The sequence below is a fragment of the Felis catus genome, chromosome A3, assembly GCF_018350175.1.
Source record: "Felis catus isolate Fca126 chromosome A3, F.catus_Fca126_mat1.0, whole genome shotgun sequence".
NCBI classification, from domain to species: Eukaryota; Metazoa; Chordata; class Mammalia; order Carnivora; family Felidae; genus Felis; species Felis catus.
In genome coordinates this window covers 100,660,954-100,805,132 of record NC_058370.1, presented here as the reverse complement: position 1 = coordinate 100,805,132, position 144,179 = coordinate 100,660,954, and the positions used below count along the sequence as shown (strand labels likewise).

Below are 144,179 nucleotides of genomic sequence, written 5' to 3'. Positions count from 1 at the left end.
TTTTAGCAAAATTCTTCTCATTCACTAACACTACCTGCACACTGGGGCCATATTATCATCTCTACTGTAGACAGGGGGCAACGGAGGTGAGCAGTGCATCCTGTCCCCGGACCCATGATTGCACTTTGCAGAGTTATTTTCAAGGAGGTTGCCCTGTGGCTGGCTGTCACAAACCCGTGGCCTTGTATGCTTGCCTAATATGACTGTGATTCCCACCTTGGGCCCTGCAGGTGATGCAGGAAGAGCCCAGACCACAGAGAATATGGAGACACAAAGGCAGGTCCCCGAGGATTCTGAAGGCAGCCACTCGTATTAGTTTCCTTGAGCTGCTATAACAAATTAGCACAAACTGGGTAGCTTAAAACAACGGACATTTATTCTCTCACAGTTCTGGAGACCAGAAGTCCGAAATCAAGGTGTTGGTCGAGCTGGTTCCTTCTGGAGACTCTGAGGAGAATCTGTCCTGTGCCTCTTTCCTAGCTTCTGGTGGTGCTTGGCTGCCCTTGGTCTTCCTTGGCTTCTGGATGCCTCACTCCAATCCCTGTCTCCATCATCACGTGACCTTCCTGTGTGACTCTGTGTATCCTGTCCTCTTCTTCTAAGGACAGCAGTCTTTAGTCCTAAGTCCTAGGACTGGCCTAATCTAGTATGACCTCATCTTAGCTACTTATATCTACAAGACTCTGTGTCCAAATAAGGTCTCATTCTGAGGTCTGGATAGATATGAATTCTGGGGGACATTGTTCATGCCACTACACTCCCTCACCTCCCATCCCACCGGTGGGGTTGTTACTGCTCCTAGAAGGTGGTCCTGGTCCCTCACAGAGAGAGAGATACATGGTCTACAAAGGTGAGACTATGCTTAGGTTCAAAGAAACACACATAGATGCTCTTTTAATTGAGGAATCTTTGCTAGCTTGAATATCATGTTTGGATTGCTCTAATTCTATCATTCACTGATGGATGGGAGAGTGGTGTTAGGGATGAAATAGAAAAAAAAAAAACAGTACAGTGTGACAAATTTGACCCTCACTTCAGATATTTCTGCACAAATCTCACAGTGCTGAGAGGAAGGCCTTCTAATGATCTTTGAGAAAATGCCAGATAGTGTTTAGGGATATTTGTAGAAGTTCACCAAAGCCAGAGATTGAGGGAATTTGGATAAGATGTAAAGAGAGCTGTCTTGGCTTGAAAAATTTTTAAATACTGGGTGTTTGAGATGCAGCCTAGGGGCGCCTGGGTGGCGCAGTCGGTTAAGCGTCCGACTTCAGCCAGGTCACGATCTCGCGGTCCGTGAGTTCGAGCCCCGCGTCGGGCTCTGGGCTGATGGCTCAGAGCCTGGAGCCTGTTTCCGATTCTGTGTCTCCCTCTCCCTCTGCCCCTCCCCCATTCATGCTCTGTCTCTCTCTGTCCCAAAAATAAATAAACGTCGAGATGCAGCCTAAATGTTTGAGGTTTATAGCTCAGGCCTCTCTGCCTTCTGTATTCTCAGAAACAATCCCCTTTTTAAATATTCTTCCTGTTATCCAAAGCTACACACACACACACACACACACACACACACACACACACATTTGTCAGACTGCTATCCCAATTTGGGGGCAAAAAAAAAAAATACCCAGTCCTTAACACATAGTATTTTTTTAAGAATTTTTTTTTGAGAGAGAGAGAATACAAGCAGGGGAGAGGGGCAGAGAGGGAGAGACAGGATCTTAAGCAGGCTCCACACTCCTCAGTGCAGAGCGCCATGGGATCATGGGATCCTGGGATCATGACCTGAGCTGAAATTAAGAGTTGACGTTCAACCAACTGAGCCACCCCGGTTCCCCCATAGTCAGTCTTTCATTCAACAACTGGGCACCTACTATGTGCAGGTACCAGGGCGCCAATGGGGCTGTTTAGAATACATATTGTTCCTATCCCAGGTTGCTCATCAATATCACAAAGCATAATCATCAGTGAGGGTACTAGGCAATGAAGGAGCCTTCTGGGAATTCAGAGAGTGTATGAGCGACAGGAGCACTGCTCCCATCTGGAGGTCAGGAGAAGCTTTCCTTAAGAGAGAATGTTCTGTCCAGGAAGAAGAAGCATGAATGGACATGGTATGTGCACAGTCTCTCGGACTAACACAGAGCTGGCAGGGGTGAGGCAGTGCTGACTCCAGGTTAACCATGGCTAACTTGCAGCAGAATCTAAGGCTGAGCATCCCCCACTGCCACCCCCACCCCACCCCTTCCAGTGGTAGGGAAACCAAGAACCAAGTTTTCAGGCAGGGCCATGGGTGAGGTTTGGGGGCCAAGACAACAGGTTGGCTGGCTTCCAGGCCCAGGAGGCCTGGCTTTGCCACATGCATCCCCCAACCCTACCCCTACCCCCCACTTCTATCCAAAGAGTAGAGCCCAAAATCTGCGTTGTTTTTTTTGGGGGGGGGAGAGGGTGTGAGCAGAGGAAGGGCAGAGAAAGAGGGCGAGAGAGAGAAAATATCAAGCAGGCTCAGCACTGTCAGTGGGGAGCCCAATGTGGGGCTCAAACTCACAAATTCAAGAGTCGGACACTTAACCAACTGAGCCACCCAGGGACCCCCCCCAAATCTTCATTCTAACCAGCTCTGCCAAAGGATTATGTTCCGCCAATGAACCACAGTTTTGCCACCCTAGTTCAGGTGGCAGTGGCTGGGGGAGCAGAATGGGGATCTGAGAGGGATGAGGTATTAGAGGGGAATCTGGACAGACAGATATGACCAACTATGGCTCATTTTGGAGTGTGGCACAGTTAACTCTAACATTCCAGGATGGGGGTGGGAGTGGGGGAGATAGGGCAGACAGAGTTGTCAATGACATCTCTGAGTCACAAGTAAACTTTGAATCCACTCCCTGGAACAGTGCCCATATGCAAACATAAACCAGTGTTTACACAAACTTTTTGGGGTCAACAAAGGGTCTGTGGGCCCCAGGTTAACACCCTCTGTTCCAGAGTGGCAACATATACTCTGGAAAAGAACAGCAGTGCCCCAGGACCATCTCCCTCCCACACCATAGACTCCCTTGCTCCTGGCATTCAGGCTGGAAACACGCAGCAGCTTTGTGCGTTAATCAGAAAGCAGTGCTGATCCGGACCTAACCGCTTACTGGGCAACACAGTTTCCAAGGGGAAATGCAAGCTTGCTTCCACAACAGACTCTAAAGGGCTCTTGCAGCACAACAGAGTTTGTGATTTGGGGGTTGGTTGTCCTGATGGTAATCCACTTTAATGAGCTCAACAGTAAGAAGAGACAAAGCAGCCTTTTCTGGGCCTTTTCTGTGGGCCTGGCTCTGAGTTGAAATGCTTCCCACCTCCAAATCCGAGTGTTCTGCAAGCATTGCTCTCCTGTGCCATGGCTAGCCAGCGCTTGTCACAATAACTGGACTCTGGGTGGATTAATTAGAGTTTATGGTTAGTAATTCACCCAGCTTCCAGAGAACCTGCTTCTGCCTAGAGAGAAAAAGAAATGGCTTTAATTAATTCTGAATTAAAATAACTAGAAAAAAAAAAATCTCTCCAGGCTACCGATCAGAGTAAGCAAACTGAAATTTAAGCTAGCTGTAGACGTCAGAATTTCAAGTTTTACACACTCAGCAGACTCAAATCATTAATGTTGATCTCATTTTTAACTAAATCAATTAAAATATAGAAGCAAAAGATTATTATGTTAAAATAATAGTACCTGATCATTGAATGAAAAGAATATAAATATCCAGAATAAATGTGTGTGTATATTCATTGAAGCTATTGTTCATGAATTTTTATTCCCAACTGCAGTGGGATAGAGGCCGATTGTGGCAGAGAAGTAGCTGAAATTTAGGGAGTGCTTCTTTTGTGTCACCCTGATACTTGCTACCTGCTTTGTATGTATTATTTCATTTAATTTTATTTTGTAAACAACCCTGTGGGAGATACTTACTTGTGGGTAAGAAACTAAGGTTCTGAGAGCTGTGGTTTGTTATGATGATAATGACGATGGTTATGATTCTGATTTCTACTGAGACCCTTGTTTCTTGCATAGCCTAAACTGTACTGTCTCCTGAAGATGGGACATGAGCCAGGTTTATTTTGCTCTAGCAATTTTCTACTGGTACAATCCACATTAATTCTCCCATTTGGAGGGAGAGCTACTTGTTTTTCCAGACTGGTCAGCCAGGTCTTCTAGAACAATGGCATTGCGGGGAAGCATGAACTTCCTTCACATTTCTCAGTGGGATGTTATCCTGAAATCTAACCAGCTCTCTCTAGGCCCTCACCCAGAGGACCCCGGACCTATGGGAAAGGAAGTGTGTGCAGTCAGCTCTGCTCAGCATTTGTACAGCCCAGCTGTCTTCGTCTGCTCCAGCTGCCATAACAAAATATCATAGACTGAATGGCTTAAAAAACAAAACTTTATTTCTCACCGTTCTGGAGGCTGGGAAGTCCAAGATCAAGAGGCCGGCAGATTCCACGTCTAGTAGGAACTCACTTCCTGGTTCACAGTAAGCTGTCTTCTTTGCTGTGCCCTCACGTGGCAGACTGGGTGGAGGATCTCTCTGGGGTCTCATTTATAAGGGCGATAATCCTATTCATGAGGGCTCCTCTCTCTTGACCTAGTTACCTCCCAAAGATCCCATTACTACTGTCACATCAGGGATTAGGTTTCAACATGAATCGGGAGGGGGGGGGGTCAGGGGGAACACATTCAGTCTATAGCATCAGCTCTGTGGAGTAATAAATGAACCCCTTATAGGTGATCACCAATGAGAAGACATCCATCGGTAAGTTAAAAGAGGTTGGGTAGAAAGTGGGGATGGGGAGAGAGGACCAATCAGCTTCTGCTCTGGGTTTGATATGTGTACCTGGGGGAATTGAGCTTCTTTTTTTTTTTTTAAGTGTTTTTTAAAGTTTAGTTATCATTTATTTTGGAAGAGAAAGAGACAGAGAGAGAGGGAGATAGAGAGCACTAGTGGGTGAGGGACAGAGAGAGAGGGAGAGAGAGAGAATCCCAAGCAAGCTCCATGCTGTCGGCCCAGAGCCAGACGTGGAGCTTAGTCTCATGAAATTTGAGATCATGACCTGAGCCGAAATCCAGAGTCAGATGCTTAACAGACTGAGCCACCCAGGCGCCCCTCAGAGGCTTATTCTTCTGGGTCTGTCTACCACGGGGGATAAAAGTCGGGCCGCTGGGCCATGTGTCTTTGGCTGTCTTTGTGGCCACCCCTTCCATTCAGACACAAATATCAGCGAGGCAGAGTGAGACAGAGCTCAATGGGGGTGATATGAGTAAAGTAGGCAGTTTGGGAGTTTGTATTTTTCATTTATTCATTAATTAATTCATACAACAAATTTATACGTAACAACTGCCACATGTTTACCTTAAGTCCATGAGCCAAGGAGCCAGAAATTATAGATGAATAAGCCAGGCCCATGCTCTCTTGGATCTCCCAGTCTGCTGGGTTTGAATGATACGTAATCAAATACAAGCCATTTCACCACCACCTGTTAGGTGTGCAAAGTAGAGAGTAATTAGATTTGCTCCAGACCAGATCGTACAAGATGTACAAGAGAACAGAGAGATCAGGAAAGGGTCTTGCTGACACTGAGTGCAGCCAGGATAAGTACGAGGCCGATGCTGCTGTTCTGTGTGTCATGGGAGAAAGCCAGTAATAGGGGAAGCGGTAACAAAATCTACTTATAGGAGGGCCTGTGCTGTGGACTTGAGCCCCATTCCTCCCTTCCCACCCACTCATTCCATATGATAGGCCATAGGACAGGATTGCACTTCATTCACCGAGTGCTTGCTCTGTGCTTGGCACAGGTAGCACGGAAGCAGCAAGGAACACAGCAGATTGAATAAAAAAAAAAGACAAAAATCTCTGTCCTCATGAGCTTACACTTAGTGGGGGAGACAGACAGCAAATAAGATAAATTAACAAAGTATAGTCTATTTTCAGGGTGCCTGCGTGGCTCAGTGGGTTAAGCGTCTGACTCTCGATTTCGGTTCGGGCCGTGATCTCATGGTAGTGAGACCAAGCTCCGTGTCAGGCTCCACCCAGAGGGTGGAGCCTGCTTGGGATCCTCTCTCACACTCTCTCTCTGCCTCTCTCCTCTCAAAATAAATAAATAAGCATTAAAAAAAAGTATAGTCTATTTTCTTTGTTCATGGTAGTTCTATAAAGTCTCCACTAGCACTGAATTAGCAAACACTGAACAGCTGTTTCTATGGGAAATCTAGGGTTAGGTTCTTGGGAGCCCTGTCACAACATTTCCATCACCCAATCAATATTAACCCTGTTCTATGTGTTTTTACGTTGAAAGACACCCTATTTAATATATACCACTGATTCATTGACATTGAGCTCACGGCCAACAGCATTATGTTTTATGCCTGAATGAAGCTTATCCAACACACATATTTTCTGTGTAAGGCTCATCACATCTCTTGCACTTGGGAACACCAGTCAACCCTTCAACACTGCTCTTGAGGCCACTTTAAACAATGAAATCGCCACAAAAAGCACAAACTCTGGGTAAGTAAAATAGCACTAAAGAGATCACAGAAAGGACACTTGTCTATAGGAGAATGAAAACGGGAAGGCAAAGCATTGCTTTGTTTGACCTCAATTGGGAATGTGTGCTCTGGGTGACTCAATTTTTCAGAACTCGGGGCATGTCCACAAGTGACCGTGAAAGTGCTGCATGTATTGATTTGGAGGTTACAGATAAATTTTAGCAATTAGGTGAATTCACAAATACGGAATAAAATAATGAGAATCAACAATGTGTAGTATACCAAAAGATGATAAATAATAAAGGTAAATAAAGCTCTCTTAAGGTCCTGTCTGAGCTGGAGGGTGGCTTGAGGGGTTTGGGCTGTGGGTGGGGGCATTAGGGTTCCCACCCTCAGAGAGCTGGTACTATGGGCTTGCTATGCTTGTTGTTGGCTGTTGGTGAATATCCTTTAGCTTCCAGGGGTCCCCAATGGTCAGAAAGCCTTTGATGGGAATAGTTGGCCCTTTACACGTCTACCTGTGATCCTGTTTATGTCCACCTTTCCACTCCCAGAATGTTACACATCTCATGAGAATAATGGGGTTGTATTATGGACTTTTCAGAGCATCTCATTTGAGCCTCACAACAGCCTCGAAGGTAGGCAGGGCAAAAGTAATTTTCCCTGCTTTACAGGTGGGAAATAAAAACCTGAAGCTCAGACAGGTTGTGATTTGCTCCCAGGTCAACAGCTCAATTGTGGCAGAGGCAGAAATCTGGAAATTCTGATTCCCAAGACAGTCTCTATTGCTCAATCCATATTGTTTCTTTGGTGTATACCTTCTCATGCATGTTTAGTAGCTAACCTTGTGTGTGATGAGTTCAGAGGCCCCAGAGGACCCATAGATTCTGAACTGCTATCCCCAAAGAGCTTCCCTCCATGCCTGAGTTGAAGATTTTTGTCTCCAGATAGCCCTTCTTTAAATGCAGGGTTCCTACTTTGCAGACCCTAAAGCTTGGGCTGCTATAATAAAAGTACCATAGACCAGGGGCTTAAACAACAAGAATTTATTTCTCACAGTTCTGGGCTGCGAAGTCCAAAATTGAGGTGCTGGCCCATTTGGTTCCCAGTGAGGACTCTTTTCTTGGTTTGCATTGGCCACCTTTTCACTGTGTCCTCACAATGTGGAGAGAAAAAGGGAGCAAGCTCTCTGGTGTCTCTTCTTACTAATCCCATATGAGGACCTTGTCTAAACCTAATTATGTCCTAGATACTCCATCTCCAAATACCATCACATTGGGGGTTAGGACTTCAACATATTAATTTTGGGGGAGCACAGTTCAGCCCACAGCAACCTAATCTGTGAAATATTAGCACTATTCACACAATCTGAGTTAGCGGATCAATCTAGCCAGATGTCACCATAGAGAGTAGAGCACAGGATCCTGAAAGAATGGGGACTAGACAGGTCAGTTTTGCCTTTTATTTTATTTTATTTTTTTCTCTTTTTTTTTATTTTTTTTTTATTTTTTATTTTTTTTTCTTTTTCAACGTTTTATTTATTTTTGAGACAGAGAGAGACAGAGCATGAACGGGGGAGGGGCAGAGAGAGAGGGAGACACAGAATCGGAAACAGGCTCCAGGCTCTGAGCCATCAGCCCAGAGCCTGACGCGGGGCTCGAACTCACGGACCACGAGATCGTGACCTGGCTGAAGTAATTTTGTAACAACAAGTAAATTTGTGTAACAACCTTGGAGAGTTTGGGGTTATTTGTTACTGTGGCAAAATCTGGCCTCTCTTGATTGATACACCTGAACCCATAAAACAGTAGAGACTGCCCTAGGCATCCTGGTGCAAGGAGGTAATAGGGGCTGTATCTTCATGCTCAGTAGTTGAGCACCATTGGAATCACACCATTCAGGCACAGAACTCAGTCCCATTGACTCGGTCTTCAGGATGTAGGGCCCTTCTCAACAATGCTAGTGAATTCCTTAGGATCTGTTCTTCTCTTATGATTATAGGCCACAATTCAATGCTATGTGATAATCATAATGTCTCTGGAACATTGGCTGGTATTTAGAAGCTTTAGGCTAGAGGCAGAATGTGGAACATGTCCCACTTCAGACTCCCTGCAATGTCTTGTTAGGTTAAACAAGCATGTATCCAAAGCTCTCATGTGATGTAAGGAATATAATCCTTTTCTGATTCCTCTTGGAACATTTATTCATTCATTCAACAAATACTGACTGTATATCTGCTGTGTGCCAGTCGCTGTTCTAGGTTCTGAGGACACCACAATGAACAAATGAACAAATATCTTTGTTTTCATGGAGCTTGCATTTTGGTTACAAGACAAATGAGAAACAAGGAAATTAAATTAAAAAGACAGTATGCATTAGCAGCTGCCTCTTTAGATCACCTCTACCTCAAGCTTGTTGTAGGTAGCCTAGAATAGAAGAAGAGCATGGAAAGTTGTCCTGGCCTCAGTGCTGCCCTCTCCTGGCTGGGTGGCCTTGAGTCCCAGTTGCCCCAGCTATGATTCTAAATGTGTATAGGCCATACAAGAAGGGAGTGGCAGGAAATATTCAATGTGCTGAATAGGAAAAATATGCAGCCAAGAATTCTTTATCCAGCAAGGCTGTCATTCAGAACAGAAGGAGAGATAAAGGCTTTCCCAGATAAACAAAACCTAAAGGAGTTGATCACCACTAAACCAGCCCTGCAGGAGATTCTAAGGGGGACTCTATGAGTGGAAAGCAGCAAAGACGACAAAGGACCAGAGACATAACCACAAGCACAAAACCTACAGATAACACAATGACACTAAATCAATCTTTCAATAATCACTCTGAATGTAAATGGACTAAATGCCACAATCAAAAGACATAGGGTATCAGAATGGATTAAAAAAACAAGACCCATCTATATACTGCCTACTCATTTTAGACCCGGGGACACCACAAATTGCAAGTGAGAGATTGGAGAACCATCTCTCATGCTGCTGGACGGCAAAAGGAAGCCATAGTAGCCATACTTATATCAGATAAATTAGATTTTAAAACTAGATTTTAAAACATCTCTTGTTGTAACAAGAGATGAAGAAGGGCATTATATCATAATTAAGGGGTCTATCCATCAAGAAGAGCTAACAATTGTAAATGTTTATGCCCCCAATATTCCTACATTCCCAAATATGTAAATCAGTTGATCACAAACATAAATAAATGTATAGATAATAATGCCATGATTGTAGGGGACTTTAATACTCCACTTACAACAATGTACAGATCATCTAGGCAGAAAATCAATAAGGAAACAATGGCTTTGGATGACACACTGGACCAGATGGACTTAACAGATATATTCAGAACTTTTCATTCAAAAGCAGCAGAATACACATTCTTCTCTAGTGCACATGGAACATTCTCCAAAATAGATCACATACTGGGTCACAAAACATCCCTCAACAAATATAAAAGAACTGGGATCATACCGTGCATATTTTCAGATCACAACACTATGAAATATGAAATCAACTACACACAAAAAATTGGAAAGCCCCCAAATACATGGAGGTTAAAGAACATCCTACTAAAGAATGAATGGGTCAACCAGGAAATTAAAGAGGAAATTTAAAAACATATGGAAGCAAATGAGAATGAAAACACAACAGTCCAAACCCTTTGGGATGCAGCAAAGACAATCCTAAGAGGAAAATACACTGCAATTCAGGCCTATGTAAAGTAGCAAGGAAGGTCCTAAACACATAATCTAACCTCACACCTAAAGGAACTAGAAAGGCAGCAGCAAAGAAAGCCCAAAGCCAGAAGATGAAGAGAAATAATAAATATTAGAGCAGAGGTAAACAGTATAGAATAAAAAAAAAAAACAGTAGAATAGAATCAATGAATCTAAGAGCTGGTTTTTTTTTTTTTTTAGGAGCTGGTTTTTTGAAAGAATAAGCAAAGTTGACAAATCCCTAGACAGACTCTCAAAAATAAAAGAGAGAGGACCCAAATAGATAAAATCACAAATGAAAGAGGAGAGATCATAACCAACACCCCAGAAATACAAACAATTATTAGATAATACTATGAAAAATTATATGCCAACAAACTGGACAATCTGGAAGAAATGGAAAAATTCCTAGACACTCACACACTACCAAAACTCAAAAGGGAAGAAATAAAAATTTTGAACAGACCCATAACCAGTGAAGAAATTGAATCAGTTACAAAAATCTTGCAACAAATAAGAGTCCGAGGCCAGATGGCTTCCCAGGGAAATTCTACTAGACATTTAAAGCAGAGTTAATACCTATTCTTCTCAAGCTGTTTCAAAAAACAGAAATGGAAGGAAAGTTTCTGGACTCATTCTATGAAGCCAGCATTACCTTTATTCCCAAACGAAACAAAGACCCCACTAAAAAGGAGAATTATAGGCCAATTTCCCTGATGAACACGGATGCAAAAATTCTCAACAAGTTACTAGCAAATCAAATTCAGCAGTATATTAAAAGAATTATTCACCATGATCAAGTGGGATTCATTCCTGGGCTGCAGGGCTGGTTCAATATTTGCAAATCAATCCGTGTGATACATCACATTAATAGAAGAAAGGATAGGAACCACATGATCCTGTAAATAGATGCAGAGAAGCACTTGACAAAATACAGCTCCATTCTTTTTTTTTTTTAACGTTGATTTATTTTTGAGACAGAGAGAGACAGAGCATGAACAGGGGAGGAGCAGAGAGAGAGGGAGACACAGAATCTGAAACAGGCTCCAGGCTCTGAGCGGTCAGCACAGAGCCCAACACGGGGCTCAAACTCACGGACCGCGAGATCATGACCTGAGCCAAAGTCAGACGCTTAACCGACCAAGCCACCCAGGCGCCCCAATACAGCATCCATTCTTAATAAAAACCCTCAAGAAAGTCGGGATTGAAGGAACATACCTTAATGTCATAAAAGCCATATACGAAAAGCCAACAGCTAATATCACCCTCAATGGGGGAAAAACTGAGAGCTTTCCCCCTAAGGTCAGGAACACGACAGGTATGTCCACTCTCACCACATGTTTGACATAGTGTTGGAAGTCTTAGCCTCAACACTCAAACAGCAAAACCAAATAAAAAGCATCCAAATTGGCAAAGAAGTCACACTTCCACTCTTCGCAGATAACAGGATACTGTACATGGAAGACCCAAAGACTCCACCAAAAAACTGCTAGAGCCTGATACATGAATTCAGCAAAGTCACAGGATATAAAATCAATGTACAGAAATCAGTTGCTTTTCTACACACAAATAATGAAACAACAGAAAGAGATCAAGGAATCAATCCTACTTACAATTGCACCAGGAACTATAAAATACCTAGGAATAAACCTAACCAAAGAGGTAAAAGATCTGTATGCCAAAAACTATAGAAAGCTTATGAAAAATATTGAAGAAGGCACAAAGAAATGGGAAAACATTCCATGCTCATGGATTGAAAGAACAAATATTGTTAAAATGTTGATACTACTCAAGGCGATCTACACATTCAATGCAATCCCAATCAAAATAACACCAGCATTCTTCACAAAGCTAGAACAAACAATCCTAAAATTTGTATGGAACCAGAAAAGACCCTGAATAGCCAAAGCAATCCTGTAAAAGAAAACCAAAGCTGGAAGCATCACAATTCCAGACTTCAAGCTGTATTACAAAGCTGTAATCATCAAGACAGTATGGTATTGTCACAAAAACAGACACATAGACAAATGGAATAGAATAGATAACCCAGAAATGGACCCACAAATATATGGCCAACTAATCTTTGACAAAGCAGGAAAGAGTATCCAATGGAAAAAAGACAGTCTCTTTAGCAAATGGTGCTGGGAGAACTGGACAGCAACATGCAGAAGAATGAACCTGGACCACTTTCTTACACCATATACAAAAGTAAATTCAAAATGGATGAAAGACCTAAATATGAGACAGGAAGTCGTAAAAATCCTACAGGAGAAAACAGGCAACACCCTCTTTGACTTCAGCAACAGCAACTTCTTACTTGACACGTGTCCAAAGGCAAGGGACATAAAAGCAAAAATGGACTGAGACCTCATCAAGATAAAAAGATTCTGCACAGCAAAGGAAACAATCAATAAAACTAAAAGACAATGGATGGAATGGGAGAAGATATTTCCAAATGACACATCAGATAAAGGGTTAGTATACAAAATCTATAAAGAATTTACCAAATACCCAAAAAAACAAATACTCCAGTGAAGAAATGGGCAGAAGACATAAATAAACACTTTCCCAAAGAAGACCTCCAAATGGCAAATAGACACATGAAAAGATGCTCAATATCACTCATCATCAAGGAAATACAAATCAAAACCACAGGGAGATACCATCTCACACCTGTCAGAGTGGCTAAAATGAACAACTCAGGCAACAACAGATGTTGGTGAGGATGTGGAGAAAGAAGAACCCTCTTGCACTGTTGGTGGGAATGCAAACTGGCACAGCCACTCTGGAAAACAGTATGGAGGTCCCTCAAAAAATTAAAAATAGAATTACCCTATGACCCAGCAATTGCACTACTAGGAATTTATCCAAAGGATACCAGAGTGCTTATTCGAAGGGGCACATGCACCCCAATGTTTATAGCAGCACTATCAACAATAGCCAAATTGTGGGAAAAGCCCAAATGTCCATCAACTGATGAATGGACAAAGAAGATGTGGTTTATATATACAATGGAATACTACTTGGTGATGAGAAAGAATAAAATCATGCATGCCATTTGCAACAACGTGGATGGAACTGAAGGGTATTACGCTAAGAAAAACAAGTCAGGCAGAGAAAGACAGATATCATATGAATTCGCTCATGTGGAAGTTGAGAAACTTAACAGATGACCATAGGGGACGGGAAGGAAGAATAAGATACAAACAGAGAGGAAGGCAAACCATGAGAGACTCTTAAATACAGAGAACAAACGGAGGGTTGATGGGGGTGGGGAAAAATGGGTGATGGACACTTAGGAAGGCACTTGTTGGGATGAGCACTGGGTGTTGTATGTAAGTGATGAATTACGGGAATCTACTCCTGAAGCCAAGACTACACTGTATGTGAGCTAACTAGACAATTAAAAAAAAAAAAAAAGAACTCAGAAGTAAAATTTAAAAAAAGAATGAAATGAATTATAGATGAAATCTAATTTTTTCATTTTAAAAATGATACAAAAACAGACATATATTAATCTTTTCTTTTTTTAAATTTTAATGTTTATTTATTTTTGAGAGAGAGAGAGAGAGAGAGAGAGAGACAGAGACAGAGCACAAGCAGGGAAAGGGCAGAGGGAGAATGAGACACAGAATCCAAAGCAGGCTCCAGGCTCTGAGCTGTCAGCACAGAGCCCAACACGGGGTTCAAACCCACAAACTGTGAGATCATGACCTGAGCCGAAGTCAGATGCTTCACTGACTGAGCCACCCAGGAGCCCCTAAATTAATCTTTTCCATAGCATGGATTATCAAATTTTCTTTCACAAATATTAAAAAAATAAATGATCAATTATTTTAGAAAATAAAGTAAAATAAATGTGTACAGGCCATACAGATCAGGGACAAGTGTAATCCACCTCTTTATAATTCCCCAGCGGTGAGGTACATTGTTAAATATTATCAAGCATTTCAGAGGTACGAAAAATACAGAGAACAACATAACGAATATTAAAATACCTACCTACCAGCTTTAAGACATGAAACTTCAAATTCAAGGTTGCTTTGTATTGTGTCTTGGCTGGGCTGAATTTCATTTCCTGAAACTCCCTTTCCTATCTCTTTTTGCTTAAGGTGGGCCACAAGAGACTTTTTCTGAGATCAGAGGACAGAGCTGAAGCAGGGGTTGTATTATTCTTTACACACAGAAGGTCAGAGCAGGTGTTTTATTGCACATTGCTTCTTCTCTGCTCACCTTGTTAGCAGGGGCGGCATCCAGCCTTGTAATGCTCCATCTTGCCCCCCTCTCTCTTTGGTTTCTTTCTCTGGCTGCTGAGCCAGGTGTGTGCTTCGTTCCACAACAAAGGATGCCACCTTCTCCTGCAGGAACTCTTCACCAAGTCTGGCAGTGGTGAGTGACTGACAAAACTTCCTGTCCATTCTTGTGGGTTTCAGTCCGTGCTTGTGGGTTTCACCTTTTTCTCATTCTTCTCCGCTTTACCTCAATTTTCTCCTGACCCCCTGAACTGTGGACTTCTAGCTGCAGCATCAGAGAAGAAATAGCCTTCAGAAACTATTTAACCTGCCCCCACAATTGTATAAGGTTAAATCCTGTAACAAAGAACATATAGAGATAGATAGGTGTAAGTAGACAGGTGGATAGTTAGGGATGGGTAGATACCTTCTTGAAATTTTGCCTCTCTGATGGATATACCTTATGTACTTCTACCTGATTACATCCCCTGCCATCCTCTGCCCAGAAAGAATCAGGACTTCAAATTTAGTATTTTTCATTTCTTTTTTTAAATGTGTAATATTTGAAAATGTTTAATGTTTATTTTTGAGAGAGAAAGAGAAAGAGAGAGAGACACACACAGAGAGAGAGAGAGAGAGAGAGAGAGAGAGAGCAAGTAGGGGAGGGGCAGAGAGAGAGGAGACATAGATTCTGAAGCAGGCTCCAGGCTCTGAGCTGTCAGCACAGAACCTGATGCAGGGTTCGAACTCACCAACCATGAGATCGTGACCTGAGCCAAGGTTGGATGCTTACCCGACTGAGCCACCCAGGAGCCCCAGTATTTTTTCATTTCTATTTTTACTTTGTATGTGTGTGTTTATAAATACTACACAGTATTGGTTGTTAGATTCTCATTAACTTTAGTACTGAATAAACAAGAGTTCAAGCCTTCTACTGATTTGATTTTTTGATTCTGATTCTCTTCACCCTGTAAAGTGTCTCCCCATTGTCTATCGGGTCCCCAACAGGGCACTTCATATGAGCTCACAAGTTTCTCAGATCACAAAGGTTTCCATAGAGCACCTGCCATGTCCTTCACTTCCTATTCCAAACACCTGAGGGAGTATCCCCATGGGTGCTGCAAATGGTGCCCTGAGAGACCATGAGCATCCTACCAAAGTAAGCTGCCTTCCTGCCTCCCTGCCTATTCGTCCACATGCCAAAGCAGATTTGGGTTCTGTCTGAAGAGGCCAAGGACGCCTTTTCCTCCCTCCTAACATCTTTACTTCTTTCCAAACTTCTTTCCATCTTTACTTCTGTTCCAAACAGCCCAGCTTGTGTCTGGGGTCCCACATAGTCTCTTATTAAATCAGGCCCTTCCTCTTGTCCCACCCACCTCTCAGATCCTGCAAGCAACACCCTTCCCCTCACAAAACCAAAACTGGACTCCACCCTCATCACCACAGCAAGAGGCAACCCTCTCGAAGACATTCATTCACAGTCAAATAACATTCGCTCACACCCATGCCTTAAAATAAAAGATATACAGAGAGACAGGTTACAGGGTACAAGAGAATACAGTTTCACATTCCCGACCAGCAATCTCAAAGCCTGGATCCGTATGACAGTAATGCCTGCATCTTCCCCAAGAAATGTACATTTTACAATAGGAAATGTAAAAGCCTGTCCCAGTCTTTCATCAAGTCAAAGAAACAGTGTGCCCCCAAAGGTACATTCACTCAATACATGTTAACAGAGTTCCAACCAAGTTTCAGGTACTAATTGGTGGGTGTTTGGGATCCATCGCAGAGAAAAACCAACCGGGAGCCCTGCCCTTGTGTGGTTTCCATTCCAGAACAGAGCTCTAGAGACAGACAACTTCTTGCAAGTGTTAAGTGGTAGTTTGTTTTTCCATCTACATTTGTGTTTTCCCTTCAGAATTCCAAAGATATTTTTTAGCATAGTTTTTTGAGATTCATGCATGTTGTTGCATGTATCAGTATTTCAGTCCTTCTTACTGCTGAGCAGTATTCCATTGCCTGGATCTGCCACATTTTGCTTATCCGTTCACCTGCTGATGGCTATTTGAGTTGTTTACTTTTTAGCTGTTACAAATAATACTATTATAAACATTTGTGAACCAGTCTTTTGTGATGATCTATTTTTATTACTCTTAGGTAGTAAGGTTGTTGGGCTATGCAGTAAATATACATTTCTTTTTTTGTAAAGACATACATTTTCATATTTATACATTTTGTATATATATTTCATTCTGTAAGAAACTGCCAGCCTATTTTTCAAAGTGGTTATATCATTCTACATTCCCATCAACAATGTAGAAGAGTTCCACTTGTTCCTCATGCTTGTCTTCCTCGGTAGGATCAGTCTTCTAAAATTTAGCCATCCTCATGGGTGGGAATATCTCATCATGATTTTATTTATTTTTTATTTAAAAAAATGTTTTAATGTTTATCTATTTTTGAGAGAGAGACAGAGCGAGCAGGGGAGGGGCAGAGAGACAGGGAGATACAGAATCTGAAGCAGGCGCTGGGCTCTGAGCTGTCAGCATAGAACCCAACCTAGGGCTCAAACTCATGAACCACCAGACCATAACCTGAGCCAAAGTTGGCCACTTAACAAACTGAATCACCCAGGCACCCCTATCTCATTGTGGTTTTATTTTTTAATTTTTAATTCTTTTTAAAAATTTAAATCTAAGTTAGTTAATATATAGTGTAATATTAATTTCAGGAATAGAATTTAGTGATTCATCACTTATATATAATACCCAGTGCTCATCCCAACAAGTGTCCTCCTTAATGCCCCTCACCCTTTGAGGCCTTTCCCCTACCCAACACCCTGCCAGCAACCTTCAGTTTGTTCTCTGTATTTAAGAATCTCCTATGGTTTTCTCCCTCTCTGTTTCTATATTATTTTAGCTTCCCTTCTCTTATGTTCATCTGTTTTGTACCTGAAATTCCACATAAGTGAAATCATATGATGTTTGTCTTTCTCTGACTGACTTATTTTGCTTAGCATAATACACTCTAGTTCCATCCACATTGTTGCAAATGGCAAGATTTTATTCTTTTTTTAAATTTTTAATGTTTATTTTTGAGAGAAAGAGAGAGAGAGAGAGAGAGAGAGAGAGAGAGAGAGAGAGAGCAAGTGGGGGAGGGGCAGAGAGAGAGGGAGACACCGAATCCTTAGCAGGCTCCAAGTTATCAGCAAAGAGCCTGATGTGGGGCTCGAACTCATGAACCATGACATCATGACCTGAGCCGAAGTCGGCTGCTTAACCAACTGAGCCAACCCAGGTGCCCCAAGATTTAATTCTTTTTGACTGCCTAGTAATATTCCATTGTGTGTGTGTGTGTGTGTGTGTGTGTGTGTGTGTGTGTGTATACATATATAACACATCTTCTTTATCCATTCTTCAGTTGATGGACATTTGGGCTCTTGCCATACTTTGGCTATTGTCAATAATGTCACTATAAACATTGGGGTGCATGTGCCCCTTCTAATCAGCACTCGTGTATCCTTTGGATGAATACCTAGTAGTGCAATTGCTGGGCCTGAAGGTAGTTCTATCTTTAATTTTTTTGAGGAAACTCCATACTGTTTTCCAGAGTGGCTGCACCATTTTGCATTCCTGCCAACAGTGCAAAAGGGTTCCTTCTTTCTCCACATCCTCACCAACATCTGTTGTTGCCTGAGTTGTTCATTTTAGCCATTCTGACAGGTGTGAGGTGGTATCTCCTTGTGGTTTTGATTTGTATTTCCTTGATGATGAGTGATGTTGAGCATTTTTTTTGTGTATCTGTTAGCCACCTGGATGTCTTCTTTGGAAAAGTGTCTATTCATGTCTTATTTGTTTTTTGGGTGTTGAGTTTGATAACTTCCTTGTAGATTTTGCATACTAACCCTTTATCTAATATGTCATTTGCAAATATCTTCTGCCATTCTGTCAGTTGCCTTTTAGTTTTGCTGATTATTTTCCTTTGCTGTGCAGAATCTTTTCATCTTGATGAGGTCCCAGTAGTTCATTTTTGCTTTTCTTTCCCTTGCCTCCGGGGACATGTCAAGTAAGAAGTTGCTGTGGCTAAGGTCAAAGAGGTTGTTGCCTGTTTTCTCCTCTAGGATTTCCTTCTTACATTTAGGTCTTTCATTCATTTTGAATTTATTTTCGTGTATGGTGTGGGAAAGTGGTCCAGGTGCATTCATCTGCATGTTGCTGTCCAGCTGAAGAGACTGTCTTTTTTTCCACTGGATATTTTTTTCTGCTTTGTCAAAGATTAGTTGGCCATACATTTGTGGGCCCATTTCTGGTTCTCTATTCTGTTCCATTGATCTGTGTGTCTGTTTTTGTGCATGTACTGTCTTGATGATTACAGCTTTATAATACAGCTTGAAGTCTGGAATTGTGATGCCTCCAGCTTTGGTTTTCTTTTTCAGGATTGGTTTGGCTCTTCGGGGTCTTTTCTGGTTCCATAGAAATTTTAGGATTGTTTGTTCTAGTTTTGTGAAGAATGCTGGTGTTATTTTGATAGGGATTACATCTCATCATGGTTTTTAATTGGCTTTCCCAGGCACTGTTTTAAGTGCTTCATTAACTTACTTATCACAATAATCTTATGAAATATGTGCTATTGTTATTACTATCCCCATTTTACATATGCAGAGACAGAGGCACAGAAAGGTGGAATAGTTTGCCCAAGGTCATGACATACCTAGTAAGTGGAAGAGCCAGGGTTCAATCTAGGCATTCTGGTTCCAGAAGTCAAATTCTTAACCTGTCTGGTGCACTAACCTCCCCAAGAAGTTCTTGGTTTCTACCTCTTTATAAGGAGGGTTGGAAACAGCAGCCAGTCACCTGAAGAAAAGAAGTGTTGCCTAAGATAAAGCTTTACAGGGTAAAAGATAGATGTCTGAAGAGCCACACACCAGGAAACAGAAGAAGCTGCCCCTACCAGCCCACATGTGGGGTTTGGCCAGGATGAGGGTCAAGGGCCCCCAGTCTCCATCTCTGTTTTTCCCTGCTGAGCCCTGCCACAGGGCAACATGGGAGCTCTGCTTTCAACAGATAGTGCAGTATTGTCCCCCATCCACCCCCTTCTGCTGTTTGAATCCTGTTGGCGCCTGGGGAAGGGCGCTGTCTGACTCAGTAACTATTAGAGGAATCTGGGGTGTGACAGGGGAAAGACTATCCTACTGCTTTGAATCCTTTTTGGAAACAGGTGGGGGTATAAATTATAAGTGAACACTAAGCACTAAGTGTGCTAGTCCTATAAGGGAATAGGGAAGAGCCAAAGAAAATACAAAATTCTACAACGATGTCAAGTTTCCAGTGTAGCCATTCTAATTCTGTGACACTCAAAGAATAGGACAGAGCAGTGGCTCCTGGACATTTGGATTTCAAACACCAATAAGACTTAAAACAAACAAACAAATGAACAAACAAACAGACAAACAAACTGAAAAGAGTGACGTAAGTTTAGTAGATTTTTACTTTGCCAAGAAGGACATTAATAAAGCAACAATCACTAATCACTATCACCATTATGTCATAAAAGAAAGGACATATTAATAACCCCAAAGGTAGAAATGAGGATCTTAGCATAAGAGATGGTCTTTTAAATGGGGTACAGTAGCTTTATGAAAAATTCACTACATTATCCTGATTTTTCTTAGTGAAAACACTATCATTGCCAGGTTTTTGTTGTCAGAATCTACTAGTGAAGTAGAAAGTTCATGGTCTGAAGAAATCAGAGAGATACCTTCAAATCGAACTCTGTTACTCTACCCCTTTACATGGCATTCTGGCTAGCTAGCTATTGCTGTGTAACAAAATACCCCAAAACTTAGTGGCAAAAGCAACCACCATTTTATTACACTTATATATTTTGTGGGTCAAGAATTTAGACACGGCACAGGATGGCTTACCTCTGCTCCAGTATATATGGAAGCTCAGCTGGGATGACTCAAATAGATGGGGTGACTCTAATGACTAGGGGCTAGAATCATCTGGGGGTTTCTTCCCTCACATCTCTGGTGACTGGGTTGGGACTGCCAATGGGAGTGCCCACATGTAGCCTCTTCACGTGACTTGGGCTTCCTCATAGCATGGTGGAAACTACATGGACTTTTATGACCTGGCCTTGGAAGTCATATGGTGTCACTTCCTCTGTAAAATATTGGACAAATCATTCACATCCTCACCCAGATCCAACAGGATGGGACATGGACCCCACCTCTTGGTGGTAGACATGCCAAAGAATTTGTAACCATTTTTTGAAGCCACCTTATGGAGGTTGTTGTGTTTAATTTTCACAACAAAACTAGTTATGTATCATTATCCCCATTTTATAGGTGAAAAAATGAGGATCATAAGGGCCAAGAAACTCAACGCAAACTAGTAAAGTACTGAGACAATATCTGACTCCCGGATCTTTCTTATGCTAATGGCCTCTCAACCTGAGCTGTTAAACCAACAGACCACACCCTCTCACCTAGCAGGTGAAGGAGCTACAGGTGTCTAATACGGCTTGAAGGAAGACCAGGTACCCAACTTCCACCTTGGCTGATCTACTCCCATAAATTGGCTTTCCAGGTTACCAGCTCTGCCTCCCATTCTTGGGCTCTAATGCTTCCCTTCAGACTTCATGTTGGGTTTTGCTTATCTGAGTTTTAACTATTTGTTTGCCTTCAAGGACTTTGCCCTGACTTGTCCCTCTGCCTTCAGCAGGTTGATGCATGGGATTGACCCAGTTGGCTGGCACCTGGATCTATTGCTGGCCTGGCATATGGCCAGGAGATTTGAATAACTTGAAACATTCAACAGTAATGACACAGGTATGATAAGAGTTAGCAGTGACTGCTGGCCCTCATTCATTACTGAGGTCCCTGAGGAGGTGGGCTGGCGAGGGGCCCAGGGCCTTATAGTCAAGGTAATACAATTATATCTCAGGACTCTTGTTTGCAAGTGCCAGAAGCCACCCTATGCCCAAGGTAAGATGTGTGGTATGGATACTTGTATAATATGTGAAGGGTAGGAATAAAGCTGGGCTCAGAGCTCTAGAGCCAAGTTTTTTTTCTTTTATAAGTTTATTTGTTTTGAGAGAGAGAGAGAGACAGAGAGACAGAGAGACAGAGCAAGCGCACTAGTGTAAACAGGGAGAAGGTCAAAGAGAGAGAGAGAGAGAGAGAGAGAGAGAGAGAGAGAGAGAGAGAGAGAATCTCAAGCAGGCTCCTAGTTGTCAGCTCAGAACCCAACCTGGGACTAGATCTCATGAACTGTGAGATCATGACCTGAGCTAAAACCAAGAGCCAGACACTTAACTGAATGAGTCACCCAGGTGCCCCTAAAACCAAGGTTTTGAATGCTGCTGACATTTCTTCCTTGCTCTTGTATCTGTATGTCAGCTTAAATTCCTCATAATTCTGATGGTCTTTTTCCATATGAAGAGAAAAATGAGGAGAACAGCTTCTGATGCATCCTTCACCAGAGTGGGATTATTACATTTCCCTAATTCTAGCTTGAAAAATCTGAAGTAAGTGTTCTGATTGGCCTGGCTTGAGTCAGGTATCTACCTTTGGACCAATCAACTATAACCAGGGAGGAGGTGTCAACAGCCCAGAGTTGACTTCTTGGACTCTACCCTCCCATATCTGAGTATTTCCATATGAGTCAGGTAGCCACCCCAGGTATTGTGTACTTCAATATGACATGACCAAAATCTATGGGTGCCAGGCAGAGACCACTGGCCTTGCCTTAGAATATCAGACTGAGCATTAGAGAAATGTTGACCATTTCTCAGTTTATACTACAGTCATCTTCTTGGTGTCCAGGCTCCTGGATAAACCTCAGAACAGTGTGAATGGGATGTGAATGGAGTTAGTGTCCCTACAGTCTACACCTTACGTGGACTTCTGTTCTATTCAGTAATTTCAGCAGGAATCCATTAACAGAATGAGGAAAGTCCCACATTTAGTTTGATGTGGTACAGATAGCCCCATCTATTGACTGCTTTGAGATATTCCCACTTTCTAACCAATTAGGCAGATACTCCAAATTGTCTGCTCACTTAGTTCCAAAGTGCAGAGAGGAACTTGCTGCCCATAGTCACAAGGGTGACCTGTGAGCAACTGTTTTGTTGTTGTGGCTACCTCATTCTCTGAGCTCAGTATCAAGGAAGGTCGTGTGGAAGATGGTGCTGAACTTGCCACAGTCTTTAAGCTCAAGTGGGTGCAGAGTTGCCCTGTTAGAGCCTGGGGACAAAGGCCAGTGTTGACTCTGGGGGTACCGAGGGCACATTCAAGTAGATGACTGAGCTCTTTACATGCTCAGTATACTGGAAAGATGAGATGTGGGTCAAGCAGGCCAGGTGGATTTCAGAGATGTTTCAGCCAGGGGTAGGGCTCAGGATTAAGTTTGTTGCATCTTTCCTTTCCCCACCACAGCCCCAGAATTGCCCCTGTGGTCAGTGCCTTGGTGTGGGTCTTTCTAAGTATAGCCAAGAATCCAATGAGTAGCTGAGACCATTGTTGGAGACCATTGACCATCTCCCTCGGCACCACTTCCTTTCTATTATATAATTCTTCCATTCCTTTCTCTAATTCTCTTTCTTTCTTTCTTTCTTTCTTTCTTTCTTTCTTTCTTTCTTTCTTTCTTCCTTTCTTCCTTTCTTCCTTTCCTTCTTGCTTTTGTATGTTCACCCACACCATTTAATTTTCCTTGTTGTCTCTTCCTCCTTTCCCTCCTAACCTCCCTTCTTCCTTTCTCCTGTCTAAAGATGATAGTAGCCTTAAAGAAGTTACTTTGATGTAGTAGGTGTTCTGAACCTGAAGGCAAGATTTGGTAATAGAGTGGGGTTATTTGAAGGAAGGTTCAGAATTGCCATTGGATAAGGAAGTTGACAGGAGCTAAGCCATGTAACACATGATGAGTCAAATAAATGCTCTAGAGTGGACTCTAGGAGATGCTGCAGGCTGGGAGACTGGCAATAACAGAACTTGTTTCAGGAAAGCAGGGAGAGTTTTTAGAACATGAATTATCAAGGCTGCCATAATGTGGCACCTGACTGTTACAGCTGAGGTCACTGGCAGTGTGTGCTGAGGTCTATCTTAGGCTCTATTCTCTCAACATTGCATCAGAGATTTGGATATAGGTGTAGACGGTGATTGTTGGGGGTTGAATTGTGTTCTCCAAAAGATGTGTTAAAGTTCTAACCCTCAGTTCCTATGAATGTGACCTAATTTGAAAATAGAGTCTTTGCAGATAAAATTAGTTAAGTTAAAATGAGGTCATATTGGATTAGGGTGGGCCCTAAATTCAATGACAGGTATCCTTATGAGAAGGCCATATGAAGATACACAGACAGACATGAAGGGAAGTTGGTCATATGAAGATAGAAGCAGAAATTGGAGTGATCCAGCTACAAAAAGGAACACCAAGGACTGACAGCAACCATCAGGAGTTAGGAAGAGGTAAGAAAGGATTCTTCCCTGGAGACTTCAGAAGGTGTATGGCCTTGCAAATACCCTGGTTTTGGACTTCCAGCTTCCATAACTATGACAGAGTGAATTTTTGCTGTTTTAAGCCATCTAGCTTATGGTAATTTGTTGTGGCAGCTCAAACAAACTAATACAGTGACCTCATCAATCTTGTCAATAAGACACTGTTGGTTGCCCACCCGACTGCTGTTCACCATTCTTTCTGACTCTCCCAACCCCGATTTTGTTCAATAAGAGACAGCAACATGCTCAGGGAAGATGGCAGAGCTCTTGAGGAAAAAAAATTAAATGAGTCAAACCAGAAAACATTCCCTTTTTACTAGGGATTAGATGGAGTGACCTTTTGGCCCTGTTCTGGTCTCTGAAATGTAAGGAGAATTCAGGGCTGGTGGGGGGCTGCTTCTGGGAAATATCTCCTCTTTATTATAAATGAGAGAGTCTTCTGCACTTTCCTTCCTGCCTTTGGACATGGTTGTGTGAGGGCATATTGCTTGACGTGGCTGCAGCCTTCTAGCCATGAGAGAAAGACCAAGTGTATGGCAGAGGGGCTGACCCAAGGCCCTAATGCCAATGAGCTGTCAACCCCCCAACCTCTGCTGTACTTCTTGTTACGTGAGAAAAATAAACTCCTGTTGTTTGGTTGGGTGTCCTACTTGCAGCTGAAAACAATCTAACAGATACACTGGGTATAATAGTTAATACCACTGGTAACAGGATTAAATATAATTTGATTCAACTGGAACACTAGCCCTAAATAAAAAAGACAAAATAGAACAGAGATGAATATAAAGTTTCTGCAGTAGAGATAAAGATTAATTTCTGTATTGGCATAAAATATAAATGAATATAGATATTAAAAATTACGTGTGTCAAAAATACAATAGACAAATTTAAAAGGCAACAGGCAGAGTGGGAAAATTCTAGCATATATAACAGACAAGAGGTTGGTATCCTTATACAAAGAACTTTTGCCAACCAGTAAGAAAATGGCAAAAGCACTCCAATAGAGAAATGGTAAGGAATAAGAAAAGGCCGTTCTCAAAAGAAGAAACATAAATAGCTAACTAACAGATAAAATTCAACCTCACTGACCACGGTAGGGAATGCAAATTAAATACAATAAAACATGCAGGGGCATATGCAGGCCTGAAACTTAAAGAATTGGGGAGCTTGGTCCTCAAAACCATACATGCAAAATTAAGTATGTATGTGAATTATAAATAAAGCTACAGTGGACAATTCTTTATAAGGACAGGCATATTCACTACTCTTGGCTGAATAAAAAGTGGAATTTCTAAGTCATGTATAAGTATATATTTAACTTTAAAAGAAAATGCCAAACCATTTTTGGAGAAATCATTTTACATTCTCACCAGCAGTGTATGGGAGTTCTAGATGCTTCACATCCTTGTCAGGACTGGGTATGGTCAGTCTTTAATTTTAGCCATTTTTATAGACATGCAGTGGTATCTCATTGTGGCATCAAGTTAAACTTCCCTCATGATGTTGAGCATCTTTTCATGTACTTTTTTTTTCTTTTTCTGTCATTTCTATATTTTCTTTAGTGAAATGTCTGTTTGAATATTATATATTTTAAGATCTTGGCTAATTCCATCATTTCTTTCATTTCTTGGTCTGTTTCTATCAATCATTCTTCTTTCTCCCACTTATGAGTCATGTTCTTTTTCATGCCTGATAATTTTTGTTTGCATGTTGGGCATTATAAAATTTACCTTATTGAGTATTGGATTTTCCTGTTTTTTTTTTAAGTTTATTTATTTATTTAGTTTTGAGCGAGAGAGAGTGGGTGAGCACGCAAGTTGGGGAAGGGCAGAGAGAGAGAGAGAGAGAGAGAGAGAATCCCAAGCAGGCTGTGCACTGTCAGCATAGAGCCCCATGTGGGGTTTGAACTCACAAACCATGAGATTATGACCCAAGCCGAAGATCAAGAGTCAGACACTTAACTGACTGGGCCACCCAGGTGCCTCATTTTCCTGTTTTTCTTTAAAAATAATATTGAACTGTTTATTTGTTTTTCTGGAGCACAGTTAAGTTACTTGGGATAAATTTGATCTTTTGGGGTCTTCCTTTTAAGCTGTTTTAAGGAAGGTTCAGCCTAGAACTAATTTTTCTCCAATACTAAGTACCCTCTTGAGAACTCTAGCCAGTGCGTCATATATTGAGAGGTCTCTCCATTTTGTCTGTGTGAAGACACAATATTCCCAGCTCCATGTGAGCTCTAGCAATTGTTGGGCACACTGTTTTCTGGTGTTTCTTCCCCTGGTTTCCTGCAATTTCACCCATGCATGCTCTGAACAGTACTCAGCTGAAGACTTGGGGGGCTCCTTCTGCAGATCTCTCTCTCTCTCTCTCTCTCTCTCTCTCTCTCTCTCTATGCAGCTCCCTCCTCTCTGAACCTCTGCTCCACAAATTCCAGCTGCTGCAGTCTTCCTGAACTCAGATCTCTGTCTCCTGAACTCTTTGAGATTGCTGGGCTCTGTTTGGGTTCCCCCTTCTTCAGTAATACCTGAAAATTTCCTTGAGACAGCAAGCACCTTTGGCAATTACAGGACTCATTCCCTTTTCATAGCTATCACAGTCCGGGGCTGCCTGTTGTCCAATGCTTACATACAGTTGCTTGGTATGTATTTTTCTAGTTTTCTAGCTACTTACAGTATGAGGACCATTCCCATGGCAGTTAATGCTTCAGGGATGAGAGCGAAAGTCTCTTTTTCCTATTTACAACTTTAATAGTCCTGGGGGAGAACTTTGATCCAGCTTACGTCCAGTGATCACCCTTGAACCAAAGTGGTAAGGACATGTGAGAAAATGACACTTTTTAAGACTGGAGTGTGGGAAGAATCATTCTTCAATACAAAATGGGGAGGTCTTCTCAGACGAAAGGGGAAGGATGTAGGGCAAAAACAGAATAATCATGTCTTATAATAGCAGTTCATGTGAGAAAGAACTTAAAGCCAACCAACTGATAAGGTTGTAAGGGTTCCATTGTCATGAAGACTGTGTCCATCCCCTGGCCACATGTTTTCCAGGGTCAGGGACAAACTGGAAGGGGCCCAGGGTAGAGAGATGTAATATGTGTAACAGTTGCACTGAGATAGAATGGAGTAAAGACGCAACTTTCTTCTCTAATCTTTCCCCTCCTCTGCCTGTTAACATTTTCTGTGTGGAACATGTTTTTTTCCCAACCCTCCACTGAAATCTGGGGTTCATCCTGTTAGATTTCTGGTCTTCTTCAGACGCCAGAGAAACCTCCAGATATTTTAATGCCATGGATCGTCTCATTTCATTAATTAAACTGTCCAGTTCTACATAATAGTAAAATTCCATTTATAGGAGAATTCCATTTATTGCAACAGGGGACATGATCCGAGAGAGAAACAGCATGTGTTGAGATTCTTCTGTTTTTTCACCAAAAAGATATATTTGAACCATAATATTCTACTCCCCAAGATTGCCAACAGCATATTCTGACCTCTCCAGGGAGTGGGGGTAAGGGGCAGAAGGGCATGGAGGGAGGGAAGGGGAAGTCTCAGGAGGGCCTATTTGTTTGGTACTGTCCTGATCTACCTAGTAGGTATTCCAAGGTTTTTCTTGTGGGGTGTTGTTTTAACTATGTTACCCTGGGTGAGGAGGGTGTGGTGAAGCTAGACACAGATCAGGAGAGAGAAAGTTTTACAGTTTTGTTACACTAACAGTTCCCTGGACAGAGCACAGCATGCCATGCATGGTCACTCAGGGTAAACACTGATGTAGGGTACAATGCAGAGAGAGACAGGGGCACTGTGGTTTCTGCAGGAAGGAAAGGGCAAGGCAGAACAAGCAGAGTTAGGACTGGCTCGTTTGTATCATTTCAGGGGCTCTAGGGCATAGGGGCTGTCTCTGGTTGTATGGTACCTGACCCTGCAGTGTTAGGGCAGGTACAGCAGCCTGAAGTGTAAGAACTTGATAAGCAGCCTGAAGTGTAAGCCCAAGAAAGAGAAATGACTGGCTTCTAGCTAGGGCCTCAAAACTGGGTCAAGACAGCATTAAACAACAACAACAACAAAACTAAACTAAATTACAGGTATTTTATGGGTCCTTTGAAGACCCTTGTTATAATGTCTCACCTCATCTTGCCCTTATTGTGGGCAAGGTCTTTCTTCTGCCCTATCTCTATCTCTGTCTCTGTCTCTCTCTATCTCTTTCTCTTTCTCCCTCCACACCCCCCCCCCCCCCACACACACACATACTGCTGGAATATTTCCAGTCTCTTTCTGTCAAGGTCAGAGGTCTCCTTGCCTCTGCTAGGAAGCTGTGTTGGGCAGGGTTCCTTTAAAGAAAGCTTCACGCTAGCTCTCTCTGGTGCCTCTCACATCTGACACTGAATTATACATGACATGAGCATCAGTAAAGGAGAAGAGTGCTCTAGAAGAGCACCATGGGTGGGGGTGGGGGGGGGGGAGGAAGGCAGCAGCAGAGCAGAGGAACAGTGGACAAAGGTTTTCCAAGCATAAGGGAATAATGTACTAGAACTGATATAATAAGGGCCAGGACTAGGGTGAAGAAAGTGAGGCATTTGCCTCAGGGGCAAAATTTAAGGGGGTGCCATAAAATGCAGTTATGAAGATAAGTAATATTTAATGCAAATTAAAACATACATAAGGACCTGTATATAGTGTATACATTTTCCCTTTTGCGTAAGGCTCAAAAATGGCTCAGCAGGGCACTGGTCCTACTCCGTAGCAGCTTCCAGCTTCTTCCAGGTCAGATTGTACCCCTGAGCCAATTCCACACTGAAATGCTGGAGCAGTCCCCTAGGAAAGGCCTTCCTCAGGAAATAACCTTTTATCTGAGCCTGGAGGAAGGTGAGGCTTGGGGTGTATGAACAGGAGACAGGGAACAAAACACATGTAAATCCAAAATGCCTGAGTTGGAAAGAGCTAGAGGGCTATTTGGGGAATGGTGGTGGCAATGAGTTTGCAGGCAGGGACCAGATGATGTAGAAACTTGAGTATTTTAACTAGGAGAGATACATGCCCAGATTTGTTTCTTATGCACATAATGCCTTGTTGGGGACAGACTGGAGGGGTCAGGTCCGGATACATTAAGTCCCTTAGGAGGCTACCGGAGTGTCCGAGTGAGGGATGACCAGATCCCCAATCAGAACAGGTGTAGAGATACTCCCAAAGTCCCGCTCCAGGCCTCGGTTTCCCCACCATCACACTGAGGGTGGGGCGGCACGCGGGTCTCTCTCGGCCCTGCCAACTGAGCCACCTCGGGGTTCCATTTGAGCGGCCGGTGCACCAGGGCGCGCGGAGGAACCGCCCCAATTCAGCCGCGGGCCGCGACGATAGGAACGGGGCGGGTCCCGCGGGTGCCCGACCGGCTCACCGCCCAATCGCCGCGGGCCCGCCGAGCCCTGGGGGGCTGGGGCCGCCGCCGCCGCCGCCGCCGCCGGAACGTGCCGCGGCTGCGCTGACGCGCGAGCGCCGGGCAGGGCGGCGGGAGCGCTCAGTCTGGTGGCGGCGGCTGCCGTGCGCGGACAGACGTGCCCGGAGCGTCGCAGCCGTCCGCGCCGCCCGCAGCCGAGCCGCGCCGCGCCGCGCCGCGCTGCCCCGGCCGCGCCCGCCCGCCCGCCCGCCATGGTGTCATGGATCATCTCCAGGCTGGTGGTGTAAGTGGCCTTCCCCGCGCCCCTTCCTTTCCCTCCTTCTCCGCCCCCGACCCCCGGGCTGCGCGCGCCCCTGCAGCACCCGGCCCGGTTCGCTCCGGCTATTAATACCCGGCGGCCGCTAAATTTAGCAGGTACAGTAGCTGCCGAGGACGCCTGCAAGCGGGCGACACAGGACGCGGCTGCTGCCCAGAGGGGCCAGGCCCGGGCGCGGGGGACCGGCGGGCGGGGCGGCGAGGGCCGGGGCGCACAGGGGCTGCGCTGGGGGCTGCGTCCCGCCGCGCGCCCCGACCGCTTTGTTTCTCGGGTGGGTGGGATTTGCAGAGGCCCCGAATGGGCGCGCCGCGGGGACACGCGTCTGTCTCCTTTGGGAGAAATGCTGGCGGGGTCTCCCTTCGCCGCGCCCCGCCGCCACGCTTTTGTCAGGTGAAAATGACAGAGCCCAGATGAGCCTGGGGCGCTGCCTGGAGGGGTCAGCGTGCGGAAGGGTGGAGAGATGAAGGCGGGGCTCCTAATGGGATTGAAAGAATACTCCTTTTTAGGTTTCTCAAATTGACAGCGGCCAAGGCAAGTGGGACAGAGCAGGACGTGTATGAATCTTGGGGTAGACGCCTCGCGTCCCCTATGTCTGATTCCTTTGGCGGGGTTTTGTGGGAGAGAGAGAGGCAGGCATCTCCAGGAATTCACGGGAAATTTCTAAGTGACAGACAGCTACTTGGGTGGTGGCGGTGACACCTCCCAGGCCTTGTAGGAGAGCGCAGAGTCATCTGGGGTGAGGCCTGTGTGAAGTCATTGGGAGGGTGGGCGTGGGGGGCGTTTTTCTCCCTCCAGCCCCAGAGCTGAGTAGACATTTGAAGAGCTCCTTCCCTCGTGGATTCGTTTCCCTTTGGAGATATACATGGCTGTTCCTATTCCTTTCCTTCCCTAACTATTTTTGCCTGAGTCAGGACAGATTTACCACCTGCTCAGGGGACCAGGGGGCTGAAATTGGCCTGCACAGTGAGGGCTGGAGGTGCACCTCAGGCTTTTTTCTTTGTCTGGGAAAGAGAGGCTCCAGACTCTGGTTGATTGTGCGCTATCACTCCCAGCGTTGTGAAACCTCTCCCATCTCCTACCCTTCTTCACTGATTTTCAAAGAAGCAGCCAGGGGCAGCTTTCTCAAGTCATTCTCAGCATTGTATCCCCGCCACCATTCTGGGCTTTCTTCCCAAAACCAGAGTGTATGTGCCTCTTGGCCCCCAAGTCATTCATTCCATGCAGGCCTCCCCACAGCTGTTGCGGACTGCCGAGGGTTTGTGCTGTACCTCGAGGTGGCATGTTAAATATTTAGAAGATTTCTGAAGGCAGAGTTGGCATGAATAATACAGGGAAGCGGCTGGAACGCCTTGTCCCACCTCATGCCTGACCAAGGCCTATCTTGCCTTCAGGGTGGTATTTTCTCTCCTGAACTAGTGTGTGATCTTCATATTTGGCAGTGGCTTCTGGAGGGACGTCAGGGTGTGGCCGGAGACTTTCCTTGGCCTGACTGGAGGGCTCATTTTCTATAGGTCCTACTGGGCTGGGGCTGGCCCACTGGAGAGTAAGGGCTTCTAGTTGGGGTCTGTGTGACCATCTTTAATTTCATTAGCATTCCCCCTCTTCTGCTACCCAAGGGAGCTGAGGCGGGTGGAGAAGAGAGGCATATATTTGGGAGGGGGCTCAGGGTTGCTGTTACATTCTAAAACCACACTCCCCAGAAGCTTCAGAGAACTTCAGTGACCATGAGCACTGCCCCTCAGGTCAGCCCAGGACCCTCTGCCCCAAGGAAGAATTTGTGGGATTTGGGGATGTTATTCCCACTGTCAACGCTAGAAGGTCAGAGATACCACCTATCCCCCCAGTCACCATCTTTATAGAAACCCAATGTGGAAGTGTCCGTTGTGAATTATTAAAACCAATTTAATAAGCAGTACCTATTCCACATAAATAATACCTGTTCGTTATAGGGAAATTAGAAAGTATAGATAAATAGATTGAAAATCACATTATTACCACATAGAGATAGCTAATGGTAATTTTGAGAGGTATATTCTTCTAGATGTTTTCCCCTATGCATACAGACTTCATCTCCTCCTGTGTTTTTCTTTTCTTTCCTTCCTTCCTTCCTCCCTCCCTCCCTCCCTCCCTCCCCCCTCCCTCCTTCCCTTCCTTCCTTTCTTCCTTCATTCCTTCCTCCCTCCCCCTCCCTCCTTCCCTTCCTTCCTTTCTTCCTTCCTTCCTTCCTCCCTCCCCCCTCCCTCTTTCCCTTCCTTCCTTCCTCTCTCCCTCCTTCCCTCCTTTCCTTCCTTCCTTCCTTCCTTCCTTCCTTCCTTCCTTCCTTCCTTCTTCTTCTTAATTTGAGAGAGAAAGAGAACATGGGGGGAAGAGGCAGAGAGAGGGAGAGAGAATCCCAAGCCCTGACATGGGGCTCGATCTCACAAACTGCAAAATCATGACCTGAGTTGAAATCAGGAATCAGGCACTTAAATGACTGAGCAACCCAGGTACCCCTACTCCTGTGTTTTTCAAACTGGCTTCCCTGAGGGCCACCCAGCCTGAGTGGGTGGGCCCTGGGCTCCCAGCCCTGATCAATGGGAACAACTCCCTTTTTGTTTGGTTTGTATATTTGGGTTCTAAATAAAAAATAATTTGGAAAATATATGGGTTTTAGTGTTAATAAAAAGCCACACATCAGTTCTCCCCTATCATTTCTAAAACTGCAGAGGAAATGTGCCTTGCCCAAGGACACCAGGTAAGCTGGTAAAGAAAACAGGCTCCAGAATTTTGGTCCAATGCCCTTTCCACCTCTGCCTGTCCTTGACATTTGCCCAAAATTGATCTCTTTCAAGCTCCCAAGACCTCTTCTATGGCATCCTGTGATTTTATCCATCAGTCCCATTTCCTGTAAGAAACTTTTTCAAGGCATTGTAAACTTCTGTGACATCAGAGAACATTTAAGGAAGACCTATGACTGTGTTCTGAGGATGGAGAGGGAGTATCTTCCTTCCAACCAGAGGCCTCAGGACAAGAGGGTGGCATCCAGGCACAGCCAGACCGTGCCTTTAGATATCTGTCTTGCCTTTGGCTATGAGGGGTTTTAGGACTGTAACCATGGTTTATTTCCCTCTCTGACCCCTTGCCCCCTCCCAAGCCTCTTTTTTTGAAGTACCTGGCCCTTGCATGTGCTCAGTAAAGGCTGGTTATGTTGAAGGAGATCAGAGTCCCTGGGGTAAGCAGGAGGGCCAGCAAATGTTATCCCCTGGAGATGGAGGTTAGTGGGTATCGGGACTTGCTTGTACCCACTGGGCAAAGCTCTTGAAGTGAGGACCAGTTTAAGAAGCTGCTGTTTTGCGAGTTCTCTTCCTCCTAACTCCATTGGCTGGGCCTAGGAAAAATTAAAGAATATTCAATGTAGTAGCAAGGTTGGCCCTGTTAAAACCTGGTTGATATCTGGATGGAACACAGGGGCTCATTTATGACTGGTCTGCTTGCCTCCTTTAAAATACTTTGTTTTCATTACAGAGAACTGAAGTCTTGGGCACCAATGAATTTCAAACTGGGGAGAGTATGTTTATGTGCACTGGGGGATTTACACAGAGGTTGCTTTCTGCCTTCTTGGGAGAATGCACTATCTTGAAGCATTTATTCCAAGGAGAGGGTGTTGCCTCATTGTCTTTGGATAGAATTTTGACTAAGGCCAAAAATGTTGGCTAAATAAATCCAGAGGTTCCCCTTTGGTTATGAGACCAAAAGTCCAATTCACTGTGTGGGGAAAAGAGAGTTCTAATTTTAAAAATTCTCAAGGTAACTGAAAGCTATGCAGAAGAAACCTTTATTTCCACATTGCACATCTTAAAAAACAACAACAACAACAACAAAAAACTAGTTTTTAGAAGGTACCGTCTGATGTTTAAGACAAGAGTCTTAGTTTAATGGCTGCAGATCTGGCTCTGTCCCAGGACTGTGATTTGGAGCATGAAGTCTAGTTGTCCTGGTCAGGGATATACAAGTAGAGAAGACTGGAAGGAATGTGAGTTGCCCTCAAGATATTCCCCAACTGTTGCAAAACAAATGGAAATCAAGAAAAAAGGCCATAAGTCCTTAAACATGGGCTTGCCTTTCTCTGGGGCTTCCTTTAAAAAGTGGAATGCAGAAAAATGATCCTATTAATTATGGGTTCAGGTTGGTTGAGGATTTATTTCCTGGCACCCTGGTAGGGTATAGGGTAGGATCTGGGGAAATATTTCAGTTGGATTGTGAGAGGGAAAATGTTGAGCTGGAAGTTGAAGGATTTGGGTTCTAGTCCCAGCACTGGACCGACTCACTGTTACAGTCCTAAGGCCAACTTGCACCTACGCTGGGGCCCTGCTTCTGGTCTGTGAGACACGGGTGTTGGCCAGCATCACCTTGGAGGTCCTAATTGTTCTAGGCCTCCTCCCATTCCCCTCCTCCCCCAGCTAGTCAACATGTACCATATTTATTTATAAACAAGAGGAACATCCTCAAGGAAGTGAAAAATACCAGCTTAGATATCATTGCTTTTCTGCTGCCTTGTTCTTTGTTTATTAATCCTGTCTGCCTGCTGGGAAGTAGCTTTTGTGCACTTTCCCCGCACTGTGTCTTATTTGAAGGGTAGCTGACAAGTGAGAGTCTTACCTAGTTATTACTGGGTCAGTTTCCCTTCCCTTCTGAAGTGAGCTATCTTCTTTGGAGTGTGTATTCTTTGAGGGAGCAAGAGCTCTGGGAAGAATGACAGAAGAGAGAGTCAGGCCCTCAGTGGCCACCTAGTGAAACTGCCATTTTTGTGGTGTGTGTGTGTGTGTGTGTGTGTGTGTGTGTGTGTGTGTGTGTGTTTTCCAAGGAGGTTCAAGAGTCTGGGGGGGGTGGGATGGGAAGACAATAGTCACAGCATATGGCACCTTTGGATTTTTATTGTCAGGGATGATCCGCACACATGCCCAGTTGGTGTCTCTGAGAATTTTTCCAAGAACCAACAAGAACTTAAGGGGTTTGCATTTCGGCTATGAGGACATTTTCCTCTCACTCCTGGGACTTGGGTGGATTGGCCCTGATGGATTGGAAGATGGATAGTTCTATTATATTTGTTTTGAACTTTCAAATCCATCCATCTCCACAAAGAAGCACATTGTTTTCCTTTTAGGTTTTTTGTTTGTTTGTTTGTTTGTTTTTAGTTGCACCCAGAAGCTTTTCTGGGATTACAGGGTTTTTTTGTTTGTTTGTTTTTTTAAAGGAAATATAAAGGACCAAGTATTTGGGACACAATCTGAAGGAATCTTGACAGGTAACCTGGTTTAGGCTTTCAAAAATGACATGTGTACCTAGACCAGGGATTGCAAATGAGTGTCATCTCATGACTGATAGAAGGTTGCCTGGAACACTATCTTGAGAAGTATGAATCTGGTTTGGGCTCCATGGGGAAGGAGTCCTGTGAATGTTTCATTGAGGGAAGATGATAATGGGGCACACCTAATGGTACAGCATTTGCTCTCCCAGATTTAGCCCATTCCTGATCAAATGGGAGAATCCCAGTGTCAGAATTGTATACACTTCCCTACCTAAGTTAACATCCCCCCCTTCCCCGCAGCATCCCACCTCTAGTAGGCCTTGTCAGCCACCAGGCAGCTCTAGGGCAATGGCACCTCCTTCTTGCCAGTATAGGGGCTGTCCAGCCTAGTGGCTGTCTGGTCTGCCTTATTCCTCTTAGGACGATCACTCATATACTACATTCCCCTCTTTTTTTCTCTTTTCCTTTCACCAGTCACAGCTCAGTTAAATTCTACCTTGGTCTTCTCTTGTGTACTTATGCGTTCACATCCTTTCTGCCTCCTTTTAGGGTCTATGTATGAAACTCTGGGCTTCAGAATGAATTTCCTCTTCCCATCTGGCAACATATTTCCTGGCCATCCTATTTCTGACTCTCGATCTCAGCTCAGGTCCAATGGGAACTTGTCTAAGATTCTCATTATTGGCTACAGAACCAGGATTCAACCCCCAATGAGCCATTTATGCTGGACTGTGACCCGTCCTTCCTGGTTCTGAGAGATCACAGCTATGACTTTTCAGGAGTTCTGAATGGCATCCTTGGACTTCCCTAACCTAGTGCCCAACCACGAACCTTTCACAGATGGGCTGCCTAATTGTGATCTGTGTAGAATTTAGTTTTGTAGAATTTTAGTTTTGGGGTTTAGACTGCCAAGACAATGGCTGTCAGACATAATATGCTGAGCGGATCACACTACTCAAAAGAGAGTGGGATACAGCCCACCTTGAGAAAGGCATGATAAAACACAGCCAGCTGATGCTGACGGCTTACAGTGGATTTTCAGGAACATGCAGAGACCTTTTCTCATGAGCACAAGAGGCTGAGAACCGCTTGTCCCTATGTGTCCCTACTGAGGAAGTTGCAGGATCCAGTAGGATCTGTAACCTCTTCAGGCCAGGCTCTGTGTGCTCATATACCACAGTTTTATGAGGGAGACCTCTTCGCTCTGTCTTCAGAACATTTCCCCATCCAACTGACTTCTGTCTCTGCTGCCACCATCATGTTCCATGTTCCAGTCCCCACTTATTTCTCTCCTGGACCATTCAAAAGCCTCCTAATTGTTTTCTTGCTTCTACTCATATGCCTCCAATGATTTGTTTAAAATATAAGATAGATCATAGCTTTCCCCTGCTGTTTAAAAATTGTCCAAAGAATTCCCGTGATATTAAGAATATAATTCAGGGGTGCCTGGGTGGCACCCTCAGTTGGTTGAGCATCAGACTATTGATTTTGGCTCAAGTCACAGTCCCAGGGTCATGGGATCATGTCCTGCATCAGGCAGGCTCTGTGCTGAGCATGGTGTCTGCTTAAGATTCCCTTTCTCTCTCTCCCTCCCTCCCTCCCTCCCTCCTTCCCCCTCTGCCCCTCTACCCTGCTTGTGCTTTCTCTTTCTCTAAAAAATAAAAATAAATAAATAAATAAGAATAAAATTCAGATTCCTTACCATTCTTAATGAGATGCAGCAAGGCCTGGCCCCTGCTCACTGCCCTGACTTCACCTTGTACTGCTCTCTCCACACTCAGCTCCAGCTTCCTGACTGTCCCTGGAAGGCAGCAAGCTTGTGTCACTCAAGGACCTTTATACTTGCACTTTGCCCTCTGTCCAGGATGCACTCCCCTAAGTGGTCCATGGTCCTCACTCTCTTTCCATTTAGATCTCTGCTCATATGTCACCTATCCAGGAGAGGCCTTTTCTGACCATCTTCTCCAAAAGACACCCCACATATTGCTCTATCCCCTGAAATTATGCTTTTAATTCATTTATTTACTGGCTTATGGTCTGTCTCTTCACATAGAGTTTGATCTCCATGACTTTTGAGACTTTGATCTTGTTCATAGCTGTTCTCCCAGTACCTAAAGTAGTACTACGCTCATACTAGGTGTTTAAAAAATATTTGTTGAATGAGTGATGACTTAGTATTCCCTTTGAGTTTAGAGGATCCTTTTTAAACCTGCGTTTATAGAACCTTGATTTGTGACCATGGCAAGTGACTTGACTCAAGCCTCAAGTTTCTCATCTATAAAATAAAAGATGTGATTTCTCTCTTTCTGGAGATATGAAAAACTAAATAGTCTGGAAGTCTTCCCATAATAAAGCTGAATTTTAAAATTTCTACAAAATTTGGATAAAGTATAACTGATCCCCTCAAAAGCATAGCTGAGCTTTTAAGTAAGGATCCCTGCCAGGAGACAGAAGAGAGAGGGAATCATTTTGCAAGGGTGTAAAATAGTACTGTAGCAGGGACCTAATGGATTACCCTGAAATTTAGTTTAAATCAACAGTTATTTTGTTATCATCTCTCCTGGCTCTGTGGTTCAGGAATTTGGACAAGGCACAGGACACTAAACTCATCTCCACTCCATGACGTCTGGATCTTTAGCTGGGACGGTACAATTGTCAGTGGCAGACTAGACATTTGTTCCAAGGCCTCTGCATGTGGTCTTCCTATGTGATTTCTCCAGCATGGAGACCTGAAGACAGTCATATTTCTTATGTAGTGGCTCAGGGCTCCAAGATTTAATGTCCAAGAAGCATCAGTAGAAACTGTAGGACTTCTTATGACCTTATAACAGAGGTCCTAGGATGACACTTCTACTACATTCTATTGGCCAAGCAAATACTAAGGCCATAATAGATTTGAAGGGGGGCAGATTAGACTCCATCTCTCAGTGGAGGGGTATCAAATAATTTACAGCCATTTTTAACATATCAACTCAGAGAATTGGCCAGCTTGGTTTTAATGTCTATATAGAGAAAACAGGGACCTTGGGTCTGTGGAGGCTGAACATTTACATATAGCTGACACTTGAAGCATTAGGGTACAGTGTAGTCCTGAATAGAAGGACAGACCCATGAGCACAGGGAGATGACAGTGAAGCTTGTCTGTCTTGCTCTGTGTTCTTGGTGGGGGTGAAATCTCCCTTGGGACTTTGAAACCACCCATGGATCTGTCCTCATATGGGTTTGGAGTCTAAATGATTGCATCCTGCATGGTCTGAATACCCATAGCTGAGAAATAATTGGTCCTGGGCCAGTGTTGCCCCTGGGGTACCTTGTAAGAATTAATCAAGTCTCTCTAAGAACCTTCAATACACATTGTACAGAATTAGCTCAAAGAACATGAATTCACACCCCAAAATTACAAAACACCTGAAGTACTGACCACCCCTAACCTGGAGTTAAACACTACCAGCAGCAGGGTTAGCCCCACAGACATAAATAAATGAATAACACACATATATTAATTATATATATTATTTATCTACAATTGCCACTACTTAGAGACTTTAGAATAAGCCTTCCTAAGTGAAAAAATAAATCAAGAATTGAAAATACAAGAAAACAACAGATCCTGGGGCAGAGTAGGGAGAGGAATGGGCCCGTTGGAAAAGAAGCAATTCTAAACATAAAGAATAACAAATTGAAATAAAAAGTCAGTAGATTGTTTAAATGATGAGCGATTGAATACCAAGGGAGGAGTGTTTTCAACACTACTTATCTTGGAGCTAGAAGGCATTTTAGTGATCTCAGGTTTTTGTTTGACACTAGAAAGAAGATAGGACCGGAGGGCTTAGGTCATTCATTAAGGTCAGTAGCCTGATTGGCTAGGCCAAGATTTGAGGCCGGGTCTTAGTTTCTGAAGATGCTTAATTTTATGTTGTTAACAGGGGTTGGACGAGGACTGGTGGTGACTAGAAGACAAACTTTTGGCTTGATAGAAGGGCAGGATTTCTAGTAATTGGTGCTAATGTGAGGCAATGAGTTCTTGGCTTCTAGCCCTAAGACCTTCCAGCTCTAAAACTATGATTTTAATATTTTCCCTTATAGTGGTAGAGGAAGAGAGGTAAGAGTTATTGGAAAGATTCTCTTTTTCAGTGGGTAGGCTTTCCATTGTCGTGCAAGATTGACTGATTGATTCATTCATTGACTCTGCCTGCTTATTGACCATTTGTTTTGGGCCACACACTGCTCTGGGCACCAGGAACGCAAAGATGAATGCATTTCAGTTCCATCTTTGAGAAGCTGATAAGGTCACACCGCCAGTCAGTGGGAAACTCGGACTTGGATTCAAATGTCCCTCCTGCCCAGCCAGTGCTCTTTCCGTCGAGTGGGTATGTGTAAATGACTTTTCTGGCTTTGGTTGGAAATTGTAGGGAGGAGCCCTTTCAGCAGGGGAAGTGGTGCATCTCACATATGAATGCGTGTAACCGCTGCCGCATCTCTCTGCCTGGGGAACACTGGGGCATCCAGTGTTGGGAGAGAACAGGCAGAGGAGAGGGTGTGCTGAGTGAAAACAGTCTGGGACTGACAGAGGGGTGAGGTTGAGCATTCTCACCCACTGTATTAGTCTATAATTGCAGCTGTAAGAGCCACAAACATAGTGGCTTAACACAACAGAAATTAGTCTCTTAGGGTTTTGGAGGCCCGAAGTCTGAAGTCAGTCTTTTGGGGCTGAAATCCAGATGCCATTAGGACTTCTGGAAGCGCCAGGGGAAAATCCATTCCTTGCTTCTTCCAGCTGCCGGTGGCTGTTGGCATTCCTCGTGACCACATCCCTTCAGTCCCTACTTCTATAGTCACTTTTTCTTCTCCTCTGTCTTCGTATCTGTCTTCAGTCACTCTTGTGATTACATTTAGGGCCCACCTGGGTAATCCTGGATACACTCCCCAGCTCAAAATCCTTAAGGTTACCACACCTATAATGTCTCTTTCGCCATATAGGGTAACATTCATAGGTTCTAGGGACTAGGCCCCAGCTATTTGGGGGGATCACTGTTCAGCCTCCCATACCCATGGCTGCCGGTTCTGCTGCCATTAAGCTGAAGAAAGTTCATCTAAAAACAGACTTAAGAAAGGTGAAGATTCTGATGTTCTAACATCTTCTCTTGTCTCCATTTCCAGACTTTCCTTGATTTGTAGAAATCAACAGAAAAGACTGGAAATGGTGAGGGTATAATGGATAACAATACAATGAACACTCCTTTACTCAGTGCCTGCTTAAGAAGTAGAACATTACCAGGGTGCATGGGTGGCTCAGTCGGTTGAGTGTCCAACTTTGGCTCAGGTCATGATCTCATGGTTTGTGAGTTCGAGCCCCCCGTCGGGCTCTGTGCTGATATGATAGCTCGGAGCCTGGAGCCTGCTTCAGATTCTGTGTCTCCCTGTCTCTCTGCGCCTCCCCTGCTTGAGCTCTGTCTCCCTCTCTCTCTCAAAACTAAATAAAAACATTAAAAAAAAAAAAAGTAGAACATTACCTTCATTGTAGCAGTATATCACCACTGTTAATGAACATTTGTATTTTTTCTAGGTTTTTGTTTCTCTTTTATTCTTGGAAAGAGCTCTGCAGTGAACTTTCTTGTACGTGTTTCTGGGTACACCTGTGCACAAATTTCTTTAGGAATGGAATAGCTGAGACATAGGGTCTATGCTTTTTTCACTTGCCTAAATAACATAAATTAAATGTTCATAGATGTGTAGGTCCATTTCTGGGCTCTTTGTTATGTTCAGTTAATCAGTTTGTCTGACCCTGCATTAGGACCTCACTGTATTAATTATTATAACTTTTTGAGAATTCTTGCTCTCTGGCATGGCAAGGCCCATCCATATCTTACTCTTTATAAATTATTTTCCAAAATGGTTTTCCTTCAGCGATGCATATAAATAACTTCAGTTGCACCATGGCTTTACCGTCACTTGATATTGTCACAGTTTAGAATTTTTGCCAGTCTGGTGGGTACAAAATGGAATCTCATTATGGTTTTAATTTGCATTTCCCTGAATACTAATGAGATTGAACATCTTTTCATATGTTTATTGCCCATTCATGTTCTCTCTTCTGTGAAGGGCCCCTTCAAGTCTTGCCAAATTTTCTCTTGTCCTTACCTTATTAGTTAGAAGGAGTTCTTTAAATATTCTGAACTCTAATCCTCTGTCACTTATGTGTTACAAATGTCTTCTCCAAGTCTGTGGTTTATTTTTCCATTTTCCTTTATGGTGTATTTTGATGAACAGAAGTTCTTAATATTAATGCAATGGATTTGTCAATTTTTTCATTTTATAGTTTATACTTCTTGTGTCCCCCGAAAACCTTACCTACCTGAAATAATGAAGATATTCTCCTACAGTGCTCCTCACAGTTTCATTGTTTTGCCATTCACATTTAATTTCTTTCTCCATCTGGAGATGATTTTTATATATGATATGAAATAGGACTCCAGAATTTTTTCTTTTTTTTTTTTTTTTTATAAGGAAAACATTGCCCTAGCACCATTTATTATAAAGCTCATTCCTTCTTTTCAGATCTGCAATGCTTAGCCCTATCGTAAATTAAGTTTCCATAGATGTGTGTTTGTTTCTGGGCTGTTTATTCTGTTGAACAGTTTGGCTCTGCAGCAGTAACACTGTCTTAATGACCATAGCTTTGTGAAAAGTCTTGATGTCTGGAGGGGCAAGTTCCCCACCTTCAAGAGTGCCTTAGCACTCTCTTCTTTCGTATATATGTTTAGAATTATTTTTTTAATGTTTATTCATTTTTTGAGAGAGAGAGAGAGAGAGAGAGAGAGAGACAGAGAGAGAGAGAGAGAGACAGCACAAGCAGGGGAGGGGCAGAGAGAGAGGGAGACACAGAATCTGAAGCAGGCTCCAGGCTTTGAGCTGTCAGCATAGAGCCCGATGTGGGGCTTGAACTCACGAAATGCGAGATCATGACCTGAGCTGAATTCAGACACTTAAGCAACTGAACCACCCAGGCGCCCCTAGAATTATCTTAGAATTATGTTTTACAACACACACATGCTTGCACTCACTGAAAAATCTGTTGGGAGTTTGATTGGAATAGCGTTGAATGTATGGGCCAATGGAAAGTTGATGTTCTTAAGGGTAATGAGTGTTCCAATCCATAAACATGGTTATCTATCTCTTTATTTATTTAGGTCTTTAATGATTTTCAATAAAATGTTGTGATTTTTGCTGTGTCTTGCATGTCATTTGTTAAATTTATTCCCAGGTACTTGGTATTTTTTGATGCCAGTATATTTAGTATACTAATAAAATTTTCATCTTCCAGCTCTTTGTTAGAAGAATGAAAGCTTGCTAAACTGTACATTCTTTTCGGGTTTCCAGATAAATAGTCATGTCATCTGAGACCATAGCACAATGTTGTGTCTTTCCAGAAAATTATTCCTTTTTTTACCCTTTTACTGCAAGGTGATCGCTAATGCAAGGAGACTTAAAGTTGTGAAGGCAAGCATGCTTTCTTTGTTCCTGATCTTAAAAGGAATGCTTCAACATTTTCCCATAAATTATTGTGCTTGCTATAGGGTTTTCAGAAATAAACTTTATCACTCTAAGTTTCTTTGTATTCTTAGTTTGCTAAGACTTTTTATAATGAGTGATACTGTATTTTCTCTAATGCTCCCTTTAAGATGACAATATATTTTTTCTGGCCCTTTATCTGTTAAATGGCAAGTTGTATTAATTATTTTTGCCATTAAGCTAACCTTGCCTTCCAAATAAATTGAATTTAGTCACACAACTTTTCTTTTTTGTGTTGTTAGAACAATCCTTGATTCAATTTGTTAATATTTAGTTTAGCTTTTTTTTTTAAGTTATGTATTGACTATATTGTTCTTGTCTGGTCTTGCTATTAAGATTATGCTAACCTGGGTGGCTCAGTCAGTTAAGCACCTGACTCCTGATTTCGACTCAGGTCATGATCTCATGGTTCAGAATTTAAGCCCCATATTGGGCTCCACACCTGACAGTGTGGAGCCTGTTTGAGATTCTCTCTCTCTCTGCCCCTCCCCTGCTCACACGCACATGCACACATGTGCACGCTCTCTCTCTCAAATAAACTTAAAAAAAAAAAAGATTATGCTAACCTCATAAATGAAGTTGAGAGTGTATCCTCTTTTTCTATGCTCTGGACTAGTTTCTGTAAGATTGGATTTCTTTCTGGAATGATCAGTGGAAACTGCCAGTGAAATCATCAGGGCCAGATGCTTTTATGTAGGAAGATTTTAAACTAGTTATTCCATTTCTTTCATGATTATAGATTTTCTCTATTTTCTTGAATCAATTTTAGTTGACGATTTCATTCATTTAAAATTTTTTCCATGTTATCGATAGTTAACATTGCTTAAGTTTATTTATTTTGAGAGAGAGGGAGAGAGAGTGCAAGCAGGGGAGGGGCAGAGGGAGAGAGAACCCCAAGCAGGGCCCATGCTGTCAGCACAGAGCCCAATGCGGGGCTTGAACCCATGAACCATGAGATCAAGACCTGAGCTGATATCAAGAGTCAGATGCTTAACTGAGCCACCCAGGTGCCCCCATCCCATTATTTTTTCCCTTTCCTTCTAGCACACCCATTAGATATGTTAGATACTGTTACTTGATCCCCATAACTCTTCATCTCTTTTTTCTGATTCCTTTTTCTGTCTTTGAAGGAATAATTTCCTTCACATTGATCTCCTCAGGCATTTCTACTCAGCTACTGAACATACTCAGTAATTGTTAAATTTCATTTATTGTATCTCCAAAATTTTATTTAGTTGTTTCAGAACTGTTTGGACATGTTTCATGGTCTCTTTTCCTTCCACGTATTTTAAAATCAAGTTTATTCCTTTAAACACATTAAACATATTTTATATTCCGAGTCTGATAATTCTAACATCTAAATTATTTTCAAAGGTCTAACTTAGCTATCTTTTGTTTCTGTTGGCTACATTGTGTAAGGTACATTGTGTGTTTTCCAATAAAAAATGCTTCTTGGGGCACCTGGGTGGCTCAGCTGGTTAAGCGTCTGACTTCAGCTCAGGTCATGATCTTGCAGTCCATGAGTTCCGGCCCAGCGTCAGCTCTGTGCTGACAGCTCAGAGCCTGCAGCCTGCTTCTGATTCTGTATCTCTCACTCTCTCTGCCCCTCCCCTACTCACACTCTGTCTTTCTCACTCTCAAAAATGAATAAATGTTAAAAAAAATTTAAAAAATGTTTCTTTATTTCTTCCTTCCTCCCCTCCTCCCTCCCTCCCTCCTGCTTGCTTGCTTGCTTTTCTGTCTGTCTGTCTAAAGCTTATATTCTCTGGGACTTTATCTGTAGGAATACTTTGAGGCCTGGGTTAAAGGTAGTTTCCTCCAAGTTTGCATTTGCTTCTTTTGGGGGTCTAGGGACAGCACCAATATTAGACCCATAGAAAATAAATTATTGAGATTTTTTATTTGTCCACTTGGTTGGTATAAATTTGAGCCGTAAATGGGTGAGGGCAGGCTGTGATTACAGATTCCCTGGGGGAAATACTGTTTTTTGTCCACCTACTATCATGGCTAAACAATGGGCATTTTCCTTGTGTGTACCCTCAGGCATGGTAGCAGGCTGTCTCTGGTTCACCCTTTTACTTCTTTGGGATCTCTTTTTTTTTTTTTTGTTAATTTTTTTAATAGCCATTTATTTTTGAGAGAGAAACAGTGTGGGGGGGGGGGGAGGGGCAGAGAGAGAGAGAGAGGGAGACACAGAATCTGAAGGAGGCTCCAGGCTCTGAGCTGTTAGCACAGAGCCTGATGCGGGACTCGAACTCACAAACCATGAGATCAAGACCTGACCCAAAGTCGGAAGTTTAACTGACTGAGCCACCCAGGCACCCCTGGGGTCTCTTTTTATTTCCCAGGGCTGCTGTACCAAAGTACCACAAACTGGATAGCTTAAAACACCAGCAATTTATTCTTTCATAGTAGTGGAGGCTAGAAGTCTGACATCAGTGCAATGTCAGGGCCATGTTGTCACTGAAGGCTCCACAGGAGAATCTGTTCCATGCCTTTCTCGGCATTGATGGTTGTTAGCAGTCCTTAGCCTTCCTCTGCATCAGCTGTCACATGATTTTCTTTCTCTTTGTGTGTCTTCTTTTCTTTTCTTATAAGGACACTAGTCATTGCATAGGGCCCACCCTGATGATCTCATCTTAACTTGATTTCATCTGCAAAGGCTATTTCCAAGTAAGGTCACATACACAGGTACTGGGGTTAGAGCTTCTTTATATCTTCTTCAGGGACACAGTTCAGTTCATAACAGAGTCCAAACTTTATAGCAGGGTGCCCTGGGGCAGGGTTACTCCAAGTGCACTCTGAGGATCCGAGCATCAACTCATCTGGGAATTTATTAGAACTATATACATTTTTGGGCCCCCGCCCCAGACCTACTGAATGAGAATGCCTGAGGGTGGGGCCTGGGAATCTGTGTATTAATAAGCTCCCCAAACTTTCTTATGCAGGTTGGATTTTCACAAGCACTGCCCTAGAGTTTGTCTTCTGTGGTTGACATCTGGCCAAGCCTTATAATCTAAAGTTCAATGCCTCAGTTCAGCAAGTGCCCTTAATTTACCTTTCTGGGGCACTCATTTCACTTGGTGTTTGGCCTGTAAGACATCCATACATTGATATAGTATGTCAATATGTCTTAAGAGATTCTTTAAATTGTGACACCTGGGTGGCTCAGTCAGTTAAGCATCTTGATTTTGGCTCAGGTCATGATCTCATGGTTCATGGGCTCCAAGCTGACAGTGTGGAGCCTCCTTGGGATTCTGCCTCTCCCTCTCTCTCTGCCCCTCCTCCCCTCCCCCCTTCCCTTGCCTCTGCACACCATGCTGTCTCTTTCAAAATAAATAAACTTAGGAAGATTCTTTAAATTTATTACTTTTTTATTTCAAAAACTCTAAACCACAGAAAAGTTGAAAGAACAATGCAGTGAATACCTGTTACTTTAAAAAAAAAAAATGTTTATTTTGGACAGAGAGAGAGTGAGAGAACAGGGGAGAGGCAGAGAGAGAGGGAGACAGAGAATCCCAAGCAGGCTCCGCACTGTCAGCCCATGAACTGTGAGATTGTGACCCGAGCTGAAATCAAGAGTCAGGTGCTTAACCAACTAGCCACCCAGGTGCCCCAAATATGTGTTACTTTATTTATTTATTTATTTATTTATTTATTTATTTATTTATTTATTTTTTCAACGTTTTTATTTTTATTTTAGGGACAGAGAGAGACAGAGCATGAACGGGGGAGGGGCAGAGAGAGAGGGAGACACAGAATCGGAAACAGGCTCCAGGCTCCGAGCCATCAGCCCAGAACCTGACGCGGGACTCAAACTCATGGACGCGAGATTGTGACCTGGCTGAAGTTGGACGCTTAACCGACTGCACCACCCAGGCGTCCCAATATGTGTTACTTTAACCTGGGCATACCCACTCCATCTCATTCTCCATAAATACCCACATTTCCCTCCTGCTTAACCATCTGAAAGTAGGCTGCAGATATCACCACTCTTTGCTCCCTAATACTTCAGTGTGTCACTCAAGGACTAGATTATTCTCCTACACTAGTGGTTCGCAAACTTGTTGGTTTCACCCTTTATACTCTTTTTTTTTTAATGTTTATTCATTTTTGAGAGAGAGAGAGAGAGAGAGAGAGAGAGCGCGCATAAGCGGGGAAGGGGCAGAGAAAGAGGGAGACACAGAACCTGAAGAAGGCTCCAGGCCCTGAGCTGTCAATACAGAGACTGATGCTGGGCTCCAACTCACAAGCTGCAAGATCATGACCTGAGCCAAAGTCAAATGCTCAATCGACTAAGCCACCCAGGCACCCCTCACCCTTTATACTCTTAAAACTGGGGATCCCCCAAAATTTTTCTGTGGCTTATATTTTTCAATACTTACTATATTAAAAATTAAAATAGAGACATTTTGAAATACGTATTTATCAATTAATTTTAAAATAAAAAGCCATTACATGGCTTTTTAATGTTAAATAACATTTTTTTCTACCAAAAATAACTACATTTTCCAGAACAAAAACAAATGGTGAGAAGAGGGAATTGTACATTTTTGTAAGTCTCTTTCATGTCAAACTTAATCACAATCTGGAAGTTGAAGCCTTATTATAAAGGTTGATCTGACTTACACTTTGTTTTTTGTTTTTAAAGTTTATTTATTTGGGGCGCCTGGGTGGCGCAGTCGGTTAAGCGTCCGACTTCAGCCAGGTCACGATCTCGCGGTCCGTGAGTTCGAGCCCCGCGTCGGGCTCTGGGCTGATGGCTCAGAGCCTGGAGCCTGTTTCCGATTCTGTGTCTCCCTCTCTCTCTGCCCCTCCCCCGTTCATGCTCTGTCTCTCTCTGTCCCAAAAATAAATAAAACGTTGAAAAAAAAATTAAAAAAAAAGAAAAAAAGAAAAAAAAAAGAAAGAAAAAAAATAAAGTTTATTTATTTTGAGAGAGAGTGTGCAAGTACATGAGCAGGGGAGGGGCAGAGAGATAGGGAGAGAGAGAATTCCAAGCAGGCTCCACACTGCCAGCGTAGAGCCTGATGTGGGGCTTGATCCTATGACCTGGAGGTCATGACCTGAGCCCATACTGAGTCAGAAGCTTAACCTACTGAGACATCCAGGCGCCCCTGATCTGTCTTACACTTTGAAGAGATCTTTTATCCATGCACGATTTGTAACATCATGCATTTGTCTTTTGGAAACTATTGGTTTACCAAATTAAATGCATATCTTCTAAATGATGACACGTTGCATTTATACAGTATTCAAAAATCACATTAACTAGTAACACCATCAAGCTCATTAGAAGAGTCTTTAAGTGTTGGGATGCTCATGGTAGTGAATGCAAATTTTCCAAAATTCAAATTTTAGCTTGAAATTTCAAACTTTTTCATTGGCAACAAATACTATTTGTTTTTCTTGAAAAAAATGGGCTCATGTTGTTCATTTTCTAGAAAACACTTGCCAGATACCCAAGTCTGAATAACCATAGTTTGTTAGTCATTCGTATAACAGTGGTGTTCCATGAACAAAAGGGGACAATCAGCATACAACTTAGTGATGAGTGTGCTTTTCCTCAAGGCAGTTGTCATACTTTGGGATGCAGCGGGACTTCATGTGTACTTATCATTTTATTGTAGAATATTAAAAATGCCTGTATTCAAGAGTCAAAATTTAATAAAATTGATGATTTTCATGACATTCCTAAATGAAATGAGCATTTCCCCCTCTACTGTGTGTCATGGTAGAGAATATGGTAACTGCTGGCAGAGATTAGTGTCACTGCCTGGACTCATGCAAAGATCCCACAGCAGTTTTAACCTTCACTGTTTCTGTACCGTCAGTGTAAGTTCAACACAGGAAAAAAGGCAAATGTGTTAGTATTATTGTTAAAACTGCTCTGACCCCATGAACCCTCTGAAAGGGCCCTGGGAACCCCCTCAAAGGGTTCTGAGGTCTCCTAGGAGTCTGGATCGCACTTGGAGTACCACTCACTATTCTGTATAACCAAAAACCATTACCATACCTAAGAAAATCAACTCTAATTGTGCAGCAGCATCTAACATGTGGTCAGTTTACTCAAATTAATTCCAATTTTTAAAAGTCCTTTATTTTTTTCTTGCTTGTATTTGGATCCAGTTAAAGTTCACTCTTTGAACTTGGCTATATGTCTTTTGACCAATCTGGAACAGTTCTCTCCACCTGTCTCCAGTTCATGCTGGCTTACAGCACTTAAGGTCTAGAATGGCACTGACTTCAAGCGAGGCCTCATTCAGTAGCACAAGATTCTCTTGGTCTCTCCCCTGCACCCGTGGTTAAGGTTGGCTCCCCTTGTAGACCCAAGGTGGTTGCCAGAAGCTTTCAGGGGTTTGAGTTTCTCACTGATGTCCAGCAGAGGAGAGCATCTTCTGTGGGACCCAAGGAGGTTTCTTCCCTCAGAAACTCCTATCAAGCATCTTGGTCTCCTGATTTTGGCCACACATCTGTCCCAGAGCCAATCCTTGTGTCAGGAGGATGGGATGTCCTGACTTACATAAACCCGCCAAGACCCACCCAAGATCTGGGGCCATGATCAGCTTCTCCAAATTACAGGGGCTGCATGGGGCTGGGGGAAGGACCCAGAAAACATCTGCATCCTGTTACTAAGACACAGGCAAATACCACCAAGGTTTAGTTTCCATAATAATGTCAAAGACTTTACTGAGCACCTGCCAAGCCATTCTTTATTCCCTCAGCAAGTGCGCTCGGGCACCTAGTATTTAGTGAGGTGCTACTGTGGGCTGAGGGCTGGGCCACCACGAGGGAGAATGGAGTCCATCTCCATCAACTGCCATCATAGCAGTTTTCGTGTAAGGCTCTGTGATATCATGAATACAGCAGTCATACACGGTGGGCATTACTACCTCTTTCCTAAATGATAAAACTGGAGCCCAGAGAGCTAAGTCGCTAGCCCCAGGTTCCCCAGCAAGTTAGTGGTGGAGCCGCGTCCAGAGAAACATAACGTGGCCAGCAGCACCACTTGGCCTAGGTCTGGGTGGGACTCGGGGTTTAGATTCTGGTCCCAGCTCTACCTGGATGGGCTGTATGATCTTGGGCGTCCCTTCCTCTTTGTGGAGTTGGGCTGAACCTCTGGCCATGCAGGTTCTCTGGTTCACACCACCCCGCCATCTGTATCTCCTAGAAGTGTTGACTGCTCCGGGCACCCTAGGATCTCACCCACTGAGCCTCGCCCCAGAGTCTCAGAAGTCCTGCAGGGTCTTTGATGTTATGATGAGAAGTTGTTGAGAACAAGCGATGTAAGGAGGGAAGAGGCAGGGCCTTCAGGAACTGCTTCCTTCCACTCCTGTGGGGGGAATAAAGTGGAGGTGAGGAGCACTGGAGTGGCTGGTGAGTTGTTGGTGTGGCTTTTGCCCACCCAGACCCAAGAGAATCAGTTTAAGGAGCTGCTGGATATGCTTTAACCTTCTTTGGTAGCAGGTTAGCCGGCTTGCTGGGTTTCCTGTCCTGGCTGGCTCAGCCCCGCCCGCCACGTCACCGCACCTGTGCCTGCCTCATCTCAGGACAGGCTGGGATCCAAACTCTGAGGTCAGCCTGGGCCCGTCCAGCCCCGCAGTGTCCTCTCAGGCGTGACTGAAGCTCAGCGCTTCCCCGGAGGCAGCTTATCCAGCTTAATGAGGCTCTGGGCGGGGAGGTGGTTTCCCTGCAGGACGTGGGCAGATCCCCTGGCTGTCGCGGATGCCTAGGTAGCCGAGCTGCCGCCGCTGGGCTGGCAGGCTAGCAGCAGGATGAGGTCAGCTGTGGTTGCCGCATGCCTGACACCAGGCAAGGGGCTCTGGGGCTGGCTGAAGTCACTCAGAGTGGGAGCTCTGATCTCAGGGGGAGAATGTGAAGACAGCTTCCTGGGTAGATGAGCTATACTAGTCACTGAAGGTCAGCCCTTCCTTTACATGAGTGTGCACCTTGATGGTTTTCGTAGGCTTTTTAAAAAAAGTGTATTTATTTTGAGAGAAAGAGAGCATGAGCAGGGAAGGAGCAGAGAGAGATAGAGAGAGAATCCCAAGCAGGCTCCCCACTGACAGCGCAGAGCCCAGTGTGGGGCTCAAACTCACAAAACCTTGAGATCATGACCTGAGCCGAAACCAAGAGTCGGACACTTAACCGACTGAGCCACCCTGGTGCCTCTGATGGTTTTCAGACTGCTTTCGTGTCTGTTATTGAATACAGGGTCACAAATGTGGTGGCTTCCAGGCTGAGAACAGCCTGGAAGTGGTGCTTAACAGATTTGGATCTGTCACCAACGTCTAACATTTGAGAGATGTGGCCCTTAAATGCAGATTTCTGTCTTCTGACGAAGAATCAGAACATCTGGCACCGCAGGAGGATTCCAGAGAGGCAGCAGCTGAGCGGAGCCGTGGTTGCCCACGGGGTACATGCTCCCAGACCTGCTCAGCATCCGCCTGGCCCAGGTACTGCGGGCGGCTGGTGGTTACCATTTCTCATCTTACACCTGGGCATTTGCAGCACCAGCCTGACACAGATCTGTGCCTTGTTATCCTGACCTACAAGCAAAACTTAGATCCGTTCTACCAAAATACAAATACGTGCTTTTACTGACACATGTCTATACTCTGTGGCAGATGTCGCCTTTGCAGTGTGCACGCATCGTTTCACTGAATCCCAACAGAGGTTCTACGGGGTAGGTAGTAGTATTTCCATTTTCCAGATAACCCATCTGAGGTTTTGAAAGGCTAAGGAATTTGCCTGGCTCTTGAATGTTAGAGCCTTGGATCTGTCCTATATCACAGCCTTCGCTTTGTCTTTGCCTGAGTGTTGCCGCATCACCTGTGTGTGTGAAAGGAGCATTAATAGTAGAAGACGGTGAGAGTAAGAGTCCAAGCAGTGAGACGCAGGGAAATTCTGAGGTGCTGTGGGCTGGACTGGCTGGTCTGGGGAGGCTGCACGAAAGAGGGGTAAGTGATCGTCCAAACGCACTTTGGGTATCCTTCTGCAGGGTAGGAGGCATGTTCCAGTTGCTATGAGGTTAGGTGTAGTGGTGAGAATGTGCCAGTGGTGCTGGCTTGAGATGAGAATTAGTGTAGTGACATCTTGAGAGTTCAGATGGGAAAGGTAGATTTGAGGTCAAAATACAGAACTTTGCTTTTAGGCAGGGGTGAGCCAGGGAAGGATTTTGTGAGGGGGAGTGACGTGAGAGCAGTGTATTGATGTCAAATTAGAAGCAATCAGGGTTGAACCAGAGTCTTGGCAGTTGGAAAGGAAAGAAGAGGGCTGAATCGGTGAATCAGCAGAAAAGAAGTAATTGACAGGACCTTGAACCACACATGTGTAGAATCAGAAGGGGTTTTGGAAGTCAGTTAGTCCTATTTTGTTCTGGCATAAGGACCACTTTGGTGACATCTGTGACAGCTGGGCAGCAAGTCACTTCCAGTGGCCCTCCTTATGGCCATTCCCTTCCTTTGGCTCTATGTCTATGTCCCCGTTTAGACTTAGGAGCCCTGGAGCTGTCAGTCACTCAGCCGGTGCCCAGGGATAGATAGTGGAACAGTTTCTTACATGGCTGTTAGCTTCTAAAGCTAGCACATAAGGGTGACAGTTACTCATGTCTGCCCTGGGGTAGATAGTGTCCCTCCCCAAATTCATGTCCACCTGAGACCTCAGAATATGACTTTATTTGGGAATAGGGTCTTTGCCAATGTAATCAAGTTCGGATGAGTTCATACTGGGTTGGGGTTGGCTCTAATCCAATGACTGGTGTCCTTATAAGGAGAAGGAAATTTGGACGCAGACTGAGACACGCAGGCAGAATACCATGTGACAATTGAAGCATTTTGGAGTGATGCCTCCACAGGCTGAGGAACACAAAGGACTGCAGACAGTCGCTAGAAATTAGGAGAAGGCAAGGGAAGACTCTCCCTCAGAGCCCTTGGAGGGAATGTGGCTGTACCAACACCTTGGTTTTAGACTTCTAGCCTCCAGAACTTTGAGAGAATAAATTTCTGTTGTTGTAAGCCACCAAGTTTGGGGCGCTTTGTTACAACAGCTCTAGGAAATGAATGCAGTGGCCATTACCTTGGAGAACCCGTAGTCCCTTGCTGGCCTCCCTATCATAAGAGGAAACAATGGCTACCTGGCATGACTTGTCCTTAGAGAACCCATGCAGTCCCCAGTTTCTTGTCTCTTGTTTGTAGTACTCACATTTTAATAATCTAGTGTAGAATTTTGCTCTGATGTTCAGGCCCTCCATAATATACTTCTAAATGACCTTATTTTTCACTGTTCCCCATGACCATCCCTACATATGCCATGAGCTTTCCATGCTCCAACTTGAGTCATTACTACCTCTCTTCTAGAATGGCATCCCTCCCAGCCCCCCAACTATATCCTTCCATGTTTAAGGCCCATTTTTTCTTCCTAGACCATTCTAAATTGGATGTTTGGTCCTATAAGCTCAAAGCACACACTGCTAGCTATCACCAATCATTGGGCAATATCCTACCCAGCTGTCCTGAGGCATCTGCCATGTTTTTGTGTTTATTAATTCATAAATTTGTTTTTTGTTTTTTGTTTTTTGTTTTTTGTTTTTTTAACTTCACTGGTATCGATGGCTTGTGTCTTAGTCTCAGGTCTTAGTCGTTTAAAGGTAGACAGCCTGTCTTTTGCTTCCTTTTCTCCTCTATACACTTTGTACATTTTTTAAAAACTCGACATACATATAGAGGAGTTTCTAAACAATGATAGATGACAATTTTTATTTGTTTGGGAAAGATTAAAAAGAAGAAAGTTTGACTTGAAGAGACATCTTCTTGACCTTTAGGGTAGAAAGCATAGTCTGGCTCCTAGAAGGTGATGATATGTCTGTACATATCCTTGGGGCACAAATTCTTTATCCTTCTCTCAGCAAGTCCAACCTCATATATCCAAAAAACAACAACGCAGTCATTGAACATCTCCTGTGGGCCTGGGTCTGTGATGGGCCATGGGAAGGTGGTAGAGAATAAGACAGATATAACCTTATCCTCAATGAGTGTTTAGTTTTGTGGGAATACTGGCAAAAAGGAAATGAATACTTCTTGACCTGCTGCCAATGGCTTTTCATTCAGGTGACAAGGTACAGTTAGGCCTGGAGGTCATACTAGGCTCTGGCAGCCATGTTTGTACTGCATGACCTGCCTTCTCTACTCAACTATGACTGATTGGATCAAAATGTGCATCTGACTCACACTGAGCCAGTTACATTTCTCCTCTCCAGGCACCACGGAAGTGAGATTTTGAAGTAGCCAGTTGCTGTGGACTGAGTTGTGCTCTCCCCAAATTCATATGTTGAAGCACTAACCCAGTGTGGTGATATTTGGACGTGGGGCCCTTGGGAGGTAATTAGGTTCAGATGAGGTCATGAGGGTGGAGCCTCCCATGATGGGAGGTGCGCTTATAAGAAGAGACACCAGAGAGCTCTCTTTCTGTCATGGGAGGACACAGGGAGAAGGAGGATGTTAGTAAGTCCTCAGCAGAACTGGGCCATTCCAGTACTCTAATCTTGACTTCCAGCTCTGGAATTGTGGGAGAATACATTTCTGGGGCACCTGGGTGGCTCAGTCAGTTGATTGTCTGACTCTTGATTTTGGCTCTGCTTGTGGTCCCAGGGTTGTGGGATCGAGCCCCATATCTGTGTTGAGAATGGAGCCTGCTTGGGATTTTCTCTGTCTCCCTCTGCCCCTCTCCCCTGCTTACATGCTCTCTCTCTCTCTCTCTCTCTCAAAAAAAAAAAAAAAAAAAGAATAAATTTCTGTTGTTTAAGTCACCCAATCTGTGGTATTTGGTTATGGTTGCCTGAGCTAAGACACTAGTTTATCAAGAGGCAGGAACAGCAAGTGTAAGAATGAGGAGGTGTGGAGGCTGTGTTCTGCCACGAAGAGCATGTAGAAGGTGGGCCAGCAGAGCAGGGAGAAGACAGAGATGTTCAGAGAACTGAGGTGGCTGAGATGCTGCATGGTTTCCCCAGGACTCGTCAGTCCCTGGTTCCAGACACTTGCAAGGCCCAGCTGCCCTGGGGGTCTTGCACTACCCCCGAGTCCTCCCCACAAATTCCCATTATTGCTTATGCCGGCTCAAGTCAGTTCCTGTTAGTTACAACCAAAAGAATGTCTGCCCTCCCATTTTACAGATGAGGGAAACAGGAGCTGAGAGGCCCAGGGCTACCATGGTGAGTGACAGAGTTCAGGCTGCAGTTCAGGTCTTTAGACCAGCAGTCTCCCTTTCTCGCCCTCCAGGTTATCACAGTGAACTTGTTAAACAGACCCGGGGAGGTTCTAAAACTATGAGGAGAGATGCTGTTATTCCTCTGCTACCAACCTTTTAAAACAAGACCTGTGTTCTGTCGTACTGGAACGTGTCTTTCCAACATCACATGCGTTGGCCCCTTTCTTCTGTAATCCCACACGGCTGTCACCACTTGCATCCTTGCCTTTGAACTTTGCATCTAGGAGATTCTTAGCACTGTGCACTGGCTGACAGCCAAGGTCTTCCTAGACCTTCATATTTTCTTTGCATTTGTCTTCCTTTGTTCTTGTAATCTGATACACATTTCTATCACGAGCCAGGGATCTTCTCTGAGCTATATGACAGGGAATGCCTGGCACCTGTGCCCTGTTAGGTTTTCATATTTGTTTTATGATATAGTTTATTTTTATTTTAAATGTTTGTGATGTTTATTTATTTATTTTTGAGAGAGAGAGAGAGAGAGAGAGAGAGACAGACAGACAGACAGAGCATGAGCAGGGGTGGGGCAGAGAGAGAGGGAGACACAGAATCCGAAGCAGGCTCCAGGCGCTGAGCTGTCAGCACAGAGCCCGACGCGGGGCTCGCACTCATGGACTGTGAGATCACGACCTGAGCCGAAGTCAGACGCTTAATCGACTGAGCCACCCAGGCGCCCCTATTTTTATTTAAATGGTTTATTATTATTATTACTATTTTAATGTTTATTCATTTTTGAGAGAGAGAGACACACACACACACACAGAGTGTGAGCAGGAGACGGGCAGAAAGAGAGGGAGACACAGAATCCAAAGCAGCTGACAGCACAGAGCCCGACGCGGGGCTGGAACTCATGAACCGTGAGATCATGACCTGCGCCAAAGTCAGCCGCTTAACCGACTGGGCCACCCAGGTGCCCCATATTTTTATTTTAATTTTAGAGACAAAGAGAGGACAGGAGAGGGGTTGAGATAGAGAGAAAGAATCCCAAACAGCTTTCACAGAGCCAGACACAACCTTGGGACTGTGACCCGAGCTGAAATCAAGAGTCAGACGCTCAACCGACAAAGCCACCCAGGTGTCTCATTTTTATGATATAGCTTTAAAATGAGTTCATCATTAATTGGAAAATATATAACATAGAAAGGAAAAGTTATTACTATCTCCACCATTTCAGCACAACTGCCAATAACTAGTAGTTTTCTACTTGTGAACTTAATTCATAAAACTGTGTAGCTGTAACTGTAGATATTAACAACTTTGAGTTCCACTTTCCCCCTAAACATGATGATATAAACAGTTTTGTTCCGTTCCACACATTTCTTAAGTGTCATTTTTAGGGCTGTATGCATTCTAATACATTGAGCACAATAAAGTGTATAGTGAGTCCTTTTTGGCATGAACGGACGATAAATGTGAGATGCCTCTTTGCGAGACATTTCATTCATTTCTGGTTTTGTGTATGTGTGTGACTACAGGTAATAGTACAGTCTTTGCTTTTGTTTTTCAGGTGTTTTCCCTATGCTAGATTTCATAAAGGGGAATCACGTATAACCAGGTAGGACTCCTGGAAAGGCAATCTTGGGAGTGTCTCGGTGAGACTCCTCTGGTTGCCAGTAACAGAAATCCGCTTCAGATCAGCTTCCGCAAGAGAGGACATTTACAGGAAGGATGCTGGGGCAGCTCCTGGAATATGAGGGTAGAGTCCATTAGGACCTCATGAAGGACTGAAACGTGGGAACAATAGTGAGAATGCAGACAGCTCCTGTCTCTCTCCCTCTTTTAATTCATGGAACCAGGATCTATCTGTTCAACCCCTGTGTGACAGTTTTAGGTAACAGTGACGAGCTAAAAAGAAAAAAAAAACAAAAAAACAAAGACTCAGCTCATGCCCTCATAGGGCATGTCTGTCTGTCTCTCTTAGCATGAAATGTTGTCTCTGCGTCTCTGTTCTTTCTGTCTCTGCAGACATCCATTTTTGCTTTGGTGAGCAAAATGCTTAGGTGTGGTCACCGTAAACTGCTAGTTTGCAGTCTTCCTTTTACGTAGCCTGCAGACCTCTCAGCCCCAGTTTTAAATCCTCGGGGGAGAAAATCTGAGAGGCACAGTTTAGGCCCAGTGTTGGTTGAATCAGCTCTGGCTGGAGGCAGGGTCCTTGGTACATGCCCTGGGGGTGGGGATGGGGGTCCTTATAAGAGGGGAACCGAGCGGCACGGCTGTGCCAAACAGTATCTATTCCACAGCGCACTGTTTTCCCCTTTACTAATGTGACCTGTGGGGGAGAAATGGTTTTTTTTTTCTTTCATAATGAACTTCTTGACAGAGTACTCCAGCAATGATGTGGCTGCTTCTGGAGGGAGGGGGGGGGGGGGGGGATGGGAAGGCCCATTGTGGATTTGTTTGCACTAATTATCAGAAACCTTTGTTGGGAAGGAGCGTATTGGTACAGAGGACATTGATGCATTGCTTTTTTTCTTCTGGGAGTGGGTAGATAGTCAGTGTCTGACTCAGTAGGTCTGAGGTAGGGCCTGGGAGTCTGCATTTCTAGCAATTCCTCAGATGGTGCTGTTGTTGCTGCTGGCCCAGGCACCGTGCTTTGAAGACCACTGCCCTGTTTCCATCCACGACGCCACCATCTGCCACTCGTCCAGATTTCTCTCTCGGCACCTACACTGAGCAGGCTCCAAGTTGTGGCCTTCTCTGTGGGGACTGTCCTGCTCAGTCCTTTCTTATTCCTCTGACCACCCTGACTCTTCTCATCATGTCTGGGGGACTTCGAGAACCTTCCAACCATCTCTCCCTCCCTTTGCTCTGACCAAAAGTGGCCCACCTTGCACATCACAGCCAGACTCATCTGCCGGGGGCCCGGTTCTCCTCAGGCACTCTCCTGCTCGTACCCTCTGGCTGTTAAGAATAAAGCTGCTATGAATGTTCAAGTAAAGTCTGTGTACACTTATGTTTTTGCTTCTCTTGGCTACATGCTTAGGAATGGAACTGCTGTGGGGGTGGGTATATAGCCTTCAGTTGCTCCCCGACCCTGAGGTCTGTGATGACAAATGAAACAACAGAGTTTGGGAGTCCAAGCCTGAAGGACGGGTTCTTGGCTCAGAGGGGAGAGAAGGGCATCACAGCGGCTTCTGTGTGCCTTCCTCTTGGCTAGAGTAGACGTATCTTTCATCCAGTTAGTGCTACCTGTGGTGAGTTTGGATGCATTCATCTTTCTTTGCTGTAAAATCTAGGGCTTGGTTGCTAATGGTTTTACAGGAATCATTTCTTTGTTATATTGGAATCTATTGGTATATTTACACCACAGGGCGTATGTGTGAATGGATCTTTACCCACCTTCCTTAGAAGGGGAACTTCAACTCACTGGTTTCCTTCAGTCTTATAAATTGCTTCTCTAACCTCTCTGCTCCTGAGCCATTCAACCATTCATTCACTCATTCATATTTAGTGCATGTGCACTGCGTGCCAAGCACTGTGCTAGGAGGTGGAGTTCTTCCTACTTCACATCAGTCACTTGGGCTTGCCTCTGCCCTCTTTAGTTTTCCCTCCCCCCCAACCCATAGCCTTTAGATGGATGCCGGCAGAATGTGCTCTGGGAAGAGATGGCTCCCCTCAGCTGCACTGAGACATTTATAGCCCCCAATCCACGATGCTGTCTCCTGTTTTTGGGTTTGCTCATGCTGTTCTCCCATTTCTGGAATGCTTCCCCACCCCCACCTGCCTTCCCAGTCTACCAGAGGGCTGATTCACCCCCCCCCCCCCCCCCCCCCCCCACCGCCAGCTTACTTTTCGGGATCTGCTGGAACATCCCCTGCCTGGGGATGTTGCTGATTTAGAAGCTTAGCCTTGGCTCACAGAGCATAATTATGGATATGATGGTCTGCCTGAGTGTCATCCAGCTAGACTTGAACTTAGGACTGTCATCTTTATCTCATGACACTGATGGATAAGGGATCAAACGCTACTGTGGGCAGCCGGATCAGGGAGAAAAGGAAAGTGTAAAGAAGAAAATAAAAACTGCTCATAATTCTCTGTACCCAGAGATACATTCTGGAGGGATCCTTAAGATTTTTTGAACACAAGAATTTTATATGAGGTTACTGTGTCTCTTGCTTATTAATCATTAATAAATTAATATTGTCTTTGTGTCCAGAAGATTTCTAAACAGGATTTTAGCGATCTTTTAAAATCTTATAATCAATTCCTTTTTTTTAATTGTTAGATGTTTATATTATTTTCATTTTCTTTGACATAATAAAAAAGCCATGTAATAAGGTATTTGTGCCTTAATCTTTGTTTGCCTCTGATGATTTCTTTTGGATGGATTCCCAGGAGTACGATTACTAGGTCAGAGGGTAGCAACAGCTGTTACAATTTGAGAAATAATGGCAACTTGCCTCCCAGAAAGATTGTAGCAATCTCTGCTCCCATCCACAGTTTTTTGATGGCTAGGCTTTAAATGCTTAAAGAAGATGGAGGCAAAAAACGAAGCACCAATGGCCTCGTAATTGGCTATGGCTCCAATTTGGAGGATGTGGCAGCTTTTCCTGTGTCAGGAGCCACGCGGGTGGAGAAAGGCCTGTTGCTCTGCAGCCCTTGGCTGGGAGCTTGGCCGTTAATGACAAGGGCCAATGCTGTCAGCACAGCGGCTCCTTTCCAGGCAGGATGCTGGGACTCAGGAGCCCCCTGGAGGGACTGCACAGGTCTCTGAAGCAGCAGGGGGGAAGAAGCTGCTTGCTGACCTTTGGGCATGAGGTTCCAGGCAGCACTCCATTAGCCACACATCCATTAATGAAGAACTCAAGGTTGGGGGAGCATGTCTGGTTTTAAAAAGCCTATCAGGAATTACAGGAAAATGGAGTGTGGATGAAGCATTTATTGCTGTCATAGTGCAGGGAGGGAGGTCACTATAGTGCATTCATCTGCAGGGGCCCCCTGGCCAGCTAAGCCCAGGAGCAAATACTGGTTTTAAGAGGTTATTTGCCTGATAGGAATTGGACCTGCCTGGAAAGTGAACTTGCTGCCTCTTGTACATCTGTGAAAGTGTTACGTGTGCTCTATTGGTATTGCTTATTTTTGCTGACATAATTCTGGCATTGGTGCCATTTAAGGGACACCTAGAAAATAAAGTCAAACGAACCCTAATCAAGTTTTTATTTTCCAGCTGATTGTATATAATGAGGACCATCTCTCTTATGTCTTGTAATTATATGTTGTAAGACTAAGTGATGTTATATTGTCACTGAGTAAACTGAAAAATATGAATGAAGATATTTAATATGAACAGGATAGACAATAAACTAGTACCTGGTGAGTGTAAAACTCTCTTGTGTTAATACTCTGGTCCCTTTAAAACTCTCTTGTTCATTTAATCCTTAAAATGGGAATGGTTGTTGTTTCTTATTTTTGTAGACGAGGAAACTGAAAACTTAGAGAAGTAACTTGATCAAAGCCATAAAGTCAGTAAGTGGTAGAAATGAGACGAGAGTCTATATCTGTCTGTTCCAGAACCCCTGCCCTTCTCAGTATTTCGGGGGGGGGGTTCTTTTATGCCTGGCTGTGGCAGGAGCTGGAGGAGAGGGCGGTGTAAGCCAGCTACTGTTATTTGCAGCTCAGGAGAATAGGGCTGTGCACCCCTGGGAAAGTCTGTGTGGCCTCTGCTGGGGCCGGGCTGAGCTCTGAAAGGTGCTTCTCTGGCTTTAGACCCGCCCCATGGGTGTTTGTGTTTACTGGGGCTGATGAGAGTTTTTGCACAAACATACACTTTTGGTGGCCACTTTATTCAATCCTGGGTACTGTTGGCCTGGATTTCCAGTCCCCTCAACTCAGGAATGAGATCCTCACCTTCTGGTACTGGTGTATAAGTCGGGTTCATTGGCGGTACCAGGGTTGAAGTAGATTAGATGCATAATCTACTGTCAGAGAGGCGGTTATGCGTTCAGATTGGAAAGGAGATGACTGAGGGGGGCCTGAGCGTTCAGGTGTCAGTTGTCAGAGGTCCAAGGGGCTGTGTCTTAGTCAAGACCTCTTTTTCTTTCTGCTTTTGTTGCATGAACCAGGGTAGATAAAACCAGCTGGACTAAGGGACTCATTATGAAGAATCAGAGAGTTGCAGCTGGACTCTGTGGTGTACTAGACCCCAGGCTTGGAAGCTATTGGGAAACTTCTCCCACCCCCTGGCCTCACCACTCTGCCTCTCTAGCCACATCTGCTTTATTTTTCTGTGCACGTGTGTGTGTGTGTGTGTGTGTGTGTGTGTGTGTGTGTATCTGTTGCTTTCTCTGACTTCATCTCCCTCTCCAGACTTCTATTTTTCATGGACACCTACCATGGCAGTTCTGCCTCCAAGCATCCAGCAACTATGAACTCCAGTTTCTCAACTCTAATACCAACCCCTGAGAGATGAGACCTTACTGCTCAGGATCAGGGGGAGGCCCTGTAGTGTAAACGTGGCTGCTGGAGCCCACCCCACTGGTTGGGTGGGGGGAGTTCTCAGAGGGGAAGAAGGAGGGCTGGATTGACACCCTGTCAGTGGGAAATAGACTGAGTGGACCAGTTTGGCTAACGAGGTAGAATTTGAATTGGACCAAGGAACGGAAGCTCCCCGAATAACAGATTTCAGGTCAGTAGATGCAAGAGCTCTAGAACGGTCCAAGGGGGGCCAAGCCGCTTTGTTTGGGTGATAGCAAGTTCCTGCATGTGCAGTGGTTCAGAGTCAGGAGTAGCCTCCTGAAGGGGATCCAGGCATGTACTAGGGTTGGGCCAGATGGCTCTCAAGGTCCCCCGGGGCCATGCCAGTCTGGCTGTGAGCTGCCACCTCTGCTGCAGGTACTTCCCCTGGACTCTGTGCATGGAAAAGTTTGGAGGGACATATACAAGTATTTTATCCATATGCCAGCACTAGGGGGGGTATAACTAGTATAGCAGTATTTTGGCTACTGTTATTGCTAGTGGTAGGTTTGTGGGTGGTTTTGATTGTTGTTTTATTCTTTTCTGTAATTAATCTTTTTCTGCAGTAGACATAGACAAGTTGCACGAACGAGTTGTGTTTATGTTAACAGTAAGCATGTGAAACCCAACAATTGAATTTCACTAGACCAGTAGGTATTATCTACTCTGGATGGTGTTCTGGCTTGTGTAAGATGAACAAAATGTGGTCTTTGCCCTCAAGAAACTTGGGAGGGGGTGATATAACCACACATAAATCAAAGTGAAAGGAGACCACGTTAAGTGCTAGTAGAATATTACAAAGTGTGTGGAAGGCACATATATATGATATAACCTTCCTTCTTTTTTAAAAAAAAGTTTATATATTTTGAGAGAGAGAAAGAGAGAGAGTGCACACAGTGGGGGAGGGACAGAGAGAGAGAGAGAATCCCCAGCAGGCTCTGAGCTCTCAGCACAGAGCCCAACGCAAGGCTCCATCTCACCGTGAGACCATGACTAAGCTGAAATCAAGAGTCAGATGCTTAACCAACTGAACCGCCCAGGTGCCCTGATGATATAACTCTCCTTCTAAGAAGCTCAGAGAAGGGTTTCTTGAGAAGAGTATCACCGGGTCTGGGTGTAGAACAATGGTTCTCAAACAGAGGCTATTTTGCCCCCAGGAGACATTTGGAAGTATCTAGAAATATTTTTTTTTTTAAGTTTATTTATTCTTTTGAGAGAGAGAATGAGAGAGCATGAGCAGGGGAGGGACACAGAAAGAGAGAATCCCAAACAGGCTCTGTGCTGTTAGCGCAGAGCCTCACATGGGGCCCAAACCCATGAACTGCGAGATTGTGATCTGAGCTGAAACTAAGAGTCAGATGCTCAACCAACTGAGCAACCCACGCAGGTGCCCCGAAATACTTTTTTTTTCATGGTTATTTTTGAGAGAGCTCAAGCAGGGGAGGAGCAGAGTGAGGGGGACAGAGGATCCGAAGCAGGTTCTGCACGGACAGCAGAGAGCCAGATGCGGGGCTCGAACCCATAAACCGCGAGATCATGAGCTGAGCCGAAGTCAGATGCTCAACCAACTGAGCCACCCAGGTGCCCCCCTAGAGACATTTCTGGCTGTCACACCTGGGATGGAGGGAATGTTACTGACATCTGGAGTTCCTGGCATTCAGAGCCTGGGGATATTGCTGAACACTTCACATTGCTCAGGACAGCCCCCCACCCAACAAAGAAATATCTGGCCCCCAAAGTTGGTAGTTCTAAGGCTTCTTATCCAGTGCACTAGAAACATAGGATTTTGGCCGACAGAGATAGGGGAAGAACATTCCAGGCAAAGAGAATGATGGCGGAGCACAGTGGCAAGAAGTGCATGGGGTGCGCACAGGAATTGGTGGAGGGTGCATGAAACTGGTGGGGTGGGCCATGGCTAGATGGTGGAAGCCCTCAGTTCCAAGGCAAGCAGTGTGGATGTTTTCCTGAGGGCAGCAGGGAGCCGTGGAATGTTTTTGAGTGGTGGAATTGCTTCATCAAGAATGGTGTCATTTCTTGGCACCCCCACTTTGCTTCATTGCTTGCTCATCTGCACATCTATGGAAACTAACACACACCTGTATTTTCCTGTTTTCCACCCCAGTCCATCCATTCTTTGTTGTTTTCCTCAATCTGAAGGAAAGCTCTGTCAGCACTCTGCCTTTCTGACCAATGATTCCCATCTGCTGGTGACAAAGGGATACAGAAAAAAAAAAAAAATCTCCCTTTGATGACACTACTTCTTGCTGCCAGGAATATACCACAGCACTACAGTGGCAGGTGACTGTCCAGGTCTTCCCTGATGGCCTTGCAGCGGCTTTGGTTTTTGGCTTATCGCCATGATTCGGGTTTTTGCTAACATCCTCACACTATCTCAGGGTGCAGAGTTGGGGGTGGGGGATAGTTCATGCTCAGTGTTGTCCGTCCTGTGCAAGCAGCCGAGCAGACACCAGGGCTGGGCCTGGGTAGGACTGCAGTCATTGCAGGAAAGAATGCCTGAGCTGATGTGGGGCGGGGTGCCCCAGGACTCAACAGTGTGCTCACCCCATCTGTTCACTGCTGCCTAGCCAGCAATAGAACAGTGCTGGACACCTACTGTGCTAGGTCAGTACAATATGTACCAGGGCAGTAGGTCAGGGTTTTCTGAGTGCAAGAGTGAGGAGACCGAGGTCTGGGAGAAAGGAGTGTGGAGTTGCAAAAGCTCAGGCTCACCCTGCCAGTTGGGCTCAGAGCTGAACCTGACCCTCAGTTGGGAGCCCCTCTCCTATGCCACTTCCCCCCTTCTGAGCCCAGGGTCCCAGAGGTGTCATCCTGAGGCCTAGTGGACATGGATCTTCCCCCAGACCAGGCACCTTAACCCAGTGGTGTATGTTCCAAAGCCCTCCTGGTCCTTGATTTCTGCAGCTCCCTAAACTAACCAACTAACTAACCAACCCACCCTAAGAAACAACTTGCTTTCTCTACCAGCTGCCATGGCAAATGAGCTGGAGAGATACTCCATCTATAGTGAAATGTCAGAGACTGCCAGTTACTTCGTTACACATCTCAGGGGTATCTCCAGGGATGCCTCAGCCCAGGCATTTCTTGGCAGACCGGTTGGGGTGGGGTGGGAGGTAATAACCCGTAAGTGCTGAAGTTGTGGCCATCTATACCATTTATAGTAAAGCCTTCTTGGGTCTCCCTTGGTAAAGGGAATCGTGTGAACTTGTCTGTTTTTTCTTTTTATTCTGGGAGGGACCCAGACTGGGGGTCCTCTGAGATCCCCCAGAACCTTTTGGGAAGAGGCATTTCCCTGATGTCACCCACCTAGAACCAAGCAATCAGGCACTTTGATGATTCTACTGAGACAGTGGGACCTTTCCCCATACCTCCAAAAAATCTCTGCGTTGAAATGTCAGTGTTCTCTTCCCCACACCAACCCCCGGGGAGAATCTGCCTTGTGGGCAATGGCTACCCTTGGTCTCCCAGATGCAGAACCTTCCCAGGTCTTATAGGCCTAAAGGCTTGACCCAGTGTCACTCTTGGACTGGTTAAATAACTCCCATGAGGTCTCCCACATCACCCCTCTTGGTGGGGGGACACTACAGTCCATGGTCCTCTGCTCAGAGCTTCCCCCATAGGGAAAATAATTTTGCAGATCTGTGCAGCATTTCTGTTTTCAAAGTATTTTCATGTGTATCATCCCATTGGACCATTGAGGATACACCATCATGCAAAGGAGATAAAACAAGTGAGGTTCCCCGGGCACTTGTCCAAGGACCCTTATCTGGCAGGCATGCAGTGCATCAGCGCCTAGGTCCCCCAGCCTCTGAAGTTGTTCCTGCATCTGTGGGCAGCTTAGGGTGCAGGCAGATTTACAGCCAGGCACATCCCCCATTCACAGATGCTGACCAGCTCTGGGGTCAGGGAAAGCCGCTAGGCTCTGTGAGTATGGAAGATCAAGTGGGTGGTTTGTAGCACAGTGCACAGCCCAGAGTGGGTACTGGGTCTGCATGTGCACTGAACTTGTGGCACATACTCCCATGGGAGTGAGGAAGAAGTGGCAGTCCCTGACACAGTCCCTCACTCTTGTTTGCCTTCGGTAGAAACCAAGTTGTGTTACAGATGGCATGAGCCTTGGTGTGTGGGCCTCTGTATTGGACAATCTCATTAAAAAAATTTTTTTTAACGTTTATTTATTTTTGAGACAGAGAGAGACAGCATGAACAGGGGACGAGCAGAGAGAGGGAAACACAGAATCTGAAACAGGCTCCAGGCTCTGAGCTGTCAGCACAGAGCCCGATGTGGGGCTCGAACTCACGGACCGCAAGATCATGACCTGAGCCGAAGTCGAACGCTTAACCGACTGAGCCACCCAGGCGCCCCATCATTTTAAATTAATAACCCTGATGAGGGGCACCTGGATGGCTTGGTTAAGCGTCTGACTTTGGCTCAGGCCATGATCTCACAGTTCGCATGTTTGAGCCCCGCATTGGGCTCTGTGCTGACAACTCAGTCTGGTGCCTGCTTCAGATTCTGTGTCCCCTCTCTCTCTCTACCTCTCCCCAACTCGCGCTCTGTCTCTCTCTCTCTCTCTCTCAAAAATAAATACACATTTAAAAAATTAATTAATAACCCTGATGATAACTTAAAAGGATTTCCTCAGCAAAGCCCACAAATAATGTGATGATACAAGGAATGTGTGACCTAAATATTTTACTGTTGTGCTATCAAAAAAGTGCGGTGGGTGCCTTGGTGGCTCAGTAGGTAGAGTAATCTGACTTTTGATTTCTGCTCAGATTGTGATCATGGGATCCAGCCATGAGTCGGGCTCTGTGCTGAGCATGAACTCTGCTTAGGATTCTCTCTCTCTCTCTCTCTCTCTCTCTCTCTCTGTCTCTCTCTCTCTGTCTCTCTCTGTCTCTCTCCCTCTCTCTCTGTCTCTCTCTGTCTCTCTCTCTGTCTCTCTCTGTCTCCCTCTCTCTCTCTCTGTCTCTCTCTGTCTCCCTCTCTCTCTCTCTGTCTCTCTCCCTCTCTCTCTCTGTCTCTCTCTGTCTCTCTCCCTCTCTCTCTATCTCTCTCTGTCTCCCTCTCTCTCTCTCTGTCTCTCTCCCTCTCTCTCTCTGTCTCTCTCTGTCTCTCTCCCTCTCTCTCTATCTCTCTCTGTCTCTCTCTCTCTCTTTCTTTCTCTCTCTCTCTCTCTCTCTATATATATATATATATATGTATATATATATATATATGTATCTGCCACTGCCCCTCTCCCTGGCTTATGCTTGTGCTCTCTCTCTCTCTTAAAAAAAAAAAAAAGTGGGGACATCAGTGGTTTTAGCACCCAGGGTTTGAAATCTCACATTCTAGTTCCAGCCCTGCCACAGACTCGTTGTGTGATTGTAGCCCAATTATTTAACTTCTCTGATTCTTATTTCCAGTCCATGGAGATTGTAAACATGCCTCCTTCGCACAGTTTTTGTACAGGCAAATGCATGTACAGTGAGTGCTTAAAACCACGCCCAGCAAGCATTCAGTACAGCCACTGGTTATTATGTGATGTTAACTTTTTTCCTCTATTTTCTTTTCTTTTCTTTTCTTTTCTTTTCTTTTCTTTTCTTTTCTTTTCTTTTCTTTTCTTTTCTTTTCTTTTCTTTTCTTTTCTTTTCTTTTTGAGAGAGACAGAGCATGAGCAGGGGAAGGGGAGGGGCAGAGAGAGGAGACACAATCCAAAGCAGGCTCCAGGCTCCCAGCTGTCAGCACAGACCTGGATTCGGGGCTCAAACGCCTGAACCTCAAGATCATGACCTTAGCCAAAGCTGGGTGTTTAACCGACTAAGCCACCCAGGTGCCCCTAACTTCTTTCTTCTGTGAAGCTTTCCTTCTTGGTGTTGGTTCTCTGGAGAATAGAATTTCCCTCACTAGACACTCCCTTATGCCCTCCCTGTAATCGTGGCCACTCACAGATGAAAAGTGCATATTGTTTTCATCCTGAAGCAAACCAAATTTCTTATATCTCCAGCCTCAAAGCCGATTCTTTCTGTCTTGGAATTTTTCTCTCCTTCTCAGTGACCTGGTTTTATCCATTCTTTTCAAATCTGCAGAAACAAATGGCATACGTGTTAAAGAGTGGTTCTTGGGGCACCTGGCTGGCTCAGTTAGTGGATCATGCGCCTCTTGATCTCAGTGTTGTGGGTTTGGGCCCCACATTGAGCATGGATCATACTTTAAAAAAAAAAAAAAGTAATTCCCATTCTGTGATTGGGAGGAATATCTTTATTTTCTAAACAAAGCAAACTGTGTTATATTCCTCCTTCTTAACTATGAAGCAGTATTCCCCCATACCTTTTAGAGCAGTACCAAGGATTACCTTTATAAGCATCAAAAACAAACATTATTTCCCAGCCTGGGGCCTCACCTTCCTTACTCAAGGCCTGTTTGCATTGGTGTCCAGAGCCCCTGGAGCGGTGCAGCTAGCAAAGTGGAGAGGTCCACACTCGCTGGCCATCTCCCAGGGAAGCAGTGGACTTGCTTTACATCATCTGCAGGGCAGGTGTTCCCTGTGGGGGGTACAGGCTGGCCAGCCCTGGAGCTGCCTCAGGAGAACACCCAGCAGGACCGTTCTTAGGCAGCCATCAGCTGTGTTTGTGCCTTCCCTGTCTCTCATAATTAGCGTAACTCCTTCATCGTGAAGACGTGTGCTGGAGATTCTTCTCTCAAAACTTAAACTTCTCTCTCCAAAGGAAACGTGGCTGCTGGCCAGCTTGCTTTCTTTTCTCCAGCTCTAATGGTCTAATCAGGGAGGCATTCTGGGCATGAGCCAGACATCCCCGTTTCAGGCCATCTTTGTTCTTCCATGAGCACGTGGGTCAGGTGTAGACAAGGTTCGCCTTCCTCTCGCTCCTTCCTCCCCTTCGGGTGGGATGACAGCAGCGATTGTGTTAGCTGCCCCGAGCCTTTCTGCGGACAAGCCCAGTGGCCTGGAATCATGGTAGTTTCTTATGAATCACACGACTATTTATAACCGAGCCCCCTCAGATCCTTTCTGGAACAAATCAAGGTGTAAAAAAATATTTAAAATATCAATAGAGGGAACACATTTAGTAGTGTGACTTCTGGATAGAACATAACATACAGCATTTTCTTTCTTTCTCTACAACCAAAACCATTTAAAAAATGGATATTTGCATCACTTGTTAATTTTCACTCATTTTACATCATGATATCCTCTGTAATGAATTGAGATGACAGTGCCTTCTAAAGTTGGTAAATTTTCTTTTGTTTGAAAATTTCAGTAAATTAAATAAATAGCATTGTACCATGAAACAGAACAGGTGTAACTTGAACAATTATATGTTCCACTTTTTTAAAATTTGCTAGAATTTGTTAGAATTTTAGTTAGAATTTGTGAGGATGAACCATTTGTGGATTAAATGAGCTGATGGCTTATATGAAGTAAATTGTGTTCTTTTAAGTTTTCAAATATGGATGATTTTAACAAATATTCATGTCAAGATTTTTTTTATTTTTTTTTATTTTTTTTTATTTTTTAATTTTTTTTTCAACGTTTATTTATTTTTGGGACAGAGAGAGACAGAGCATGAACGGGGGAGGGTCAGAGAGAGAGGGAGACACAGAATCGGAAACAGGCTCCAGGCTCTGAGCCATCAGCCCAGAGCCCGACGCGGGGCTCGAACTCACGGACCGCGAGATCGTGACCTGGCTGAAGTCGGACGCTTAACCGACTGCGCCACCCAGGCGCCCCAAGATTTTTTTTTTTTAAAAGAGAGAGAGTGAGCAGAGAAGGGGCAGTGAGAGAGGGAGAGAGAAGATCCCAAGCAGGCTGTCAGCACAGAGCCCAATGAGGGGCTCGAACTGATAAACCGTGAGATCATGACCTGAGCCAAACCCAGGAGTCAGATGCTTAACCGACTGAGCCGCCCGGGTGCTCCATGTCAAAAAATTTTTTTTTGGTTCATAAACATCATACATTTATTTTATTTTACTTTAATTGTGGCAAAAAAAAGATATAACAAAATTTACCATCTTAACCACCCTTAAATGTACAGTTCAGTAGTGTTAAGTATATTTGTGTTATTGTACAACCAATCTCTGGGACTTTCTCATATTGTAAAATTAAAAATTGAAGCTCTATGCCTGTTAAACAACAATTCCCTATTTCTTCTCCCCCCACCAGCCCCTGGCAACTATCATTTATATTCTGTTCCTATGAATTTGGCCTATCTAGAGTAGTATCTACATGAGTAGTAGATTTATCTGAGGTTGTCTATTCATGTAAATGGAATCATACAATATTTGTCTTTTTTGTGTCTGGCTTATTTCACTTAGCATAATGTCCACAAAGTCTATTTGTGTTGTAGCAGATGTCAGGATTTCTTTATTTTTAAGGCTGAATAGTATTCCATTATATTCCATTATATTTATATTTATAAGTTATCTCACCCATTTTATATATATAAAATATATATATTAACTTGGCTTATTTTAACCATCAAGAACTCAGTGACTTGACATTCAACACCAGCCTCTTTGGCAATGTGTGTTCATGTGGCATCATGGGATTGTAAGCCTGAGGAATGTAGCCTCCTTATGGCTGAGTGAGAGGTTGGAAGGACCTGGGTTCATACGTGGGCAGGTGTGTCTGCAACAAGCCCACATCCCTGCTGCCAGGGAAGCTGGAGCATTAACCATTCTCAGCTTCAGGTATGTAAGGTGAAAACCTCCCTGCACAGGGCGGTTGTCGGGGTGGGGGGTATCTTTGCTATTCAGGGAACCAGAAGGATGATAAATGCTTGTTAGACCAGCTTAGTGGCATCTAGAATTTTCACATCACATTAGGTCACAGCTTTCCTACTTGCCTAGAATGGCTTGGTGTGGCTTCGGAGATCACGCCATGACAACCGGTCTGGGATAGGGAACCTGTAGTGTAGAACCACCAAATTCCTCGTGCTCGTGCCATCACTGGAAATCCTGGAAGGCTTCTGCACTTTGGTCCATGCTGGTTCCTCTCTGTGGATTGTCTTTTGTACCTCTGTCTGTGAGAACCAGGTCTTCCCTTTCTCTAGGGTTCCACTTGAGTCCACAACTCCTTGGGAGCCTGCCATTCTTACTCTCTTGTACTTGTTTCAGGGATGGACTTACTTTTCCTGGGGCCTGAAGCTTTTAGGGTGGAGAGAAGGAGCTTTTTCAGAAAAAATCATACAAAATTTGATGAACACATAGCTGGGACCCCTCCCAGGACCCATGCAGTTGAGGAGCCCTGAAGCTCTAACTTCATTAGCTTCACTGTAAATCTACTTCTGCTTGTATTCATTCTTTTTCTCACTCCCCCTCTCTTTTTTTCCCCCCATTTTAAAAATTAGAGGAGACATCTGGCCAGCTCAGCGGGTGGACCATGTGGCTCTTGATCTCAGGGTTGTGAGTTTGAGCCCCACTTTGGGGTAGAGATTGCTTAAGTAAATAAACTTAAAAAAAATTAAGGTATAATTTGCATACAGTGAAATTCACTATTTCTATTGTGTATTGCTACAAGCTTTGACAAATGCTTATAGTTGTGTAACCACTGTCAAAATATATAGAACAGTTCCATTATCTCCAAAATTTTCCTTTTTGGAAAAGGTTATCTTTTGTAGTCATCTTCTCCTCCCACCCCAGCCTCTGGCAACTCACCTGTTTTCTATCTTCATAGTTTTATTGTTTCCAGAGTGGCATAATTGGAGTCATGTAGCATATAGCTTTTTGAACCTGACTTCTTTCACTTAGGCTAGTGCATTTGAATTTCATCACCGTCATTGTATGCATTACTTACTCTATGCTCAACCTTGGAGATGCTGAGATGGAGAAGGCCCAGTCCTTGCCCTCAGAGAGCTCACAGTCTAATGGAGGAGGCACTTGGCCCCATCATCGTAGAGTTTTCCTTTGATACTTAGTATGCACAGCTTTGTCCTACTACCTATCTTGTTCTGGGATACTGGCACCCCTGCCACTTTGTGATCACCCTGAGGATAAAATCTCTGACCTTCTTGAGGCATCATATTGGATGGGGAAGAGTAAGGGGTTTGAAACCAGACCCCATTCGGAGTCTTCCAAATCCACCTCACCCACTCAGTAGTTCCGTGACCTTGTGTTGGACTCAGAATTTGGCACAGAATGTATTGAGTAAATATCTGTTGAATAAATGAATGAAGGAAGCCTCCTTAAGTCCCAGGTCCCTCCTGTGTAAAAAGGGAATAATAGTCGCAACTTCACCTGACTGCTGGGGGGATACAGTGCCTGGTGGGTATCAGTAAAGGTTTGTTCCCCTCTCCTTCCCGAGAGCCCTGTGATACCCTCCCCCAGACAGGCACATTCACACTGTGCAGACCTCCAAGTGGGCTAGGCAGGATGATACCAGCACTTGCTGTACCGGAGGCAGGAAGGGCATGAGCTGAGCAGACACGCCCCCAGGAAACCCCACAGGTACCAGCCCACAAATACAGCTCAAAGAGCCCCTCCCACTAATTCTCAGACTCTGTCAGTCCATTCCTCTCACGAAATACATTCCTTGTAGGGGGCTTCACGGGAAGTTCACTGGGAGGAGAAAACCATAACCCCTTTACCAGGGGACCCTCTGGCTGAGTGTCAGGTCTCAGGCTCTCAGACCCAGGGTGGGGGGAGGAGCATGAGCTGGGAGATGGTCATTGTAAAGAAATCTGTTCTTCCCTTCAAAACACACTCAGCAGGGTGCCTGAGTGGCTTAGCTGGTTAAGGAGTCCAACACTATTTGGGCTCCTGTCATTATCTTACAGTTTGTGAGTTCGAGCCCCGCATCAGGCTCTGTGATGATAGTGCAGAGCCTGCTTGAGATTCTCTCTCTGCCCTTCCCCCTGCTCACACGCACACACACTCTCTCTCAAAATAAACAAATAAACATTAAAAAAAATACTCAGCAACACTCAACACAGGATTGTTATTAATCAATTATTTGTATAATTACCTGTGTGCTGGCTGCCTTCCCTACCAGAGGACACAGGGCACATACTAAGTGCTCAACAGATATTTAATATTGAACGAAAAATATTTTGTGTTTAATAATTGGCATTTGAAGTTATTATTTCTACAGAAAGGAAGGGAATTAATATTTGTCATTCATCTATGGAGTTTTTGGTATGTTAAATCTTTACCTCCAGTCTCATTTAATCTACATAGCAGCTGTTGAAAGTATTTTGGTTTGTACAATCAAGGACACTGGCTGAGAGTTGTTAAGAAATGTGCCCACAGTCCCGTAGGTAGTCAGTGATGGGAGGTGGATTCAGTCTCCAGTCTGACGCCAAAACTCAGCCTCTAGATTTCTTAAGAATAGAAATCTCTACAATTTAGGGGCACCTGGGTGGCTCAGTCGGTTGAGTGTCCGACTTCGGCTCAGGTCATGATCTCTCCGTTTGTGAGTTCGAGCTCTTGCGTCAGGCTCTGTGCTGACAGTTCAGAGCCTGGAGCCTGCTTCAGATTCTGTGTCTCCCTCTTTCTGCCCCTTCGCTGCTCATGCTATGTCTCTCTCTGTCTCTCGAGAATGAATAAACGTTAAAAAAAAAAAAATTAAAAAAAAAATCTCTACAAGTTAGACTTAAAAAATATCCAGACTGATACTTGAGCAGGATTTGAGTGGGTTGGATTGCAGAGTTTCAAGCTTACCAGCATGAATTGAAAATTTGCAGAATGTTTGTTCCGTTTTGTGCTTTTCTAAATTGGGTTTGGGAGTATTTCTGTAATCCAATCTGAATCATGCTTTTTATCGCACCAATTACAGACAGCTCTAAGTAAGCAATAAAAACCCCCCTCTTTGTGCTAAGAGAGGCAGTGTGGGCTGGACAATGGTTGTGGACTTGGAGGCAGGAGGCCTGAGTTTGCATCTGGTTGGATGGGGAGGGCCTTTGGCAGACCCCTGAACCACTCTAAGCCTCAGGTTTTCATTGTTCTGTGATTTTCCTTGTTCGATTTTCATGCACACCGGGAAAGTAACCCCAGTGATCTCAGACACTTGTGGTGTGGATCAAATGAGCAAATAAGCAAATGAGATATTTGTGAGGGGCATAACCCCAGGAGGAGTTTTGTGTGTGTTAGTTCCAAATCTGGAGAGGAGGAGGGGGGTGGAACACACTGGGAAAGAAAGACTGCAGAGAGAGGTCAGCAGAATCACATGCTGTGGTCCAAAAGATGTGGCTTGTTTGTGTTCTGATCTTGGCAGAGGTTGAGGGAGAGAACCTCGTTTGTGTGAAAAGTTTGTGCATTTGGAACCCTGTAAGTTATACTGTCACCTGTGTCAATAAATATATAATACAGTGCCAGGGTCTAATTGTCTTGGGCAATAAATCAGGCAATATTCTCTCTCTTTCTCTCTCTCTCTCTGATCCTCATTCATTCACTCATTCATTCATTCATTCATTCAGGGATCATGGCAGACTTTTAGCCATGCATTGCAGTCAAGTTAATAAAGCAGCAAATCTTGGGCAGTGGAGTCAGATAGACCTGGGTTCAAGTCTGGCCTCCTCCCCTAACTAATGTTAAACTCAGTTATTTTAATTTCCCTAAACCCCAGGTTCCCCATCTGCAATACAAGGACAATGATAATAGTTGTCTCGCAGGGTTATATAAAATTAAAGTAATAATGCTTATAATGAGGTTTGCACAGTTCTTGGCACATAATGGACATTTAATAAATAAATAGTTGTTTATACGTCTTAATCATATAACTGTCAAGGAGCCAAAATGCAAATGGGCCGGTTCTGCTGTTTTCATAGTTTCTCCTCTATCCTTTTAGAAGGTCACAGTGGGTAAGCAGAAGCAGAGGCCCAAGGGTTAGGACTCATGGCAACCATTTCCCAGGTGGTTCACTGTGCCATTGGGAACCCAGAGCTGTGTGCCCAGCCTGAGCAACTCTGCCCAGGTAAGCTTCTGGATTACTGCTGTGAGGATGTTCCCTGCAGCAGCATGGTAAAGATCAGGCTGGCTCAGCTGTATTTAGAACGCAGGTCCATGGCGCATCTTTCAGGACTAGAGTATTAACAGGCCCTGGAGGTGCATTATGGTTTTTGCGAGTCCTTGTTTCATTACACATGGACCCTCTGCTGTCAGGAAGTTGGCTCAGAGCTTGGAGGCATCAGTTGGTTTTATCCATTTTTGGAGACACACACATACACTTACACTCACACTTAAGAGTGTGGATTCCTCCAAATGCTTGTTTTAAAGGTCGTGTTTATTGAGCTATAATTAGTAAAGGTCACTCTTTTTAGTGTGATTTTTCTTTTAATCTTGAGTTTGAATTCCAAGTTTAAATAAATGCAGTTTGTAACCACCACCACAATCAACATGCAGGATGGTTCCATCATTTCCCGAAATTCCTTCACTCTCCTTTGTAGTCAGTCCCTTCCACCCTTAGCCCCAGCAACCACTGATCTATTTTTTTTGTCTCTATAAATTTCCCTTTTTCAGAATAGCATGTAAATGGAATCATACAGCATGTTGACTGTTTAGTCTGGCCTTTTCATATAATGTAATGCATTCGAGACTCCAAATGCTTTTGATTGCAGAAGGATTAGCAGTTCTGAGATCAGTGTGGAAAATCAATAATATTCCTGTATGCCATTAGTAACCAAAAGAAAATCTAACTTAAAAATTCACAATACCACCTAAAATCCCTGAAGTGCTTAGCAGTAAATAAAACAAAACATGTCCAAGATATTTATGGAAAAATTTATAACATATCATGAAAAGACATTGAAGAAAGCATGAGTAGATGGAAAGGATAATGTTCAAAAGGAGATACCCAGTTAACATAAAGATGGTGTTTCTTCCTGAGTAAACCTACAAGTTCAGTGCAATTCCAACCAAAATCCAAATTAAGTTTTTCATGGAACTTGACAAGCTGTCAGGAAATTCCTATAGAAAAAAGCTGAGAATAGGCAAGAGCATTTTAATAATATCAGAATTTATTATAAAGCTATGAGAATTAAGATACTGTGGTATAGGTGTATGCTTAGATGGTAGACCAGTAGAATGGAATAGAGAGCTGAAATAATACCTCTACACATTGGAAGACTTTATATGTGATGGCTAGAACCCAAAACCAATGGGAAAGGATTCAGTAAATATTACTGGGACCATTGGAATCCATACAGAAAAGAATAAAATTGGATCCTGAACTTGCAGCATACATAAAGATAAATCCACATGAATTCAAACCTATAGTGAGGAAGCAAAAGTTAAACATATTTTGGGAAAAAATATGTGACCAGGATTTCCTTAGCAAGATACGAAAACAAACTATAAAAGATTGATATATTTGTCCATGTAAAATGTACTTATTTTTTTTAAAGAGACTTTTAAAAAAATGCTTATTTTTGAGAGAGAGAGAGAGAGAGCAGGAGTGGGGGAGGAAAAGAGAGAAGTGGGGGAGAGAGAACCCCAAGCAGGCTCCACACTGAGCCTGCTCAATCCCATGACTGTGAGATCATGACCTAAGCTGAAATCAAGAGTCTGATGCTTAACCAGCTGAGCCACGCAGGCATCCCTGTCCATGTAAAATTTAAAACTTCTACAACAGAAGGTACTACAAACAAAGTTAAAATAGTTTTTTTTTAATTTATTTTATTTTATTTTATTTTTTTTAAACAAAGGGTAGTTTATTATAAAAGAATCAAAACAGAAACTCTAAGTACCAGTGTGTACATTGTACACATTTAAATGACTCACACGAATGAAGTTTTTTTCATATACATTAAGATCACACCACCTTGCTGTTTATCAAAAGATGTTCAAGGAGAAATCTGACTCCAAACTGCATACAAGACTGCCATCTTAAACAGACCGCATTTCAAACATGCAACAACGCCACTGGTAATAAAGCTTTGGAATGGGTGTTCATTCTATTATTCGACTACAAACAGGATAGAAAGCAAGATCAGTTGAGAATTTAATCTAAAATAGAATGGAAGCCGTCATTTTTCTGCACCAGCACTCCTCACTCCTCTGCTGCCATCTTTAGCAAATACTCCTTGTCGATCTTGAAGAGTCTCCATCCCTCTTCGCTGGACAGATCAGAAGCACCTCTTCTTTTGTAGAAGTTGATAGATGGTTCATTCCATTCGGCTACCAAGAAGTGCATGCTGCTGCAGTGACATTTCATGGCAACCTGGCTTAGGTTCTTCAGAATTTCTGATCCTATGCCAAAGCCTCTATAGTCACTCATTACGAAGAAGTCCTCAAGATACAACAGTTTGCCAATCCATGGGTCATAGGTAAAGTAGTACATGGTGAAACCAACAACACTGTGTCCTTCTGGAGACCGGTGCTCCTTGGGCACTTCTGCAACCAGGCAGTGGTAGAAAGGGTGCTCTCTGAAACCATCCTCTAGTAGATCTTTTTCAGTTAACATTACTTGCTCTTCCATATATTCGTATTTGGCCAGTTCCTTGATTAGCCGGCTGCAGGATGTCACTGCAGTCGGCGGCAGTGGCCGGGCGGATCACGAATTTAGCCATTTTCGTCTTTTGCTTTTCTTCCCTTTGCGGACCAGGCCCCTGTACTTGAACAGCAGGAGGAGGTGGTTCCTCATTCGTCTCCCGGGAGCGTCCTTTTCTCAGTCAGGTTGGCACCATGACCCGGCGAACCTTTGCAAGCGACGGAAAAGCTTCCCCCACTGCGACTAGCGCTGCACCTTAATTTTTTTTTAATGTTTATTTTATTTTTGAGACAGAGAGACACAGAGCATGAACGGGGGAGGGTCAGAGAGAGAGGGAGACACAGAATCTGAAGCAGGCTCCAGGCTCCGAGCTGTCAGCACAGAGCCCGATGCGGGGCTCGAACTCATGGACCGTGAGATCATGACCTGAGCCGAAGTCTGACGCTTAACCGACTGAGCCACCCAGGCGCCCCTAAAATAGTTTTTTATTGGAGAAAGGTGTTTGTAATGAACATGTTCAAGGAAGGATTTATACTCAGAATTCACAAAGAAGTCCTAAATATCAGTGAGAAAAGCATAGCCTAATGAGGGATGTAAATAGGCCAGTTAAGCAGGCCAAATGGCCAATAGGCATAAGAGGCTGCTCACCCTCACTTGTAATTGGGGAAATACAAATTAAAACAAGCATGAGATACCATTTCAGACTGGCAAAGAATTTTTTTAAGTTTGTTTGTTTATTTTGAGAGAGAGAGCAGGTGCAGGGAAGGGGCCGAGAGAGAGGGAGAGAGAGGGAATCTCAAGCAGGCTCCACACTGTCAGTGCAGAGACCAACATGGGGCTCAAACCCACAAACCGCGAGATCATGACCTGAGCTGAAACCAAGAGTCAGGCACTTAATCAACTGAGCCACCCAGGCACCCCCAGACTGGCAAAAACTTTTAAATCTATATCAGTTTGGCAAGAATGGCTAGCATGGGAAGTCTTCTCCACTGCAGGGAGGAGTTGAAACTGGCAGAACCTCTCTGGTGAGTGGATTCGCATTGTATGGTAGAAGGTGCTGTACCCCATGACTCACACTGCACAGGAGACGTGTATTAGAATGGTCATTACAGCCCTGTTTGAAACAGTAAAAAATTGGAAAGAACCTAAATATGCATAAATAAATGCATATTTATATATAGATAAACAAATTGTGATATATTCACATGGTGAAATACCATTTGGTGGTTTCAAATGGTTTAGAAAGACATGTATCAACATAGATCAAATTTCAAAAGCACAAAGTTGAATTTAAAAACTTATTTCACAGGCACCTGGGTGGCTCAGTAAGTTGAGCGTCTGACTCTTGATTTCTGCTCAGGTCATGATCCCAGAGTGGTGGGATTGAGCCCCTTGCTGAGCATGGACCATGCTTGAGATTCTCTCTCTCTCCTTCTGCCCCTATCCCCTGCTTGTGCTGTCTTTCTCTCTCTCAAAAATAAAAAAATAACGTATTTCAGTGGGATACATGGGGTGTAATTCCATATATATAATGTTTAAGCAGTTATAATTTTTTTTTTGCATGGCTTATGTAGTTAATAAAAACATAGTGAGAATGATAAACACCAAATTCAAGATAGTGGTTATTTTGGGGAGGGAGGGAGTGGAATGCATCAGGAAAGAATATATAGGAAACTTCAAATATATGCCATGTCTTAAAGTTTTTTTGTATTAAGAATTATTGTATACTTACTTGAATGCCAATAGGAACTCAAAAACCAAGGAGCATCCTTCTATTAGCATAGACAGCAAAGTGGTCTTGGGGATTAATTCTCATAGAGAGTAATAAAAATTGATTCATAAGCTTTTAGGAAAAAACCTTCTGAATAAAACTATTAGAAATTATTTGTTTTTTTATTTTATTAAGAACAGAAAGCACAAAACATAATCAATGTAAAATTTAATAGCAGGGTGCCTGGGTGGCTCAGTCGATTAAGCTGTGGACTTTGGCTCGGGTCATGATCACACAGTCAGTGAGTTTAAGCCCCGCATTGGGCTCTCTGCTGACAGCTCAGAGCCTGGAACCTGCTTCGGATTCTGTGTGTGTCTCTCTCTCTCAAAAGCTGAATAAACATTAAAAAGATTTAAAAAAAAATTTAATAACCTTTTGATGTCCAAAAGAAACAGTGTACCTTCATGATTTGGAAGACCTTTTGTGCAAATTCATTTTTTTGGATATGGGACACTGCTTTTAAAAATTATAAAATATCCACATATAAAAAGTGCATAGAATATATGTGTACATTTTCATATACATTTGTAATTACAAAGCAGAACTCTGCATAACTACTGTGCAGGTCTAGAAATTCAGCATTCCAGAAGCCTGTGTGTGGTATACTATTCCTTAAATTCAATTTGTTTTATCATAATATGAACAACCATACACTAGGCCTGTTATGTTTCTTATATTGAGAAATTAATTTTAGAAAAAAATGTCCTTAACATTGATTTTTAAATTTTCAACATAATTTGGGATTGGGAAATGTCAGTCCAACACCAGGATGTCTGAGAAGACTGTAGAAAATACTGTTTCGTGGTTTGCAGAAGTCTTGGCCAAGGTTAGCAACCGCCTGTCCCACAGCTTGTACTTGAGCTCCAGGCCAGCAATTGCTCCCCTGCAGGCTCCCGGAATGGTAGGCACTCCTCCTTGGTAACTGTAACTGGCATCATAGTTACGGTTTATGCATGTGAGCAATACCTCTGTTCTCCTGGCCAGAGCTCCAGGAAGTTGATAAGTAGCTTCAGAGTTGTGTTTTCCCTGACACTGACCGATGGGATAGGTATGTGGTCTTTGCCATTTTGGGTAGCCCCTTCCTATCTGAGCATCTGCTGTCTTGCCTGGGATGCTGGGCTTCCCCCCTTACCCCCCAATCTTGGCACACACACACACAAAAACAAACGACAAAACAAAAATCAAACTCGGGCAGATTGTCCTTGATGACTGAGTGAAGAATCCATGGCCAAGGACTGGGAAACAACACACTAGACCAGGGTTTCTCCACTTTGGCACTTTGGGCTTTTTGAGCTGGATCATTATTTGTTGGGGGGAGGGGTGTCCTTTGCATTGGAAGATACTTCGCAGCATCCCTGGCCTCCACCTGCTAGATGCCAGTAGCACTCTCTCAGTGTGACAACCAGAGGATTTCCAGACATTGTCCAGATGTCTGAGGAAACTAAATCACCTCTGGTGGGGAACCACTGCCTTGGAAGATGAGACTCGTGGTCCCTTCTAGATACTACAGCTGTGGAAGTGGTGGGAGAGGCAGCCCTTGGATGAAGGCCCTTAACTTGGAGCAAGAGAAAGAATGCAAGGCCAAGATAGGAGAAATGAGTCAAGCAGATAAATAAATAGAGCCATTAAGTTAGGGGTAGGGGCTTCAGGGTAGCAGTAAATGACAGCGGCGAGAAGAGAGGGTAGGTGCAGGGCTCTGAGGCTGTGGGGTGTGGCGTGAGGTTCTGTTCAGTAACAACAGGAACGAAGGTGTTAGCCAGAACCGGGTCTCCTCTCCAGAGGGAGGCGCTGAAGCCCCCCACCTTCCCTCTGCTGGGGCCAGCCTTGAGTACCTGGAGCACTTTAAATCCTCCTAAGTATTTTACTGCTTTCCTCCTGACCTTGTGCGGAGAGTAACATGAATCTATCAAGTGGGTTAAGCTCCTTGGAGCAAGATCACAATTCTTTTATCTTTATTCACTCAACAGACATTTATCAAGCACCCACTTGGGCACGGGCTGCGCCAGGCAATAGGAACCCCACTAATCATACCAGACCTGCATATTCTGGTTGGGGAGACAACTCAGCCAGGACAGGCAACCCGGGGAGAAGAAATAAGGCGGGCCCCATAGTCAGGCTTCCCAGGTCCACATCCCACCTCTGCTCCTGGCTGTTCTGTCTCCTTAGGTCTCAGTGTCCTTGTCTATAAAATGGAGAATTCTTGACCCAAATGGGTGTTCAGAGGATGAAGTGAGAGAATGTGTACAGCCTGTAGAGCAGTGCCTGGCATTAGTGAGCACTCAGCAATATTAATATCATTATTAACATTGATTTACTATATTTATTATTATTTATTATATTGATTTGTTATTGTTATTATTATACTACAGCATAAAAGGCTGTAATAGAGTGCCAAGAGCGTTCTGAGAGGCAAGTGACCAAAGGTACACAGAAGTGGCTTTTTTGAGATGGGTCTTAAAGGATTAGTCGGACTTTATCAGGAAAAAAGAAGTTGGGGAGTTGTGGAAAGGTCACGCACTGAGATGCGGGCAGGAAGTCACAGATTGGGAGCAAGTGAGCATGGCTTATAGGGTAGAGCTGCTGGCTGTGACATCCGGAGGCTGAGGCTGGGAAGGAAGGTGGGGGGCGGGGGGAGTGTTGCGCTGGAGAAGGGACTTGATCTGAATGGATATTAAGTGCCAAAACCCTTTGGCTTGGATCTGCTTCATTTGCTTATTTCTTTTCTCCAGAACAGATTTGGTAGAAGTTGCCATTTTTTAAATAATTTTTAAAAATTTATTTATTTTGGGGTGGGGGACATGTGGGGGGGACAAGCAGAGAGAGAGGGAGAGAGAATCCCAAGCACTGTCAGCGCGGAACCCAACGCAGGGCTCGAACTCACAAACCGTGAGATCATGACCTCAGCTACAATTCAGAGATGGATGTTTAACTGACTGAGCCACCCAGGCACCCCAGAACTTGCCATTTTAATCTCATTCTTCTGTCCTGAGCAGTGAAGAGCTAGGTGTTTCCCACTACCTGCTGGCCTAATTGAAGCTTTAGAGGCTGGAAAACAAATTTGTCTTGTGGTCCCTGTGCCGTCAAACATGGGGTGGGGTGGCACGCAGGGGAACACTGGCCACCGTGTCACAGCAGGGGTCCAGCAGACGGAGCACAGCCTCTCTTGTCTGGGTGCCCTTGAGGCTTTCCGGTTTTGTGACCACTCAGATGGTGTCAGTGTCTCCACTCTACTTGCTGGGGTTCACAGAGGAACATATCAATAAGCTGGCCCTGGGTCATGATGTGTTTTCCACCTCTCTCATTTCTGAAGCTCACATGCTGCCTCAAGGCAGGGGCTGGAAGCCATCCTGGCAGACGTGGCTAATAACCAGGGCATCTGTGCCAAAGGAGCGGTGTGTTTATTTCTCCGGAACCTGTGGCACTGTGCCTGAGGCTTTGCTGAATCAGCCTGGTGCCGTCTGGCTTCCCCGCTGGATGCTGAGACCTCAGTCCCAAGGTCACAATTGTCCCCTGGATGGCTCTGGCTTTCACTTCCCCACTCCTGAAACTTCACACAGTGAATGGGTACTTATTGAGCACCTGCCAGTCCCCGGGTTGGGGGGGGGGGTGCATTATGAATGAGACAGATACCATCCTGGGCTTTGGAAAACAAATAGTCTTTTAGGAGAGACAGACATCGAAGAAACCATTACGGGTGGTTTGGATAAGGGGAAAGGCCTCACAAGAAACTGAGACTCCCTGACATCTGAGGATGCTTGGGAGGAGTGGCTGGGGAGACCTCCCTCACCAAGCAGGCTCATTATTCAGCCCAGTGGACTCCCACAAGAGATATCCCCCTTGGCCTGCCCAGTGCCTTTGAAACTGTTGCCTTCTTTCTCTTTCTTAAAATTCCTTTCCTGCCTCCCCCAGTCCTTCATTCTCCCCTTCCTTTCAGACTACTCTGTTGTCCCCTTTGCTGGCTTCTCTTGCTCCCCACACATAATTCTGGCCTTCCCAAAGGATGGCCTGGCTCTCCAAAGCAGTAGGCAGTGGTGGTTAGAAGCCAGGCTTGGAGGAGGCCAACCTGGCTGGGTTCTAGCCCCTGATTTACTTCTATAGTCCCACAACCTTAGAGAAGCAAGTGACTGCCTACTCCATGTGTTGGTATCCTGTCTGTAAAAGACGTTTCGTTTTTTGTTTTTTGTTTTTTGTTTTTTAATCAAGGCAAGTCTGAGGCCTGAGGTAATGCGTATAAAGCACTTTGTGCAAGGCCTGTATGAGTCAAGGTTACAAAGCCCTTTCTCTTTCAGCATCAGAAATGGACTCAGTTCCACTCACTTTCCGTTTTTCCCCGGAAACCTGATGAATGTGAAATGTGAAGGTGTTACCTGGCCACAGAGCTTTTAGTAAAACTGACCCCTGCTTGGTACTGAATCTGGACTGGAATTTCTCTGTATGGCCTCTAAATACCTGATGAGGAAGCCATGGCTTTGGGCTTCCTGAGTGTGGTGTCTCCTTGCAGGGACCCTAGAGGCTCTCTATCTGTGGGGTTGTTAGAGGAGATGTTGGCTCATGTGGGGTCTGGGACCACCAGAGTGCCTCTGTTCCCAATCAGCTTACACCTGAATTGACACTTGGAGGTGTCTCAATATCCATTGAGAGCCATTGAGGTGCTGAGAACACATTGTGGAATAAAACAGATTCATTCTGTGGTCTGCAGGCACTTAGAGTTCGGGAGATGTTGTCCATCAAAGTGAGCATTTTGATGTTGTGTACCTCATGTAGTAGGAGATTTGACCTAGTCGGTAAAGTTGGGGATATCTTCCATGAGGAAGTCATGATAGAGCCAGGATCTGATAGATGAACAGGCATTAACAAGCAAAGAAGGGAAAGGGAAGATTCCAGAAAGCGAGAACAGCACAGGCAGAGGCTTTGAGAGGGGATGCTGCAGGGTGGTGGAGCTATGCCATGCAGGTCCTTAGGGGCAGGGGTGAGAGGGTGAGAGTCAAATTATTCAATGACCCCCTGCAGCCCTGGGCAGGGATCAGTGGGAGCTGATACCCAAGCGGTTGTGCTGGTCTCACTTTTCCTTCCTCTTATTAAGAGCAGTGAGAAGCAGGTTAATGCAGGGTGGGGATGTGTGTATTGGGAAAGAGGGGTTGGCTTGATTGGATTTATGATTTGAAAAGCTGATTCTGACTGCAGGATGTGGGAATCAAGCGTGAGGGGAGTGAAATTTGAAGGAACTTTAAGTGAAAAGTTTATTTTAGAGGAGGAAGCCCAAGGTATGGGTGGGCTTTATAGAGCAACAGTGGGGATTAGCAGGAGAGGAGAGTTTGACCTTTAATTTCAGGGGTCATGGCTGATCAACTTGGCTTCCCACACCCACTCTCACCCCCGGTTTTGGCTTCCATGACCCTGGATCACTCTTTCATGTTGCCAAATCACAGACCGAAGGAAGGTGGATGTGCCACTGAAATAGAAGACAGAGGTTCCAAGCACATCCCAGCTAGGGGAGGAAACCTTTAGGGCATTCGTAAAACTAGATCAAGCCTCTCAGCAGCATTTTCTGGAGCATGGAGAGTGTTTTTGGCATTGTAGACAGACCTTTTCCATCAAATAGGATGAATGAAAATGACATTTCTCTTTTCTCTCTCTCTCTCTCTCTCTCTCTCTCTCTGTCTTCCCTCCAGGCTTATATTCGGCACCCTTTACCCTGCGTATTATTCCTACAAGGCTGTGAAATCAAAGGACATTAAAGAATATGTAAGTAGCTCTTATTGGTGGGGGCCTGATGGTTGCGGGGAAGCTGGATGTGAAGTGTTGAGAGAAGCAGGATGCCCTATGCCCTCCTTGGTGCAGGCGCTGAGAAGGGAATCCAGAACACTTAGAGGTTGGAGGACCATATTATTGCTGGGTGGCACCATCACAGCTCTAGATGTGCGGGGTACCTCTAGGCAGGAGAATCATCAGACCGCCCCTGCTCGACAAAGACCTACATGGGGTGGGTGATGAGGAAAGTGTACCCCATCCCATGGTAGCACAGAAACCCAGGTCAAAGTACAAAGCATGTGGATTTGGGCATCAGGAGTCTGAAGTCAAGTTCTGGCCCTGTCATTTGATTGATGCAATGCTGGACAGGAAACCTAACTTCCAAGAGCCTTGGATCCTAATCTGAGGGGTGGATATCAACAATCCCGGCCCCTAGCATCACGAGGGACAAAGGGTCTTTGTTCTCCCTCTTTTACTCAGCTGCCATTTTGGAAGTTTGGCACAGGTAAAGAAATAAAGCATATTTGAAAGTCACTTTCTTTCTCAGATTTTCCAGGGTGCCTTTATGATGAAATCAGCCACCTCCAGATCAACTGCTACCAGAACTTCCCCCCCACCCCCGCCCCGTTCCCTCAGTTTCCCAGAACTGCTGGCTTGGGCTTGCATCTGCTATGAAGCAGGGGGTCTAGATAGGGGTGTGTTCTCTGGAGGCTGGGTCCCTGGTATATTCGAGGGAATCTCGGAGTGTGAACTATAAATAGGTGTCAGGTTGCAAGCACAGAACCTCATGATTCGAGATTGGCTTGGCACAGGGGTAAAACACAAGGCAGCCTTTCCAAGGTGTCTCTCTCTTCCTTTCAGCCTGGGGTGCGGGAAAGCTGAGCCCAGTAAGGAAGCGTAATCAGGGCCACCGTGGTGCGGGGTCTGATCCTCTACTTTGCAGGGGCAGAAACTCAATTCTGTCAACTCATCTGGGGGAAGCTCAGACGCCGGTAAATTGTTTTGCTCTGACCAAATTCACAGGAGCCTGGTTTATGACTAAAATGGCAATTCATTAATTTGGAGTGAAAAATATCACTGACGAGCTGAGCAGCTGTTTGCGTTGGCTGGCGAGCACGAGCTTTTCCCAGGAGGGAAAACCTGAGAGTTAAGATTAGAAAGTTTCTTGGTAAAAATGGCATCGAGACAGAGGAGCTGCGTGGTATTAGGAGAGACCCGTCTGCTTTCCCTGCACTCGTTCACACGCACTCACAATCTCACTGCCTCTCACTTGCTCTCACATGTGCTCTCACTCTCACACTCACACACACTTACATGCTCCCCGACATGTTCTCCCATTCTCATGTGCTCTCACATACACTCATGTGCTCTCACACATGTTCTCTCACTCTCACACACCCACACACACCCCTCACACCCCACACTCTCACGTGCACTCTCACACACATTCACACTCACCATTACACTCACCTCTTTTCCTCCTTTTGACCACTAAGCCCATTTATCCAAGAAAGAAACCTGGAATTGCTTCCAACTTCCACCTCCCCCTCACCACCCAGCCCTGTACACACACCTGGTTCGAGACGGCATCCCTCGTCCCTGCCCCCCTAATGATCCTTCAACCAGGCCTCTCCTCCTGTGCTGCCACTCTCTTAAATGCACTTCTCTTCGTGTTTTCCCTGGCATGTTACAGTAGCCCACTGTATTAGTTTTTTATTGACACTGTAACAAATTATTGGAATGCAGGGCCCTAGAACAACACAAAGGTATTGTCTCCCAGTGCTAGAAGTCAGGAGTGTCATGGGTCTCACTGTGTTCAAATCAAGCAGGGCTACCTTCCTTCTGGAGACTTTTTTTAAACATTTTTATTTTTATTTTTGAGACAGGGAGAGACAGCATGAACAGGGGAGGGTCAGAGAGAGGGACACACAGAATCCGAAACAGGCTTCGGGCTCTGAGCTGTCAGCACAGAGCCCGACACGGGGCTCGAACTCACGGACCGCGAGATCATGACCTGAGCCCAAGTCGGCCGCTTAACCGACTGAGCCACCCAGGCGCCGCAGGAGACTTTAGGGGAGAGTCCATTTCCTCGTCTGTCCCAGTTCCTAGAGGCCAGCCGTGTCCCTTGGCTCGTGCCCCTTCCTCCATCTTCAGAGCCAGCAAGTAGCATCTCTGACCATTCTTGCATAGTCACATCTCACTGAGATGACAGCCAAGCTCACGTCACAGGAAGGCTCTGGTGAGGAATCTGCTGCCAATGTCACCACCAGGGACACTGGCTGCCAGCTATCTGTGCCTTGGGAACATTCCCTGAAGATTCAAAAATCCTAAATGCAAGTGTTTGATTTTTTTTTTCCTAAGCCTATATAACAGGCCTTGCCTCCCACAAACATCCTCGTACTGGGAGACTTTCCCCAAATTAGAAGGCATTGGATGTTGGTAGAAAAAAACAAATATACATCTCCATGTCAGTTACCTCTTTGGCTGATCAACACCCACATTCACTCCTTTGCCCATATTTTGGCTTAAAAAAAAAACTTTCCAACAAGAGTGCTATATAATTTATGTCCTTGGCAAATCCAGATTTTTTTTTTTTTTACCTGAGTCCAGCACCAGATCCAGTATTTCTGGTAAAGCCTTCTCCTCAGACTCTGAACTTAATGTGCAGAACTCTAAAAATTAAATTAGCAAGTGAACCATCATTGACATACCCCATATACTATATGAGGGAGAGAAAGAGAATGCATAAGAATAAAACTAGTTAAAATATTTAAGTCTATACATAACACAGAAAGGAAGAAAATATGGATAGAAGCAATCGTCCTTAGTCATGCAAGTAGTCATGGGTTCATAGGTGATATTATGTATTCTGCTAAAAGATAATGTTTTAAAGGCAAACTCATGACTCTTGTACAAAAATAAAGTTGACACACGTTGAAAGTTTTACTTAACTTATTAATTAATAAGGGAACCAGTAAGGTGTTAAAAAAATAAAAACAATTCAAAGGAGATGCCAAAGAACAGACGTTATATAAGCAGGCAGGAATGATTAAATGAATTTGTTAATAGATATTCAGCTGACTTTGGGGGAGTGTGGGGAGATCAGTTGTACCTCTATGGACAAAATCATTTGCGTTGTAGTCAGTTTTCTATAACTTACAATATTTTAAATTAAAAAACAATTTTTATGTTTATTTATTTTTGAGAGAGAGACAGGGCATGAGCGGGGAGGGGCAGAGAGAGGGAGACACAGAATCTGAAGCAGGTTCCAGGCTCTGAGCTGTCAGCACAGAGCCCGACACAGGGCTCAAACCCACAAACTGTGAGATCATGACCTGAGCTAAAGTCAGACACTTAACCAACTGAGGCACCCAGGCGCCCCTACAACATTTTAAAATAGCTCAAAGATACTGAAAAACAAGACATGTAGAATCAACATAATTCAGAAGGGGGCTCTGGACAGCATCTAGCATTCTACAGGGTACCCATTCCAAAATCTTTCACCATTTTTCCTATTACTTCCTTTTTCTACCATTTAATCCATGTTCCCTTTGTCTTCAGTTAGAGCATTAGTGAGTGGGGTTCCTTATCCAGGGTGTGGCCTAAATCTTCATTCTTAGGGAATCTGAGGCCTTAGTAATCTTGCCTCTGTAAGGCCGTGGTAATGATCCACTGACTTTTACCTCTGAACAAGGCTGTACTCGCTTATATGAATGATCACACTCAGATTCCCCCCCAAGGTTCCTTAACTTCCACGCACCCTCCTTCCTGCCATGTTGTTTAGCGGCAACTCTGGTTCCCCTTGATAATCAGGATCAGTCACCCATGAAAGCCCGTGAGTCGCTTTACTGTCTATTTCCTAGGGCCATCGCGGTCCTGAAATGGCCAGGTAACAGTATAGTTTCTGCTTTCACTTTATTGGAAGCATTTGGTATTCCCAATGAAAGCATTCATCCCTCAGGTACCGTTAAGTATTAAGACACTGAGCCTGGGTGGCTCAGTCGGTTGAGCGTCCGACTTCAGCTCAGGTCATGATCTCGCAGTCGGTGAGTTCGAGCCCCGCATCGGGCTCTGTGCTGAGGCTCAGAGCCTGTGCTCAGAGCCTGGAGCCTGTTTCAGATTCTGTGTCTCCCTCTCTCTCTGACCCTCCCCCGTTCATGCTCTGTCTCTCTCTGTCTCAAAAATAAATAAACATTAAAAAAAATAAAAAAAAAAAAGCAGAACTCAGAGGTTTGAGGGCAAAGAGAAAAATGTTGTGAATCCATTAGACCAGTGATTCTCAAACTTCAGTGTGCATATGGAACGAACAGAGGGTTTTACTAAAATGCAGACGCTGATCCATTAGGTCTGGGGTGTGTCCTGAGATTCTGCATCTCTAATAAAGTTCCTAGGTGATTCCAGTGGTCCTGGTCCATGAGCCACAAATTGAGTTGCAAGGAGCTGGCAAAAGGCCCAATCATAAGAAACACCACTCTCATTTCCTTGGTCCCTGAACCTTTAGATTCTGGCTCAGCTGCGGAAGCCTGTGTTGGTTACCGGTTCATGGAAGAAACTGCATCTTCCTGGGCAGTGCATCAACCACACAGAATGCTCACTGTTCCCACCTAGTTCTCTTCCTGAACTCTCCCAAAGCTGTTGCAACACAATTTAAGGCCAGCTGCCTCAGGGCAATGGAGGCAGAGGGGTGGGGGGGGGGAGGGGGAGCATGGTAAGATCAGAGACTTCAAAAAGCATCACCCTATTAACAGTCTTGGATTTCTTTTGCTATAAAAGAAGGCTCTTGGTTAGAAAGAGTGTGGGGTGGCACGCATCAAAATGAAAAGGACACTGAGTCCACAGCTTACTCTGTGGCTGCCAGAAACATGGGGGGGGGGAAAGCAAGTCCACATGCAGAATAAATGAATGTTCCAGAAAAGACTCTCCTACTTTTTCTGTGAGGGAAGATGTCTGGTACGATGAACCTGCTCCCAGGAGTCTGGCTGAGGCCATGAGATAGGGTACCATCATAGAGGTTTTTGCTGCTGCTGGCAGCTTGGTCTCTGAGCAGTGGTTGTGGTCAGGTTGGCCTTGGTGAGAGGGATTCCACATCGCTAAGCCCCTCTGCTACCTCTGTCACTTCCCCATGGCCACTGGTTTATGAGCACATTGAACATGCCCTATCACCCTGAGGAAGGTGTCTTGCTGACATCCACAGGGCTTGTCATCTATCCTCTTGATTACCAAAAGCATCCTCTGCCATGGGGACCTTTTGGTGAGCATGAGCAAGAACCACAAATATCTAAATTCCGTGGGCCGATTCACATCATTCCTAAACCACTTCGACACCAGTCACTCAGTCTTGTTCCTTCCAGGTACCTTACTATCTAGTCGATCCTTATCTGGTGTTTTAAAAGGTACCCGGGATTTGTTGGGGGCACCTGGATGGCTCAGTCAGATAAGCGTCCGACTTCGGCTCAGGTCATGATCTGGAGGTCTGTGAGTTTGAGCCCCATGTCAGGCTCTGCTAACAGCCTGCTAACAGCTAACAGCGAATTCTGTGACTCCTTCTCTCTCTGCCCCTCCCCTGCTCATGCTCTGTCTCTCTCTGTCTCAAAAATAAATAAAGATTTTTTTAAAAATTAAAAAAATAATAAAAAAATAAAACGTACCTGGGATTTGTTTTCATCGGGTTAGGTAAGGCATGCAGACACAGAAATGACTGTCATGAAGGAAGAAGTTCTTACCATTTCCCAGAAGTAGGAGGCCCAGCGTGCCAGGGAGGGCCACATGGGGGAACACCAGGGTCTGTCAGGAGTCAGAGGGAGCCACACTCTTTATTGTGGTGTCTTTGGGAAAGCCAAGGCTAAGCAGTGTAAGCAGGTTTAGGATTGGCTAGTTTGAGTAATTTCAGTGGGTTCTGGAGTGATTAGGGCTGGGGAATATTGGCTCAATCTGTGAGAGCTCTGTGAAAGTGGGAGTTTGGAGTATGGGGTCTGGACTGGTCAGTTTGCATATGAAAGATGTGCTCCAGGGCAAGTCCTTTGCTATCTCTAAGTCTTGGCTAGTCCTGGGAGGGGCGGTCTTTCCCCAGCCAGTGAAACTTCAGATGCCAGAGGATCAGAAATACAGAAAATAAGAAAATACAGTTAATATACCTGGTGGCAGTGTAAAGGCATCACGTCAGGACATTTCTCCTTCCAGGCTAAGTGCACTGTTCAAAGTTCTGCCTGCAGGGGACTGTCACTTTTGCTACTCTCTCCAGATCACCCCTGACTGTACAGCTGTCTGCTGTGAGCTCATGCTAACAGATGGTGCAGAGTGATCTGTAAACCAGGCTCATATTTTTTCTTTCTCAGTCACAGGCATAGGTAATTCTCTGTGGGGCTGAAGCAAGGCTCGGCTATGAAAGAGCGTGTGAAAGGCTCAAGAAATATTAGTGTGGCTGGTGTAGGGGAAGGTCCAAAGATGAGGTGAGGCAAAAGTGGTGACTAAGCCTACTACCTCCCCAGCCCATGGGGGAGGCCTTTTGAAAGCTGCCAGGAGTCCTGGGAGGTAGGGTCCGATGAGCTGTGCGATCTCAGCCTGCCTTTGTGGTTCATGAAAAGTGTCTAGGCTCTGCTTCCTACCCTCTTGCTATGGTCTAGAGTCTCAGCTCCTCACCTGTCTCCTCACTCCTGAATCCTGCCCCTGACCAGTTGAGAGGGACTTCCCAGTCATGCTGTCAACGATCTATTCCTGAGTTGCTCCTGGACATTCCTTCTCAAATCAGCCTAGCTTCCTCTCTCTATTCTGGTGCTCTCTATTCTGGATGCTGGCCCACTCAGGCTTCCCCTCATCTTATAGTAAGTATTACATAGAATCCCTCAAACTTGGCAAGTTCTATTTCAAACCTTGGGGAAAAACAGCCATTACTTGGTTTCTCCATGGCATGATGGGGAAAACCATTTCCTGGTAATTTATTTATGGTTTCCATCTCTGAGTCACATATTCCATTTACCCTGTTAGTCTCACTCAGCAAATCATTCTCAGACTCTTCTTTCTGCATGACAATACTTAAAGTGAAGGAGTGCATGATGGAAACTTCTTTAGGTTAATACTTCAAGCCTCCTCTTTGCCATGGCTCCCTCATCTTTGTCCATAGTTTCAACCTCCCTTCTGAGATTTGGTCTTATCCTTTTATCAGGAACCTGTTAGGCATTCTTCTTGAATGTCCTCTCAGACTCTCCTCAACATTATGCGGCTCAACTTCCTCCCAAAGTTGCCTTTTTCTTTACTTTCTTGCTGGTGTGAGTGGCTCCATATCACACTATGCCTTAGCTTCAGTAAGCCCCTTTCCCCCATGTATACCCAGCCATCCATTCAACAGGCACTCATGGGGAACATCTATTGCCTTGCAAGCTGTCTAATTTTGTCTCTTCTCCTCAAAAAGCCACCTAAACCAGTATTTGCCAAAGTATATTCTTTCTCAACATATAAAAACCATCCTTTCTTGGGGCATCTGGGTGGCTTAGTCAGTTAAGCATCTGACTTTGGCTCAGGTCATGATCTCACAGTTCTTGAGTTCGAGCCCCACATTGGGTGAGCTTGAGTCCTGCTTCCAGTGAGCACAAGCCCTGCTTCAGGTGAGCCCCACTTCTCTCTGTATCCCTCCTCTCTCTCTGCCCCTAATGGGATTCTCTCTCTCCCTCTCCCTCTGCCCCTCAATCAATTGTACCCTCTCTCTCTCTCGAAACAAACAAACCAACAAAACCCATTGTTTCTTTTCCATTCACAAAGCCAAAATTCTAATCAAGTCATTCAAAACATATCTCTGTAGTATCTACTATGTGCCAATAATGGTTTTAAGTACTAGAGATATACTGATGTACAAGAATAACTTGTCTCCACTCTTAGGGAGCTTACAATCTAGTAATAAAATCATAGAAATAAATAGGTACTTTCAAAGCAGACTGGTAAGTGTATGACAGGGAGCATGTATGACAGCGTGGGAGGAAGAAAGGAGGGGGTACTTACTCAAACTTTGGACACTTCCTTGAGAAAATGATATTTAGGCTGAGATCTGAGGGCTGAAATCTGTAGGCAAAAGAAGGTGCACTGTTCAGAGAACTGAAAGAGGTTCATTATAATTGGAGTGAAAATTTCAAGAAAGTATTGGGGTGGAAGGGAGCTTTTTATGGAAATAATGAGGATTTCATTTATGCAAGGACTTGTAAACCAATTTAAGAACAACAACAGTAGTCTTAACAACAGTATGGCACTGTTGAAGACTTTAAAGTAGGAAGGAAAATCTCAAATTTGGATTTAAGAAGATCATTCTCACTGGAATATGGAGGATAGATTAGTAGATTTGATTAAAGGTCAGATTAGGTCAGGGGTTTAGAGACCAAGAAAAAGGCTGTAGTTCTATTCTAGATAGGAGATATTGGTGGTCTGAAGTAAGCAAATGGCAAAGGGGATGAAGAGAAGATAGATTCAACAGAAATAAGAGACAGGAAGTGACAGAACTTGATGATTGATTGGCTGTATTAAGTGAGGAATGCAGAGTTTTCCCAGGGAGATTGTCTTATTTAGAGTTAGAAGAGAATGTCTAGGACAAAGCCTTGTGGGTGAACTGGTGAACCTGAGAAGTAGCCAGAAAGTCAAGAAGGAAACCAGGACAGTTGTGGTGTTGGGGGAGCTTTTCAGGAAATGATAGCTTTGTATCCATCTGAAAGTCAAGCAAATTTAGTAAACAAACTGAAAAAGGGTCAGCTATACTCCCTTGAAGTATGTTATAAAGTGGGAACCCCAGTGAGAGCAGTATTAATTTAATGAATGTAGTGCACTGAGTAAGTGGAGGATGAGGAAGTAGACACTGTGAGTATAGATGACTCACTAGAGAAGTTTATAGCTAAGGGTTGTTTCAAGGAAAGGGATTTTTTATTGTTGTTATCATTGTCCTTTTTTTTTAAAGTTTATTTATTTTGAGAGAAAAAGAGAAAGTGGGGGCTGGGCAGAGAGAGATGGGGAGAGACAATCCCAAGCAGGCTCTGTGCTGCCAGGGCACAGATCCAGGGCTTGAACTCACAAGTGGTGAGATCATGACTTGGGCTGAAATAAAGAGTTGGATGCTTAATCAACTGAGCCACCCAGGTGCCCCTCATTGTCCTTTGTTTTTAATTGAAGATATTAAAGCATGGTTTGAGTGCTAAGAAGAAAAAGACAATAGAGTGGGAAATCAGGCTCCTGGTTGTGTATCTGGATACCATTGTTGGGAATTCCTGGATCCTGGGCCCTAGCATGCCTTGAAATGTACAGTTGGAAAGACCTTCTTTGCCCCCTACTGACAGTCCTGTTCTGCTGCAGGTACTCTTGATAACATGTAGTCTCTGACACAGTAGTTACTTTTGATGGATTAAACCAGGGTGGTTACCAGGGAACAGTCATTTTTCTGAATAAAGAAGACCTCTAAATAATCTCTTGAGCCACATGTTTCAGAATCACAACGACAATGTGCATTCACCAGAACTGCCTTTATTTTTGAAAGATATTTTTGCTGGGTATAGAATTCTAGGTTGATTTATTTTCTTTCAGCACTTTAAATACGTTATTTTATTTCTTCTGGTATTCATCATTTCCTATGAAAAGTCATCTATTGTTGTTCCCCTGTAGGTAGTATGTCTTTCCCCCCACCTCTTAAGATTTTCTTTTTCAGCAATTTTACTGTGATGTGCCTGGGTGTGGTTTTCTTTGTATTTATCTTGTTTGAGGTTTTCTGAGCTCTCTGGTTCTTTGGATTTGCTATTTTTGATTGATTCTGGAGAATTCAGTCATTATTTCTTAAAATAATTTTTATGTCCCATTCTCTTTTTCCTCTGAAAATTCCTATTCCATATATGTTAGTTCTTGATGCTGTTCCATAGGTATTGAGCCTCTGTTTTTTCCAATCTATATTTTTGTCTTATTGACTTATTGTCTTGTACTCAAGTTCACAGATCCTTTCTTTTTTTGCATCCAGTCTGCTCTTGATTCTGTTAAGTAATTTAAACAATTTCAAATATTCTGTTTTTCAGTTTTAGGGTATCATTTGGTTCTTTTTAAAGAGTTTCCTTCTTTCTCTTGAAATTCCTCATCTCTTCACTCATTATATCTACTTTTTCCTATAGATTGTTTAACATATTTATATTTTTCAAGAAAAATAATATTGAATCCTACCTTGTCCTCCTAGGATAAGTGTCTTGTTAAGTGGTGACAGAAGAAAAATTTAGGTTTCATAAAAAAAGATTTGTTAATAAGTTGTTATGTATTTGTATATCTTTTTTGGTGAGGTGTTCAGATGTTTTGCCCAGTTTTTAATTGGGTTGTTTATTTTTTATGAGATTTTTATGAGTTTAAGAGTTCTTTGTATTTTTGGATATGGGTTCTTTATCAGATATATGTATTGAAAATATTTTCTCCCACTTTGTGGCTTATCTTTTAATTATCTTAACAGTGTCTTGCAGAGCAGAGGTTTTTAATTTTAATGAAGTCCAAATTATGAATTTTTTTCTTCCGTGGTTCATGCTATTGCTGTTGTATTTGAAACGTCATTGCCAAGCCCAAGGTCACCTAGGTTTTCTTCTGTGTTATCTTCTAGAAGTTTTATAGTTTTGCATCTTCCTTTAGGCCTATGATACATTTGGAGTTAATTTTTGTGAAAGTTGTAAGACCAGTGCCTAGATTCATTCATTTATTTATTCACTCATTTTCTTATTCACTTACTAATTTACTTATCTTTTTATTTCATGTGATGTCCAGTTGTTCTAGCACCATTTGGGGGAGAAAAAAACCACTATTCTTTCTCCATTGAATTGCCTGTGCTGCTATGTCAAAGAACGATTAACTATACTTATAGGGTCTATTTCTGGGCTCTCTATTATATTTCTCTATTCTAAAAATAGATCTATTTATTCCTTTAGCAATAACACTGTCTTGATCATTGTAGCTTTATAGTAAGTCTTGAAGTCAGATAGTGTCAGGCCTACAACTTTGTTCTTCTTCAGTATTATGTTGGCTATTCTTGGTCTTTCACCTTTCCAGATAAACTTTAGAATCAGTTTGTTCACATCTACAAAAGGATTTGCTGACATTTTGATTTAGATTCATTGAATCTATAGATTAACTGGGGAGGAACTGACATTTTGATAATATTGAGTCTTCCTGTCCCTGAACATAGAATATGTCTCCATTTATTTAGCTCTATTTTGATTTCTTTCTTCAGAGTTTGTAGTTTTCTTCATATAGATCTTTTATATATTTTGTTAGATATATTCTCAAGAAATTCATTTTTTTGCTGCTAATGTAAATGATACTGTTTTTTTTAACTTTCAAGTTCCATTTGTCCAGATGTTTAGAAATGCAATTGACTTTTATATATTAACCTTATATCCTGTAATCTTGCTATAAGGTTATGTTACATTCTTGTAAAGAATGTTGAGTTTTGTTCTAGTAGGTAGTTAAACTCATCTTAATCTTATGGCAGCTAAATTTTACATTTTATTGGGGCAAGGGTATTTCAGTTTTGTCCATAGTCTTAGAGCTGATCTCTTAGTCCTGGGATGTAATGTTTCTTCCTAAGGTATGGCCTTTTAGATGTTTCAGTGGAGATTCTTGAATGTTTACCAAGTTCCTCTAACTTGGCAGGACTTGAACTCCAAACTCTGTTTCTACTATAGTGGGGTGAAATTAAATTTCTGCTCAACTTTTTCAGCTTTCCATCTTTGTTTTTTCTTTTTAAAAAAAAAATTTTTTTTAACATTTATTTATTTTTGAGACAGAGAGAGACAGAGCATGAATGGGGGGAGGGCCAGAGAGAGAGGGAGACACAGAATCTGAAGCAGGCTCCAGGCTCTGAGCTGTCAGCACAGAGCCTGATGCGGGGCTTGAACTCACGGACCGTGAGATCGTGACCTGAGTGAAGTCGGACGCTCAACCGACTGAGCCACCCAGGCGCCCCCATCTTTGTTTTTTCTCAGAAACCTTGGAGTATTACCTGATTCTGTGCAATTCAGGGGCCAGGCAAATATTTAAAGGGAATTTATATGTGGATTTTGTGTCCTGCCCCCTTATAGCATCCCTGTCTGTGATTTTTTCCCTCTCAATTTCCAACATTTCTAGGGTCTCAAATTTCATTCTGCAGTTCCTCAGGCAAAAAGATAATGAGTTTCTTCCTGGGGCACCTGGGTGACTTAGTCAGTTAAGTATCCACCTCTTGATTTTGGCTCAGCTGATGATTTCATGGTCATGGGAACTAGCCCTGTGTTCAGCTCTGCACTGGGTATGGAGCCTGCTTAAGATTCTCTCTCTTCCTCTTCTTTTGCCCCTTCCCTGTTCATGCACATGTGCATGTCACTCTCTTTAAAAAAAAAAAAAAAGACAGAAAGAAAAGAAAAAGAAAAGGACTATGGGTTTCTTCTTGAGTTCTATCTGCCCCATGATTTGCCAGCTGGGGATTGTTCCCAGCCACATTAACACGGATCTATCCTGGTATGGTTTCCTTATTTTAAGAGTTAAATCCCTTCCAGTTTCTGCCAACTTTTGATAGTTTCCTAGTACCTTCAAACAGTTGTTTTTAAATATTTTGTTTAGGGGTGCCTGGGTGACTCATTCAGTTAAATACCCGACTTTGATTCAGGTCATGATCTCACAGTTCATGAGTTTGAGCCCCACATTGGGCTCACTGGTATCAGCGCAGAGCCTGCTTCAGATCCTCTGTTCCCTTCATTCTCTGCCCCTCCTACACTTGTGCTCTCTCTCTCTCTCTCTTTCAAAAATAAGCAAACATTAAAAAAATTAAATATTTTGTTTAGAGTTTGTTATCATTGTTGGCAGGAAAGCTAGTCAAATACCTCACTCCACCATGACCAGAAACTAGAAGGAGAAGACTAAGGAATTTGGACTTTATTCTGCAGTCTGGAATATTTTAAGTTAGGGAGTAGTCTGATAAGTTTTTGGTTTGGGGAGATTAGTATAGAGGTTGTTTATAGGATGGGTTGGTGGGAGCGGGGGGAAGCCCTAAGACAAAGGAAGCAGTTAGAAGACTCTTGGCAGTAGTTCAGGAGATAGGTGACGAAGACTCTACTGGGGGAGAGAGGCAGTTGAAATGGATAGAGATGTTCACGTGGGAGAGACTTTTTTAAAAAGATCCAGTTTCTGTGAGGAGTTGAGAGACTTTTCCACAGGAAAGCTTTCTTAAGTGACCACCATTACATTCCAGAAAGTCTCATCTGGTTAAAGTTCTTTCCAAAGTGTGTCTCTCCAGTGTAAACTCTGGAGAGTTCACTAACCTGGTGTTAGTCTTGGAAAAAATGGCCTAACTGAATCCTGAGTCATTCCTGGTCTGCAGGTCCCCCTAGCTTACCTGAGGGCTACTGAAGGTCACCCAGAGACTACTTGGACCTGGAGCCCGGATCACTTGTGGAAAAAGTGTGTTTGCCTCCAGACCCAAGGCCTGGAGTGGAACTGGACACGGGCTATGGAAGAATAGGGAGAAGGGGTTACAAATGCTGGATACACTACCGGAACATACCTCATTGTCCACTTTTTCTTCTTCTTCTTGATGTTGGGCAGCTGGCCATTTAGCCCTGACGTTTTCTACTAGCTTTGTTGCTTTCTCTTTCAACAGGTCAAATGGATGATGTACTGGATTATATTTGCACTTTTCACCACAGCAGAGACATTTACCGACATCTTCCTCTGTTGGTAAGTTACTCCAGGAACTGGGACTTTTCAAGGGAAGATGTTGCCTTGTGTCAGTGGAGAGATGGGAAAGGTCTGAAAGCAGTCTCAAACCTTACTTCAGAACAGAAAAGCAAGTGCAGGATGTTAACTGGGATATTTTTAATAAATTAGTCTATAAAGTCTTCAAGTAAATATTTATTCAGTGACTTTATAAGAGCAGGTATTTTTCTTAAAATACAATGATATAATGATGGACAGAATAAGGAGTTCCTCAGTTAATGGAGTTAGTAAAGAAGCATTCAGATGTCAAAAAAAGGCAAAGAAAGCAGTATACAAAAGTTTCTCCTTAACTAATAAAACTGGGTTTCTTTCAAACACCATTCACTCTTGCCATAACTACTATTTGCAGCTGTATGTACTTTTTAAATATTTATTTAAATATTTCTTTCTTTTTTAAACAATGATATTATAGTATATGTAACGGTTCTCACTTTGCTTATTAAATTTATTTTTTAAACACTTTCGTATAAGCATAAATAGATCTACATATTTTTTCCATGGCCACATGGAATTTCATGGTATAGACAGACCATAATTTATTTAATCAATCCCCTTTGGATGAAAAAAATTTTCCCTTTATAAACAATGCAGCTATTACAGCAATGGAGCAAGTAAAAATTGTAAGCTGGGTCTGTGTATTGATATACTGCATCTTCTTAGGTGAGAGAGACTATGAATAATATATAGTATCTTATTTACATTGAAAGGGCCTGGGTTTCTCTGTACATATGTGAATATATACTAAAAGCAGTTTGGAAATACCCATCAGTTAACCAGAGGTAGTTTTGCAACTTGGAATCATGGGGTTGGTTTTGTATTAGCTGTTTTGCATGAATGTTATACCATGATCAGTTATCGTCGGAGAAGATAGTAAAAATATTTCCATTTTGGAGAAAGTCCATACCCAAAAAGGAGCAGTATGAATTTATTCTCCAGGATGTCACAGGCCAAGGGCCAGACCTGAACACCGTTTCTGTGAATCCTATTTGGTTTTGTTTTTTTAAGTTTATTTATTTATTCTCCAGCACAAGCTGGAGAAGGGCAGAGAGAGAGAGAGAGAGAGAGAGAGAGAGAGAATTCACACAGCACAGAGCCTGATGCAGGGCTCAAACCTGAGAACCATGAGATCATGACCTGAGCCAAAACCGAGAGTCAGATGCTTAACCAACTAAGCCACCCAGGCGTCCCCTGTGAATCCTATTTTGAATCAGTGGTCTTAATGACCTTAGTATATAGTTTTTTCCCTGAGGGATCCCAGCTTTCACTTCCACTGGGAGAAATAGATGTCTTAACCATTGTGGCCTCAAGCTGTAGGGAAGAAATGTGGATTACTTAATTTAACAAGTTTGTGCCATCCTGCACTGCCCTGCACCCAGATAAATAACAGACTCAGGATGGGGCTGAGTCTCTGGGAGTGAAGAAAGAGCTCTGCTGAGCTATTTTTCATCTTCCCCAGGTCCAGGGGCTGGCAGTACGAGTCAGACCCCATATTGTTCAGAGCTGCATTGGGGAGGCTCTTGTGTCCCATGGAGATGAGAACAACAGGCTAGGCCCAGTGAAGGACTGTATAGTCATTTAAGCATCATGGCTAGCACCTCATGGCTAAGTCTTCCCTCTTAACAATGTCCTGTGCCTGGTGCTGAGTGGCCTCCTGTCCTCCTATCCCTCCTCATGAACTTCAAGGGGGATAGTGTTAGTCTTACGAGCTCTTTCTCAAGGACATCGGCATTTCAGTCTCACTGCTTTTGACTAAGTGAAAATCCAGTCTAATGATGGATGTGCCCCTCCCTGGTAGCTGGACTATGTTTTTACCCATGGCCCCGGAACTTTAGAGTTTCATAACTAATAAATGCTTAGCAACTATTTCTGGAGTTGATTTGATTTTGATTTTGGGAAGTATATTAGCTTTCCATTGCTGCTGTAACAAACTGTCACAAATTTAGGAGCTTAAAGCAACAGAAATGTATCATTTCAGTTTCAACGTTTTTGTTTTTTTTTTTTGGGGGGGGGACAGAGAGAGACAGAGCATGAACGGGGGAGGGGCAGAGAGAGAGGGAGACACAGAATCAGAAACAGGCTCCAGGCTCTGAGCCATCAGCCCAGAGCCCGACGCGGGGCTCGAACCCACGGACCGCGAGATCGTGACCTGGCTGAAGTCGGACACTTAACCGACTGCGCCACCCAGGCGCCCCTCTTGTTTCAGTTTCTATGAGTCAGAAGTCCAGGTAGAATCAACTGAGTCCTCTGCTTAGGGACTCACAAGGCCAAAATCGGTGTGGGCCAGTCTGGGCTCTTATCTGGAGACTTGGGGGGAGAGTCTACTTCAGGCTCATTTTGATTGTTGGCAGAATTCAGCTCCTTGTGGCTGTAAGACTGAGGTCCCCATTTCCTTGGCGTGCCTCCTTTCGTCTTCAAGCCAACAATGGCGTGTCAATCCTTTTCATGCTTCAAATCTCCGCCTTCTGCTACCAGCCAGAGGAAGGTCTCTGCTTTTGCTTTTAAGGGATCATGTTATTAGATTAGGCCTACCCCAATAACCCAATATAATTTCCTATTTTAAAGTCAGCTGATTAATAATCTCAGTTACATCTTCAGAATCCCTTTTACCATGTTAAGGGAACAAAGTCTGGGAGTAACATCAGAATGAGAAAGTCATAGGACCAAAATTCTGCCTACCACAGGAGGGCCTCTGATACCTGGTGTATTGGGCATGTGTGCACAGGTATTAGTAGAATCCCTCTCTTCCTGATCCACGTGGAGGCCTCATCTGGCCCATCTTAGTGGTAGCTGCCCAGGCGGCTTATGGGTGGGAAGTGAAGGTGTTGCCCATCTCCTGGCCCCCCTAGTGCTGCTTCTGCAGGGAAGAGATTGGGAACCTCCCCTGCCGGCTTTATCCTACAGCCTGGTCATGCCCTCAGACTGCTTTCTCTTTTTCTGCCAACCTCCAGCCATTATAGGTCATAGTTGTCTTCCGGCAGAATCTTCGTAATCCTTCCTCCTTCTTGCTCTGGGAATGGCGCAGAACAGGCTGATCACACAGACAGAGCCCTATTTCCCTTTCAGGGATATGGACACCAGCTGAGCAGCTCTGACCTCTCTTTATAATGAGAGAGAAAGAGAGAGATTGCTGTTTTTCCTGGAAGCACCTTCTGGCTTCCTGGGGAGCATCGTTAACTTTGGTTCACTTCCAGGACTGGAGATGGCCCCGCACTCCTCACTCATCCTCACTCCTCTCTCTCCGCCCCTCCCCTGGGGCAGTTTTCTCTTCATAGTTAAGACTTTCTATCTTGATGTAAACGGCAATTATATATGGTCACAGAACAGATAGACGGTGGCTTGCTTCATAATTTCTACAGGTGATTTAATTTAGTTTTTTTTTTTAACAATTATAAAATACTATATCACATGGCAAAATGAAATTGAAACAGTACACTAAAAAGTAAGTCCCTCCTCTCTTCAGGCCTTCAGTCTGTCTCCCCAGGGGCACCCCTGTTAAAAGTTACTTGTGTTCTCTTCCAGAAATTTTCTATACCCATTAATTGCATGTATTTTGACAATTCCATCCCTTGTCCAACCCTCTTAGAAAATAGCTATGGGAATGCGAGCTGGTACAGCCACTCTGGAAAACAGTATGGAGGTTCCTCAAAAAACTAAAAATGGAACTACCCTACAACCCAGCAATTGCACTACTAGGCATTTATCCACGGGATACAGGTGTGCTGTTTCTTTTTTTTTTTTTTTTTTTTAATTTTTTTTTTTCAACGTTTATTTATTTTTGGGACAGAGAGAGACAGAGCATGAACGGGGGAGGGGCAGAGAGAGAGGGAGACACAGAATCGGAAACAGGCTCCAGGCTCTGAGCCATCAGCCCAGAGCCTGACGCGGGGCTCGAACTCACGGACCGCGAGATCGTGACCTGGCTGAAGTCGGACGCTTAACCGACTGCGCCACCCAGGCGCCCCAGGTGTGCTGTTTCAAAGGGACACGTGCACCCCCATGTTTATAGCAGCACTATCAACAGTAGCCAAAGTATGGAAAGAGCCCAAATGTCTATCGATGGATGAATGGATAAAGAAGATGTGGTATATATATATACAATGGAGTATTACTTGGCAATCAAAAAGAATGAAATCTTGCCATTTGCAACTACGTGGATGGAACTGGAGGGTATTATGCTAAGTGAAATTAGTCAGAGAAAGACAAAAATCATATGACTTCACTCATATGAGGACTTTAAGAGACAAAACAGATGAACATAAGGGAAGGGAAACAAAAATAATATAAAAACAGGGAGGGGGACAAAACAGAAGAGACTCATAGATATGGAGAACAAACTGAGGGTTAGTGGAGGGGTTGTGGGAGGGGGGATGGGCTAAATGGGTAAGGGGCATTAAGGAATCTACTCCTGAAATCATTGTTTCACTATATGCTAACTAATTTAGTTGTAAATTTTAAAAAATAAAAAATAAAATAAAAAAAAAAGCAAAGGGACAGAAATCTTTTGGAGGTGATGGACATATGTACTTCCTGTGGTGGTGGTATCATGGGTATATGCCTATGTCCAAACTCATCAAAATGTATACCTTAAATATGTGCAACTTTCTGTATATTGAGGATAATAAGGTTGGAAAAAATAATAGCAATAAAAAAATAAAACAAAAAAATAAAATAAAATAAAATAAAACTGAAAAAAAATAGCCCTCAGGAGTGTGAAAGTGTAACATCAGAAGGGTGGAAGTCTGTACCTCCCACATACACCCAAGAGCTATGCACCTGCACCTAGGGGAGACAGTACATCCTAGAGTTCTGGACAGTTCAAGGGTTAATCATTAAGGAATGATCAGGGTCCTTCTCCACTTCTTGGTGAAGGCTGGGACTGTGGTAGATCAGTTGGAAAGTGACCTGGTTGGTGGTGATTGCATTGGTGGAACCAAGTGGGCCCAAGGTGTCTGCGAAACACAGGGTCTGAGTGGCTCAACTGGGAGCCCCTTATGATACCTGATGAGGGCCTGGTGCGATAATTCCAGAGGCAGTTTGAGATAATCCCCAAAGTATACTGTTAATTGCGTGTTGGGGTGGGGGGTGGGGGGGAAGGGGTTATAGAATGTTAATGTGTATATTTGGGGGGGTGATAAAGGAGCCATATATACCCACACGATTTTATTTATTTATTTATTTATTTATTTATTTATTTATTTTTAAAAATTTTTTTTCAACGTTTATTTATTTTTGGGACAGAGAGAGACAGAGCATGAACGGGGGAGGCGCAGAGAGAGGGAGACACAGAATCGGAAACAGGCTCCAGGCTCTGAGCCATCAGCCCAGAGCCTGACGCGGGGCTCGAACTCACGGACCGCAAGATCGTGACCTGGCTGAAGTCGGACGCTTAACTGACTGCGCCACCCAGGCGCCCTACCCACACAATTTTATATCTTAGGCATCTGAAGTTTACTACTGATAATGATTTTGATTTTGGAAAAGGGACTAAGGGTCTGGGATGGGAAGGAGATTCTTTGTTGTATACTCCTCTGGATATTTGGATTTTTAAAACTATATATGCATGCATTACCTGTTTTGAAAAAAACACATCTTTTGCATAAACAACAAAAGCACTGCCGTGTGACAGATCCTTTGGGATTATGTGTGTATTTTGTGTTGATGCCTGAGCTTGCTAGATTCATTTGCTTTCCCCTTGGGGTTGGCAAATACTTGTTTCCAAGACAAAATTTCCTCCATTATTAATCACTAGAGTGTTCAAGTGTGGGAGAATCATGCCTCTGTTCCTTCAGCCTCTTGTCTGTGATGGCTGTGAAACATTCAACAATCTCGACATGACAGTGTTCTCGAGTTGCTGAGGGAATATCCAGGAAGAGCCTGCCAGAGGCAGAAGAAGGCAGACCAGAGACCTGGATGAGGAAAGCAGAGTGGGTGGAGCTGCTGATTTGGGGGTCCTGTGTGAGACTTGAAGGCTCTGGACTGACTTGCCAGAAATTGCTCTTCATTTTCAGCTCCCTTGGTGGGGGAAGGGGGGCTGGGAAAGAAGGTACATGGGAGGAACTTACTTTTCTGATTCTTCAGACTAGCACAGGTGTCCTTTTCCCTCAGAGTATCATGTTTTAAGGGTACCCAGGATTTGTTTTCATCAGGTATGGTGAAACGCATAGATGCAGAAATGACTGTCATGAAGGAAGAAGTTTGTTAAAATCACAGATCCCTAGAAACTGGAGGCACAGCACACCACGAGGTCAGTCAAGAGGCAGAAGTAGGAAGTGTGGGCAAGAACCTTTATTGTGGTTTCCATGGAAGGAGCACGCAAGGCAGAGTAAACATGTTTAGGATTAGCTGGACTGAATAATTTCAGGGGGCTCTGGGGTGAAGGGGCTGTCCTTTGGTGGCTGGGACCTGGCCCTGGGATGGTGAGGGCAGCTGGAGAGTGGCCCAGAGTGTGAGCTCACAAAAGAGGTGGTAGGGGTAAGGGCTCTGGATTGGTCAGTTTGCATATGAAAGGCTTGCTTGTGGGCAAGTTGTTTCCTATCTTTGGGAATTGGCTAATCCCAGGAGGGGCACCCTCTCCAGAGTCAGCAAGGACCCAAGATGCCAAAGCATCAGAATATAGAAAACAAAAAAGACATGGTATCAGTACACATCAGGACAGCCAAGTGTTGTTGCACAGGTGTTCATAGAGCAAGATACCTGGCCAATGTGGCAAGTGGGGCTAAAGTTCAAATGAAGGCTCGTTCACTAGTCGTGTGCTCACAGGTCTGCATCCAGTTGAGGGGTGGCTTTTTCTTATATATACAAAGGCACCATGTGAGCTGGCGGAGACCCATTATAGCACTTGTCTCAGGTTGCTATTCTGTATTATTTGTGATTATTTGATCAAACTGTTTTCCTGACTGGACTATCAGTTCCAAGGGTGCAAGAAAGTCTTGTCTGTTTCCCGCTAGACTAAAAGCTCCAAGAGAGCAGGGATCAGGTCTTCTTTATTCACCATTGTCTACACAGTGCTCAGCACAAGCTGACACTTGTTGGTGCTGGTCAGTGTTTCTGTGATGCATAAATGAATAGTGTGCAGGACTTCAGACTCTGGAGTTGTATGTTACCTGCACCCTGAACCCTTCTTTCTTTTGGCACCAAAAAGATCAAGCTCTTTTTGCCTGCCGTCGACTTACGCAGGGTGAGTAGCATCCTTTTTGCTGTCAAGAATTTGGCTCCTGTCCCAGCCAAGAAGGGGAGGCTTTTATTCTCAGTCTGAAGATTCTTTGTCAGCTCCTCCCTGTTATAAAGCCTTCAGGTGCTTGTGCTTTCTTGGCCACAAGTGAAGAGTGAGTGACTGGATGTAGGGCACAGAGGAACATGACCTTCCGAACCTACAGGCTGTGGCCGGAGCCCCAGCTCCAACCTAAACAAGCAGAACCCTGCAAGAAACACGAGCAGTTGCCAGGCATAGCCCGCAGGGTGATGGCTGGAGACAACCTGGATCCCTGTCTGGCTTTGACAAAAAATGAAAACAAGAACAGACTTTCCAAAGAAGCCTTGGGGGGCGCCTGGCTGCCTCAGTCAGTAGAACATGTGGCTCTTGATCTTGGGGTTGTGAGTTTGAGTCCCATGTTGGGTATAGAGAGTACTTAAAAAACTTAAATCTTTAGGGGCGCCTGGGTGGCTCGGTCAGTTAAGTGTCCAGCTTCGGCTCAGGTCATGATCTCACGGTATGTGAGTTCGAGCCCTGTGTCAGGCTCTGTGCTGACAGCTCAGAGCCTGGAGCCTGCTTCGGATTCTGTGTCTCTCTCTCTCTCTGTCCCCTCCCCTGCTCACATTCTGTCTCTCTTTCTCCTTCAAAAATAAATAGACGTTAAAAAAAATTAAAAATAAATAAAAATAAAATCTTTTAAAAAAAATAGAGGCCTTGGGCTTTTGCTCTGTGTTTGCAAGTGTACGCGTATAGCTTCATGGGTGGAGAAAGGAGGAATCTGGGAGCCTTGCAGCCTTGGGCAGGCACGAGAGGTGCTGGGCTCGTCCTTCATAGGCCCAGGCAGTGTTGCTGAGAACCTAACAGAACGTGTATTTTCTCATCTCTCTCCAGGTTTCCATTCTATTACGAACTAAAAATAGCATTTGTCGCCTGGCTGCTGTCTCCCTACACAAAAGGCTCCAGCCTCCTATACAGGAAGTTTGTACATCCCACGCTGTCTTCAAAAGAAAAGGTAATTTATGCTGCTAAGCCTTTGTCACTCCTTCCAGCGAGTAAAAAATTTAAAAGTGATAAGTAAAAAGGACAGAGTGTTTTATTGTAGGGGACCCTAGATTGTCCCATATTTGCCCCCAACAATTTGTTCCTTCTAATCTTCTTTTTAATCTATTTTTTGACATGTTTAGAAATAGTGGTGAAATCCTCAAAAAGATGTTATTTATCATTACTTGCTAAAAAACATTTGCGTACCTTGCAACAAAAAACAACAAAAGATTTGCTCATAATTCAACTCCCTAAACTGAATTTCCTTCTTTTTATCATGCTCAGCTCCTGTCCTTCTATAGATCTTATTTTTACATAGACTATTAAAAATCACTTTTAAAACTTAACATAGAAAAGTGGAGGCATAAAGAGATTAAATGCCTTGAGCGTGTACCCAGGCAGCTACCAACAGAGAGGGGAAGATAATAAATTTCTTGTGCAGGGTTGCTTTATTGTTCGGTGATACAATATGTGTTACCAGTGGAATCCCTGCTGTTTTTGTAATTATTGGTTGGTAAGTACTAATGAGAACAGTCATAATAATTTGTTCATGCTGTTTACCTTTTGTGTTTATTTTGTGTCAAAGTACTTCACAAACATCTTGGCAATGAAAATATAGATTTGTCTAATGTCAGAGATGGGAAAAATAAGACAGGGGAAAATTGCAGGAAAGGGTCAGTAATAAGTAAGAATTCAAGTAAGAATTACAACTTATATCTCTTGAAAAGAAATTTAATTCTAAGCTTCTTATAAGACAATGTCACTGTCTGTAAGATGATTTTTTGTTTAACATCTCCGCTGAACTTAATTTGCTGGATTTGCTTTCAGTGACTTGTTCTATAGATTTTGGGTTTTTTTTTTTTTAAGGTTTCATACAATAATGAATGCAAAGTCCATTATCCATTACCTCTGCCTCACTAATTTGTTTTGGTAACTTCTTTTTTATGGATAGCAGTCTATTAAACCTTTCTTTAAAATAAAATTTTAAGTGAACCAAAAAAAAAAAAAACCCAAATACCTAAAAACAACAAAAACACTTAATATGCATATAATATTTGTGTCTGAGATCTTAAACATGTTTGCACATAAGCCGTTTGTACTTGATCTTGATTCATGATTCATGAACACCACAATACATAGAGATGGATTTCTTCTTTTGACTTCTTGTCTTAGAATAAATTGCCAAGGGTGGGATTATTGAGCCCAATATTGTATCATTCATTAATTATATTACATGACCTTCTAAACTGATTGGGATATGATTCTTAACATAAAATAGGAGCACTGTAGGTGGCTTTGTATATCAATTTCTGTTGTCTCTGAAAGTTGAGTACTTTGGACTTCTCAGGGGAAGCTTTGAGGGAACATGTTAATTGCATGAGCAGACTACTATAGACATTTCTGAGAACCCTTTTAGGAACTAGGATACAGCACTGCCTGTCTCAGAAGGGTGGGTTTTGAGGAATAGGATCTCCCTCTTCCTCTGGTTGTCAAATCCCTACTCTTTCCGTTTCCCTTTCCCCAGATGCTGGGCTCACCCTGAAGCCACCAATCTAATTTCCATTGAAGTGAAGGTGGCTGACTTAAGAGCTGCCAAGAATCTCTACCAGAGTCAGTCAGGGGTCACAATGAAAACTTAGTGTGGTGACTTCCTGGGGAAGCCTTAAACCAGGAATGCACAGGGGTTGACTCACCCACGATATGCCTCAAAGCAAAGGAAATGCACTAATGTGCTGAACTTCAAATGAGCCTGAGGCCAGGTGTCGTTGTGTTACTGAACTCCGAAATGAGCTACTGTAAGTTACAAAACAGCTGTTCTCCTGCAACAGTGATAACAACCCAGACGTAACAAACAGAAAGAAAAAGCCAGCGTTGAAGCAGATCTAAAGTAAACCATTATTTTTGCCCCTGAAGGAGAGAGACTTCAATCCTTTTTCCAACCTCCCTCTTACCCTGGGGATGATGCTGCATGACTTCTCATCTTTGCTTTTATTTCATTATCTGTAAAATGATCTCCCTTATCAACAAAAATAGCACTAGTAGCTCTTTCTGTGTCCTAATATCTCCCCTCAATATCTTACATGGAGAGGTATTTGGATATAGTATTTAATAGTTACAGAATAGTAGAATTTTATTTTATTAAAGTTTATTTATTTTGAGAGAGACAGAGAGAGAGAGAGAGAGAGAGAGAGAGAGAGAGAGAGAACACGTGCAGGGGAGGGGCAGAGAGAGAGAGGGAGAGAGAGAATCCCAAGCAGGTTCCATGCTGGCAGTGCAAAGCCCAATGCGGGGCTCGATCTCACAAACCATGAGATCATGACCTGAGCCGAAATCAAGAGTCAGACTGACTGAAGTACCCAGGCACTTCTTAAGAATTGTAGAATTTTAGAACTGCAAGGGCCTGATCCCCTTGAGATAGAAAGATGACAGTGGTTCTCACTCCATTGAAACCAGCCACTGTGTTAGATACTTTACTGGAATGATCTCATGTAATCCTCCCCGTGCTCCACCAATTAGGTACTGTCACTGTCCTCATTTTTCAGAAGGCTAAATAAACACTTGCCAAAGCCTGACAACCAGTTAGTGGCAGGTCTCAGGTTAGAGGCTTCATTCTTGGCATTCTCTCCACCCAGTTCCTTCAGTGTCCTATAGGATGGCTGTGTGTGGAATGCACGCCTGTCCACATCCAGGACCCCTGGAGCCTCCCTGGGAGGTTAGAGGGCTTCAGGAACAATCGTAGGGTGTTGCTAGAAGGAAACCTTCCTGGGTCGGTAAATGGCTGTTTTTTCAAAATTCCTTTTTTACTTCCCTGTATCTCTTTTGTTTCCTTCCTTTCTCCCGTCTACCTTCCCCTCTCTGAACGCACACCCCAAAGTGCCAGTGACTTTTCAGTCCCAGTGAGAATCCGTGATTGGGCAAGCTGCCAAGCCCAGTGTTCAGGAGAAGGGAGAAAGAACAGAGATTTGTTTGAACCTTCCAACTCAGTGTGCCTCCGTTTTTCCTTCAACAGGAAATCGATGATTGCCTGGTCCAAGCAAAAGACCGAAGTTATGATGCCCTTGTGCACTTTGGGAAGCGGGGCTTGAATGTGGCGGCCACAGCAGCCGTGATGGCTGCTTCCAAGGTACTGTGTGGGGCCCTGAGCACTACAACCATGGGATGATCTCGACCCTGTCAGCATGCCCTGCTTCACCCACACAAATGGGACAGGGCAGGCTCAGGACCAATCAGGGATTCCTCATCTTTTTGGGGGGTCCCTTTGAAAATCTGATGGAAAAAATAGTGAATCTCGCCCCCGGAAAATTGTGTGTGCGTGCACACACACGCACAAATGATGTATGCGATATTAAGAGTTTCCCAGAGCTCCTGAAACTCATTGTGGGTCCCAGATTAAGAACCTCTGACTGAGTTGAAGCTAAAGCCTGGGAGAAAGAGAAAATGAAAAGGGAGGGAGGGAGTTCTTCTCTACAATTTCCCAGGGTGCACTGGGAGAGTCACCTACACTCAAAATAGCCAGGTGGGGAGATTACCTGAGTGAGTGGGTGCGCTCCAAGCTCATGTGGCCCACCTGACCTGAGGGAAGGAACCCAGGGTCCCAGAGGAGGTGAGTGGTACAGACATGGAGGAGGAGGATGCCTGTAGCAGCCGCAATTAACACTGAAGGAGGTTCAAAGTAAACTCTGGTCTGTGATGTAAGCATCACTTCTCTTTTCCATCCAGCCCCATTCATGTCCTCTGTGTTCCTTCTAGCTTCTTCTCACGTCACGTTCTCCTTGTCATTATGTCCATTTCTCGTTGTGTGCTCAGCCCTGAAAAATTCGATTGGTAGACATCTTCCCTCAGAGTAAATTCAGGAGATGGCCTTGTGTTTCCTGGTGACAGTCCCTTACCCCCAGTCCAAATGTGGAGTAGGGGTCTACAGTCGGCTGGGGATGGAGGAGAGGCAGTTATGCTAATGTTTGGGCAGACACACTGACTGGGAAGTGAGTTGTATGAGCAAAGGGAAGCTATGTGTCCTAGGTGGTGGTGTGAGTGTTGTAGGCAAGGGGGCAGACTTGTGAAAGGCTTTGGAAGAGGTCAGTTGATACCGACCTTGGTGCTCCATGGGCTCTGAGTGGATGGTGGGATGGAGCATGTTGACAGCCAGGATCAGGGGCCCGAGCTGGGTTTTCTATGTCCTGACCCAAGAGAAGCACAGTAGGAAGAAAGACTTACCCACTGGGGCTGAACATTTGTTTGAAAAGTACTGCTACCTGAAGTTAAGGAGTTCTACAGACAAAGGTTGGGAGAAAGAGAAGGGACACCAAAACGGAATGATTCCTATTCAGAGAAGGACCGGCTCCTTCTATAACAGAACTGTAGTGAGGTGTCCCTCTTAGTCCAATCGTTGCTGGCAAGGTGATGGATCCCAGTGAGTATCTTTGGAGGGGACATTCTGCTGTGGTATCCCAAGGAGATGTGTCAGGATTTACAAAGAGCAGCGAATGCCAAGATCCTTCTATTTGAGATGTAACCATTTTGTGCTTTCCTTTTTTAAGCTGAAAGATAAGAGAACTCTGACTTGGTAAATTCTTAAGTCATCAGGGCAACTTTGCAACACAAAGCTCCAGAAACCTTCTGTCAGTTCCTCTCTCCACCCCATCTCCTCTGCTTCTGAAGCCTGAAGAAAGATGGGTGCTGCTGTTTCCTCAGCTCAGTCATAGAGCATAAGTGCGGTATATTTATCGGGTTGGCTCAGTGTGGTTCAGTGTATGGCTCAGCCATACAACTGCGTGTGTGTAAATTTTATTCCGATGGTAATTCTGTAGGGCCGTCCTTTTCCAGGTCTGCCTCAAGCTGGAGCCTCCAGAGTCTTGATACCATCTTGGCGAGCCGCCACCAGCCCCTCAGACCATGCGGGGAACCCCGTGAGCCCAAGCCTCCAGCCGGGCACCTTACAACAACTAAACGTGAAGGAAGCTCCAGCAATCTGAAACTTGCCTCAGGAAATAACCGCTCACTAGTTCTTTCTAGTTGTGCTCAAGTCGTGAGGATGCCCGCTTCCTGTTGAGTTTGTTTCAGATGAGAAAGTTTTCTGCCTTTTGGGGGCTTTGCTTTTCCTCTCTAAATATAAATATCTTAAGGGAGAAAACACATCTTGTCTTCTAAAAATAATGCCCTCTATTTTTGAAACAGATGTGGAATCCAGTCTGGCTGAGGAGTAAATCGGTGGTTTCCACAGCAACAATGGATCGCTCTAGGCAGGGGTCAAAGGATGATGACTCACCAGTGAGTCCAAATCTGGCTTTCATGTCCAAACCACCTGGGAAGCTTTGTTTTTATTTTTTTAATAGATTCTCAGATGTGCTGATTCAGAATCTCAGGCAGTAGGCTCAATCTGTATTTTTAACAAGTTGCCCGGATGATTGTTAAACAGCCAGTTCTGAACAGGTCACTGCCTGAGGCCCCATCCAGAACCAGAAATGCACAGGTGATTAGGGTTAAAACACTTAACTTCTTTAACATTCCTGGGATGCAGATTTGGCTTCTTAGAAGCATTAACCTTGAGAATGAGAAAGTGAGGTGTGTGTGTGTGTGTGTGTGTGTGTGTGTGTGTGTGTGTGTGAATGTTTCATTTCCTCAAGACTTCATGCCACTTGAGAAATATTATGGTGGGAATACAAATTCTTCTCCCTCTTTGTAATGCTACAAAGAGCCCAGCACAGTGCATTGCACCCAGCTGAGCCCTGAACCACCTTGGTGATAACGGGAATAGAGCAATTTTATGAAAAAAAGATACTTTGCCAAGTCACCCATGACTAGGGTGACCATAAATTTTAATGTCCAAACCAGTCCAGTACGCCTTTCTGGAATAATTACACCAGGAACCCGTATACACGAACCCAATCCCAAGCAAACAGGGACCCATGGTCACCCTACTCATGGCTCCATTTTACGACTCCTGGGCCCTACCTTTCTCCTCCCAGAAAACACCCTCAACTCACAAATCAGTTCTCACTCTAAACATCTACTGCGTTTAGCCAGAATGACATGGAAGAGAGTGTGAGGTAACCGAAAGACTGTCTCTTACTTCAGAATAAAAGGAGGCTGGGGTCAGGTGACTGGATGAAGGGTCATTTCTCCTCTGTCTTCTGCTTTTCTCCCCCCATCCTTTGAGGGCTCCCCAGGAGGAAAGTGTGGAGCTTAAAGATCTTTTGGTTACTCTTTCTTTCTTTCTTTCTTTCTTTCTTTCTTTCTTTCTTTCTTTCTTTCTTTCTTTCTTTCTTTCTTCCTAATTAAAGTATAATTGACATGTAAGATTATATTAGCTTAAGGTGTACAACATGTGGCCACACTTTTAGTTAATACTTCTTTTCTTGTAATTTTTCTTGTATTTGAGCCCTTTCCTTAAAAAAAAAAAAAGAAACATGTTTACAGGGTTTTTGCATCATCAGGAGTGAAGAAACTTTGTAAACAGTATTGTACAAATATAAGTTGTTATTAACGTTAATATTTTATTTTAGAACTGGAAAAACGAAAACAACACAATTACACATGGGAAGTTTCTCCTCCAGGACTACTAATCCCCCTCCCACCCCCAGTTTTCCCCAGGGTTTCTGTCCCTGGGAAATGTCGATGCATCTTTTCTTTCTATGAAACTGCTCTGTCTCCTTCCTGAGGACACGCTTCTCTAGGACCATCGGTCTAAACGTCCCTGGTCTCTGAGTGGGCTCTGAGCCTCAAAGCTGGGTGTTTCCCAGCCAATAATTTCACCCAGAGGGAAAATTGAGCCCCAGGTTTTTTAAAGACTAGAATTGGAAATCTTTCTCTCTTTTTAAAAATAATGCTCTAGAGGGGTGCCTGGGTGGCTCAGTCGGTTAAGCGTCTGAGTTTTGTTTTTGGCTCCGGTCATGATCACAAGGTCCGTGGGTTTGAGCCCTGCGTGGGGCTCTGCATTGACAGCATGAAGCCTGCTTGGGATTCTACTCTCCCTCTCTCTCACCCTCCCTTTGTCGTGCTCTCCCTCTCTGTCAAAATAAATAAACCTAAGAAAAATAAAAATAATTCTCTAAAATAAAACACATTCTCACAAGAAAGAGAAACCATGAGGAGAAAAACCAATTGATAAAAAGTTTTAAAACTGTGAGGTGTCCAAGGCCACCTTATCGCTCTTGAACTAGGAAGCACGTATTAGGTCTCTTCCATCTGCCCCGTTCTTAGACCTAGTAAACAAACCTTGCTTTTTACTTGCCCCATAACTTGAAAAATAATGTTGTTTTACTCCCCCTGGAGATCCGATCCTTAGAACAGCTCCTCCAATACCAATTCTGTTGTTAAAGTCACCCGTTAAGACACTGCTCCAAGTAGTGCAGTGGATTCTGGATGCTGTGGATTCGGGGTTCTGCTTCCCCAGATTGTGTGTGGGTTTTTCTCCCTAGAATCTAATATTTCCTATTATATTGTTAGCTTCTGGAGATGAGGGACTCTAGATTCTTTTCCTTTGTTTCTTGCCTAGAAAAAAACAAAATAAAGAACCAGTGCCTACTTGTTTAGCATTCTGCATTCATAGCTACTCATCAAACCTTGTTGATCTGAAGAATAAACGTTTTTGATTCTCTAGTCCCGCTCTGTCCAGTGCGGCTACTTACATTTGAATTAATTACAATTACGTAAATTTAAAATTCAGTTTCTCAGTTATGTTAGTCCCATTTCCAATCCTCAGCAGCTGTGGTAGCAGGTGGCTGGCACAGATATAGACGGTTTCCAACATCACGGAAGGTTCTCTTGGGCAGCACTGCCCCAAGCCCTCTATGAAACGTCTTGGGTTCTCTTTGCCTTTATTTCCCCCCTTCACCTGCAGTGCCCTGGCTTTGACAGGGCCCTTCTCTTACCCACTCAGCACTGTGGGGCCTCCTTAAATGAGGTTCACCAGCAAAATAGGGAGATGGAGACTCAACCTATGGCATCACCCATGGTGTTGCTTTTATTTCTTTTCCTTGGCCCAGTGCTGCTTTCACGCCATGACCTCCATTTCCCCAATCTGCCAGCCATAACTCAGGCACTTTGCCTGCAGTTATGGTCAACAGCCGCCAAGGGATAGCCAAGCCCCGGTTACAGGATGGCACCTGAACACGGGTACTAGAGCCACAGAGAGACAACTTGTGGTGTTTCCCCGCTCATTTTAAAGTCCCACTCAATTTTGCCTTAAGAATAAAACAAACTCTACGAGATAGTTTTTGGCATAAACAAAAAAAGTCCCCTCCCTATTATCCATCACTGCCTTATCTAAACTTCTTGCTTGAAAAAAATACTGCTTTCAAACCACCATGAAACTTTATTTTTGGAACCAGAAGCTCATTCCCAGAGGCTCATAAAACCAGTGATTTGCAGCTTCTGGCCAGACTGGAGTCGTTTTTTCCTTGCCTTTGTTTTTTGTTTTTTGTTTCTGGCTATCTGTTGAATACTAATTAGGTGCAAACCACCTGTTTACAATTAATCAGAGGGCAGGTATTGATTTTCCTTCTATAAAACTTCCCTGTGTCAGCTCATTCTCAGAAAGCATTTCCAAGGAAGAAGAAAAGACTGCCATCCCCTCCATGTCTCTGTGTCTCACCTCACTGTCACACCCTCGTGTCTGCTCCATCCAGTAGCTGAGGAACACTTTCAAGCCATTGTATTGGTTACATCAAGTTGGCCTTCTCTCTTCTGTTTTAGCTAAGGACAGTGTGACATAAAATTAATATTTACACTTCACCATGGCAACCAGTTTTAAACCCCAAGATTATCTAAACTGCTGAACAACCTGCTGAAAAAGTTGGGAAGTATTGCCTGCCGTCTAAGTCTCTCAAACAAATCAGCTTGCACCCGAGCTAAGCTCTCTGCAACTTGTTGAATCAGAACCAAGCAAGACTTCTTGCCAGTGTGGTTCTACCATGTTCACCTTTATTATTCAACACCCCATCATCATCCTGGATCCCTTCTCTCCTGTGTTTCTGCTGGGACGACTATGGCACCTCACTCCACCTGGTAGATGGCTAGGGAGAGTAAAACAACAGAAGACACAATGCCACCAGTCAGCTAAAGAGGAAGGGCCAGGAACTCACACGGTTGTCTCCTGCCCCCTCTCTGTCCCAAGTTAACCTGTGGAGGTTGTGTATAGCTGGATGCATCAAGGGTCCAGGTGGGAAGAGAGAAGCCTGCCTGCTTACCTGGTCTTGGAGAGGAGCCTGGTTGAACCTATGAGGTCTGAGAAAGCGTTTTCAAGATCACTTGTGAGCAGGAAGAGCTTCTTCTTGGCTGTGGTGATGTGGCGCCTTCTTAGTCACCTCCTCCTTCCAGACTCTTGTCTCCTGCTAGCTCCCTTCCTCCTCCCCTCGCTCAGCAGTGTTGGGTGGGATTTCTCCAGGGCCTCACCTCGCTCTCTTCTCCCTCCCAGGACCATCTCACCTTCAGCTGTCCCCTGATGCCTGGTTCCCAGATTAGCTTCTCTGCCTGGGACTCCAGTACTGCATTTCTGATTCTCTGCTGAACTTCTCCTCACCTTGTCTCCTTGGTATCTTTACTTAGTATTTTCCTAACTCTGAATCCACCCCTCCTCTTGTGTCCCATCTTTCTGATGACAATGAAATCACCACCCCCTCCAGACCTCCAGGCTCCAGATCTCAGTCATCTTTGATGCTCTTCCTTCTTCCTACTTACTCTTCAAGTCCTGCCCATTTTACATCTCTTCCCTTTCTCTAGGCCTTCTTCCCCACACCCTTCCTTTTGGCTTGGACTATTGCAGTAGCCACCCAGATAGTCACTGCTGCTCTCCTCCTTTGCCATTTGAGCTCTGATCCTAGCCTTTCTGTCTTGTCCCTCCTTACCTTTCTGGGTCCTCTTGTACTGCACTTACAGCACCACCTTCTGTGCTGTTCTAGAAATAGCACACAGAGTTGCTATTTCTAGACTTTTCTCTTTCCTGCCTCTGCTCTTGTTGGTCCTTCATCTGCCCCTGTCACCCCCTGTTTGAAATCCTTTCCACCCTTCAAGGTCAAATGCCACTGTCTCCATGGAAACCTCTTCTGATTCCAGGTGGAAGTGTTCTCTTGCTTCTTGGTCCCCACATGGCACTCTGTTGTCATCATTAGAATTCATATCTTTTTTTTTTATGTTTATTTATGAGGGAGAGAGAGAGACAGAACATGAGCAAGGGAGGGGCAGAGAGAGAGGGAGACACAGAATCCAAAGCAGGCCACAGGCTCCGAGCTGTCAGCACAGAGCCTGATGCGGGGTTTGAACCCATGAACCGTGATATCGTGACCTGAGCTGAAGTCGTACTGAGCCATTCAGGTGCCCCTAGAATTCATATCTTATCTGCATCCCTAGTAGGTGCTCAGTAAATGTTAGAGGAATGAAGGACTGTCGTACATATTTATAGCTGTCACAGCTTATAGAGCAGTACTCCGCATCACACGTGGACTTTGGGGGTAAGCAGGGCCCGATTAAACACCCCAGCTCCCACATTACTGCTGCACCTCTCTGAGCCTCAGCCTCTTCACCTGAAAAATAGGCATGATGCCACAAAACACTCATGAGATGATGGAGATAAAGATTTCAAAGAATGCAGAGCTCATACTAAATGCTTAATAAAGGTTGCCTGTTACTCACTTCTGTATGCTGGTTTGATCTCTGAGGTTGATCATTTTCTGTTGAGCAGAATAAAAGGAACAAGTCAGATGCTGGTGTTGGGAAGTTCTTTACAGTTCAGACTCTTCTGGAGAGGAAACTGAATTTCCCTGTCCTGTGGATCTAGGCTCTCTTCCCGTCTTTTCTCTGTGGTGCGGTAGCGTGAGCACAGGATCTGGTGTTACTTGCACTCTTGTCCCCGGCCCGCCTTGCTGGTGCTGTGTCTCCCTGGGCAAGCCACCCTCCAGCCCTGGGCTTCAGGTCCCTCGTGGCTCTCGGCCCCATTTTCCATACAGTTGTTTCCTCCTCCTCTTCAGCCTCGTGGTGAGTGGGTCCCTGGGGTCAGCTTACAACAGTGAGCATCTGCCCTCCCCCAAGAGAGAAGGAATGTCAAACCCATAGGTTGCTAGAGCAGGCAGGAGCCTTAGATGCCGTCTTTGTAACCCCATCACCACCACTTCTCAGGGGTGGACACTGAGACCCGGATGTTGAATGGCTCACTCAGGGTCATACAGCTGTTAGTGGCCAAGCTGGGCTCAGAGTGAGACTTTCTAGTTCCCAGTCCCGTTTTCCCTGAATCTCTCCAAGCACCCCCGGGCCCCCTCCCAGCCCCACCCCCACAACACATTGGGCTAACGTTTCCTGACCTTTATTTACTTGGGTTACATCACCAGCCCCTGAGAACACATGGCTGAGTACCTGAGAGATGACTGTCTTGCCACTGAGAATTTTAGAATTGGTCACAGCCCTGGAGACAGTCAAGGTTGTCTACCTCCTCTCGTGACCATTTTATATCAAACATCCCTGGGAATTAAGAAGGTGCATTAATATACAAGAGGCGGCCAGCAAATGCCACCAAAGCAGGCTCCCTCTTTGCCCTGAGGCAGGGCTGGGGCAACACTCAAATGCAGGATATAGTACATTCTAGGTGAAGGAATTTGGGTTACAAATACATGTTACCGTAAGATAGAGTTTCTTTAGAGCTTCATCATTTTTATGATAATATGGGCACGTTTGCAAATACAACCGTAGCTCCTCTTTTCACCAACAGCTGAACAAATTTGTCTTGTGGATGCGCCCCCCCCCCCCCGCCCCCGCTCCAGTCCTTTCTCCCCCTCATTGTCCTTTAGCAACATCTCTCCTGTCTTCCGCCTGCACCCCCCCCCCCCCCCCCCCGCCCAGGAAGTGGGATCGCTACCACATCAACCTCCCTTCAGGGCCTTTGCCTTTCCAAGGAGGAAGCTTGGACAAGGCAAAGCTTCCAGCTGAGGCTCCGTGGTGGACGTCTATGTGCGAGGACAGGGACATCAGCTGTGTGTGGAGAGTCCTTCCTGGTGACCCTGAAGCCCTATCACCAGAGTGCAGGCCTGGCTCAGATGACCAGGCTGCAGTATTGTTCCCCTTTCGTTCCAGTGCCGCAGCCCTGGCTCCACTCGAGTGTGAACTCTCGTGTGAGACCTCCGCCGGTGTCAGCCAGCTGCGCTGTCTCCCTCCCTGGAACTTCTGCCTCACGTTTTGTCATCTTTGTCATTTGCTGTCTTGTGTGCATTTGTGTCTTGATGCCCTAGCTAGACTGTGAGCTCCTTGGGAGTAAGGATCGCATCATGTTTCATGTTCATCTTTGTTCCTCTGTGGGGCTTCACACAGAGCTTTGTGAACACTCCCTCTGCCTTCGCTCGAATGAGGGAAGGAGGAAGTGAGTGAGTGAGTGAGGTGGTGAAGACAGCATGGCTCTCTTCAATCCTGTTTTGTAGGCTTGGTGCCCATGGCTTTTTTTCTTTTCCCATTTGTCAGGTGGCTCGACTCTTTCATTTTGTCTCCTCTTTGGACCTCAGAGAAGGGCAGGTAACCCCGTTGAGAGGTGTGACTAACTCCAAACTGATCCAGTCGGGTAGAGAGGCCAGCAGCGACCTCTGCCCACCAGCACATGGTCTGGATCGGAACCAGGTGTTTCTCCTACCGACACCTGCGTGTGTTCGTGTGTGTTAATCCAGAACCAGTCCCCACTTCAGCATCCTTCCAGAGCCTCTTTTTCGTGTCAGTTTGGTAGCATCTAACCTGTGATTAACTTACTTGGATTTTTTTTCTTTGCTTAATGCCTGGAGAACGAGTTGAATTTGATGACTGATGCTATTGGGGGAGAAATCCTCTTTCTTTCTTTCTCCTTTGTTAATCTAATTCGATGTCACAATCAAGGCGGCCCATTTTCATCAGCATGTTGATAAGGAGTCTGCTTGGCATTGATGTAGAGCATGTGTAGCTATAGAGGTTAACTGTCAGCGAGGTGGGTACGGAGAAGGAAATACTAACTCTTTCTGAATTACCAGTGGGGAATGTGGTTATGCTGGTGGCTTTGTTATCCATTGCCTGACTCACTAAAACCTGTTGTCTTTATTCTTGTTGTCATTAGTTACAGGCATTCGATATCCATGAAGGCTCTGCTAGAGCCTTCCCCTGTGACTTGGTGTGTCCCCCGGGAAAAGAGGACCTCATCAGGGGCTTGCAGCCAAGCTTAGTTGCTGTGTTGCATCTGGGCTCTGTGGGCCCTCATGGCAGGCATCCTATTAGTGGTAAATTATTTTACTCGGAATACCAGATTAGTAAAGGTCTGGGTTTTCCCAGGAACACACCCGTTCCCCTTACTAAGAAAAACATCAAAATGGGCACTTGGCTGGCTCCGTTGGTAGAGCATGTAATTCTTGGTCTCAGAGTTGTGAGTTTGAGCCCCATGTTGGGGGTAGAGTTTACTTAAAACACACACACACACACACACACACACACACACACACACACACACACTTCTTTTTTAAAAAAGAAGAAAAACATCAAAGCATACAGAATTCGGCAGTGTGTTAGCTAAGTGGCTTCCTCATCCCTTACCAACTGGGGGAAAGATTAGAAATTAAAGATCTCAGAAAGTTCAGTGACACAGTTTACCTCTTGAAGTCTAATTTTCTAAGAGTTTTAGCCAGAAAAAAAAAAAAAAAGATTAAACAATCAGGAATGGATTACCCTCCCTTGCCTCAAGGCACTTCTGTGGGATTTCTGGGGATTCTAGGAGCACCCTGAAAGAATCACCAGGCCCTGTGTTGACCTGCCCAGAAAGCAGCGAGGTGGGTCTGTTAAAACAACATGTAAATAAGCAACAATAACAAAACTGGGTAGACATGCTTATAACATCTAGGGAATGAAGAGGTCAAGAGTACAACAGATTATATGGTGGTAAGCTGAGAGGTGGGCTGGTAAGGACAGTGCTGACTTGTGACATGACAGCCCTAGGGACAGACTCAGATGTACTTGAAGTAGGCTGACCTTGGTTCATGAAAGGGCCCCCACATCCTTAGCTTTTCCTATGGCTCATATTCTAAACTGAGTGTTGGATGGGGAGGAAATTGATACAGGACTTTCAAAACACGGATACATGGGGTGCCTAGGTGGCTCAGTCAGTTGAGCATCTGACTCTTGCTTTCGGTTCAGGTCAAGATCTCACAGTTTGTAAGTTCAAGCCCCACGTTGGGCTCTGTGCTGGCAGTGTGGAGCCTGCTTGGGAGTCTCTCTCTCTACCACTGTCTCTCTGTGCCCCTCCTGCCCTCTCTCTCAATCTTTCAAAATAAATAAACATTAAAAAAAATTTTAAACACACACACATGTTAAACACACAGAGTTACTGTGGGAGACCCAACAATTATTCTAGAGATTTTCAACTAATTCTAAAAACCCTTATTTTGGAATTGCAGTCAGAGCCAGATAATGAGCCACCAAAGAGGGTCACAGATTCTTGAACTTAGAATTTTCCAGTTGGAAGGGAATCTTGTTCAATGCTTTAATTTCCCAATGAGGTTGCAAAGCTGGCAAAGACCAAGGTGACTTGGGCAAGGCCCCTCATAACAGAGTTGAGACAAGGCTCTTGGGGCTGGACAGCTAATATATTGCAGTTTCTGGAGGTACCACTTCTTCCTTCTCTGTTCTAATCTTGTTTTTTGGTTTTTGTTGTTTTTTTTTTTTTTTAAGTAGTCTCATGTCATTCTGTTTTGGTTTAGATGGCACTTGTCAGCATCATGCAAGCCCTATATTTACAAAATAGGATCCTCAAGGTGATCTTGGGAAAGTGCTATGAGTGTTTCTAAAAATGAAGTGGTAATGATTCTTAAAGGTAATATATGTTTATGGTATAAAATTCCAAAAGCACAAAAGAGGGCATGCAGTGAAGAGTATGTGTTACTCCTGCCCCCACCCCCCACTGGTCCAGCTGTTTTAAAAGAAACCCTGTGACCTTTCAGCAGGCACTTTCACAAATGCATTCATTTGGACATTAACACAGTATAACTGGACCCCCATCCCCTTAGCAGACAAAACTGCAAAGACCTCATCTGTCATTGAATGGGCAGCTCTGAGTGCTGGATGACCAAGAAATATACTTCTCTTTCCACCTGGTCTCCATCTTCACCTACCCAAGTCCTCTAAGGCCAGGTCAAGCATAGTCTCCTCTGGTATGTCTGGCTGCTCCAATGCACACTGTCTGTCCTTTGCACCCTCCAGCCCTCTGGCCTTTTTCATATACTCCTTGTGGACAGAGCACATGTCCCTATTCAACAGAATGCTCCTTGAGGTATGGGACCCTGGCTGATGCACTGGGGTAGGGGTGGGGATTTCCTGTTACTGCTCTTTACTGAGGAAATTGCTCAATACATGGCTGTATGTTCACTCATTCAACTCCTTGAGCCCTAATGTATGTCAGGTAACATGGCAGACACCGATAAATGAAACAATCTGGAGGGGAAGACAAACCAACAAACAATGCCAATAGTTAAATGTAATTGTGTGAGGTGCTACAAAGAAGTACAGACTTCACTGAAAGCATACGACAGGGAGCGGAGGTGGTCAGACAAAACTTCTCTGAGAAGTGCAACCATATTGTATTGAATCTAAAACGCAGTGGTTTGGGGGCACCTGGGTGACTCAGTTGGTTAAGTGTCTGACTCTTGGTCTCAGCTCAGGTCTTGATCTTGGGGTTGTCTGTTCAGGACCCACGTTAGACCCCATGTTGGGCTCTGCATTGGGCATGAAGCCTATTTAAAAAAAGAATGGGATAGTTTCTAAGACTATGTAAGATAACATTGTTATCTACCCCTAAAGGAGGAAAATATTGCCAATCAAATTAGGGCTTAATCCTTTTCCACTTAGAATTTTTACTTCTACTTATCAAAAGGACCCTTTTAGACTTGTTTAGACATAGATTTTTGTGTGTATCACTTTGCACATACATTAAAAGGAACACATAAGCACAATAAATTGATTGAATTTCTTCCTAACCTCGATTTTTCAGTTTCTGAGTCTCACTCTTCTGAATCACTTTTCAACTGAGCTCGTCAGTGTCTGTTTATGACCATGCTGTATCACGCTCCACCTTCCAGAGCGTTGGTAATACACAGCTGGCTGCTGTCTCTGGGATTTTCATCCATGCCGCTGATAACCATTCTGCCAGTGTGGATGCTGCCACTTTCTTGATCTTACCAGAGGTGTCAATGGAGTGTGTTTTAGACAACCTGGACTCATATTTCTTCTGTGGGTGGTTCTGAATGGTTTCAGTTCAGTTCAGTTGTCCATTCATGCCATGGGGATGACAACCAAATGCATTCATGTGTAGGCAATGACAATGATGTCAAGGCAACAACAATTTTAAGACCCACCTCAATTTCAGAGATGAAAAAATGTATGTCTTGAAATAGATGAAGATCATTCACAAGAAGTCTAGGAGTAAGCGGGTACTGTCATTATTCCGGTGAGTCAGAGATGTCAGGGCTCTAAATGGATGTCTCTGTGAGTCACCTAGTCACAAGATGGCAGTTCCACCACAGTCAAAGGCAGGAGACAGGGAGCAGGTTCAGGCCTTTCTCCTGCATATTGGGAAAAGAAATGCCTTTCCCAGAAATCCCTTAGCAAATTCCCCTTACCTCCCATTGGCCAGAATTGAACCACATAGCCATCCATAGCTACAAGGGAGATTGGGAAATCTGTTTTTTTTTCTTTTTTTCATCGTGTCAAGAATGGGGTTGGGAGTGACTTTTGGATGGTCAACTAACAGTATATCCCAGTGTGGTCAAATTCGTTGGAGATACAGTGAGTTAACCTGAAACAGTATAGGACTCTTGAAAGGCTTTAATGTGGTGATGTGGCTCATTGAATTATGGAGAATGTGGTTTTAAGCTTTAACAAACTTAGGGGATCCATATTTATATTCCCAAATAAGGAACCCAGTTTTGTAGAGTACCAGTGAACAATTCTTGATTGCTCCCAGAATAATAAAATGGACGTTCTCCAGAGCAGAGCCAAAGTGGCAGGGTGGATTGGGGTTTGTGGAAAATGAATGGAAATGAGCTTTTGAGAGGAGACGGAGACGGGCTGAGAGGTTTACAAATGAGAGAGCCGTATGAATTCTAACCACCTCAGAATGTTTTGACAGATAAAGACTAATTTGTTTTCAAGATCCTTGTGCCCATGCTGCTATGATTTCGTCTGAGTCAGGACTGTGTTGATACAGAGCTATTATTATCCCCTTTTCTTTGCTAACCTCTGCCACTTCCAGTCTTCATGATGTTAGTGATATTGGAGCTAGGCTGGCTTGGCTTCTGGGCGTGGACTCGAGTGCCTTGCTGAAAAGGACATGTATGGTGCCTGTTGCTGCTTGCTCTCGGATACATTGCTGAACATTGGCAGGAGCTGGCAGGCACATTGATGGACTTAGTCCCTGACCGTTTATTTGGGCTTGGGCTCGTGAAGCCCCTCCTTGTCCTTTTGGCCGGATGTGGTCTTTTTATTTTTTATTTCAACAGCAGCTCGTGTGTCTCAGGCAGCATATCATCCTCATGCTCATCGTCACCACCATCATCACCATCATCATAGTTGGCATCTTTTGAACGCTTACCACGCATCGGGCTTTATACTATCGTATGGACATAATCTCATGTAATCCTCACTATATCTTGCCATGTGGATGCTCCTTAGCAGAGGAGAATATTGAGGTGGAGAGAGGTTAAGGTCACCCAGCTCTTAGTGATAGGACTGTAATTTGACTCTGGGTCTGACTCCAGAACCATTGCTCTTAATTGTCACTTTGTGGAGCTTCAGGTGTGGCACAAGCTGTGTGGTTATTTGTACATTTGCTTTTTTACATTTTGTCAGAAATAGAACTCTATTTTTGGTATTTCCTAATAACACCTAGCACAGTGTCTTGCCCAGAGAACATCCTTGATAAATAATTATTGAACAAAAGTGACTGAATGGGAGGACGACTGAAAGTGAACCAGTAGCCTTTCTGAATGTGAACCTGACACTGAATTACTCCATTATCATTGTCAATATTTCCTGCCTCTTTTCAGAATTCATTTTTGTCCCTTAGCCCTCTCATTTCTAAAAAAAAATATTTTTTTCAACGTTTATTTATTTTTGGGACAGAGAGAGACAGAGCATGAACGGGGGAGGGGCAGAGAGAGAGGGAGACACAGAATCGGAAACAGGCTCCAGGCTCTGAGCCATCAGCCCAGAGCCTGACGCGGGGCTCGAACTCCCGGACCGTGAGATCGTGACCTGGCTGAAGTCGGATGCTTAACCGACTGCGCCACCCAGGCGCCCCTAAAAAAATTTTTTTTAAATGTTTATTTATTTTTTAGATTGGGGGAAGGGGCAGACAGAGCAGGAGACACAGAATTTGAAGCAGGCTCCAGGCTCTGAGCTGTCAGCACAGAGCCCGACGCGGGGCTCAAACTCATGGATCACGAAATCACGACCTGAGCTGAAGTCAGACACTTTAACCATCTGAGCCACACAGGTGCCCCTCTAAATTCTAGATGTCACCTTAAGTGCTTCTGAGTTAAACAATCATAGATCATTGTCTGATAGCTTTGGAGGGGATTATACTGGGCAGCCAGTCTCACCTCATTTTCATAGCACAGATCACCCAGCTGTTAATGTCTAGAAGGTGAGGCCTCAGACCCCTTGGCCATCATCAGACATCAGAGGGGTGTCTGAGGGTGATTTCCATCTCTCTTTTTTTTTTTTAACATAAAACACTCCTTTGTCTGGATTTATAATTCTGATCGTATATATCTGATTATTTAAATAGTTTTCTTTTTGCTCTTAGTTTCCTAGAGACGGTTTTAGATCTTTGGTATGTTGAGAACTTATCTTTTTCATATTTTAATGCATCTTTGTTTTATTCTGACATTGCTTCTAGACCTGTCTGCAAGCTCCTTTTGTTTTCCCCCTTCCCTCTAACTAACTCATTCTGCATTTGCATTTGCTCCTTTATCTAACTGGCCCTTTGACTAGTCACTTCTATGAACTGCGGTGCTTTGCTGGCCATTTTCATTGTTTTTTTGTTTTTGTTTTTTTTTCCTTAAGTAAAATGAAAAGTCCTCCAACCCCTTTGCCATGTTGTGGCCCTTGTTTGTTTTATTAAACCCACCCCCAACCCAGAGCCCTCTTGTTGACTGTTCCCACCTATTTTGTGCTGATTTGTTGGTTCTATTATATCTGTTGTGTCTTACTGTTCCCAAGTAGTCCAGCCCTCTAGGACCACTTTCCCTTCATTATCCTAATAAAATACCTCCTCCACTGTCCTCTGCTGTCCCATGTACCTGTGGGAAGTCTGCACGCCCTCCAGTATTTCTGAAGATGCCCAACTTCATTGATTTGCTTGGTGGTTACTTGCCTGTCACCTTTTGCTCAAATCCCAACCCAATTCTCAATCAACCCCAGTCTCCTACCAGCCCCCAGCCCCCTCTCAAGTTCCTTCTCCTCCAAACACAAGGTCCCTCTCCAGCCTCAAGGCACCCCTAAGGCGATGCCCCCTCCCTGAGCCTTCATTATGATCCTTTTCACTGTGACACAGATTCTCTCATCCAGACAGCAAGGACCTTCCCTTTCATAAGTATAATGGATTGATCTCCCGCTTTCCTAAACAAAAGAACAGTTTTCCCCTGAGATGAATTCTGTGACTCTCTCAGAATATGAAATGGTTACAGTCAGCAGGTTTTTTTTTTTTTTTAATGTCATGTTTTTTTCTTTCCTGATTCATTACCTTTTGGGTATTTTATGAAGCTCAAATGCAAGAGTGGAAACAAATATGCCTCATAAACAGTAACATGAACAGATAAAAGAAGTTGCTGTTGTCATACATTTTTAAAAAATACCGGCTGATTTTTATTTCCTTTGAAAAGTGTAAGGACTGAGCACATTGATTATTAGGTTTTGATTTTTCTGACCAGATTCTTGTGTACTGGAAACTGAGCAAAAATGTGGCTATGTAGGGACTTTTATTTACGTAAAGCCAGAGAAGCAGCAGACAGCCCCTCAAGAGTAGGAACTGTAGGTCGCAGTCATTTCCTCCGCCCTGGGTCTGTTTGTGGCTCTAGCTCATCATGGGATGTGGGCATCTGAAAGAGAAGGAGGGGCGCCTGGGTGGCTCAGTCGGTTAAGCGTCTGACTTCGGCTCAGGCCATGATCCCGTGGTCCATGAGTTCGAGCCCCCCATCGAGCTCTGTGCTGACAGCTCGGAGCCTGGAGCCTGCTTTGGCTTCTGTGTCTCCCTCTCTTTGCCCTTCTCCCCTCGCCCTCCCCCCCAACCCCCCCCCCCCCCCCCACCACGCTCTGTCTCTCTCTCCTTCAAAAATAAACATTAAAAAAAATTTTTTTTTAATGAAGGAGAAGGAGCCGGGAGCCAGAGGCACGATGGCTGAGACCCACAGGAGGCCCTGGAATATTCCAGGTCTTGCTCCTCTCAGTGTTTCCAGCCAGTACACCAGGCACCTGCCCCTCTGCAGAGTCCTTCCAGGTCTTGAGTTTCACCTTGCCGACTGTCAGAACTTCCTCTTGGCCTTTGTTGTGTCTGCACTCCCCCCACCCCCACTACTGCCTGTGGTCTGTGGGGCAGGCCTCTGACGTGTGCCCCCTTCCTGTGTTGTATCCAGGGACAGGGTGCCTTATCGGAGAGACTCCGGAGCTTCAGCATGCAGGACCTCACCACCATCCGGGGTGACGGTGCCCCTGCCCCCTCCAGCCCCCCACCACAGGGGTCTGGGCGAGCCAGCGGCAAACATGGCCAGCCTAAGATGTCCAGGAGTGCTTCTGAGAGCGCCGGCAGCTCAGGTAGGTATCATTTCACTTTTCATCTTTTCCAGTTCACAGGCCTTGCTTTCACGGAGAGAGGCCCCGTCCACCATGTGGCACGTAACCCGGAGTAGCCATCAACACAGATGTCCATCAGATCGTGCCAGGACAGCCAAGAGGCAGAGCACCATTCTGGCCAGGATGCGAGGCTGGCCTGGGGACTCTGACAGGGGCCAGGGTTAGGCCTCCTGCATCAAAGGGTTCTGCCTCTTCCATCTGATTATCGAGGGGCTGGGGGTGGGTGGAGAATAGTGTGTGAACCAAGCCTGGAGGCAACGGGCACAGCTGGACGTGGGCCAAGACAGCTTTCTCTGTTCTCTTCCTCTCCGACCTTATACTCCTAGGAGGGCTTACCTGTCTTGACTACCTGAGTGTCTCCTCCTGCCCAACCAGGGCTTGTGGCTCCTGTGGTTCCTTTTCCCTGCATGAATGTTTCCTGTCACTCTACCATCTGCTCCCATCCCTGTGCCCCCATTCACCATGCACACCCTCAGTCCCTACATGCCAAAGACCACACTAGCTCTGAGATCTAACTCCTGCAGAGGCCACAGCTTTATGGAAACCATACCTCTGTCCCCGATGTCTACCTCTGGTTGTCAAGTGCCTGGCACCAGGTTCCCTGTATTAGGCTTGACCTGGGGACCTTGTTAGACATGCAGAGTCCTGGGCCCATCCCCAGAGGATTCAATAAATCTGGGATGAGACCCATATATGGTGGTGTTGAGGTGCAGCCCCCTTTGGGACCCACTGATGTCTGATCCATTAGTGGGTTTCAGGCTTATGGAGGGTAGGGGCATGGATTAGGGGCGAGGGAGCTGGGCCAGGACTCATATTTTCCCAGGCCATTCCTTGGAGAGATTCCAGGGACCTTGGCTCTCAGGAGCTGAGCACTGCTGCTGCCAGCAGAGGGTTAACAGTGAAAGGGGTATAGGGCACAGTTCTGGATCGCCACCTCTGCTCCTCATCCTGGGCGGAACATTGAGCCTCGAGGATGGGAACTGGACCACCCTTTTGGAGTCTCTGGCTGTGACATGTGCCTGGTGGCTGCCCTGCTCTTAAACACAGAAACAGGGACATGTGAGTCCCCTGGACCCTGATCCCGTGCTGTGAGGTGCACCCTGCAGGGGGCATCTTGACCCTGAGCCTCGAAGACCCCACCTGGCTTTTAGGGGTCTTGGACAGGGATGGGAAAGAAGGAGTCCTGTGGCCGCCCTGGGAATAATGGCTCACATTCCCTGCCAGGGAAGGGAGACCAGCTTAGAAGCAGGCCAGGTGTCCATCAGTTTCCTCCTGGGTGTTCCCGTTCATCAGAACACCCCACTTCACCCTGGCCCCGGGTTTGAACATTGTGGCTTCTCTCTGAGGGGAGATGTTTTAACTCTGGCAAGGTTGGAAATGTAAACGCTTGGCTGTAAGGGTGAGGATCACCTCACGGAGGGGCTATCTCCTGAGTGAACTCTCCCTCAGGAGAATTTAGAATGCAATCCCAAAAGTCCAGGCAGGAAGAGACCTCAGGGATCATTCAGTCTAATCCTCAGATGTTACCAATAAAGAGACCAAGGCCCAGGGAAGGGAACTGTCACCGGGTCACCCATGGACTGGCATTCTCCTGTGGCCTCCTTACTCCTGGGATGGTGCTCTCTGTTTGCACACCCCAATTCTGTGAGGCTTAAAGGGTAGAGCAAGAACCAATGAGATAAAATTGGGTAAAGTTCTAAGAGGGTAGCTGCTTACTAGCTGTGTGACCTGGGCACGCTCTTGCCCTCTCTGAACCTCAGATTCCTTATCTGTTCACAAGGAATGACAATACCTACTTGGAGGACTGTTGTGAGGATTTGAATAAAATAATCCACGTAAACGTGCTTAGGATCATGCCCGCAGTCTACGTAGTAGCTGGTACTGTTGTTCCTGTTGTTATCTAACTCACCTATGAAAGCACTTTCTCATATGAAAGTGTCCAAGAGAGAAGTAGGCTGCCTTGTGAGGTAGTAAGGTCCCTGACATTGGAAGGGCCCGAACCAAAGTTGAATGGTCATACACCGGGGCTCTAGGGAGGTCTTCCTGCTTTGGCCAGCAAGTGGGGCCCAGGTGGCTCCACAGTCCCTTTCCCTCTGAGATTCTGTGTTGTCATTATAAAGTGAACCAAGTGGAAGAAGTAGGCTCAGAGAAGTCATGCACTGTGCCAAGGCCACACAGGACCAGAATCCAGGCCTCCTGCCCAGACCTCCTCCTGGTGGATTATTTAGGGCCACCTCAGAACTGGGAAGGTGAAAAGTCTGGTGAGGTCTGAAGGCGATGGGAAGTGTCTCCTGGGCTTTGAACATTTTCCCAGACCAGCACTAAGTAGAAACGGTTTGGGATGCTTTGTTTTGGCGCTGGCCCTGCAGCCTTCCATTGGCAGTGATGCCCTCTGCCGGTGGAGCAGCGAGCCTGTGGGGTCACCCTGGATGCAGGTGAGCAGGTAGAGTTCATGGAGAACCAGAGAACCTGCTGTGCTGCAACATGACCCTGCGCTGCCCCCTGCTCACCCTGGGCCACAGCTCCTGTGATTCCAGGGGACAGAGAAGGGAGGTGCTGACCCAGCAGGGAGGGCGGGGACCATGTGGCGCTCACTCCAGCTGTTCTGGGACCTAAAATAAAAGTCCTCTCAGAACGAAAGACGGGTGAAAGATGACTCAGGACCTGGGCACGGGTGGGGCAAAAGCACCCAGATCAGAGGCTCTGGGGCAGTTGGGGGTCCATGTGCCTGGCAGAAAGTCTGACAAAGGAGACCCAGCTGCAAGGGTTTGTATGCCCTCCCTACCCGCTATGTGGGCCTTGGACACTGGGCGCGGTGAGGTAGGGCCTGAGTCTGGGCTTCCATCCTGGCAGGGCGACAGCAGGCCTGTGCAGAGCAGTGCAGGTGAGGCACATGTTGCCAAGCAGCTACCACGTTTGTCCCCACTGAGCCTATGTTCGGCCTCCGAACCTTTCTCAGAATGACACCCCAGGTGGTCACTACCGGGGAATTTGACCTTGGCATGGAAGATGAGCCCTGTTCCCTTCAGCTTTCTCCTCTGGAAAATGGGTACTGTAGTCCCTACTCAGCCTGTGTCTTGGGCTTGTGAGGAGAGCAAACAAGAGAATTTGCAAACCCTGGACAGGTGGCAGTTGTTGAAGGCAGTCTGGGGGTGGACAGGTCAGAGGTGGTGGCTGGACCCCAGGGAGCGGTATGGCAGCAGTGGTTAAAATGTACATACAATGTACAATACGTTCTTGAAACCATGATGCCAGTGAAAAAATGTACAAAACAGTGAGATATAATGTAACAATATATGTAAAATAAAAATACATGCCCATGGTGTAAAATAACAATATGGAATTTGCAGAAACATATCGCCCTCCCTACAGAATCTTAGACACCATTTATTGGAAGTCTGGCATCGAACCCCAGGAAGAGGAGGTGGTGTTAAAAGAATGATCCATGCTTCCCATGAACTTGGAGACACTCAGTCAACTTGTATTTAGTAAGCACCTACTGTATACCAAGGCCCACATGTGCACCAAGACCAGTGGAGTGTACAAGGCAACAGTCACTTAGGCCTTTGACCGAATGACTGATACCAAGCAATCTGGGGAGTCAGAGGTCAGTCTGAGAAGGGTTTCTGGAAATCCTTCTGAACTGGAAGGCATAGAGTGGAGGGGTGTGTGAGCAGGTGCGGTTAGAATTATTTCTCAGAGGATATAAGGACTGACCTGTGTGGGCCGGGCAAGGGCATTTTCTAGCACCCGAGGGGAAGCTGAGTCTAGAATGATCTCCTCCCCCACCTTGGTGTCTCTACAGAGACCCGCATTCCCAGGGCCCTTATATTGAACATACTGGAATCCCCACACCTCACTGGGGCCTCCCTGTTTGCTGGGGCTGGTTCCCATTGAGTAAGGGGTGTCACTGATGATGTCCCCCATCCCCACAGTGTGTACCTGCTGCTCTACCTGCAGGACCCGGAAAGGTGAGTAAGCAGCCAGCCTCTGTGCAGCGTGCTGGACTCTCGCCTCAGGAGGAGGTTCTAACCATAAGCTGGCGCCTGACCTTGGGGCTCCCTTTCAGCTGCATAGTCTTGGGCGGCGGCGGGGGGGGGGGGCAGGAGTCAGGAGGTCAACCCCCTGAAATGACAAACCTGTGTTATCTTACAGTGTCTGCAGGCTAGGAATTCAGGAGCCTCTTAACCTGGTGGTTTGGCTCAGGGTCTGTGAACAGGCGTAGTCAAGATGTCGGCCGGAGCTGCAGTCACATAAAGGCTTGACTGAGCCTGAGGATCCACTTCTAAGATAGCTCTCTTGTGGCTACTGGCTGCAGACTCAGATCCTCTTACCACATGGGTCTCTCTGGGGCTGCTTGAGTGTCCTTACGACATGGCAGCTGGCTTCACCCAGAGTGAGTGATCCAACAGAGAGAGGGCATGCAGGAAGCCACAGTATCTTTTAGGACCTAGTCTTTGAAGTCACCTCTGCTTTCTTCTGTTTGTTGGAACTGAGTCATTAGGTCCAGCCCATGCTCAAAGGGAGGGGAATTAATCTCCACCTCACGAAGGGAGGAGTATCAAAAAATGTGTGGAGATATTTTAAAACTGCCACAGAGTCATATTTCCTTGTGCTGTGGGTGATGAGGACACAGGAACTTACCCAGGTCCTCTGAAGCGATGAAGCCTTGTAGTTCCAGGGGTTTTGGTCCAGGTGCAGCCAAGGGAGCCCTGGTCCTGCTTTGCCACTTACTAGCTCTGTAACTGTGCGTGAACCACCTAACCAACCTGAACCTCGGTTTCCACAACTTAAAGTAGAGATAAAGGTCCTGCTTCCCCACCTCACTGCGTGGTTGTGAAAATGCCTGTGAAAAGGCTTTTTATTATAGCTGGGAGGAGCCAGAAAGCCTCCGGGAGAGGGGATGAGCCTGGGGTCTCCCAGTGCGGCTGCCCTCCCTGTGAGCGAATGATGGCTTGGTGCAGCCATGGCCGCCTGCCCGCGGTTGGCCGTGTTGTCTCCTGCCCTGCTCCTGCTGCTTCCCTAACCTTGACTAGATACGTGAGGGACTGGGGATGGTGCTGGACAGACCCAGCTCCCCCTTCACCTGCCATGGAGGGCGCCCCTCCACGGAGAATCTGCCTTTGGCTCTGAAGGCAAAAGGCCACCCCATCTGCAGCTGCTGGCTGGCATGGGGGGGGGCAGTAGGGGGGAGGAGGCAGGCACGGCACCCACCACTGCCTGTGCAACTAGCACTGGGGCTGTAGAGGCATGGCTGTCCCTCCTGCAGTGGTGGGAGTAGAGGACATGAGCTGCATTTAAGAAGTGTCCTCTTTCCCCTTCATTTCTTCATTTGTAAGGCTTCTCGACACTAAGGCTTTTAAAAGTCTATATAAGACCTGGGGGTTTTGGAGACCATAAACCCAATGTGAACCGACTGTCAAAGGAGTTCTGAGCAGGGCGACAGTGGAGACCAGTGTGCTAACCTGGCTCTAACTCTGACCAGCTCTGTGTCCCTCAGGGGCCTCCTGGTCCACATCAGATACAGAGGGATGTATATGTATATGTATATGTATATGTATATGTATATGTATATGTATATGTATATGTATATGTATATGTATATATATGTGTATGTGTATATGTATATGTATATATACATATGCATATGGCTCAAATGATTATGTCATACACCTAAACCTAACATGATGTCATGTTATATCTCAGTTTTCAAAAGGAAGAAACAAACGGAGGGGCTGCATTCCAGTGCTAGAGGCTAATGCTTGGACCTGGTGGACCTACTGGTTGTTGGGGAACAACCTCGAGCGGGGTGTCAGAGGCCTCAGGCGACTGTGGTTATTTCTAACTATTGACCAGTTTTGAGTTTGTAAATTCCTCGAGCCATTCTGAAAGCCTCTAGTTCTGGGATATTACCACCTGGAGGACCAGGGAGACTACAGCTGCCTTCCCCTCCACTCTTTCCTCATGGGACTGCTCTGCGCTGTTCCCTGGGAAGCCCTCACCTCTTGTGACCCCTGACGGTTTCCAAATCAGAGGCTGTGTTTCCAGTGCATTTAAATAGAATTGCAGTTGACTGTAGGCATTTGAGTTTGCTCTCCCCAGGAGCTGTGAGGATGGGGGTGTTGGGGAGTGGGCAGCAGGCGGGGCTGGGTGGGGGCCTTGGGCTGGGGTGGCCCTGCTCAGAGCTGTGATCTGGGAGCCTTTGCTCCAGCCCTCCCTTTCTCAGGCCCTCTTAACACCCAGTGCCCCGGAGTTGTCCCCCACTTCCCAGTCTCCCTAAGGTCTGCTTGCAAGACCAGCTTCGTCCGTCTGTGAGAGTGGGAAAGTCCCTCAGCTCTTCAGGGCTCGGTCCCCTCCCCCATAAAGTGTGGCCATCTCTGCAAGTGATGGGTGCCCGGTGTGAGGTGTCAGCAAATGGTGTTGGGGGACTGGAGGCCAGCTCTCCGGCAATGATGCCGTGGGAGAGGGTTTCAGGGGGTCACAGACACGTTGGTCACAGAGCCCCTCCTGGTCCCTTGAGATGATTTTCATCTGTGCATCTCAGAGCCCACAAGAACATTCTCTCCCCACTTCAGCTCCATTCCTGCCCTTCTGTCAGCCATTTCCCTGTTGTTTCCTGCACGGGTCTCTTTCTATTAATCTCTCTCCTTCCCGCCCGACAGCTCTTTCCTGTCCCTTTTCTCCCTACCTGCCCTGATGTAATGTAGAACTGAAGTTTTTATTACTGCTTGGAGTTAGTCATAAAGATGGGTTTTTTTCCCTTTAAAATAGAAAAATCAAGTGTGTGGGGCCTCATTTTAAAAAAGCAAAGTCATGCCTTGTATTCCTCCTACTGAAAGAGAGAGAGAATTGCATTTTCCCAGAGTAGCCCCAGGCAGTGCGTTTCCTCAGACAGCAGCAGTGGCTGTGTGAGGTTTAGAGTGTGGGAAACGAGTGAGTGTATGTCTGTGCGTAGATCTGTGCGTATGCACGCACGCTCGCACGTGTGTGTGAGTCTCCTCCCCAGAGACCCTTCCCTAACAGAATATTGTTTTCTTTCTCCTCGGTGGCTGTCGGGGACGCGGATGTAAGTGTTCCAGATGGGTGTGCCCTCCTTCAACACGTTTGCTGACTTCCATTAATGACTCCCACTAACGTGTGCTGTGTGGGATGTGTTTGCTAACCTGGTGGTTAACCATCTGGGGGTGTTTTGGCACTATGGGGGTGGGGAAGCCTTAGGCATACACATCTACTCAGGCGTCCAAGGGCTCTGAGACTCAGCCAGTTTCTTCCTCGCCCCCTGCCCCTCCCCCACCCCACCCCACCCCCCAGCAGAGAGCAGATGTGGAGCTGCGTGCCAGCCCGCTGTGGTCCTGCTGACACGTTCACTCTTATCGAACGTCAGGCAAGGCCGCAGAAGGCAGCAGGGACTCCTGTCCTTTCCTAGAGGCTGCCCAGCCTTGGGCACCAGGGTGGCAGCTTTGCAGGCTCAAGGTCTTGGCTGCCATCACCTAAGGTTTAGAGGTGGTTACTGTGGCCATGAACTTCAGTGAGAGTCACTCCCCACACAGGTTGTCTCTGGGTCTTAAGGAGTGGATAGCAACAGCACGGGGAAAGCCCTGGACCACAATTTGGAGGGAACCCCATGTGCAGAGGCACAGACTCCAACCAGTCTCCAGGCCCACACCCAGGATGCAGTTTCGTGTCGAGGCAGACCTGGCCAGGCTGCTTGTGTGGTTTCTGTCCTGGTCTGAGGCCTTTTGGCCCTGGGCAGGCCTGTTTCTTTTTCCTCCTGTCAGGCAAGACGTATCTGTGTCCTGAAGGAATTTCTCTGTGGATGGGTGTCAAGGTCTGACTGGGGATGAGACCTAAGCTCTCAGATGATGCCTGTATTCCACCTGCTTTAGTGGATGGGCAGCCACTGGGTGCCCAGCCCTGCATCCGTGTTCAGAGGCACCGAGGATCAGCCACGGTCCCCAAAGCTCAAGATGCTTTCTGTCAGGCTGAGGCAGACAGAAGGAGGCCCATATGAGAACCCGGGCACGCACCGCAAGTCACGTGGTACAGATGCCACGTGCAGTTGTGGTTGCAGGGTGAGGAGGCCAGGGAGGGCTCCCTGGAGTTGCCAGCCTTCATGTTCAACAGAGTCCTGAGGGTGCAGCTGATTTGGGCAAGGGAAGAAGGGCCCAGAGGACAACCTGACCCCACCCCACCCCCAGGCTGGGGGATGCACAGAGCAAAAGAATCAAAGGAAGGTTAGCAGGCTCCACCTTGGCCCTTACCAAGGAGCTGTCAGAGCAGGGCATTCCCAGCCTACAGTTCTGCTTTGCAATTTGTGGTGAAGACAAACGAGCAACCGAGCTCTCATGCTGCCTCCTGCTGGCTGTTGGGAATACAGCAGCAGTACCTGGAAAAGCTGCCCGAGATTAAGGTCTGTTGTGAGTTTTGCTTCACCCACACCTGGTGCTCATATAGTTGAGTGAGTTCTGTGTTGATAGAGAGAACACATTGATGGCTATGTTTTTAGGAGTAGGAGCAGGGTGTTCCAGAAAGAGGTATGGTTTTTTTTGTTTTTTTTCCTGCAGGCCTTAGGGCTGTTGACCGGATGATCTGAGGGCCCCATACATCTGCAGTCTGTGATTCTAGGTAAAAACAATATATGAAACCTAGAAAGATATGTCTTTGAGTGTCAGATAAGCCAGATATGGGCAGGAAATATTTTATATCTTGGCTTAAATAGGAGGACGTGGAATATGCTTAAGGATTGAACATTTAAAAAAAAAAACCTGTGCATTCCATGACATGAATTAATTCTGGAGTTTTTCCTGTGGATTTAGCCAAGGCAGATTAAAACAGGAATCTTGCTGTCATTCTGGAGGGAAGGGTATTCCTAGATTCTCTTTCCACTAGGCTTCTTTGTTTCTTTAGGACTTGGCCTTTGAAATGAACCATCTACATAACTTCACTTAAGGTTCTCTGTTAAGGCTTCCTGGCATTTGACATCCTGTCTTGAAGAACACGTGAGCTGAGTACGCAGTTGTAATGCACTGTCAACATGGCTCACCTCTGTAAGAGAGGGAGCTCTAGTCCCCTCTTCAGATCACCGCACTGATCCGTTCTAGAGGGGATTCTTCCCCTGAGCACTCTTTGGTGTGGCGTCACATGTCCAAGCTGCAGGGTTTGACACCTCTCAGTTAAGGTAGCATCTTCCTTGTCCCAGGGCAGCGGTGCCCCCACCTCCCTTGGCAGCTTATCGGTTCTGCTCACCAGCTTATCAGGTTCCGGAGCCTGTGCTTGTTCCTGTGCACAGTGCCTGCCAGTCTCCAGTTGGAACCTCACAGTCCTGGACCAGCCTGCAGGGAGGCCCGGGGGATACTGGCTGCTTCTTCAGACACGGGGACCTCGGCTGTCCTAACAGGCGTGGCTCGTCATGCTGTGTGCCTAACCTTGCCCTTGCCTGCCCTTCCTGGCTCCTTTCTCCGCTGATCCCTCCCTGCTGTACTTTGTCTCCTTTGTATAGATTGTAAATGGACATTAAGTGGTTGAGGGAGATGTGAATGAGGGTGGTGTGAAGGCCTGGGAGCCCCACGAGGTCCAAAACCCGTTGGCATTTTCGGACGAGGAGGAGGAAGATCTGCTGGATTTCATGTACAAGTATAAGGCGCCTCGAAAGACGGAGTTCCCCCTGGAGGTACACGGTGTCTGGGGCTGTGTGGTGGAGCATGTGTTTGCACAAGGGCCTTGCCCTGGAGACCTGGGGGGCCCAGGAGTGGCATCCGTTGGGGCACCCAGCACCTCCCGAGCGCCTGGGGTAGGAAGATCTCTCCCCATCAAACAAACAGGACAGACCACTAGGTAGCATCCAGAGACTGGCCGAGGGGTGAAAAAGACTCTGCTCATTTTATTTAGAAATAGGAGAGGTGATCTAGCATTTAGAGTAAGATTTAAAAATTTACAACTACTGGGACTCCTGGGTGGCTCAGTCGGTTGGGCATCCCACTTCGGCTCAGGTCATGATCTCGCAGTTTGTGGATTGGAGCCCCATGTCGGGCTCCGTGCTGACAGCTCAGAGCCTGGAGCCTGCTTCAGATTCCCTCTCTCTCTCCCTGCCCGGCTCCTACTGTGTGTGTGTGTGTGTGTGTGTGTCTCTCTCTCTTGAAAATAAATAAACATTAAAAAGCTTTTTAATAAAAATTTTAAGAAATCAAAAATTTACAACTACTAACATAAGATGATGTGGAAATGAAAAGCAACCCCAATGTGTGTTTTAGGGGAAGAAAATGTGTTATTTGACACGTTTTTGTAAATAAAGCATGTTCGTCATCGTATTTTCAAGACACAGCAATAGTGCCTAGTATAAAGCCAATATCGATAAAATGTTACTGAAAGGGCACAGCCCTCTAAAGCGACCTAAATCAAATATACTTAATAGATGTACCGTGGCCAGTTGTAGGTGTGGATGGAGTTTTGGCAGCAGGAGGGCTAAGCCTAGAGCCTTGGGGCCTTGCTTTGTGATGTGGGTAGGGAGTCACCAGTCTTAGACTCAGGTGTGGAGCTGGCAGAATTGGGGACCCCCTAGCCTTCCTCTCTGCCCCTCACATCTCCTCTCCCATGCCCCATCTGCTAAATACTGTGGCCTGAAAGTACATCTGAGGCAAGTTGGGAGTCCCCCTGTCCTCAGCGTAGGGACCCCATGAGACTTAGTTGAGGGGATGCATTGAGATGTTCTCCTACTCAGGGCGCCTGGGTGGCGCAGTCGGTTAAGCGTCCGACTTCAGCCAGGTCACGATCTCGCGGTCCATGAGTTCGAGCCCCGCGTCAGGCTCTGGGCTGATGGCTCAGAGCCTGGAGCCTGTTTCCGATTCTGTATCTCCCTCTCTCTCTGCCCCTCCCCCGTTCATGCTCTGTCTCTCTCTGTCCCAAAAATAAATGTTGAAAAAAAAATTTTTTTTTAAAAAGAAATGTTCTCCTACTCAAGCACCATGACCTATCGATCCCATTCAGATTAGGACCGTGGTTATTACCACTGAGAGTACACGAGTTCATCAGATTCCTTTCCAAGGGTGGGGCACATATGGATCAATTTTGAAGTTAGAGGTTTTGGTAAAAGATGTTCTGGGCTCCAACACAGCCTGAGCCAACCCATGATAGGGGGAGGGGCTCAGCTCTCACATGGAAGGTGCCCAAAACGTCGTAGGGTCTAAGGGTTTTGCCATTTTGGTTTTGTTGTGTTAAAACAGCACAAGCCGCTTTACTGTTTAAACAGCCTAAGGCAGGTTTCTAAAGGTAGGTTTCCCTGATTTCCTCTTTTACTCTGAGTCCAGAGGTGGCTGGTAAACATTTCCTAGTCAAAATGGTGATGTGAGGGACTGGGGATGTGGAAGACCAGACCTTCCTATTTCCTGTTTTGTTCTCTCCCTTTCTCCCTCCTTCCCTTCTGTGTGCCTTCCAGGCACTGAGCTACTTACTGGGAAATGGCGAATGTGGACCTGCCCTCCAGAAGTTCACAGTGTGGAGGGGGAGACAGGGACCAGAGCAAACACACTCTGCCAAGGATGCAAAGTCCCCTGATGTCCTCTTGTGTGCAAAACACTAGGAGAACAAAGGTGACCCTGGTTGTGTGTCACTGGGCTGTGAGGAGAGGGGCTCAGGAGTGACTTTTGAGCTGGGTGCTAGAGAGGACAATAAACAGCAAGACAGAGAAGGACGGGAAGGGCTTCAGGTCAGAAGGAACAGAGGTGTGGAAGGATGCCACAGCAAAAGTTAGTAGAGAGAAGTGGACAGAGACAAGGGTTGAGGGTAGCTTGGAGCCGGTTGTGTGACTGCACTCCCTCCTCCCTCCTCCTCCCCTCCCCAACCCCCCCTCCAGCCTCGAGTGCTATGCCAGGAGAAAAAGTTCTTTTTCTTTCATTGTAGAAGGAATTTCTGTGATCTGTGTGTCCCATGGTAGGAGGGCTCCCTTGATAGTCATTTGTAGGGGAGATGAGGTGGAAACCTTTATACTTAAGGACAGTGTTTCCTTTTGCTGTGTGGCTTGCTGTGCATTAAAAGATTTCACATCCAGAAAGAACACCGGAAACTTGGTGATGGAAATTTTTAGCACGTACCTAGAAATATGAGGCTGGTTCCCAAAGGAAATAACAAAGACAAGGGAAGAGTTAGGGAGGCATTTCTCTGTGCTGAGTCACTTGTTAGGGTCATTTGCTCCCAAGACTCAGGGACTTAGGGAGCATGAAGAGGGAGGGAGGTGCTCAGCTTCAGGATGCTGGGGTGTGACCCTGATTCCTGCTTAGGAGTGAGCCCTCCACCCAGCCAACTGTGTCACAGAAGTGTTCGTGTACCAAAGGAGTTGTGTGTCTCAACACAAAATGCACACAGGTGCTCGCCTCAAAAGGTTCCACGCAGGGGCACCTGGGTGGTTCAGTCAGTTAAGCGTCCGACTTTGGCTCAGGTCATGATCTCACGGCTTGTGAGTTTGAGCCCCGTGTCAAGCTCTGTGCTGACAGCTCAGAGCCTGGAGCCTGCTTGAGATTCTGTGTCTCCCTCTCTCTCTGCCCCTCATCCACTTGTGCTCTGTCTCCCAAAAATAAATGTTCAAAAAAAAAATTTTTTTTTTAAAGGTTCAATGCATACACCAAATTGAGGGATGCCTTTTTGTGTTTTCTCTGCCAGGCACCGCCTAGAGTCCTTCGATCCCGCTTTAGGAAGAAAAGTACCTCATCCTCAGCCACTGAAACCACGTGAGTGAGATGAGCCAACAGCACCGGACCCACAGAATGTTTCTTCTCTGCCTTAAAGAGCTAGTCACTAATAACATAGAAATCCGCAAGCTGGCGTGCTTTGAGTGTGCAGCCTCACAGACACAGCCTTTTCTCTCTCTCCTCTTACACTTTTAAGATTTTTATTTTCCTTTTCTTTATTTTGCTGGGGAGAGGCTAAAGGGAAAGGTAGCTTGTGTGTGTGGGGGGGGGTGTGACCTTTAAGTCTTGAGGTTAGTAATTTTCTGCAATTGGATTGTCAGCAGTGTGGTTTTAGAAATATAAGAGATCACCCTCACACTGCTGAGATGTACATTTGTAATTTATTTGTTGCATACTTCGTTTTTAGTCCTGTAAATGCAAACAAAGCAATTTTTTTAAACTTTTTTTGTTCTTGGTACTAATACTTTGGACTACGGTGTACATATTTATGGCTTTTGGCTTAATGTAATGGACTCGCAAGGGCTGCCAGAGGTTCTGATATGTAAGAAAACTACGAGATATGTAAAAAATTATTTTGATTCTAGGGAATGTCTCAGATGTGCTTATAAAGCTTCCAAATACAACTCCAGTAAAACAGCCCTTTTCCTGTAGGACGATGGTCCATATTCTTCAGATAGATGTTAAGTCAATAGACCAGAGACGTTTAGAATGAAGAGACAATATTGTAATGACAGACACGAGTGTAATGAGGCCAGGGGAACAGCCCAGAATAAGAGAGGTCACAAGAAGCTTGTCTCCCCCTGGATTCTGGGCTAAGAGCTTCTGAATTTTGTCGAGGGATGTACCAATGGCTTAGGCAGGTGGCTCACCTTTGGTAAAACCTCCTGGGGATGTGAACTCACAGGGCTGTTGTGAGGAATCATTTTGAGTGTTCCATCAGTGCTTGACAAATGATTGTTTCTCCTTCATAGTAACCAGTTCTGTGACTTATTTCCCCAGGTAGAGGAGCCTATAATCTGAGCACTTGATCAAGAGAACAGTAAGCAAAAACCGACCAATCAACCCAAAACAAACCTAAAACTATGTTTCAGATATGTTGTCAAATACGTCTGAGACACCTGTCAAAATGCTGGGTTCTAGAAAGGTTTCAGAGGTTGAGATCTTTATGGACTGACTTGCTGCTCAGCTCCCTGGGCAGCTGTGGCTCACACCCTTCCCGGCTTGTGCAGAATGTGAACGAGAGAAGTCGCACTCATGGGCACTCCGCGTCTTACCAGACGTCTTATGCAAGCCGAGATCGCTTAGTATAATAGAGCACTAGCTAAGGGGACTCTCTACTTAGACTGAGAACTTTATCTGAAAAGAAGAATCTGGTTTACATAGCATTTCAGTCCGAGGTAGCTGCTCCCCACCCCCTTGGAGAGCTGAGCCTAAAATGTAGGACTTGTATATTTGTGCTTAGAGTTGGTGTTTTCTTTCAGTGTAATGCATGCAGTGGTCACAAACCAGTCACTTATAATACTTGGATTGTGTTTGTTCATAGATATGCCCTGAAGACTAGAGAATTAGTGTTATGTACCACATAGAACTTGCTGTCAACCGGCTATAAACAGGCCCAGTTAAAGACCGTCTCATTACTGAGCTACATACACCAACATACATCAGTAGTCTTTGCTGATGGCACACTGGCTGGATCTTAGCCACCCGAGAAAGGGTTTTACCTGAAGTTGATTGTTGCCAGATATGCACATTTAAATCCCTTCTTCCCACAATTCCTCTGAAGGTGAGTTTGTAATTTACAATGGGATTTAGGAAAACAAACCTAAAAGCAAATTTGTGGTTCAGAGAGCAAACATAGGCTCTTTATGATCTTTCCCCCACACCCACCAATCCCTAAACCCATTAGGGAAGACAGAAAATCTAATTTCTTAAAGCTCACTGAATAGTTTCAGAGGAAAAATATATGCTTTACATGTATTTACCTGTTAGTTGGGAGTACCCAGAATTATCAGAAACAGCTTAAGCAGCTTTTTAGTAGTGTTTTTTTCTTTTCTTTGCCAAAATAATAAATGCCTTTAGCAGCAGAGATCCTTCGTGAACAAACTATATTTTCACCATTTTACAATGTAAAGTTTTAACAAGTACAAGCTACCAAGTTTGCACTCAACTATGCCAAAAACAAGTTTGAAGCACTCTACTCTCAGACATGCTGTATTACTGCTCATTCAAGATTTAAAAAATTTAAAGGTATCCAAACTGCTGTCTTAATGTAAATGTAACTATTTTTCCTTCAAGTGTTGATTAGGGAGTTGGTTTCTCTCTTAAAAACACTCACTGTACAAATGAGAGCAGCTGTCATATTTCTGGCAAAATGTGTTTACTTATCCAACAAGCTGTATATTTGTGTATGGACTGACATAAAATGTGAATGCCTCCAAGTGTACATGTAGTGCTGTGGTGTTCTGTCTAGAGGATATAACTGAACGTTTTTAATTTCCTGATTTACAGACATAGGCTGTTTACAAAATGCTAGCTTGAAAGTCTGTAATTTTCATGTAATAACTTTTAGTTATTTGCCGTTGAGCACCTGTTCTGTTTCTGAGGAGGTAAGATGGGGTGGTGTACTTATACACTAGAAAATGGAGTCATAATCCCTCCTGGCTTTGTGTGAATAGCTTGCTCACTTCACTGGCCTCTGAAATGTGTGTAAACTGTCCGTGTGTTTGTGATAACAGTGCTTGTCCACCATGACCACAGCTGAGTATCTTCCTAGTCCTCGCCTTGCACAGTATTTGAAACGGCAAAGGATGTGCTTCATTCTCAAACGGCACACAAAGAGCTGACGTTCTCGGTTGTGACTGTGCAGTTTCCCTAGTTTATTCCTGTAGTCCCTATAGAATGATCTGTGATAAAATAGTATACTGGACTGTGCATCAAAGGGATGTAAAATTACAGTATTCCAAAGGTTGAAGTTCTGCTGTTTTGTTACAATGCCTGATATATACCTTGAATAAAGTCTTAACGTTTTTCTTTTAAAAAACTTTGTAATGTCGAGCTTATGAGGAAAGAGAAAATACTTTAGAATGTTTATTTTTATTTTTATTTTTTTGAAAGAGAGAAAGCTTGAGTGGGGGGAGGGGCAGGGAGAGAGGGAGAGAGAGAATCTCAAGCAGTTTCCATGCTCAGCGCAGAGCCCAACATGGGGCTTGATCCCATCATCATGAGATCACGGCCTGAGCCAAAATCAAGAGTTGGGACGCTTAACCAACAGAGGCACCCAAGAGCCCCAGAAAGGGAAAATACTTTTTTAAAATGTGGAAGGTAGCAAGGATTTAGAAGCTGAGTGCTCAGTCATTAACTGGCCTGGTGCCTTGGCCCCATGCCTACTGCATAGAATTGTTGTGGTGGAAAAAAGTTAAAATGGGTGTTTTGAAAAACAGTTGATCATGTAAATATAAACCTGGTAGTATGTTTTACATTTTTAAAAGTCACTAGTGGAACCTGTGTGGCTATGAAAATAGAGCAGCTCATCTGGTAAGCAGTTTTAATTGTGCAAGCAGAAATTTGGTCTATCGTTTTCCTTCTTGGTACCTGTTCCCTCGCCTGCAAGTGAGGGAGTACATGTGCAGGTCAGAAGAGGGTAGAATGTGCAGAGGAGCACTGAGTGACATGGGTGCTCTTAATACTGCTGCAGCCCTTGTCTTTAAAATATGAACAGGCTGGGGCACCTGGGGGGCTCAGTTGGTTAAGCATCCAACTCTTGATTTCAGCCCAGATCATGATCTCACAGTTCACGAGTTTGAGCCCCACATTAGGCTCTCCACTGTCAGTGCAGAGCCCACTTTGGATCCTCTGTCTCCCTCTCTCTGCCCTTCCCCAACTTGTATTCTCCCTCTCTCAAAAACAAACAATTTTTAAAAATCTTAAAAAAAAAAAAAAAAAAAAAACAGGCGGAGTACCTGGCTGGCTCAGTCGGTAGAACATATGACTCTTGATCCTGGGGTCCTGAGTTTGGGCCCCATGCTGGGTGCAAAGTTTACTTAAAAATATGAACAGGGTGCCTGGATGGCTCAGTTGGTTAAGCGTTCAACTCTTGATTTCGGCTCAGATCATGATCTCACAGTTCGTGGGTTCGAGCCCCACGTCAGGCTCTGTGATGACGGCATAGAGCCTGCTTGGGATTCTCTCTCCCCGTCTCTCCCTCTCCCCCTCCCCTGCTCACATAGGCACGTGCACACGTTTTCTCTCTCTCAAAATAAACATTAAAAAAAATATGAACAGGCACATATAAGCTTTACTGGGTGGTCACAAAGACTTGAACACAAAATTTGAAGCATCAAAATGCAACACTCATTTTCTTTGCCTTTACAGTCTTATATGCTGTATGGTTGGCATGAGGGCTATAAAAGAAAGCAGCAGCAGATAAAGGACCACATTCAGAAGGCTGAAAGGAAGACAAAGAGGTGGAAAGAAAGGCTAAAACGCCATTC

At 44.9% G+C, this 144,179-nt stretch overlaps 2 protein-coding genes across 7 annotated transcripts; one reads left to right on the top strand and one right to left on the bottom strand.

The window, feature by feature from the left end:
• Positions 1 to 29,329: 29,329 nt before the first annotated feature.
• REEP1 (receptor accessory protein 1) lies at positions 29,330 to 142,729 on the top strand. Of its 6 annotated transcripts, none has more exons than XM_023251848.2 (10): positions 29,330 to 29,631; positions 84,129 to 84,201; positions 97,829 to 97,905; positions 106,028 to 106,148; positions 109,188 to 109,301; positions 118,619 to 118,771; positions 126,793 to 126,970; positions 130,945 to 130,980; positions 136,528 to 136,679; positions 139,661 to 142,729. In XM_023251848.2, exons 1-10 carry the CDS (start codon positions 29,600 to 29,602, stop codon positions 139,730 to 139,732), a joined length of 1,008 nt encoding a protein of 335 aa, XP_023107616.1. In that variant the 5' UTR covers positions 29,330 to 29,599; the 3' UTR covers positions 139,733 to 142,729. The 6 variants fall into 6 exon arrangements, with proteins under 6 accessions (XP_023107616.1, XP_023107620.1, XP_023107617.1 ...); XM_023251849.2 differs by having other exon boundaries at positions 29,414 to 29,631; positions 118,619 to 118,669; XM_023251850.2 differs by lacking the exon at positions 29,330 to 29,631 and adding an exon at positions 29,696 to 29,762.
• LOC101088322 (diamine acetyltransferase 1-like) lies at positions 75,982 to 76,932 on the bottom strand. Its single transcript, XM_045054524.1, is given in 2 exon segments — positions 75,982 to 76,709; positions 76,711 to 76,932. Coding segments are annotated over 2 exon segments (519 nt in total). The 5' UTR covers positions 76,765 to 76,932; the 3' UTR covers positions 75,982 to 76,244.
• Positions 142,730 to 144,179: the final 1,450 nt, after the last annotated feature.

Coding starts and splice junctions, on each gene's coding strand:
- REEP1 (XM_023251848.2), top strand. CDS start 29,600: ATGGTGTCATGGATCATCTCCAGGCTGGTGGT. Junction 130,981..136,527: donor TACCTGCAGGACCCGGAAAG/GTGAGTAAGCAG, acceptor ATGGACATTAAG/TGGTTGAGGGAGATGTGAAT. Junction 136,680..139,660: donor AGACGGAGTTCCCCCTGGAG/GTACACGGTGTC, acceptor TTTCTCTGCCAG/GCACCGCCTAGAGTCCTTCG.